This window comes from Saccostrea echinata, unplaced genomic scaffold (genome assembly GCF_033153115.1).
Source record: "Saccostrea echinata isolate AGI-Se365-2 ecotype Australia unplaced genomic scaffold, CSIRO_AGI_Sech_v1 ptg000033l, whole genome shotgun sequence".
In the NCBI taxonomy this organism is placed as follows: domain Eukaryota; kingdom Metazoa; phylum Mollusca; class Bivalvia; order Ostreida; family Ostreidae; genus Saccostrea; species Saccostrea echinata.
The window spans coordinates 37173504-37317682 of NW_026889782.1; the positions used below are offsets into that span (position 1 = coordinate 37173504).

A 144179-nucleotide genomic window follows, 5' to 3' on the forward strand; every position below is an offset into this window, starting at 1 on the left:
AAAAAAAAATTACTGAAGAAATCAAATAAGAGCTTGATATTTCTTGTACACCACAAATTGAAACAGACACATTTCTGGTTTTCCTACTGAGAATTGTGACTCATAATAGGCCCAAAAGAGGGATTTTCTTGTTAAGATATGTTTGTTGATGACTGACATTTTGAAAAGAAATAAATTACATAAAAAAAGCGTTCATGCAGTCAACATTACGCTTTTTTTTTCATTTTCACTGCCATTTTTTCTACAAAAATTCCACAAAATAGGATTTTAATTGACCATAACATTTTTCAGTAGTAGTTAGAATAATTGTGTAATCCCCCTTCAACCGTATACTTCTTTGTAAAACTTGGTTTAAACCTTATTATGTTTGTTTTCGTATCATGCATGCAAGATGTTTATCAAATATGATATCAAAAAGTATTTAATGAGATAAATTATATTTGCAGCAAAATAAGTAAATAAATAAATAAAAAATAAAACAATTAGGGTACAAAGAGAGTCAAAAATTATACAAGTGAAAGACTGTCCCCACCTTTTATTTTTCGTTATCATTTATAAGTCAGATCTAAAGATACTCTGACCCAATGGTTTTTTGCACGTTTTTGGTGTGTGGCTACAGAGGTGGAACCAGGTGCCTAGGAGGAGTAAGTATCCCCTGGCTATCGGTCACACCCACTGTGAGCTCTATGTATTGGTCAGGTAGACAGAACACTCCGTAGTCCAATTAAGTATATAAAAATGTCCTAAAACAAAATACGATCCAACGATAAGGCGCACCTTTTATAATAAAATCATTTTTTTTATTTGTTTTTGAATTGATTCTAACTCTCTTACTATTTTTTATGCGCATGAGAAAGAAAAAAAAGGAAATTTTAATGTTTCTGTCATATATTTTTATTTGATTTGGTAAACTTATTTCAAATAAAAATTACATAAACATTGTTTTGCATCTAAATTTGCTTATTATCCCATATAAAGAACGGAGAGTTGAAAAACAGCACATGCATATATCATATTAAACAAATGTAAATTAGCTGAATATAGTCTGATACGTCGAGAAATATTTGTTACAAAAACATTATTACCTTTTTATGATTATCCAAGCACTTCAGGTAGATAGAAAACGTAGTTACAGCCAACCTTATCTGATTTTCGAAAATGTTTAATGCGCGGAGTTTATGCGTACACTGTTCAACAGTATATGTATTTGTTTAGAATTTAGTATACGACCATGTGCATTATATGTAGTTGAGGGTAATATAGACAATTTTTACCCCCCGAAAACCAATATTGGCTGCTTCTCGGTTGACAATGGTTTCCTCTTGGTGAAACTTCCAATATTGCCCTGAACTACATACACTATTTATACTATGTAAATTCTATCGAGAACATAAAATGGTTTCTTCTTTCAATAGATTTCCCTTTTTCTTTATTGAATAAATCAAACAAAGGATGATCCGCCCAGCAAGGCAGAGATCAATATAATGAAAACAATAACACTGGACTTACATGAAGCAACAAAAAGAGAAAAAAATCAACTGGAAAAATGCAAAACTTTCCAAAACAATCACACAAGAGATGTATTTTTATTTGTGAAAGCTTAATGTTTTAATTCAAATTATGAACAAAGTACTAGTCACTAAAAATTCCTGTCCAGATCCACGAATGAATTCTTTAAATCCCAAATATACATAGACATTTTATGCACTACCTTGCATATGAAGATCATTCTCAGCACTTTTGTACTTAGACACGACCAACTTGGTTATACATAATGTCTCAGTTGCCATAGGAAATGCAATATGTGTTAACATTGTGATGAGATGTTCTATGTCTAAATTTTATTCTATTGTTGTGATGACAATGAACGAATAGGTGCTTAAAGCTGAAAAGGACTCTTAAATAGGCATACACATTATTAGTTTTCCAATCTCATATATCTGCACCGGGGTATATAAACCCTTCGCTTTACACCTGATTGCTTTAACCTGGTCGTTGATGCGTGTAGTACATATTTATCTCACGTTGTCCTTTTTGTTAACATTCTATTTCATTGAAGGTGCATTTGCGTTTATTTCACTTTGTTATGCTTTGACCTTTGCAGCTATATCGGATAACTTTTCATAACTTTTTTTTCTGACGCGGCAGAGGCATACAGAAGTAATTTTTGTCGCACCCAAGTATATCACAATGTTGGAGACGTGTGCTCAGGTAGAATTCGTTAAGCAAAATACATTGAAACATGAACAAAGCTGGGGCTTATAAGCAGTTGTAAAACGACAGGATTTTGATTGGAAAAAGAGGCTGACAACATAGTAATCATTGGTATAACAATCCGGAGAATTATGTGTGTGTTTATAATGTAAATAATAAGCGGGTATCGGATATATTATAATAAATATTATTATAATTATTTTATAAATTAAAAAGAGGAAACAATTAAAAAAGAAATAATAATAAAAAAAAAAACACGACTGAACAGTGTAACGGTATCAAACTTATCAGTGATATAACAATCAAGTTTTCTATAGGACAATTCTGTATGTCTTAATAATGTGCAAGAAAACGTGATATAAAGAGCGTACCGGATCTGCTATAATGAGAAATCAGATTACATCAGACAAAATGTGAATAAATAGATTAAAGTTACATTCTTTTTTTAGTTTTTTTTTTTGACATGATAGTGAACGTATTTTGGTACGTAATATTGTTTTGTGAGTATTTCGTGCAGAGCTGTAAATTACTTTTTACTTTTATTCGCGAGAACTTTATTTTAGCGTAATTACGCTAAACAGTTCGCGAAAATTTCATTCTTAAATATTATATACAGCAGTAACCAAAAATCGTGCAAATATGGCTCGCTCATATAGGGTAAATTCTTATCTCGCATAAATCAGATGTCATGAAAATTTGACCAATTATGACTTTGTTGTTCTTGAGAAGAAAATCTTTATAAATACATCCTTTACATAACTTTAATCCCCTCTTGTATTCGGTCTCTTCTTCTTTTCTTAATGTCTAATTCTAATCTACATACCTGAGTATGCTTCTAAATTGATATGACTAATTATGGCTTTGCTGTTCTTGAGAAGAATTTTCAAGATCTTTTCAATGTATTACTATGTAAAACTGTGATCGCCCAGTGTTGCCTAAACATATCCCAAGAGATTAAGAATTCATCAAACTTGATTCCACCCTTATTGAGAATGCTTCTATATTAATATTTCAAATCATGGCTTTGCTGTTCTTGAGAAAAAGAGATTATTTTTTTTTGCCATGAATTCCAATGATATATTGCGGTCGCCCATTGTGGCCTCACCCCAACCCTGGGGTGGGTGTCATGATTTGAATAAACTAGAATTTAAAGCATGTAATGATGGTTGCACATAATTTCCATTATTTCTCACCAAGTATTTATTTAGAAGAAGATTTTTAGAAGATGCCATTAAATAGTAATTATTTATTATCTCCCCTTGAAAGGGGACATGGTACTTCCTGTGAACAAACTTAAATTGTTTTTAATTTCCTTCAACCAAGACTTCTTCGTGGCAAATTCGGTTGGATTTGTTGCAGTCGTTCTTGAGAAGAATTCAAAGATGTGAAAAATTTACAAACGACTAACAAGAGACGACACACGACAGACGCACTCCGAACACTCTTCGATCAAAAAGTTTACATGAGCCTTCTGCTAAGGTGAGCTAAAAACCTTTTTTTTTAAATTAGAGAAGTATCCCAGTGACCTTTTGCTTCATTGGAATATTTTTTAAACCTAATCTTCGTGCCTTTTTCTTGTTTGATCAACTAAAACCCTGAAAGAAAAACATGCAATATAACTCTTTTTTCAGCTTACTATGGTACCAATCATCAAAGCAGTTGTATTCAAACTTTCCTAATTTTTGACTGGATGGGGTTTAACATTTAACATATTTTCCACACTGAGCTATTTTTTAAAGGAGAGAAACTAAGGTTCTTATTACACGTCTTGTGCTCATTGGAGCACGGCTGTGTATTGTGCTCACCAGTCTAATTGATAGGTGAACAAAACCAACTGCATTCATATAACTCATATCTTACAAATAACAATTTCTGTTTCGCAGACAGAGGTTATCATGCTCCAGATTTGTATTGTTTCAATGGACTATTGAGACTGATAACTATTCTTTATCTTTAGATTTCGTTCTATATGTATTAGGTAAAGGTGAAAAATTACCGAAGCATATTAATGTATAATTCCTGAAACCTTCTTAATACGCTGAGTAATGAATAATTTATGATTGATAATGAAATGAATTGATTAATAAGATACGAATATAAACTTATAAAAAAAAGCAAACGAAAAGGAACTATATCTGCAATTTCAACGTAGCCTCTATTATGTAAATCAACATGTCAAACTTACATTATGCTCCCATTGTGTAAAACTGAAAGAATTCCTATGGTGCTAAAATTGAAGGTTCATTCTTTCTTCTGCAAAAGTCATATACAAAGAGGTGACTGCATTTAGAGATATTTTCCAGAAGACGTAAACTGTTAACAGCATTTGTTGTAAACATATTACTGGTATATTAGGGGAATTTGGCTTTGCAATTTATTCCAGTATCAGTAATTCTTAGCTCACTATTTGTATATTTCAAATCATTTTTCAAGAAATCTTTTTGTGCATTAACACTGTTTTAACAACTATTTTTTTATATAAACTTATCTAATTTTGAAAATAAATTATGTTGCCGTTGTAACATTGTGGAAGCAATATTTTAGGGGTTTAATATGTCACTATATTTTCCATTGTGATAAAACTTTCTTTTTAGAAAAAAAAAGAATCAGCTATTTAACTTGTTCAACATCTCTTGTTCAGTAGAGCATCACTTTATATTGTGTACCCCGGTGTAATTTAAAGATACAGAAAGGTGTCCAAATTCACAAAGATCATTTTTCTGAGACGCAGAAAAATTAAATGAAAATGTTTTTTTTTTCTTTGAAAAAGACGTAAACTTTAGAACAGCCCAGTTTGATAATCAGAGTGTACGGAAAAAAATCGCTGGACAAATCATCTATTAAAAAGACAAGGTAAATGTAAGTAAAGTAATCTTATTCTTGCATATTTTAACAAAATTATTATAATGACGACAGCAAATAAGAGCTTGATATATTCTTGCACACTACGAATTGTAACAGACACATTTTTGCAATGTTCCTAACTGAGGGTTGTGAATCATAATAACCCAAAAGGATACTCTTTTAAGATATGTTTAATTGTTTGTTGATGATTGAGATTTTGAATATAAAATAGAAGAAAATAAAACAGAGACACAAAGTGCTCAATAGGCAGTCAAAAACAGAACTGTAAAAACCGCTGCTTTAGTGTATCTTCTCCTGAGAGGAGGAACAGTAGACTTCGATTTGATTGATAACCCTCACATGGATTTTCAGATGAAACGCACCTCTTTGGAGTTTGTAGGTCTACAAAACTCATACATGTATATTAACGATTTCCAGGACAATATTAATTGTTTTGAGGGGTTTTTAATTATTCGTGACACAATAGATAACACCTACAAATTTTCTCATAGCTCAGTACAGGAATCTCTTTTCAGTGTCTTGTTTAATTTTGATCCTGAAAAAATGATCTAAATGTGTCATCCGTCGTTACTTCTGACTCTGACTACATTTAAAAAACCAAACAGCACACAAGTTTTGATAGGACAAAGACTATTTAAAATTGTTGTCCGTCGCATTGCACATGTCATTACAGAAAGGTCTGTGATTGGGTATTCTTCCATATCATCACTGGAATTATGGAATGATTCAAACTTCCATGAGCACGTACTACAAACAGAACAATGCACTTCCATATTTCAAACATGTCATGATGTCAAGGGAGATCCAATGATTGTGCATTTTTCGAAGGCGGGGAATAAGCGATGGGTTGAATATTTACTACCAAATTCAGAAAAAAGAGCAAAATACAGGTCACTTAACGCCGCTTGCTCAAAAAATCAACCCGATATTGCTTATCTCATTTTGTCATCAAATGTGGAATGTGATCTTCAAACATGTTTTTATGCTGTGCAAAGTGGCAATATAGACTTATTGCTCCGAGTTTGTGAGTTTGTTGATCTTCATCAAATTTCATCTTCCCTACCTCCTGTTTGGAGTTGTATAAGACATAGCTTACTTCAGGAAATCTGTTCTATGCAACAAACACAATTAATTGAACAAGTTCTGGCAAAATATCCATTCCTTATAGATATAGGAGACGACCAAGGGGGCAATGCATTACAGTCCGCAGCAGGTTCTGGGGACAAACGTGCATTTAATCTTCTGTTAAAGTTTGGCTTTGATCCATATAAAAAAGATCGAGACAATGGTCACACTGTTCTTACCTGTGCTTGTCAGAATGGAAGGACAGACATGGTGAAATACCTTATTGAGACATACCCTGCATTACTCCAGGAAAACACAGATATTCGTGGAAAAAGTCTTTTGTATTGGGCAGCTTTCAGTGGGAAAACAGATATGTTTAAATATATGCTAAGCGTCTTTCAGAATGAAAATATATTACGTATATCAAGGTACAATAAACCCAAGGTAGATAAAAAAAATAATTCAGGTCAATCTATCTTGCACATTGCATGTAAAAAAGGTCATTATGATATGAGTGAATATCTGTTGAGTAGATATCCTCAGTTACTGGATGTTCGTGACAATAATGGGGAAAATGTGCTCCATCATGCAGCTCAAGTAGGCAACGTAGATCTTTTCAAGTATCTATCAAGTAAAGGATTAAATGTCAATGATACAACAAATACTGGACAGACTGTGTTACACATATGTTGTGCTATGGGTAAAGAGGAAATGTGTAGATATCTGGTTAATATGTATCCATGTTTAAAATCTGTTAGAGATAATAACGGATTGACAGTGTTACATTCAGCTTGTATAGGAGGAAGTTTGGAAATTGTTTCGTTTCTTATAGAAAAAGGATTGAATGTCAATGCCTTGTCTAATGATGGTAAAAGTATTTTGCATAGAGCCTGCCTCAGTGGGAAATTTGAAATTTGTGAGTACTTAGTTGAGAATCATTCCCATCTATTAGATGTCAGGGACAGATATAGTAACTCAGTGTTGCATGATGCAGCCTGGGGAGGCAATGTTCAAACATTAAATTATTGATTGAAAAAAAGATGGACATCAAAACCCTACAGAAACATGGTGAAACAGTTTTACATAAATGCTGTCGTTCGGGTAAAATAGAGATGTGTGACTTTTTGGTCAATCATTTTCCAGAGTTATTGGAGATAAGGGACATTTATGGATGCACGGCGCTACATTCAGCTTGCAGGGGATGGAGTTTAGGAATTATTTGTTTTCTAATAAAAAAAGGATTGGACTTGAATGTTCTGACAAATGATGGTAGAAGTCTTTTGCATGTAGCTTGTCTTTGTGGGAAGTTTGAAATTTGTGAGTACTTAGTTGAGAATCATCCCCATCTATTAGATGTCAGGGACAAATCTAGTTACTCAGTGTTGCATTATGCAGCCTGGGTAGGTAATGTCCAAATAGTAAAACTATTGATTGAGAAAAAGATTGATATCAAGACCCTATCGGATGATGGTGAAACAGTTTTACATCTATGCTGTCGTTCTGGTAAAATGGAGATGTGTGAGTATTTGGTCAATCAATTTTCAGAGTTATTGGAGATAAAGGACAATAACGGATCTACAGTGTTACATTCAGCTTGTAAAGGGGAAAGTGTAGAAATTGTTTCTTTTCTAATAAAAAAAGATTGGACATCAATGCGTTGTCAAATGATGGCAGAAGTATTCTGCATGTGGCTTGTCTTAGTGGGAAGTTTAAAATTTGTGAGTACTTAGTTGAGAACTATCTCCATCTATTTAATGTCAGGGACACATATAGTAACTCAGTGCTGCATGATGCAGCCTGGGAAGGTAATGTTCAAACAATAAAACTATTGATTGAGAAAAAGATGGACATCAATACACTACATGAAGATGGTAAAACAATTTTACATCAATGCTGCCACTCTGGTAAAATGGAGATGTGTGAGTATTTGGTCAATCATTTTTCAGAGTTATTGGAGATAAGAGACAATAACGGATGTACAGTGTTACATTCAGCTTGCGAAGGAGGAAGTGTGGATATTGTTTCGTTTCTTATAGAAAAAGGATTGGATTTAAATGTCTTGTCTAATGATGGGAAAAGTATTTTGCATAGAGCCTGCCTCAGTGGGAAATTTGAAATTTGTGAGTACTTAGTTGAGAATCATCCCCATCTATTAGATGTCAGGGACAAATCTAGTAACTCAGTGCTGCATGATGCAGCCTGGGGAGGTAATGTTCAAACAATAAAACTATTGATTGAGAAAAAGATGGACATCAATACTCTGCAGAAAAATGGTGAAACGATTTTACATCAATGCTGTTGCTCTGGTAAAATGGAGATGTGTGAGTATTTGTTTAATCGTTTTTCAGATCTATTGGAGATAAGGGACATTAAAGGATGGACAGTGTTACATTCAGCTTCCAAAGGAGGAAGTGTAGAAATTGTTTCTTTTTTAATAGAAATAGAATTGGACTTCAATGCCGTGTCAAATAATAGTAAAAGTATTCTGCATATAGCTTGTCTCAATGGGAAGTTTGAAATTTGTGAGTACTTAGTTGAGAATCATCCCCATTTATTAAATGTAAGGGATAGATCTAGTAACTCGGTGTTGCATGATGCAGCCTGGGGAGGTAATGTTCAAATAGTAAAACTATTGATTGAGAAAAAGATGGACATCAATACCCTACAGAAAAATGGTGAAACAATTTTACATCAATGCTGTCGTTCTGGTAAAATGGAGATGTGTGAGTATTTGGTCAATCATTTTTCAGATTTATTGGAAATAAGGGACAATAACGGATGGACAGTGTTACATTCAGCTTGCATTGGAGGAAGTGTGGATATTGTTTCGTTTCTTATAGAAAAAGGATTGGATTTAAATGCCTTGTCTAATGATGGGAAAAGTATTCTGCATATAGCTTGTTTTAGTGGTAGGTTTGAAATTTGTGCGTACTTAGTTGAGATTTGTCCCCATTTATTAGATGTAGGGGACACATGTAGTAACTCAGTGTTGCATGATGCGGCCTGTGGAGGTAATGTTCAAATAGTAAAACTATTGATTGAAAAAAAGATGGATATCTATACCCTAAAAGACGATTGTGTAACAATTTTACATCAATGCTGTCGTTCTGGAAAAATGGAGATGTGTGAGTATTTGGTCAATCATTTTTTTTTTCGATTGAATGGAGATCAGGTACAATAATGGATGGACAATGTAACATTTATCTTGCAAGAGGGAAGTGTAAAAATTGTTTATTTTCTAATTAACAAGGTGTTGGACTTTAATGCCGTGTCAAATTATAGTAAAAATATTCCGCATATTGCTTGTCTGAATGGTATAATAGTACATGATGAGGTTTTTATTAATTTTTAGATGTCAAAGATAATCATGGTAAATCAGTAATAGATATTCCCTCTAAGCATGGAAACATGATTCATTTGTTGACAGAACGCTTGTAATTATGAACCTTCATCAATTACTAATCTCTATGAAAGAAATATTGAGACATTCTTAAAAAACTCGTTTTTAAAAAAATTAAATAGATTAAATGGTGAACAATGATTTCAATCGCATTGTGTGGTGATCATTTTCTCTCCCTATAAATTATTAAAAAGGGGGAAATAAATCATATTTTGAATGAAATGAGATGAAGATAGCAAACAGTGATAAACCTCATAAATCTAAATATACAAAACAAATCTAGAACAGGGTGAGAACATGGACCCCTTAAGTCACCAGAGGTTGGATCAGATGTCTAGCTAAAGGTAAAGGTAACATTAAAGAGTCTTGACAATTTATTTTATGTAGTTTTATTTTTAGATTGATCATTGTTCATTATCTTCAGCTTTTTCATTCGATTCCGTTCTTTTAAATACAAAGATTGGGCTGGAGTGTTTAAGAGGCAGTCCACAAAAAAAACAGGCAATGGGTGGCACATCGCATGTCATGGATTTTTATTATTTTTTGCATGTAGACTTATTAAAGCAAATGTTTACACATGGCAACATCAAAATTTTTTTTAGTGATCCTCTAGTCCTATTTTTGGTAAGTGCTTAATTTTAAGTGCAAAAAGGTCAACAAGTTGGTTAAAAATTTACTACGTTTTTGTTTTGTTTTATTTGAAACAGATACTCAAAAACTGGATATGTCAATAAATATTATTTATAGTATAAACCCTTATCTTTTATAATATCAATGAATAAGACACCAATTTATATATCTTTAGAAAAAAATATGTGGTCTAAACTTGAGTTGAGCAAATTACTTAATGAATTCACTATCCAATTTTCATTACGTTCTAAAATCCAATACATTTAAATGTCAAAACTTTCTCCTCATGTTATTATAAATACAAAGTACAAATTGTTGAATCAATTTAAAAAATTGGTGGGAACAGGTATATTGAGAGAAATAAGAGGCGTCAAATTATCTACTTTTTATAAATTTATCCAAATTAAACCGATCCCGACCGGAATTATATAAAGAAGAAAGCTACTACTGTAAATTCCTTATTTTACGTGAGTACTTAATATCGCGAAAGGGCTCTTAAACTCTAAATCGCGAGAACAATAATTCGCGAATGGACGGTTTATAATGAAATTTACAATTAATTTCAACGCCATAGAAATAAAAGCGAGTAATTTTATTTCGCGAGTGGTGTTCCTCGCGTAATTACGCGTTAATTAATTCATCGCGTATATTTAGGAATCTACAGTATGATTTCATCATGAAACTTGGTTGTTTTGTTTTAATATGGTTTACAAATTACTTGATTTATTTTTAAACATGTTTTCTAGGTGGCAATTACCATTAATTTGATTACTTAATAATTTTGCATTAATTTCGATCGGGATCGGTTTTATTTCAATCGGGATTGGTTTCTGTATTAAAAATTAGAAATATTTTCTAAAATCGGCTCTTCGTTGTATTTTATCGTAGGAATATGTCTGTATTTTATTTCTTTTCTGTGAGTTACATGTTTTTAGATGATCTTATCCATAGATTACATATATCTTAATTACTAAATGTTTTTCAGGTCCATGAAGATCTTTTTAATTACTTGTAAAACATCTGTTTGATTTCTTGATACACACCTATTTAAAAAGATATTTATTACATGTGACAATTAATAGCAAATTTTAAGCTTAATAAAATATCTCATTTCCAAGAAAAATATTTTTCTGAATTATCTGGACTAAAAAGAAAATCTAAAAAAAAAAATAGTCCTGCAGTGGCGAAATTATACATGCACGTACTTTATTCCAGCAAGTATTTTTTATGTGTACAGTCTCGACTTTAATCCAATTTTTTTCATTCATTCATCATATTAAGGAATATTATCATGCTCTAAGAAATTTAATTTGAAATAAATAAGGAAAAAAAACACTTATATACATATAATCATGATAATAGAGCCCAGAAATGATCGCACCGAAAAAAAAAAAGCGGTTGGGAGGGGGTTCGTCTGGGTGGCATCCGTTTTGTAACTAGTTTGATAATAATGAGATATTTTGGAAATTTACCAACCTACTGACTTATTTTAACTCAATATAAAGTATTAGGATATGTGGAACAATTGTCAAATTTTAAAAACGAAAATATAAAAAAATGTTCCATTGACTCATCTGCCGTTTCAGTGTCAGCTTGAAGTGGGGCGTCCAGCAGTAGAACTGGCAACATTTTCCTCATTAATTAGTAAATTCATAGATTTCTATAACTTTTTTTCTATTTCAGATTTTACATTTTTAAAAAAATAAAGTCTAAACAGAATCTGAACCACCGACACTAATAGTAAACAACCATTGCTAATATTAGTGAAGTGGGATGTGACGAGTACTTCCGTTCTTTCAACTGTTAAAACTTATTCGGTCAGACAGTCGTATAATGCTGATATTTGATATTACTGCATAATAAGTTAACATATTCAAGTATTAACAACACTTCATGAAGTGCACATCTCGACTTTGCTGAATTTAATGTTGCGTAAATTTGGAATATTCATTATTACTGAATAATAAGAAATAATCCTTAATCTTTTCACATCCAAATTTTATCAATTTAATCCTATTATGATTACTGTAAAGACGTTTTGTACGTAAAGACGTCTTTGTTTCCGACCTACATTCAATGGTTTATATAGGGGAATTCAAGAACACAAAACAAAACGAAATTTTAGTAAATAAGCTATTTTCAAACAAATCTTTGCTTACATTATTCCATATGGACTACATTAATATCAATTTTAATAAAATATCAAATTTTCGTCACATTCGATGTGCCGCCTATTAATACAAAACTGCCTGGTTTTCTGGTGGACTGCCTCTTAATTGTTTACAGTTTCTTAAAATGATTCAGTACCAAGTCTCTCATTATTATTTTGTGGGAAGAAAATACTTTGTTTGCAATTTGTATGCTTAATTTATAAGATAATTCAAAATCGTAAGACTTGTAAAATGTTAAGAAAATATAGTGCCCGTTCTTAAAAATAGAAAAAAAACTAAATGTCTTGTAATCAATTATTCGGGTTTGGTTTTTTCCTCCTGAAAATTCAAAATCATTCATAGAGACTTTAATTTCTTATTCCGTAGAATTCTTGAATGTGTTTAACTATGATTTTATTTGTTAATGTAAATAAGATGATTAAAATAGACATACTTGAAATTTATAATTCTGATTTAGCATATATATTGTATAAATCGTTTAGAACTTAAGTACTCGTTCTATAGTCAAAGATATTCTTCAAACATTGAATGTGAAGTGTGTGTATATCCTTTTATATATATTTTTGTTATTGTTTGAAATGAAATAAGCATGAAAACGACCTTATTTTTCATCTCATGCATTTAATTGCATTGATGTACGTTTTAATTGATAGTTTTGTGTCATAATTGCTTTTTATATGAAAATAGGATATTTTCATAAGAATAATGGTATTATAACTCTATATACAAAAGATTGTTATTTAATATAAAAACTGTACTTTTGTATATTAAACAAATTATTACTAAAATTAACTATTATTATGAAAACATATATTTTATGTTTGTTACAAATTTAAACATCTTGTATGTTGATATTTCTTTTCATTCATAGATTTAGGCATTATTTTACTGAAACACAAAAGAAAGGCAATATCAAGTTTTTAAAGTATGAGGTCAGACATTGGAATTAGTTTGTAATTCAAAAATTAGTACACCTTCAACTCTGCACAGTCGATAATTTTACAGTTATTTGATTCTCATCCCGTTACCGGATTGGGGTCCTACACTGATTAAACGGAAACAATTAATTGCATTTTTTATTTAAAAAAAATATGGCGCTTTGATTTTGGACAAGGAATAGCTGAAGTCATCTCGTTTGTCATACAATTTAGTTGACTCTTATCCTGACTGGTGTTGTACGCAATCAGTAACTGTTATAACATTTAAGAAAATCCCCCCGTGCTTTTGCACAGGACCAGTGTAATGCGTAGTAAAAAATTCTGCATAACGATACCTTCTTAAGCACTTGGTTTTTTTCTTTTGGTAATTCTCATTCAAAATTGTTCGTCATAAAACTTTCACTGCATACCTGCACATATGTTAGCCTCTAGTAGAGCAGTGTGGTTATACCCCAGGTGGCCAAAACTGCACAGGGCCATAAATATAGTCACACTTGAAGCAATTGAAGTCATATTGGTACTGATGTAAGTACTGACTGAAATAGCAAAAATCCCTTCTAATACTGCGGAAGAGTCATAAGGTGTTGAATTGTTGTAAAGATGCAGAAACTGCCCCATACGACCCCGTTCTCTGATTAACTGATGCTGGTTATAGGCAGATAATGACGCCTGGCAGCAGATTTCCTCTATGCATATTTCGCTCTGATTATCTGAAAGCACCATCTTTAGAATGATTCTTTTTAGTTAATTAATACAGCTTCACTCAAATATCATCTATTTATTATTTCTATGCAATGCTTCTCTTAAACGTTACATTGGAAGCGTATAACCTTCAGAATAACGTTTGAAAAAATTTCAATGGATAAAGACAAATATTTAAACATAATATAAAAATTGTTTTGACGTTGATATAAGATTAACTATTCTGTGTTTATGTTCTGTCCAAGAAAGATAGAGTTATAAAGAAAGTTTAAATGGAATATTTCATTGAATGTTCAAATTAATTTACACGACTTACATCAGAAAAAAAAACTTAAGGAATCATCTGTTGCCAAACTTAACCAATCGTAAAAGAGCTCGATTGTGTTTTTCTATATAAAGAATGAAGTATGATATTGTAAATCAATTCTGAATAAAAACTTTCTATTCCATAAATAAAAGTAAAGGAGAATTTCAAACCATTTAACACATGCGAAACGTTTAAGGTGCAAGAAATCATACAGGGGTTAGAATCATTAAAAAATGTCTGGAGGACTATACACAAAATCAGACAAAGTTAAATTTTATCACTAAACATCACTCAGTCTATTTGGTTTCTGTTCAGGTGTACGTTATTTTACAATCCCTCCGTATTGTTTTGGATTTTATTACTAACCTTGTGATATCCAGTTTGAAATGCACGGACTCCGGGTTGGCGAAAGGATGTTGTGATAATCCTGCTTTAGCCCGTCAATGTGTGCGTTCTTTGTGTAAAATAATGATGGTAATTGTATATTTGTTAGCATGCCGTCCAAGGTTAAAGAAGTACTATTTATTTAGTAATACATACATTTGTGCTATCTCTCTAGTATATAAACATGCAGAGAGCATATATTGTCATAGGTCATTACGTGACTTAATCACACGTCGCAATAATATCCACATAAAATGACTTGCTCTGCTTAGCAGTTATAGCATGCTTTTCATGAACAAAAATGTACCAAATACGGAAGTATAATAATCGTTTAATTTAAAATGTAAACAAGTATTTAAATAAATCCAGTTCTTTGGCGATTTGCATAGAGAATAAAAAAACCTCGTGTTATATGTTTTATGTCAGCCTTAGCGATCTCATCGTTTATCTTTGTTTTTCCTGTAGACCTTGAGTTTTATCTTCATCATAAACTCTGAATGGTAATCAATAAATATGTTCTTCAATAAACTTTACTCACGATAAATTTGCAGATCTGCTGGAAATATCAATGACTACAAGCTACAAACGTTTCGCTAAGCACACGTCTATCGTCGAGAGCGTTGTCTTAACAATGTCAGCTGTCGCCAGTGTCTCCGTGTCTGTTTATACAATAAATATGCCTTCTTGAAATTGTAGATATAATGTTTTTGGTCCAATTTTATAACGTTAAGCTTGATTTCAAGTTTACTGGCTCGGACTAGTGTTCCCATCCATACCTTTCCGATCGGAATCCCTACAGCTTTTTATAATCATCGGACGTGTTTCTTGTGCCTTTTCAACATCAAATATCGGTTCTCACGAAAAAATAAATCCCAGACAACAATATGCTCACTATTATTGATCACATGTAGCCTTTCACAAAATATTCCCTTCAAAACAAAATCCTTTGCCACATGAATTTAAAGCTTTTCAAGCCTATTTACACCCTGCGTAATTTTGTAAAAATCTACGATGGACAGTTTGTCACATTCAATATTTAATCCTGATTATTGTTTTATTAATGTTTATGTTTTTTACTTATTTTTCCTTAACGGGGCCTCTTTATTTTGTTAACTGTAACGAAGCTCAACTTTAGAAATTGCAGACATTGGTCAGTAACGGTCTTTTGTATTAGGAGTATTTAAATCGCTGCATTGCTGCCCACGTAGCCGGGGTCCATGTTTTCATACTTTTTTACATGCTTGACGTACAGTCAAAGATGTGTAGATAGGTAGTTTTTAAAACTGTAACCAATTCTCAGAGAGGGGTAAGCTAAATTTTCTTATGATTTCGTATTTTGATATTGCATTAAGGTTTGTTAACTTTGTAAGAAAACCGGTTAAGTTATGTTTTTGTTACTTTTTATGTATACAAGTTTTGCTGAGTAGAGTTACTTATGCGTGAAATGTTCTGGTTCTCTGCATGTACTAAGTTATGTACACATAAGTTATGTATTTTGTTTTGCCGCTTACACAGTCGGTGTTGTGTATTACTTGTTAAAACCACTTGTGCTAAAATATTGTGTATTCTTAACGCTGTCTACATATATAACAGTGTTTGGTTAGATTTATTGTTCGTGTGGTGTGTCATTTGTGCAATGATAGTCAATGGTGATTAGTTTTTTTTTAAGGTATACGTAACCTATGACTTAAAAATGTTACTTAATTTAAAGTTTCCTGATATAATCCTGATAATATCTAGTCATTTGTTTGTTGGCAACGACGTTTAACAGACCGGAGACCGACTGGAAGCCAGTTGGCGGGTGTCCGTCGTGAAATGGGGCGTGTCTGGGCGTGGTTGTGAGCGAACACCAGGATGACGTGGATTCATAGAGACTTTTAAGATATACTTATTGTAAATTATTACTGTATAGATATGTTGTAAATATTGTTCATACTGATTTTATTTATAGGTATAAAGAAATGTAAATAGAAAAAAAAATGTTTTTGACTGAACAGAACACGAAGGCTGCCGTGACACAGTCAGTACAATACGTGTTTTTATATTCGTTTGTTCATCTCAAATGTATATATGGGTAATAAAAAACAAATGTAAAAACTTAACTGGGATATGAAGCGGGTCGGTATGCGATCAAATCCTCTAAGAACGCCTTCGGCATTCACAAGATTCGATATCGTGACCGACACACTTCATTTCCACGTGAAGTTTTTAAACTTGTTATTTATTTCTTAAATAAATGTTTATTAAGATTAACAGGTTGAAACAATAAATGTTACTACATGACGGTGAGATATCTATGTGAATTTCTGAGTGCAACATAAGGTGATAAGCAAAATGGAATTTTAGATCAGAAGACGTTCATAATACAATAAATTGATATAACCTTTATGATATATTTCCAAAACAAATTAATCATAGAAAGGCATATCTTGTACAGTGTTGAAATATATGAATGGCATCATCCATCTAACAAAGGTGTTGATAATATAATGTATATGATTGGATTCATACAAGGGATAAATTATGTGTGTTCCCCTTACTCTATCTGAGGTGTGATCAGAATGATTATTAAGACCGCTCTGTCTGTGGATTTATTAATCAGTACTGATTTTTTTCCCTCTCACCTAAAGATGGGGACTGAGTAAGGTATTACTTGCACTGTGTTTCTTTCCTAGGTTCCTATTAATAGTGAAGAGTTTTTTTTTTAAATGATTCTTCCTCTTATTTACGACAGTCAGCATTTAACTTTGATTTTCATTGGTGTTTATAACCTGTATAACTTTATTATGTTCTCACCCTTCTCTTACTCACTTAATCGACTTCTACAGCTAACATCTGAATGCCAGACTTCCATATGGCTAAACTTCATATACCTTATGACTCGCCCATACTAAAGGACTCTCAGGCCTTACCATTATATGAGGTCACCTTTCCCTTTTGCAGGCATGTTCCTTAACCTTTACAATAATGTGCTCTCTTTATAGCTATGTAGACGATGGCAAGTTATCGTCCTTACTTTAGTATTGATAGACATTCTGAACAATTTAGGCAAAGTGTTACTTGATGTGAAAATGGTTTGAAAATACAACCTGTATCAGGCAAAAGGAAGTAAGTTTTCATTTAGTATTATTGTATCTTTATTGAGAATACCTCAATTTGACTGTCTTGTAAGAAGACTTTAAAACTCATGATCAATTATGACTACCAAAGGTACTGTTTACAGCAATAATGACATAGGAAGCATTGCACGTGGGATATAATGACCCGGTCATTATATTTATTGACCGATAAATCATGACCTCTTAATGAAAGTTTCATTGATATTTAACTTAGGATGAATAATGATTATACGTTAAAAACATGCATTATAAAATGTGTCTGTTTACGATGCAGAATACGATAGATGAATATACGTCATGAAATTTATTGTTTATTCATTTGAAAATTTCGTTACAATTCAATTTGATGGAATGCAGACTCGCGATCGGCTTTTCTTTACAGTAAAATTCTGCGCCAGATTTTCATTGTACTCAGTAAAAATACCTTCATTTATAACAATTCATATCACTGTCAATCAAAAATCATTTTAATCTGTAAATCATGATGCAAAAACTTACACGACTTGCGGGGGTCAACGTAAACAGCTTCAATAGTGAATTCCGATCCCGACCAAGGAACATAAGTTAATTATTGAAAGAATTCTACTACCTCGAGTATCATACACTCAGTGTATATATTTTTCTTATATCGTTATAATAAAACAATTAATTGCCCGTTTTAAGTTCAAAATAGTGAAACAAGGACCCTCGACCTACACCACTAGCTTACATGACCTGACCTCGGCCGATACGCGACCTCAGTCAGGTCAGGTCACCTTGTGGGCCAGGTCTCGGGTCCTTATTTCACCACGTTGACCTCAAAATGGGTAATTAATTGTATAATGTTATTATCTTAAGCTATTTATATGCCGTACATAAATGTACTGAACTACATTAAGCTGAACCGAAAGAACATGTATAAATAACTATTGTTGTTAAATTGATCTTAAATGTTAAGGTATGTCAATTGTCAGTTCTTGAGAAAAGTTTGGACAGAACCTCTAACTATTATATTTTACGATTCATTTTTTAAAACATATTCAAATTGATCAATACAAATTATACAATATTCAACTTTATATCTGCTCAAAAAAGGAAAACAAACAAGTGTTACATGTATGGGGGACTTTTTCCTGTAGAAGAACATTTTTAAATTCTAAACATTTGTTTGATATAATATCATAGTCCTATATTTTTACTCGATGCTTTCTTTTCTTTATTGGATGCTAGGAATATTAAATACAGGTTTCAATAAATATTTTTAAAACAAAGTTTACACATTCTGAAAATCGCATACTTTGACAAATATCTCAACATTTACATCACTGGCCCCGACTTTTTCTTTTACTATTTTTGATTACACGATACATTTATTTGATCGGTACTTAAATTATAAAAAACTTGCTACAGTAAAACTTGTTTAGTACGAACACGAATATAGCGAATTTACGGATATATCGAAGTTTTTTGCAATCCCTGGCAAACTTGTTAACAATTCCTTGTAAATATTTACGGATATAACGAACACAGATATAGCGAATTTACAGATTTAGCGAACTGATTTTGTGTCCCCTAGATGAAAACGAAAAAAATTACATTTTTTATAGCGAGTTTTCAAAGAATCTCAATTTTCAAAGATCTCAATTTTTAAACTATTGAACTGACACTATTTTTGTAAGTATTTTAAATTTGAAGTTCAATTCATCCGAAAATTTTTGAACTGCAAGGTAGCTATTGTATTAAATACATCCCAAAATACATTTGGTACTAATCATTTTTGAAGGGAATAATTTATATTGCGAATTCGCTATATATACTTAAACAAATTTCTTTTACGGATATAACGCATTATGGATATCGCGAAGTAATTTGGCGGGTCCCTAGGACTTTGATATAATCGACTTTTACTGTACATAAAAAATATATTATTTCCTCTTCAGGTTTTAAATACCACAAATAAAATATTTATTATCGCAAGAAGGTCATACAATATTTACCCGCATTAATTTATACTTCTCAAAAAATCTTTGATATAACTCATATCTCGGTTTGCATATTTTGATGAATATTAGGAGTAGATACACCTAAGAAGGATATTAATATAATCAATCATTTATAGATATACATTTACACGTGGTTAGAAGTGTATGTTTAAAGTTGCAATACATATACTAAGTGTCGTATGAAAGTATACATAAAGAATAGAGGGCATGATGATTTATTACTTAATATTTAAGAGAGGTGAGAATAATAATTTCAGTGTTTTTCCTTGTTCAAAACACACAAAATATGATTTAATATTGTTTTTTCACTTCCGTCATCATCACAAACAACTTCCTTTAAATCATTAAACATATACTTTAGTGTTATGATCTCATTACTTTGCTCAGTCAAAACAGGAACTAGCCTTCAACTAGGGCTTTGGTTTATAAAACGCAGAATGCATGATTTATTTTAAGCACTTGAGTATCAGCCATGGTTTTATGATTTTTTTTTTTTTGAAAACCAGACGTGAACTGTATATCGTTCAAAATAAAATATAGCTGCTCGCCTTTCCTTGACATTGAATAAACGGATGTCCACGATTATACTTTATAAGGCGATGATATGACACAGAGTTTAAATTTCTCTATGATGGATATCAATTGATAGACACACTGACATAGAGTTTATCCCTATGACGGATATCAATAGATATTCTGTGTTGTTCCACATTATATTCTGACAAATAATCAGGAAACATTTATCCAGTATCCATAATCAGATAGACTTTGTGTAATGTAAACGGTATTCTGATTTGCGCATGGGCAATATAAGCTTTATACAGGGAAGTACTTTAGGATTTATAAATTTCATGCCTACATTTACCACAAATAAGAAATAAGGGAATGGTGAGTAGAGCTTATTCTGCAATATATACACCATAGATCATATCATACAGTATGTACATTACAGTATGTACATAGGACATATCATACAGTATGGACATAGAACATATCATACAGTATATACCTTGCCTTTCACGATCTATTACAGCTGTTTTGTTGCAAAGTATTTTTTTGTATAATTTAAAATTAACACTTTATCAGGACATATCGTGCTATATTTATGGGATCATTACATTTTCACATTGTAGAAATATGTCTTTGTAAGGTTTTAAAATTTGGTAAATTTTTGTAGAGCAATTCTTGTGCTGTTTTCAAATAATCAATTATATCAGTTTTATCTTCAGTAATCCGGCCATAGAAAAGTCACACTGATGTGCTGCTTGAACTTACATGTAACGTATTTGACGATGTAAAGATGTGCTTCATTTTTCCTCAATTCAATGTATGATACATACTCTGTTGGGAGTGCTGACATTGAGGCGAGCACATTATGACTAGATACTTCTTCATTCTTAACTTAGATCCGCGTCTTTTCACATAATATCACATAACGTTAATGACTATATACACATAACATCAAATAATACATGTTAAAGACCGGTATTTTGCTGCGAAAAGATTTGTGATGACAATATAATACTTTTTTAGATATTCCCGTTTCAACAAAATAACGTAATACATATTATCTCTGTTAATAATAAATCAATATGGTCATTTTGTCATGACAGTGAGTCAGAGGGACATAGAGATAGAGGGAGACAAAAATGAAAGAGAGAGAAAGTGAGAGAGGGAGAAATAGAGAGAAAAAACATCAAGTTAAGTCCAAATATTCAGGGATTCCAGCTTTTTGTTTTACTCTATATTTGTCCATTTGTCTACTTCCTCGTATTTGACAGAGAAGTGTATGTATATCAATATATATGTTGTTTTAATTTTAACAATCTGCCAAATTTTATGGTAACCGAATAGTTAATTTCAATGTCATCAATTAGTAATGGTGAAAGGTGATTAAATTGATTTTCTTTTTTCCTCTGGCAAGGACGTTTGCATTGTTAAATGACGTATTTTCCCCTCACATTTTTAATGAAGAGATGTGCTGAATCTGTTTTCGTTTTTTCAAAGGATCCCGATATCCCCTTTCATTAATATTTTTAAAGAGAGAGAGGAGCAAGGGAGGAGGCGGGATGGCTTTGATCTCTTTTTCTTCTAAACAGGAAAGCAGAGCTTGAAATATAGCAGCTCGAAATAGAAAAAAATAATCATCTCTGTCTTATATTTTATGAAAAAAAACTATGCTTATTAAATCAATTATTTATTTATCATAGATTCATAGATTTGGAGACCATCAAATAACAATTGCACACCACCCGAATAGTCAGTATGTCTTTATCCAAGTGCTATACCTCTACAGCAGAAACAACAAATACAGCTCGACTGGCGAGGCTTATACTGGGTCCGTGTACTGATGTATTACGTGACATGCTAAGGAAAGAAATATCACCATCTGATTTGTCAAGAAAAATTAAAGAATATACAGACGATCTGCAAAAACATGGATATCGTATTCCACTCAACAAAACACAATCAGAGATGATTTTCCCCAAACCTACGAAACAATACAGTGGTGATTATTCAGACTTAGACATATCTTTATTGTATTTACTTCTACGTAATGTAAGTAAAATATCACCACATTCCAGAGGATGGGGAGAAATTCCAGATCCCGGGGATAGAAGCGTTGCAGCCAACATTGAAAGAATTCGCCAAAAAAGAAACCAGTATTATGGCCATTCAGCTGATCTATCTCTATCTGATTCAGAATTTAGACAGGAATGGCGAAACATCCGGGACATTGTTGTGGAGCTAGAGCGATACCTAGGAACCACCACTGTTTACCAGGATGCAGTCATCATGTTAAAAACCTGCTCAATGGACCCAGAGCAAGAGAAAAAATACATAGACCTACTATGAGAGAATTCCACGAAACTATCGATAATCTTTCAAGCAAGTATACGGTCGTGCCTTATATAATGACATTTAATCGTACTTTTATTGTTGTTGTAATTAACGATTCTTTGTTTGAATTTGCTTTAGTTTTGACAGATAGAATGCAATTATTTCAAAGCGAATTGATGTTCCATCATGGTTAGTATAAACATTTAAGCTCAGGCCAGGTATGATCGTTTAATAGGGCAATTTGTTTCTTTTTTTTAGATAGATGTAGTTATGCTTAGAAAGTATAAATTCAAAATTGCTTTCAGTAGGGTTGCTTCAATATAACATCATACATTGTCAATATTTGAAACTTATACACAAACAAATCAAAATAATGAGCTTCTTAAGAAACATGAAACGTGAGAGATTTTCTATGTTGACTTGATTCTTAAGGATCATTTTGGATATTAACTGCTAAACCTAATTTTTCTCTATTGTAGACCCAAAAGTTGCAAGAAAGATAGGTAATAAAATTTAGTCATGTAGTGATATTAATACTAACCAAACCTGTAAGTGTCGTCGAAAATGAATAGCTGGATCCTAACAGAAACAAATTAGTCGCTAGTGCAATTTTAGTCGGCAGGCACTTTTTTAAGGCGCCAATTTTAAAAGCTGATATGGTGAATAAAGGGACTTATGGTGGTAGACACTAAAAGACTGTTCCTTCTCAAATATTTTATACTTAATTGATGCCTCTTTATCCTTTTAACTTTCCGCGTGCAATCAATGCATTCGCAAAGGAAAATAATAGTAAAAAAATCGACACAATCTAATAAATCCCAAAAGATTTTAACTTAAGCATGCATTTAAAAGTTTAATGTTCAAAATTTTTAATCGATTATTTCTTTTCAAGATAAAAAGAAATATTCTTCAAATCTATAATAATATTCAGGATCGTATACATCATTAAAATGTTATGCTCGTCCGTACAATAGCAACCTTACACTAATGTTTAATCTGACAAACAATTGACTACATCACCCACCCATCCAATTTACAGAAATTTACAATTGTCAATTTTTCTCTGGAGCCAAAAATTACCTGGGGAAATTTTAGGCGCCAATGAAACAGTTAAGACAACATGATAAGTAAAATAGTCGCCAATTAGAGCTTATCGTTTATTTTCAAATTTTCCTTGCATATAATATGAGACTTTGAGTTTAGTCAACATATTAAGAAATAGTGCGCTTGCGTTGCATAAGAAAATTTGCAGTATGGATAGTCTTTACTTATTGTTATGAAAATTCGATATTGAAATAGGATTTCTGAATTCTATGTCTTTCCGTAATCAGCTTAAAATGTCATACAATGAGACTATTTTTCAAGGCTGTTTGTTGGATGCTGACTTCAATCTTTTACCTAACAAAAATTTACATTTAAATTTTATATTTCCGATACACCCCCATTAGAAAGACTGCTTAATCAGACATTTGTATGGTAAATGTTACTTTTTTGGTGTTTTATCATATCCTTCGTATGAATACATGTGAAAATTTAGAAATATGTGTTTATTTCCTTTTCCTTTCAGAAACAACCAAGAAAATGGTAAGAAAACATTCCAAAGATTTCTCCCTTCTATTTGTAAGAACTCGTGCGTATGACAAAACGAAGGAACTTTTAGACACAAACGGATACGTGGTCATCAAAGTAAACCCTGGAACAGGAAAAACCACAATCGCCAAAATTTTGATGAAAGAGTTTATGAAGGAAAGGAAATCTTCCATTCAGTTTTACAAAATCACAGACTTGTATGAAAACATATCTCCAAGTGATGGCATAGTGGTATTTATTGATAATTTATTTGGAGAACTTTCTTTGTCTAATAACGATGTTCAACAATTTACAGCAGCATCTGAAATGGTCAAGGTTTTCATTGAAAAAGATACGGATAATGAATCAAATCGTTTCATATTTACAATAAGAAATGATATATACCAGGACTTTGTAAGTAATGGGAATGATGATTTCTTTTTAAAGTCATCAATAGTTGACTTATCAAGTGAACCATATGCATTGCAAAAAGAAGAGATACTTCAGCTAGCCTCTAGGTATAACCTATCTAAGTACATAGACGACGAAGAACTTATCAGTAAAGTTTCCTTAATGCCTATATCCATAGGATTTCCACAGTGTTGTAAATTAGCACAGAACGCAGGTCTTAAAGAGGATGTATCGGCTTTACTGATGAATCCTGTAAAGTGTTTGAGAGACTACCTCACAAAGTGTTTAAAGAGTCCGACCGCAAAAACCGCTGTTCTCTTTTACATTCTTCTCAGTGGGGGTCAAGTTGATTTCGAGTTTATAAACAGCCTTCACTTGGATCTAGAAATGAAACGTGCCTCTATTGAATTGATTGGTCTACATAAATCTTGTATTAATGATTTTCAAGACAGCATTGATTCCTTTGATGGGTTTTTGACAGTTCGAAACAGGATTAAAAATTCCATTACCTTTTCCCATAGTTCAGTGCAGGAATCTCTATTCAATGTCCTGTTTTATTTAGACCCCCCAAAAATTATTCAAAACTGTCATCATTCCTTACTACTAACGATAACAACAAGTAAAAACCCAAGCAATACACAAGTTGTCAAAGGAGAAAAAGCTTTTGACGATGTTGCTCAACGCATTGCAAACATCATTGCAAGTCAGTATACTGAAGGATATTCCTCTGTATCATCCCTGGGATTATGGAATGATTTAAACTTCCGTAAACACGTGTTAAACACAAAAGAATGTTATTTAAATTTTGAAATATGTCATGACATGAACGGAGATTCCATAATTGTTCACTTTTCGAATGCGGGAAATAAGGGATGGGTGGAATATCTATTACATAGGGTAGACACAGGGCAAAGATACAGATCTTTAAATGCTGCTTGTTCAAGAAACCATCCAGAAATTGTGAATCTGATTTTGTCTTCTGGTGTGGAATGTGATTTTAAAACATGCTTTCATGCTGTACAAAGTGGTAATTTAGAGTTACTATTTCGAGTGTGTGAGCTTGTACATCTCCATCAAATCACATATTCTTTAAATCCTGTATGGAGTTTTCTTAAACACACTATACTTCAGGAAAAATCTGTTTGATGCAACAAACGCAATTCATTGAACAAATACTGCAAAAATACCCCTTTCTTGTTGAAATAAAAGATGCTCAAGGGTCTAGTGCATTGCACTCCGTAGCAAGTTCTGGTGATAAGCATGCATTCAATCTTCTGCTTAATTTTGGCTTTGATCCATATGAAAAAGGTCGAGACAGTGGTCATACGGTTCTTACATGTGCTTGTCAAGCCGGGAGACTAGATATGGTCAAATATCTCACTGAGAAATATCCTGATTTAATCCATCACCATACTGATCATCGAGGGGATACTCTTTTTCATTGGGCGGCGTTCTGTGGAAAAGTTAATATGTTTGAGTACTTACTTAATCTCTTTGAGGATGAAAATGTGATATCGTTATTAGCGAGCAACATAAAACCTGACATATATGAAAAAAATAAACTGGGCAAATCTATCCTTCACACTGCTTGTTTTGAGGGTCATTATGACATGTGTATGTACCTTTTGAGTAAATACCCTCCCTTACTGAATGTGTGTGATAAACATGGGAGAAATGTCCTCCACTCTGCAGCCTCTGGAGGTAATGTAGACATTTTTCAGTATCTAACAAGCAAAGGTTTAGATATCGTACCTACGGCAAATGGTGGGGAGACGGTGTTACATACCTGTTGTAAAAAGGGTAGAGAGAACATGTGTACGTATCTAAATAACAAATATCAACACTTAATACGCGAAAAAGACAGTAAGGGACTAACAGTGTTACATTCAGCATGCCAGGGCGGAAGTGTGGAAATAGTTTCTTTTTTGCTCAAACAAGGTTTGGAGATTGATACATTGGCAAATGGTGGTCAAAGTATTCTTCACGTCGCTTGTCTTTATGGAAAGTTTGAAGTCTGTGAGTATTTAATTGTGAAACATCCATATTTACTAGATGTCAAGGACAAATTCGATTTAACAGTTTTACATTATGCAGCCTTAGGAGGTAATGTGCAAATTGTGAGACTTTTAACAGAGAAAGGTATGGACATTTACGCTGTAGCTAAAAATGGAGAAACATTTTAAATAAATGTTTTCGCAGTAGTGAAACAGAGATGTGTGAGTATTTGGTCAATAATCACTCAGATTTGTTGGAGATAAGAGACAAGAAGGGCTGGACAGCTTTTCATTTAGCTTCATACGTTGGAGCTTTAGATGTCTTAAAATTTCTGATTAAAAAAGACATTGATATCACTTTAGAAGGTAACTGGGGAGAAAATGTCCTTCACATAGCTTGTCTTCGCGGACATTTAAACGTATGCGAATTTCTTATGATCAACTACCCAGAATTACTTTATAAGAAAGACTTTTATGGTCGTACAATTTTCCAGTATGCAGCAGACGGTGAGAAATGGGAATTGCTTCAGTATCTAGTTGATTTGGGTATTGACTTTAGTAATGGAATGAACAAGTCAGCAAGTACTCACAACGGTGATGACTCTGATTTAACTTGTGAGAAAACATGTAATAAAAACCCATCACGTGGGACTAGATACGGATAAAAGTTAATCTGTGTAATGGTGATGACTCTGAATAACTTCAGGGAAGCAGAGAAGTATGTTGTCACATTTGAGAAAATAATAAATACCCATCATCTGGGACAGATAAATCAGATAAAAGTGACTCTGAAGGAGATAGGTAAAGTTTGGGGAAGAGAAATAGGGTTGATATGGACAGTTTTGAGGAGCTACTGTACCTTTTGGTCTTCATTGCATTAGGAGTTTGTATTGTGGCTTTCAATGCAATTTGCCTAAGCCAAAGTGATCGTGTATTAGTTTGTTTCAGACTTGAAAGCGTGTTTGCGACATATCGACAGGAAATCCTTAGTCCTTTTAGACACCTGATAGCACCTCTAGAGTTTCCAGGGGTTTTTGGTTTTCCCGTCTTCATCATTCCTATTCTTTACTGTATTTATGAGATCGGTCACTGTGGGTTATCTTCACATTGTATTATTCCAATATATTTTTATTCTCTTTGATTTCACAGTTGTTTTTATTTAACTGTTTTATGAGTGATCCTGTCCTCTATTTTGAACGATTAATCAATTTCTACATGTTTCTATAGCATTAATGTGCCGGTGTTTTTGCCAACCAATCTATGATTTGTAAAGACGAAGACATATATAAATCATTAAAACGACATTGAAACATCATACTGATTTACGAATAGGTTACTTTTGATTTAAGAATATTACATTTGCAAATGTTTTCTTTTATATAACACTATTAAAAGCAATGCGTATCTATATCCCTATAAACACGGGTTCCTCACGTCATAAACGTTCGACCTAATTTCTCAATTACGTCATAAAGGGTCTACGGGCAATCAATGGATCAAACACGTGCCGTTGAGTTTGAAAAATAAAACATTGAACGCGTTAAGGATTATACTCAGGCAAATAGAAAATATAGATAAGTCACAAATGTAAATTTAAGTAATAGGGTATCATTTTGAAACATCTATCTGGATAAAATACGGGTTGGTACGAGATCAAATTTACCATAAAACCGAAGGGCTTTATGGAATTTTATCTCGTGACCAACACGTTTTTATATCCCGATAGATGTTTAAAAATTATAAATGATACCTTATTTCTTAAATAAACAATAACAATCTCGATATTCAACCGATGCAGACAGAATCCCATTATATGATTGATTGATTGACTTGTTGGACATTTTTTTTACAAATTATATTTATTACACTTATCTATCATGTGTACCATAGGAATAAATCGTGAAAACCCAAAATAATCGTTCCACACAAAAATACCCTACTATACATTATAAGAGAGAAAGGTATGCCACTCCGGTTTGTTTACGTTGTACCCCCACTGGTCTTTCTTGGTTTAAAAACTTGTATTTATTTTATTTTAACCTAAAATGTCGGTTCACACTGTCTCTACATATATTTCTGTCTTAGTTCATGCTATCGGATTGACTCTGCATCTCGTAAGAATCCCACAATTAATCCTTAAACAGCATTGTATTCAGCCCATTGAAAATTCCTTACGTAAACGCAAAGGAAGTACACCAAGAATGTATCACTTATTACGATAACGTCCGAGAGAGTTTTAGCCTGACGTAATAATCTCTCTCGGATGTTATCATAATAGGTAATATATTCTCTATGCACTTCTGTTGCGTTTGCCTAAGGATTTTTCAACGCAAAATCTCTCTACTGTTGACCTGATCTTGCTCTTTGCTTTTTGATTCAATTTGTACATGTTTCATTATATGTTGTTTTACGCCCCATTCGACACTTTTTCACTCAGACAAAGACGTCACCATATATCGGTAAAGGGCTTCAACATTAGACCTATGATCAACAGGCAGGGCTATTGGGTAGTCAGGGTTATTTATTGTGCCAACGCCTACTGTGAGACGGGTTATTTTAAGGTTGGATAGACCGATGGCCCTAACTTCTGCTCTTGGCAAAGGAACAATCACTTTCTATGTTTACGTTTAAGGTTTGGCGCGGAGCGGTGAACGAGAGTTCGCACCCGGGCTGCCCAATCACAAAGCGAACATCCTACTTCTAGGCTACCTTGACCGGTGGACGGTGAATTTGTACAACCTTATCCTTTGCCATTTTTTTTTCTGGGGTTATATATATTAGGCACTTTAAACAGATTGACTAACATTTCGGTAGTAGTATACTGAGTAAAGCATTTTCGATTTGCGTGTCAAGTCATGACTTAATATGTGACAGAAATCGGTTTAAAACTTAACAATTAAGAGATATTAATACTACCAAGAGTTATCGTTCTTATCAGATAATCACCAAGCCTAAATCCACCAGTGGATTACCAAATGTACTTTATCAGTGTACTTCAGTCAAGTTTTGTATAAAATATATTTAACGCGAACAGTTATGAACTGCGCATGATAAAGAATAAGATGAAATTGAAAAGGTGACGGTTATTTATTTAGGAGGTAAACAGCTTTTGTATCTTTGGAAACTAAATTTGTTGTTCAACGTCTTCTTCTTCGATTTAACTAAAACAAAAATCAAGAAATCATGAAGGAAAAAATGTTGTATTCCTAAATGAATAATTTCTATACAAAGCTGAAAATTATTAGACATTGAGTGTAGGTTGTTTTACATCTCATTCGAGGAATTATTAGAGAGAAAAATCTACTGTGTATGTGTAAACCGTATAAGTGGAATTTTAAGCAAGACGCAAAATTAACAATTTATCCCATATAATTGGTATATATATATTAGCGAGAAGTAATTTTAGCGATTTTATAATGTCAAGAAAGATAGCTATAACAATCGATACGGTATAAATTGTTAGCGATATTCATTTTTAACGATCTCAAAACCCTTACTAATAATGCCAAAATTGAACCCTCGATATAAATTTTGCTTATATGGTATTTCAAAGTGCTTATATTTAAGGAATAACTGTCTAATTTTTTGGATTCATGATGTGATCAATCGAGTGGCTTGCGTGATAATTTACATAAACGCCGAAGGCGTTTATGCATAAAATTATCACGCAAGCCAATCGATTGATCATCGTCATGAATCCAAAAAATCTGACAGTTATTCCTTATATTTACATGTATGCTCCTGATTCTGCAAATTCCCGTGCTAATAGCCCCGCTTCTGTCTCTATTTGTCCCGCCCCGCACGTGATTTTTTTTTAACCGCGCCTATCGATGAACCAGTAGATTTATGTAGAAATAAAATGTTTTTACAATTTGTAATTTTATCTCGGACAAAGACATTGGAAATGTAAATATTTGTGGGTCATTTGCATTTTTATATACGAGGGCTGTTCCAGAAAAAAAGCGAACTTTTTTAAATATTTCATAAACTACCTGACCAAAATTATTCATTTTTGGCATAATGTTGGGAATTGATATTTTTGTCATTTTGGCTAAATAATAAAAGGTTCCAGTGCCATATGCATTTATTAACAACATTTAAAGGTTGTTAATATCGGTGGTCGGCGTACGGCAATTTCTTGACTTTTAAAAATTGTCTTTATTTCCAGGCTATTCGGAAATATAACGTGAAAAATTATATCCTTAGAAACTTTATGATCTAGAGTACTCGTGTGTAAAAAATCAATACTCTGACATCATAAATAACAAACATATGATGTTATATACACAAAATGTATTACTTAGATATTGCCAAAAACGGCGACGTCGACTGATAATGCTGCGCACCAAATTATCACTCATTGTTGTGTGGAGCGGGGTTTGACTCCTGTACATACGGAAAAAGAGCTGGGAACGAGGGAACAACACAAATACATCAAATACATGTATCGATCACAGGTACTAAAAGATTTTCAAAGATGAATGGACTGGTTATTCGATAGAAAAAGCGTTTGGTAGACCAAAAATGACGAAAAACTGAAAAGGCTAGAGCTAGGCGTCATACATGGAGACCCCCGTTAAGAACTCGAACAATAGATTTATGATCGGGGTTGGGATATTCTATATTAAAAGAATTTATTCCTTGATTTATGCTTAACTGTAGTACGTGTGGAAAGGATAACTCGGTAACTAAAAGAAAATAAAATTTATGTTTCGAACGAATTTTTAAAGACGCGCGATTCCTGAACAAATTAAAAAACTTCACGAGCTACGTTTTGACGTCCCCGATGTTGCGCCGGCAGCTTCTTTGAATGATTCGTTTACTAAAGAAGAACATTTTATTTATAGAGACATTTTACTGAAATTTCTGTGAATTATTTAAAAAGTGTTGATTTTAAGGCATGCCAATTTTAAATTTTATAATACAAGTGAAACAAAATATAATGAAAATGTTGGCGTTTTTCTGGGACAACCCTCGTACATGATTACTGAGTTTCATTCAATAAATTATAGTTTGTCTTTAATATACAGAAAACTTAAATAGTGAAGATATCCCCCGTTTCCCGACATTTGGAAAATGAAATTGACTATTTACCAACTAAAGTTAATATTCAAATAAATGAAGACTAATAATAGCCATAAGAATTAGGATAATCAGTAACCAAGATCAAAAGACTCCATGACTTTTGAAGAAACTTGAATCTACACTACCTTTGTTTTGTTTTTTGTTGTTGTTGTTTTTTTTTTTTTTTTTTTTTTTTTTTTTTTTTTTTTTTGCATTTGACTAAATGTTGAATTAGTGTTATTTTTCAGTAAAAAACCAACATTAATTATTTCTATATTACTCAAATCATTGTTTTTTTTTCATATTCCATATTGGATGTAAACTATTCGTTTGTCGCTCCCCTTCCCTGTTGGATCCGTCTACACACGTTATTACCTGAAAACATAAGCACCGTCTATACACTTTATTACCTTTTAATATAAGCACCGCCTACACACACGACTACCTGTAAACATAAGCACCGCCTACACACGTTATCACCTTTTACCATAAGCACCGCCTATACGTATTATTACCTTTTAACATAAGCACCACCTAAACACGTTATTAACTATTAATATAAGCATTGCCTACACACGTTATTACCTTTTACCATAAGCATTGCCTACACACGTGATTAGCTTTTAACATAAGCACCGCCTACACAGGTGATTACCTTTTACTATAAGCATCGCCTACCCACGTTATTTAAGAAATAAATAACAAGTTTAAAAACTTCCCTGGGAAAAGAAGTAAGTCGGTCACGTGATCAAATCCTGTGAAGGCCGAAGGCCTTCTCAGAAGATCTGATCACATACCAACCCGCTTCCTTTCCCAGTGAAGTTTTTAAACTTGTTATTTATTACTTTTGTATACATTTGTGACGGACAATCGAATATAATCGATCACAAATATTGCACTAACTGTTCGTCGATTTTGACAAATTACGCAAGGTGTAAATCGGCTTGAAAAGCGGTTACGCTTCAAATTCATCTGGCAAAGGATTCTTTTTTGAAGGGAATATTCTGTGAAAGGTTATTTGTGATCAATTATAGTGAGCATGTTGGTGTCTGGGAACTCCATGTTAAAAAAAAACAAAAGAAACACGTCCGATGTTTGATTATATAAAAAGTTGGAGGAATTTCGGTCGGAAAGGGAGGGATGGAGACACTTGTCCGGACCAGTTAACTTGAAATCAAGTACAGTGAAACCTCTCTAATCCGACATGCACTGGGAGACGAATTTTGTGTCAGAATAGGCAGAGTGTCGGATTGTATAGTGTAAAAAACATGGAAATACATGTAGTGAAATGGGAACGAAATTTTACGTTGGAATTCACAGTGTGACGGATTGCACAGGTGTCGGATGAGACAGTTTTCACTGTAAAAAATTTGATCAGAAACATCAGATCTACGATTTCAGTAACGCATATTTATTATGATGTTGACACGGAGACACTGGCGACAGCTTTCATTGTTATTAGACAACGATCTCGATGATTGAGGTGTCCCTACCGAACTTCCGAAGTGCAGTGTTTGTCAGTTGTTTGTGGCGTGATTGCATTACATTGACATTTTCCAACAGATTTTCAAATTTATTGTGAGTAAAGTTTAATGAAAAACAATTATAGCATTCAGAAGTCTACAAGAACATTAAGGGTAAACGTTGAGGCTGTGCAGCTCAGACATGAAACTTATAACACGTAGTTTTCTTTTCTCTATGTAAAATCGATCAAGAACTTTATAAAATACTCGTTTACATTGTAAATAAAATGATCATTATTGTACTTGCGTATTTAGTACATTTTTATACATAAAAAGCATGTTATAATGCAGGTAAATTAAGTCTTTTTATGTAGATATCACTGTGCTGTGTGATTAGGTCACGTAATGACCTTTGACCTTTGAAAAACTTCTTACAGGTTTGAAGATATTTGCTCTCTGTACGTTTATATAATAGAGAGATACCACAAATATATATATTACCAATTGACATAAGCACCGCCTACACACATTATTACCTATTAACGTAAGCACCGCCTAAACACGTGATTACCTTTTACCATAAGCACCGCCTACACACGTGATTACTTCTTAACATAAGCATCGCCTACACACTTTATTACCTTTTAACACAAGCACCGCCTACAGTGGGGATCGTCATATTTGATACAAGAAGGATGACAGTCATGTCGCATTGGAGGACAATACGCTACAAAATAGAGCAAAATGAACCAAACAAAGAGGACAATACGCTACAATGTAAAGCAAAATTAACCAATTAAAGAGGACAATACGCTACAATGTAAAACAAAATAAACTAAACAAAGAGCACAATACGCTACAATGTTAGGAATAATGAATATATACAGTAAAATGAATTGTTTATATATTACAGACGATATAGATGTCAGGTTCGTCACATTCGTCAGATCAGGATCAAGTACTTTTTACAAGACTATTATATTCTTATGTGGAAAAAAACTAATAAAATGCCTTTTTAAAATCCTAATCAAAATAAGTGAATTTTTCCTAAAAAAAAAAAAAAATAGAGGATGCAATGCAGTAATGAATATCATATTAAATAGTAGTTTAACAAACATGAGTCTAAGCGTTAGGAAAATCAAAAGAGAAAAGTATTTTTTTTAAATCAATTATGTCATTCATGTCAGCTCAAAAATAACTTCCTGAATCCTACCACTTCCGCTGCCGCTAGGTCCAATCACGCGCCCTTTGCTGTAAACAGAGGATCCGCCACTGATTCCGTAAGGAGTTCCACCACCGCCGCCTCCCCTTGATCCACCACCATCAACAGAACTGAACCCTGATCCGCTACTGATATAACCAGATCCACCCGTCAGAACATTCATAATAACACCACCTGAGCTACCGCTAGAAGAACCTATAAATAGATTTATAACAATACATTATCATCCTCTCCATACATTTATCAATCTATCTATAATTTCAAAACATCACACCATGGATCCCTCAACATAACATTTTCGGTCCCTCATTAAATAGATTCACAAAAAAAAACATTACCAGTCACTCCAGAAATAGACTTACTCTAAAGATATAATTATCAGTCTTACTATAAATAGATTTGAAACATCAAACCATCAGAAAAAAACATGCAAAACATGCATTACTTTATTTACTTTCAAGTTTTCAGACTCTAAAGTTTGAATAACCACTTGATGAAAGATGCTTCACTTTGTCCTTACCTGCTGCATGACCTGACCCGCACGTGTTACTGTTATGACATTTCTGTGTTTGAGTGACAACCACAGTTTGTTTTTGTGGGCGTGGCCTGTCAATGTAGATCGGTATTCCGTTCTCCGTGTCCGGTTTTTGTACATAAACAGTTTGTTTTTGTGGGCGTGGCCTGTCTATGTAGATCGGTATTCCGTTCTCCGTGTCCGGTTTTTGTACATACACTTTCTGAGGTGTAGGTTTCTGGATGTAGTAAGTATGAAGTTTCTCACATCCGTTACAATTTGTCTGCGTTCCTGGAGGAAAACTCAACAGCACAATTTTTATATTTTAATGATTGGATTAGTAACAACATAAAACAAGTACTAGCATTTCATAGTAAATATATGTATGTACCTGTAACATACAAAGTCTGCTGATCAGGGCGTGGTTTTACGTAAGACACCATTTGAGGCTTTACAGGCTCACAGTCATGGCATTCATTCGTACTTGTGACGTAAACAGTTTGTTTTTGTGGCCTAGGTTTTACATAGGACACCATCTGTGGCGTTACGTCACAATCATGACACTCGCTGCTACCACTGACGTAAACCGTCTGCGTCTGCGGCCTAGGCTTTACGTAGGACACCATTTGAGGGGTGACGTCACAATCATTGCATACATTGCCTCCTGTGACGTAAACAGTTTGTGTTTGCTTCGGAACAGTTTGAATATAGGTAACTGTTTCTGGTGTTGGGGTCAGGAAATCAATGTATTCACAATCGATACATTGGTCTGAAATAGGAAAACAACAAATATTTCTATTAAAAGGTCTGGAATAGAATTACACACACTCAAATTAGAAAAGAAAAAAAAACATTTATGTTATTTCACAAAACCTGTAGGAGACTGACCAGTTGTCTGAGTTTGTACGTAGCCCACCAAACATTCACAAGTAGGACAACCGTCAAGTCCACATTTATAACCAACGTCACATGACGTAGGACAACTGAACGAGGTTGTACAATCCACTTTGTGTTGTATGACGACCTCATGCGTGGCGTAGCCTGAAAGTTAGAAGGTTGTTTTCTTACAACTGTATTTCAATGAATATTTAATCCTCTCCTTATGATATAATAAATATTATCTCTCTAAAAAGTATCTATTGTCCTTTCTTTCACTACATAAGACATTCGTTTATCATGCTTTAAAAACATATTTTTGTTTCTGTAATAACTTCTCTCTCTGTATGATTTAGGGTTAGATTTAGTGTCAGGTTAAGTCCTGGATTCTGTTGATTTAGGGTCAGATTTAGATTCAGAATAAGTCCTGGTTTCTGTTGACTGGTGTGCAGCTTTCATCTCTCGATCATTTTGTTTGAGATACGCATCTTATATTAATGGTTTACAACTGAATATACAATATAACAACTGTATATACAATTTATACAAGGAAGCATTTCTTCCATTTTACAATCGTTGTTTCTTAATGATATAATTTATAAGAATATTATTTTATATATTTAATTTTTTCAAGTTAGTTTTTTTTATTGCAACCAATTGTCACATTTCCTATCTTTTCGAATCTTTACATTAAAAAAGATAATAAGTTTAACCATTGCAATTTCAATATTAATTTCATTTTCAAGCTGGAATTGAAGGCAATCTTTTATAGCCTATGTCCTATCATGGTTCTTAATCAGCGTAATTTTCTGTTATTCCGTAATTTCTGTGTAATTTATCTGTAATCTATCTGTAATTTATCTGTAATTTATCCCTTTTTATCTTTATCTATCCCTCGTTCTATATTTACCTGAAGGTAAAGCACAGTCACACGTGGGACACCCATCTGTTCCACATTTATATCCCACACTGCAGCCATAGTTACAGGTCAGGCTAGGGCAGGTCAAGGTCACCACCTGGGGAACTACAGATGGTACAACGAAACAAATGTAAATAACTGCTCAGGTCAGGTGAACTCAAAAATTTTAATTGTAAACGTTATTTATGCACATAAAACATATCCTGGAGGAACTTCATGGTGAGTTTGTATGATAGGGGTACTTATAAGAATACTTTTGTATTAGGCTTAAAAAATGTAGTGTTGAGCACAATCTACGACAAAAACAATGTAAAGGACTATTAAAATTCAATTCAGGTACAGAAAATCTTACCGAAAGCATTACTAATGGTTATAATTTACATTAAAACATAGCTTTTTTGCTTGTATTATATAAAAAATGTACCCTCTGGTTGGACCACCTGAGTGATGGCCTGAGCTAAATTTCCATCAAAGATGCTATATTTCTGTCCATACAGTGACTTTATGCAAAAACCAAAAAAACAAAGACTCTCTATAGATCCCACTTACTGTACGTCACTGATGGCTTTATGCAGACACAAGTCCCACATCCGTCTTTTCCTGCTTCTCCAATCTGGAAGTTTGATCCACAGCTCTCTCGACAAATCTGTTCTGTTCGACACTCCTTTGTCGGCGCTACGATGTACGTAGTTTGAGTGTTTGTTCCTGTTGATACGCCAACAGAGGGGCGGATCCCAGTGATGGTTCCTCCACTACCCCCAACGGCTGTGGATCCACTACTAGCAACACTTGATCCACCAATGATATGAGAACCACCACTAACACCTGTGGATCCGCCACCAGTTACACTAGATCCACCAATAATGCTAGATCCTCCAGCATACCCGCCACTTATAGCACCTCCTCCAAATGATCCACCGCTCAAATACCCTGATCCACCACTCATAGATCCTAATGGTATATTTTGTTAATTTACTAAATGGCTAGACGATAATTTTCAAAATAATAAGACATTTACATTCTGAATGATACAATGTTTCCTTGATTGATGTAAACTTGTTTAATATTGAAAACAAATACTGTAACCCGTGGAAACAGCATTGTTTATACTCATTATCCTTTTCGTCCTTGCTCAAGAATAATAAAGGCAAATGTTCCATTCTCCATTTTTAAAATAAAAGTCAATTTTACCATGTCTACAATACATACATGTCAATTGTCTATATTTCAATTAATGAAAGAGGAAAAATATTCATTAAAACCTGATACGGTGTTGCATTCACAGGAAGGACATCCGTCTGATCCTATAGGACCTATTGTGTATTGTCCTTGACATGTCGATTTGCATAACTCCACCCCTATACAGTCTACCTTTGTCTTCGTTCCTTGATTGACGTGTGCAAATGAGACTCCGCCCATTGAAGGCATTCCTGACATAAAGGATCCGCCTGACATTCCCATCATTCCGCCCCCTAATTATAATATTTATATTTTATTACAGTAAACCTTAACTCAAAAAGATTCAATGAACATAGGATAACTCATGGTTTTTTTGGTAGGATATGATTATTTTTATTCCACAAGTTGTGTTTTCTATTCCAGAGCCTCGGCGATACTAAGTATCACTTTTTACACAAAGATATCAAATATTTTACACTAAATTTATAATCAACTTTATTTGACTCCATCACTTTCACATCAAAAACCCTAATGACGTAACAACTGCGCGGTACATGTATGAAAACAATATCCTATGGCCGATATCCACTGAATTATGGAATAAACGTGTGATAAAAGACATCTCATATTTAAAACAAATTGTCCATTAATTTTAATTTGCATATTCCAGAGCATAATTAAGGAGGAACTCTTATTTATTGTATTTAAAAATTAATGAAAATTTCACAGATTTAAGATGACGATATCACTAAAAGCTGGTAGCAATGAGATTAAATTTAACCGTTTTGTTTTAGGTGCAAGGTCAGGTCAAGGTCATCATCTTTTTCCTTGACTTCAAGAATAAAAAAATAGTTTTTCCAATCATTTGATGCCTTCATTTATTTTAAAACATTTAATGTTTTTCTATTTGCATAAAAAGATTTCATCATATTAGGTCTATCAGATTATATTACCAAATTAAGATAAAAATATAACTAAAATAGATATTAGATAATCCAAATTAACTCCATTTTAATTAAAGTTTTTAGGGAATAGTAGTTATTTTGACATACATTATATATTTATTTTTTTTTTCTTATTTTCACATATGGTAAAGTAGTCATATCAAGTTACAAAGTAATACAAAAACAAAAAGTTTTGACCATTTAGTAAGAGAGAAGAAACGCTTTTTACTGATTTTATGCTCAAATCTTTTCTTAGATCGGAAGCTTTCAAAAGCTAATAAGACTATAGTTTGTTTAGAAAAATGAATTTATTTCATATATTTTAAAACATTAGTACATAATTGATTTTAGTCACTTCAGAAAATTTTATTCAGTATTTAATTGTTTTAAAAAAATAACCTAATTCAATGTTTTGTAGTAATTTTAAGATGCAGAATAGGAGATATTTTCATACGCCGCTATTCCGCTAAAAATATAGTCCCTACCATTTGTACTCAACGTTGTACAATTTAGAGAAGAAAATATAATCTTTTAAATCCTTTACATCTAAATATATACGACATATGGGCAAATACACTTTCAATATTTCATTTAGTCAGAAACCAGACAAGAATCCCTCCTTAAGAACAAAATTTAATCTGAGATTTTTGCTTGATTAAATAGAAGAGAGTTTAAGTTAGGTAGTGAATAAATGTTGAAATTTTCTCATAAATTGATCTCCTTACCGGGCCCACATGGACAAGAGTGACACCCAAATTCGTCTACCATCAGACACCACTGGGGGCACTTGATTTGTGTTAAACACTGGGCGGGATTAAACATAGAGGCGTGGCCTGGAGACCGCGGACCGCCCATCGACATACCCATTCCCCCTCCAGGTGGGTGTGGCCCTCGCATACCTGATGACATGGATGGGGCAGACATTGGTCCGTGTGAGAGAGATCCGCCCATTGGACTCATGTTTGGCCCGCCTCCGTGAAATGGACCACCTCCTCCTCCCATCATGGCATTAGAACCCCCAGGAAAGTTAAACCTTTTCTGTTTAGAATGGTGATGACGTGTGAGTGTAGGTTCATTTTTTCTTCCCTCCGAGGAAAAGATCAGGGCTATAAAGCAATTTACACGGATTATTTTTTAATGTTTGTTTAACTAAAGTTGAGAAGTAAAGTAAAATATAAACTTGAATGCTTCTCTAGAAATATCTCCATTTGGCAAGAACGTTAAATTTACAATTAGAATTTTATTGATTTTCTAAAATAGTTTCTACAAACATTAAAGGTGCTTGGACACAGATTTGAATTTAATATTTTCTTAAATTTTCTGTATAAATTCATGACTTATATGTTGCTATAGCATTTCATACTAAAATATAATAAAAATCTTATTTCATTTCGAAGTTATTAAAACTTCGAATTTCTGGACGCGTTGGATTGACACATCCTTGCGCTTTCATATATTTTGTTGTGTATTAATGAAAAATATTAAAACTATAACCCAGAAAATTCAGAGAAGAAATGTTCGAAAGGAAAACCCATTCACAGTATTGTAAGTCCGTGCTCAGTGGTGTGTGCAGAGTTTAACAATTGAACACACCTGGTGAATCGTAAACATTAACAATTTAAACAATATTTTATTATGATTATACATAACTGGATTGGACAGCAGGCACTGCCTATATAAGTCCTCTCCACAATACAGGTCAAGTCATACATGTTACAAGTAAATATTAATTACATAACATTGAAAAAATATATACATGTGTATATTCTAAAGATACATACATACATATATATATATATATATATATATATATATATATATATATATATATATATATATATATATATATATATATATATATATATATATATATATATATAAAAGACAAAATAAGTAAGGGAAAAAAAAATATAAATGAGCTGATGATACTATATAAGTTTGCATTTAACATATATGACTGATAATTATAATAATACAAGTATAAATGTGAAAGTTAATAAGAACACATAAATAAATGTTGGTTCTGTGGTTTGACAAAATTTAAAAAAAAAAGAAGAATAAATATCATGCAAATCTCTTTGTAGATGCAATAAATTCTTGAACAATTTTAAATACGGCAATATTTTGGTTGTAAGTAAGATTATTGTCTCCATTCAAAATAAGTTGTAAGGATATAGGCATTGGTAATTGCAAAGTATTAAAGTTTTGCATAAGGTTTTGCCTTTGTACACAATATTTTGGACATTTCATAAAAAAGTGAAATGGTGTTTCAGAGCTATATCCGCACATGTCACAATTTTGATCTTCCCTTAAAAAATGATTAAATAAATCAGCATTTAAATTACTAGCATTATTTCGCAATTGACAATGTAATATATTCATTTTACGACTTCCATAGTTGTAATATTTCTTAGGTTTTAAGCAGTATATATTCTTTATGGCAGTCTTGAATGATGAAAGTGTAGAAAGGTTTCGAATATTAAAGGGTAAATCATTCAAAAGTCTTATAGTTGAAGGAAGGAAACTTTTCATAAATGAAGTCGTTTTGGCTTGAGGAATATGAAATGTAAGATTGTCCTGATTCCTTAAAGGATAAGAATTCTGTGGTAAAATGCATTGTTGTAATAAATCTTGCAAATACTGGGGAGCTAATCCATACACTATTTTATAAAATAACACTAGTTTATGTATTTTTCTTCTTATTTCAAGTGTATCCCAGCCAAGATCTTCATAAAGTTTTGATCTTGATGAATTAGTCCTTAAGCCTGTAATTATTCGTGCAGCTGCAACTTGAACATCTTCTAGTAATTTTGCATCTCTATCAGTACAATTATCCCATACAATGTCTGAGTATTCAAGAACAGGACGAATAAAAGCAAAATATATTTTTATCAAAGCATCCCGCTTAAGGGTGTGCTTTAACATTCTTAAGATATTTAATCGATTACAGGCTTTGGAATGAATATCAAGTATGTGGGATCTCCAATTACCATCCTGCTGAAATCTTATCCCTAAATGAGTATGTGTTTCAACATTTTGAATAGTAGGCCCATCTTCACCAAATCTAATTTTTGGATGACAAAAGTTTTTCCTGCTAAAATCTAAATTAACAGTTTTACTAGGATTGAATTCTATTGCCCATGTATTAGACAAAATATTCATTAAGTAAGTTAGCTTTTTCAATAGGGTGAAAGTATGTATGATTTGATGACTTTAAAGGTGGTGGTGGTTTGTCTTTATTATTTTGTTTGGACAAAGATTTAACTATTCTCCACCATTTTCCAGGGGGTATAGATTTATCTATTTGGTCAGAAAGTTTTTGGTTGAGTCTATCTCGAGAAACTCGAATTTCATCAATGACTTTGTTTCTTAAATTACGATAGTGTTCCCAATGATGAGGGTTTTGAGTTTTGACTGCTTTCTTGTGTATACGATTTCTTTTCCTCATTAGCTTTCTAATAGAATTATTCATGAATGCTTTATCTCTGGGACGAATTGTTATAGTTTTAGTTGGGATATGTTTTTTAATGCATGTTTTTATTTTGTTTACAAAGTTTGTATTTATCTCGTTGATGTTGTTAGAATTAAAGATTTCCTTCTCCCAATTAGTTGCATTTAATTCATCATTAAGACCTCTATAATTAGCACTTTTATAGTCCCTTATCTCTCTTTTATAAGCATACTGTTTCAGTATATGAAATTTAACTTCCACTCCAGTTATAGAATGACTACTACAACATGGAGGATAGACAAAACTTTCATTTATTATGCCAGTGTTGTTGGTAATGATTAGGTCTATGCATGTACCTAAACTTAGAGTAAAATTGGTAGGTTCATGTATCAAATTCGAGAGGCCAAACCTTTGTAAGAGAAGTTTAAATTGTGAACTTTGATCAGACAAAAAATTAACATTAAAATCACCTAATAGAATGATAGGTAAATTACATTCCTGAACCTTTTCAATGTTGGAGCAAAAACTGTTCCAATAGTCTGCTAATGAATTGGGTGGCCTATACAATACACCAACAAGAAATTTTTTCTTAACCACAGAATTTCTACATTATTAGTATGCAGATCTTTACGCTCATAAAATTCAAGCTCATTGGATATATACATTGCAACTCCTCCTCCATACCTATTTCTGTCAAGACGTATTAACAATAACAGAGCTTGTGCCTTGTTTAACAAAACAGTTTCCGCTTCACGGGTGTGTTCAATTTGTTAAACTCTGTACACATCACAGAGCCCGGACTGACAATACTGGTGAGTTGGTTTTACTTTCGAACATTTCTACTCTGAATCTTCTGGATTTTAGATGTAATAGTTTTCATTAATACATAACAAAATCACTTCTTCTCTTAAATATTAAGGATAAAGGATAAGATAACTTTATTAAGGATAAAGTTAAAATTTGTGTAAGTGCAAAGATGTGTTAATCAAACACGTCCCGGAATTCGTAATAATTTCCAGATAAAATAAGTTTTTAATTATATTTTCGTGTGAATTGCTATTGCAATATATAAGCCGTGATATTATACAGAAAATTTGAGAAAATATTAAGTTCAAATCTGTGTCTAAGCACCTTTAATAAAAGGAGGTAAACAAACATCCTCTTATTCAAGGAGAAATGAGGCAATTGGTTAAATCTATTGAAAAATACAACTTTGAACATTTTCTTTTCTGATTGACACAAAATGGTGTTTTTCTTTGCTGAACAGGTTTTATTCTAATTTCAATACTAAGTTGTATTTTAAAGAAATAATTTTTTAGATTTTATTAAACTGAAATATTCAAGACTTAATAGAATAGATTAAGCATTGGTTTCTTTCTTGAAATAAAAAAGGGGTTATTTGAAATATTTTCTAAAAAAAAAAAATAGTCAAACCTTTTAATTAGTTCTATGGACAAGAAAACCCTAAATACAGGAACTGAATAACTGAAACTATACACTTATCTACATATTTATTCTAAAATTTATTCCAAAACTGAAATTGCACGTATTTGTAAAAATATGTTTTTTTTAATTAAATTAAATTAAGTTTTCTTACCTGAGGCGAAAAGGAAATAAATCAACTTCCTAGAAATACTGGTACTCATATCAATATACATATTCAAAAAAAAGTGTATGTTCTAAAATCCAAAATCTTCAATTTTATATTACTGTTTTGTGTACAATTTACATATTTTTAAAGAAAGAAAAGTGTAAACATTCTCTCTCAGCTCCAAAGGTTTATCTACATTCTGTAGAGGAATATCGATAAAACACAGAATTGTCTTTATTTTATCATACTGTGTGATAACTTAACGACTAAACGGAAATGAAAGCAGGTGAACAAGTAAAAGGAAGCACGGCGTCATACAGAATATTTATATACTTTATCGTCATTATGAATTATCATCTGTATATAGATAAAAGAAACACGTTGGGGGATATATTATCGTCTGAATTGCGTTACAAAATTGTTCATTTTAATTAATGTCTTCGAAAGATGGTTGTTCTTAATACTCGTACAAGCAGGGCCACTTATTTATTTTCATTACTTGCTCAGCATCGTAATTTTTATTTATTTTTTTTTTTATCAAATATTATTTTTTAATTAACAATTATCAATTACTTTTAGAAAACATTTTTTTTTCCTTTTTATTTATTGCATTATCTGGATAGTAAGCTATCAATGGTATTTCTTAGGACTTCTAGAATTTATAAAAGAAAGATACCCTCTCTATATCAACTAAATGTGGTTTTAACCAATATATTTTAAGTTGTTCTTACCGATAATTATTATGAACATTATAATCAAATACCAGTATCACCCCCTTTTTTTAGCCCAATAACCCATTTTTTTTCAGTTGCAACCTTTTCTCTACTATAACACAGCTTTATTTCAATCAATGTTCCAACATTAAATCAAGGTTGAAATGTTGCAATCAGTCATCACTTTTATAGACCTCAGTCTTTTCAACTGAATTCAATTCTATCAAAACAGAGTGTAATTAGTATTTACATGACAATACGGTTCTTTTAAGATTTATAATCAACTTTTTATGAATCTTTTCCTCCATTTTATTTTAATGAAACATTTTTGCAATTTTCTTCTGAATCACGAAAATATACAGAAAAAATCTAGCTATGTCAATGACTGATTGATAGATATGTTAATGATTGATTGATAGTTATGTTAATGATTGATAGCTATGTTAATGATTGATTGATAGTTATGTTAATGATTGATAGCTATGCTAATGATTGATTGATAGCTATGTTAATGATTGATTGATAGCTATGTTAATGATTGATTGATAGCTATGTTAATGAAAATCAACTCTTAATTAAAAAAAGATGTGTTATTTGCTGCTCTTGTAAATCCGAGATTTTGGCAAAGGGTATAAATTCTGCCAATTTTTCTTGCCAAAATCATGAAAGCAGCGAAGGTAAATGTGACTATTTCTTTCTTATTTTTGGAAATAAACTTGTTTTACTTCTGTATTTACATGACAAGAAGAGCTTTGTATTCTTTGGGATACTGTTCAATTTCGACTTATAAAGCTCGATTTAAATTATCAAAAAACTGCGTGCACCACTGTTCAGAAAATGTTCTATTGAAAATTTATGATTTTCCATTTATTGCATTGGTCAAAAACTAAGATCTTTCCTAATGATCAACCAACATTTCTATAGTTGAAAAAATGGTTCTGGCACTGTCTTATGATTAGTTTCAATGCCAATTCATAATAATAATTACTCAACATTTTTATTTCCAAAATGTTCGTTGGAGATTGACTTAACAATAATTTAATTTTAATTGTAACGCGCCATTTGATTGGATGAAAAATTACTTTATATCGTAAAAACTGTGTTGCCTACGTCACGATGAATTGCTTCAAAAACGTATCGATCCAACTGACATTACATTTAAATTTTATACAATTTGAAGTCATTTTGAAGGACAGTCTCTTATTTTCTTAGACAAAATAAACGAAAATTAGATTGAATGATAATCCAGAGTGTAGATATAAATATATCACAAGTAATAAGACATGAATATCAAATTGTTCAAAAATAGCAGGAAGTGCATATACTAGCTGAGTGTCAAAAGGGAGGTAACTTAATCTTACAATACATTTAGTTAGGACAAAAAGATTGAACAGCTTCATTTATTTTCTTATTATTACAGATCTATGCATAGAAAAACTCCTCTATGGCACCTGATCCCACCTCTGATGTCTTAGAGGTCTGTGTTTGCTCTGCTTCTATTTTGTAATGTTTAACAGACTTTGGAGCTCAAATACTGTTCGTGATCTCCACATATTTCATTAAATAATTATCTCAAAGCAATAAAACATTTTTTTAACTAATATTGTAACTTTATTTGTAGATCTATTGCACAATATGAGTAATAATACATAAATGTAAAACTTAACCTCAAATCATCAGGAGGGGATCCAAGATTTCCGTGTGTGTGTGTTTAAGGAGATGTGATCAAGAAAGAATCAATTTGAAAACAGAAGTGTGTTACAATTGCTTCAAACTTCATCATCTCTCTGTGACAATATTACAAATATGTAAAGACAGAGAATAATGTCTGTCTCTCCTTTATCCTATTACTGGTGATAAACTTTATATACATAATAAACAGGTACAATAATAAAGCATACATCATATGGATAGGACTAGGATCAATAAGTCTTAATGTCAATAACAGAAATAAAAGAAAATCGTCATACAGTTGTTTGTTATATTTTTTTAAATGCATTCTTAAATTTCCCTTCTTCTCTTTATTGTCTGTTGGAATTTGTTATTCTGCTGAAGCCAATATGATTGTAATATAAAAAAACAAGAGGCCCATGGGCCACATCGCTCACCTGAGTAACTTTGGCCATGCTGTTCTTTACCAGATTTCCCCCTTTTAATATACCTATTGTGGCCCCACCCTACCCCCGGGGGTCATGATTTGAACAATTTAGATTCTACACTACCCCAGGATGCTTCCATATATAAGTTTCAGCTTTTCTGGCCCAGTGGTTCTTGAGAAGAAGATTTTTTTAAGATTTTTCTTATATATTTCAATGTAAAACTTGGATTCCTTATTGTGGCCCCGCCCTAGGATGCTTCCCTATAAGTTTCAGCTTTTCTGGCCCAGTGGTTCTTGAGAAGAAGATTTTTTAAGATTTTTCTTATATATTTCAATGTAAAACTTGGATTCCCTATTGTGGCCCCGCCTTACCCCCGGGGGTCATGATTTGAACAATTTAGAATCTACACTACCGCAGGATGCTTCCACATAAGTTTCAGCTTTTCTGGCCCAGTGGTTCTTGAGAAGAAGAATTTTAAAAGATTTTTCTTATTAATTTCAATGTACAACTTGGACTCCCTCTTGTGGCCCCGCCCTACCCCCGGGGGTCATGATTTGAACAATTTAAAATCTACACTATCCCAGGATGCTTCCACATAAGTTTCAGCTTTTCTGGCCCAGTGGTTCTTGAGAAGAAGATTTTTAAAGATTTTTCCTATATACTTCTATGTAAAACATTGATTCCACATTGTGGCCCTGCCCTACCCCCGGGGGTCATGATTTGAACAATTTAGAATCTACACTACCCCAGGATGCTTCCATATAAGTTTCAGCTTTACTGGCCCTGTGGTTCTTGAGAAGAAGATTTTTTAATGACCCCACCCTATTTTTGTCTTCTCTTGATTATCTCCCCTTGTCAGGGGACTTGGCCCTTCATTTTAACAATTTAAATTTCCCTTCACCCAAGGATGCTTTGTACCAAGTTTGGTCAAAATTGGCCCAGTGGTTCTTGAGAAGAAGTCAAAAATGTGAAAAGTTTACAGACGGACGGACAGACAGACAGACAGACGGACAGACAGACGGACAGACGGACGGACGGACGACGGACAAAATGTGATCAGAAAAGCTCACTTGAGCCTTCGGCTCAGGTGAGCTAAAAACTTCTTGTCCAGATGAAATAATGTTATTCATGATGTAAAATGTTGTCTGTGTTTGTTATCATCTGTTTGTTATCTATTGCTGTTGTTATTATCCATTCTGTTGTTTATTTTTGTTGTTCTTGCTACTGTGTTGTTATCTACAGTTGTCTACAGTTGTTGTTATCCCAGTATGGCCTGTATACTGAGTGAACTCTCCAGTTGTTTTTGTTGTAACATCCGGATCTGGACTTTGACATCCAGACATATCATCCTCTCCTCATGAATTTTACTGCACAACTCGGCATTCTTCCTCTAGAAAAAAAAAGTTATCAAAGGATGTAAACTAAATATATTAAATATGAAAATGAATTCAAAGTTACAAAAATCTATTTAAGACTACAAGTAATTGTAAATGAACAGAAACAGAGACATTTATAAAAATACATAAAGGTTTTTATCAAACATATACACTGCATAGAGTAAAAATTAATACAAGAGGCCCATGGGCCACATCACTCACCTGAGCACATAGGCTAAGAAGAAGCAGAAATCAGTTCAGTTTTGAACGGGGGGAGGTGGGGGCAAACTTAAATTTACACTACCTCAGGATGCTTCCATATCAATATTACTAATCATGGCTTTGCTGTTCTTAAACAGAATAATTTGAAAGATTTTAAAGATTTTATTCCCTATGTATTCCTATGTAAAACTCTGATCGCTCATTGTGGTCCCACCCTACCCAAGCTAAATTTGAACAAATTTGAATCTACACTACTTGGGGATGCTTCTATAATATAATGATTAATCATGGCTTTCCTGTTCTTGAGCAGCAGATTTTTTCAAGATGATTCCTATATATTCTTATGCAGAACTTTGGCCCTCTGTTGTGCCCAAACCCCTGGGGGTCATAATTGAACAAACTTCATTGTACAATATCTAAGGTTTCTTCTGTATAAATAAGACCTCGGAACATTAACTGGCAAAATTGGAAATATACAGTCAAAACATTTAATGATAGACAATGAAATGGGCTGGTACAATTCGGCACCGACATCTGAGAAAACATCGGATTGAAATTCTAGTTTGAAATTCATTTTCACTCCACCTGAGCTGTTTTCAAATGCAGGGTGTGAATGTATGATCCAAAAGGCAAATAATTTCAATTCCCAAATACGTTGTTTGAAATTCATATTTATCATTGTTTATATGAGTTTTTAGGTTATAATTTTAAGGACACGTAAACGTCATAGAAGACAGAGATTATTTTTTCAGGGGATGGCAATTTGATTCTAGAAAGGGGGGGGTTAAAAATTGTCGAGTCAGATCCTGCCTTCACATGACAAAATTTATTTATATCTAAGATGACAAGAGGTATTTTCTTTAGTTTTGTCTTCACTGAAAAATGTTTGACAATCAAAAACAGGGAGGGGTTGTCCAAACTATAAAAAAACTTTCTTTTTTATTTCCAAGATCGTTCAGCCCCCTCCACCCCCCACCACATGCATGCACATACCTAACAGAAATCAAATATTTGTCCCTTTATATTTCTTTAAAAACACTGGTCAGAAATTCTGATTTATATATTTAAACTTCAAAATATTCTGAAATTGAAATTATTTGTCTTCTGGGTCAATCAGCAACTCATTGCCTTCTAGTGTAGCTGAGGTGGATTGAAAATGATTTTCAAATTAGAATTTCAATCCAATGTTTTCTCGGACGTCCGTGCCGAATTGTACCCACCCATTCCATTGTCTATCATTAAATGTTTTGATTGTAACAGATGGAAATGACGTAAACTGCATATTTCCAATTTTGCCAGTTAATGTTCCGCGGTCTCATGACTAATAATGGTTTAGTTGTTCTTGAGAAGAAGATTTTAAAGATATTTCCTATGTAAAGTGTATGATCAGATTCTTAAAAGGGATATATAGGTTTTCCTTTTGCTCTGAGTTAATGATTGGAATGATTATTAGGACAGCTCTGTCTGAGGGTATATCACATAGTACTTAAATTTTCTCTTTCATCTAGAGATGGGGACTGGGTAAGGTATTACTTGCACTGTGTTTCTCCCCTAGGTTCCCATTGATAGATAAGAACTTGGTGTCTCAATCTTCTTTAGATTTACTACACCCTAAACTTAAAAATTCCCTAGGACTAGGCCACTGGTGTTGATAACTTTTATACTTTTATTTTGCTCTTACCCATAACTTCTTTACTGCTGATTCAACGTCCGACTTCTTCTGATAGCTTCTGTATGCCTGACTTTCTCAAAGCTTTGCCTTATATAAACCTTTGGTTTGGCTAGTCTAGTTCCAGGGGTTGTCAGGTCATTCCAATATTTGAAATCTTCAATGCGTTTTACTTAAATGCCCCTTAACCATTACAACTATATATTCCTATGTAAAACTTTGACCCACTGTTTTGGCCCCACCCTACCTCCATTGGTCATGATTTGAAAAAAAACTTTGCTGTTCTTGAGAAGAAAATTTTTAAAGACATTTCTTACATAAACTAAGACCTCCCTCTTGTGGCCCCACCCTACCCCCCAAGGGTTATGATATGAACAAATTTGAATCTAAAGTTAAGTTACAAAGCTTTCACATAAGTTTCATCTTTTCTTGCCCAGTGGTTCTTGAGAAGAAGATTTTAATAGATGCCACCAAATTTTCACGAATTCTTTAGTTAATTATCTCCCTTTGAAAGAGGGCATGGCATTTCCTGTGAACAAACTTAAATGCCCTTCACCCAAGAACACTTTGTGGCAAGTTTTTCTTTTAAATTGGCCCAGTGGTTCTTGAGAAGAAGTTGAAAATGCAAAAAGTTTACAGACAGACAGATGCCAGACACTCTTGGATCAGAAAAGCTCACTTAGGCCTTTGACTCAGGTGAGCTAATAAAAGGGTAGCTTACACTTCATGTAACATCTATTATTTTTACCTCCTGATTTTAGGTATCAGCTGTTATTATTATCTCTAGTTCCTCAATACGAGTTATCACTTGTAATTGTTATTATGCTGTCTGGAACAGCTAGCTAAACCTCACACCTCACACCTCATACTTGATCATTGAAGAACACATGGTAACTGGTTCCATATTTATTAACAAGCGAATTCATATTCCAATCAGTGAATGAGCGAATGAGCCTAGGTGAGTGAGACAAAGTGAGCCTATGTGAGTGAGCCTAAGTGAGCGAGTGAGTCTACACGAGCGAGTAAGCGAATGAGCGAGTGAGCGAATGAGGTAAATAACTGAAATAAACAAAATCAAATACTATAATACTGATATACCAAAAAGACAATAACGGTGTTCCATAGAAATAGCTCACTTATAAACCTTATCATAATAACAAATTACTATAAAGCATATTAGATAAATTGAATAACAATAACTAATTCTCGTGACTTCAGTGACTTTAAACTTTACAAAAAATACCGGTCTGAATAAGTTTTCAATACACAAAAACTCTATAAATAATCACCAAAAAACTTTACAAATAATAGGTATGAAGTTACAAAAGTTTCCTATAAAAACTTACATGGTAATAGGCCACAAATCGTAAGAAGGTAGAATGTTACATGTACATCCTCATGGATGGAACTCTAATGGCAGACTGAATGAAAACTTGCACGAGAAAATGAGGGAGATAACTCCTGACACAAAAGATTTCCACTCAAGGAAGATAATTCAAAAATTTACAAAGAAGGATAACTCTTTCTGATATCTGAATAATACACATATTTCACTCCATATAATTACACAAAAAAGCAAACAAAAATAAATAAAAAATAAGAACTGTGACAGCACACTCCCCGTCTGATGTTTCTAACATCACATATACAATTACAAGCTATACATCAATGTCATTGGATAGTAGCAGCACCATCTCTGTAACTGGACGAATGAATGTTGACGACTGGCAACCGCGTTTCGCGACACGAATTTCAGCTTTACGAACTTTCCCGTCATCACTGGGAAACACTTTCACAATGACACCCATAGGCCAAAGGTTACGATGAACATCTTTATCGCGAAGTAACACAATATCACCTTGTGTAATGTTTCTTTCACTACGCGTCCACTTGCGACGAATCTGTAAAGTATAAAGATACTCTTTTCTCCAGCGTGTCCAGAATAAATCTGCCATATGCTGTACACGTTTCCACTGAGCTTGATACATGTTCATCTTGTCAACAGGAAGGTCGACGATCACAGGAGTTTTCTGGGTAAGTATCATGGAAGGGCTCAGAGGGTACGGTTCATCTGCATCTTCCGATAAGGGGACTAATGGTCTGGCATTTACGATTGCTGAAACTTCTGCCATAAATGTCGTCAGTGTTTCATGAGTTAGTGATCTAGCTGGTATCTCCAACATAACTGCATCAATCACACGTCTTACTACTCCAATGAGGCGTTCCCATGCGCCACCCATATGCGAAGAGTGGGGTGGATTAAACTTCCAAGTAGTTCCACACTCATAAAGGAAGTTTTTGATTTTACCGTCTTCCAAGTTGAGTCCAGTTGAATCAATTTTCAGGTCATTTATAGCACCCACGAAATTGGTTCCTTGATCTGAACGAATTTGGGTAACTTTTCCTCGAATGGCTTCAAACCGCTTAAAGGCGTTGATAAATGATGAAGAGCTTAACTCCTCCACAACTTCAATGTGAATTCCTCTCGTTGTAAGGCAGGTAAATAAGATTGCCCATCTTTTCGAGTTTGCAGATCCTCCACGCGTCCGACGAGTAACTATCTCCCATGGTCCAAACGTATCCAGGCCAATGTAAGTAAATGGTGGACTAGGCTCCAAACGATCGGTAGGAAGGTCCGACATTTTTTGACACAATAGCTTTCCACGTAATTTTCTGCATTTGACACAGTTGTGAAGTATGGATGAAACTAATTTTCTGGCTCCTATTATCCAGAATCCAGCACTACGAATCGCTCCTGCTGTTAAGTGGCGACCTTGATGTTTACAGAGTTCATGATAGTCACGAACAATCAACAACGCTATATGATGGTTTCTGGGTATTATCACTGGATTTTTCTCATTGATTGGTAAAGAACTTTTGTTGAGACGTCCTCCGACTCTCAGTATTCCATCTTTATCCAAGAATGGCGAAAGAGGTAAAATGTTACTATCTCTAGGTAGAGGTTTTTCTTTCAATATGCACTGAATTTCTTCTAAATACACTTCATTCTGCACAATTTTGATGATAAGTTTCTCAGCTTTGTTGAAATTTTCCACAGTTCTTGAATCTTCACACACATGCCACCCAGAGCATTTACTGTCTCCTTGTTGAAAGGAATGTGCTATATGCTGAAGTCTGGCAATAGTTTCAACAAGTTTCCTCCATTGCGAAAAACATGAGAATCTTTCTGATTTCAGTCCAAGTCTAGAGATGTCAACCTTTAGACAAGTGATTTCTTGTCTGACTTCCCTGTCTGAATCTGGGTCCACCATCTCATAAGATACGCATGGGTGCTGAATCTGTTGTAAGTGTGCAGGTGATGGTCCTAAGAGCCAAGTACTGTTTTGTAGAGCTTTAACTGGTATCTGTCTTGTTGCTTGATCAGCTGGATTTTTGTCTGTTGATATGTATGACCACTGATCTGGTTTGGTCACTTTACGAATTTGCATCACTCTGTTTGCCACATACTGATAGAATCTCCTTGAATTGTTGAAAATATATCCCAACACTACTTTACTATCACAGTAAAACTTAAAATGTTCAATCGGTAATTCTAGCTGTTCTGATACACACTTAGCAATTTCCACAGCTAGCACAGCGCCACAAAGTTCTAAACGTGGTATCGAATGTCCTTTTAAGGGCGCAAGTTTTGATTTGCCGAGGATAAATCCAAAGTTTCCTTGTGATTCTACATAGGCCACTGCTGATATTGCTGATTCTGAAGCATCACAAAAAATGTGAATTGTTTTGTTCATTGTCTCACTCCACGACTGAGTCAGTTCTATGTAAACTCTTGGGATGTGTAGATTTTGGAGATGTTGTAAGGAATTTTTCCATTTTTCCCACTGAGTAGACTGATTTTCTGGTAAAGGTTCATCCCAGTTGACCGTTTCTTGAAGTAGATTCCTCATAAGTGACTTGCCTTGGATGATAATTGGGGCGAGAAATCCTAGGGGGTCAAATATACTATTTATTGTTGATAACACACCTCTTCTTGTGAATGGTTTGACATCATTTGAAATTTTAAAGAAAAACGAATCTGACTGTAAGTCCCAATTAAGTCCTAGACTGCGCTGTGTTGGTAGATTGTCTTTTGATAAATCCAAGTCTTTCATTTCACTTGACAGATCACTAGGTGGAAAAGCGTTCATAACTTCCTGGTTGTTTGAAGCTATTTTGTGTAGACGTAATTTCCCATAACTCAATGCTTTCTGTGTTCTTTTCATTAGGTCCACAGCTTTTTCTACAGTAGGTTGTGATGTTAATCCATCATCCACATAAAAATCACGTTCTACATACTGAATTACATCTGTCCCAAACATATCTTCTACTTCCTTCACAGTCTTGCGTAATCCGTAGGTTGCGATGGCTGGCGAGGGACTGTTTCCGAAGACGTGAACAGTCATACGGTATTCGATCAGTCTCTTTTCAGGATTGTTGTCTTCATGCCATAGAAATCGCAAGAAATTTCGATGAGGTTCACAGACTTTAAAACAATAAAACATCTGTTCAATATCTCCAATTAATGCGACTTTCTCTCTGCGGAACCGTAGTAAAACACCCAGAAGACTGTTTGTCAAGTCTGGTCCGGTAAGTAGTACGTCGTTAAGCGACTTTCCTTCGAATTTTGCTGAAGAATCAAACACAACTCGAATTTTGTTTGGTTTCTTTGGGTTGTAAACTCCAAACAATGGTAAGTACCAACACTCTTCTCCATTCTGTAGAGGCGGTGCTATTTCTGCATGATGATTCTTGAACAATGCATCCATAAATTCCACAAAATGTTCTTTCTTTGTAGGATCCTTCTGCAAAGTGTAATCTAACTGTTTTGCTCTCTTCCTAGCTTGATCATAGTTGTTTACTAGTCTTTGACGGTCCTTACGAAAAGGAAGTGGAGCTTGCCAATGTCCATCAAGATCTTTTGTAAATTCTAAATTCATGATGTCTAAGAACTCATGATCATCCATAGAAAGTCCTAACTTTTCATCATTCTCTGTCCTCTGAAAAACACTTTCACCAATTTCAGTTTTTGTACACATGATGTTTGTTGAGGTTTCATTGAGGATTTTTTCTTTGACCTGTAAGTTACTGTTGCAAGGTAGCATCAGAGTTGGACGGCTATCAGGTAGAACACAAGTTTTCATGACATTAATGACATCTGGTTTATGGGTTTTTCCCAAACAAGTCTCACCAATGATAGTCCAACCAAGGGACAGTTTTTGGGCATAGGGTTGATTTCCCAATCCAATGCGTTGGTCTAAAACGTGATGTGCTTTGGTTATGTCCCTTCCTATCAGTAACAGGATTTCTGCATTAGGATCAACTGGTGGTATGTGATCAGCAATGTCATGCAAATGTTCATAATGTAGGGCTACATCTGGTGTAGGAATTTCCTCTCTGACTTCAGGAATTTCATCACACTCAATGATGGTAGGTATATCTATACAGTTTTGTCCATCTAATGACTCAACAACTAATCCATGAACTTTACGTCCTGACCTTTGAACTTTTCCTGAACAAGATGTTAACAGGTAATTTGTCATAGTTCCATGAGTGTCCATAAGATCAAAGAGTTCTGGTTTAGCTAGTGTTCTGTTTGACTGGTCATCAATCACTGCATAAATTTTCACAGATTTTTGCGGACAGTGTTTTGGGTACACATGCACCAGAATGGTTTTAGCACAAGATTTTCCACCAAATGTTTGTCCACAGATTTGTGTACACTTAGAATTCACAGCTGGGTTGTTCACATTTTCAGAATCTAAAACTTGTCTCTCAGTGAAATTCTCCCCGCCATAGTTTCTCCAAGGGTATGAAGTCTGAACTTTTGTCCTGTTCACATGTAATGGTGATGTGTGAAATTTGCTTCCACATTCTCCACACTGCACATCAGAATGACACTCTGCTTGTTTATGATCTCTTGAACAACATCTATAACACAAATTGTTATCTTTCAAGATCTTCCTCCGTTCGTCAAATGGCTTTGTTCTGAAAGCTCTGCACTGTTCCAAGGAATGGTTTGTCTTATGAAGGGGACACTGGTTTTCTTTTCCTGAGTTACGAAGAATCTGTGGTTGCCGAGACACAGCTGTTTTCCTGTTTGAAATCTTCAGAGTTTTGTCACTGTGTTTCTGCATATGCAAGTTTCTATCTGTATAAGCAAAACTGGGATTGTTCTTGATACGGCTTTGCTCACGAATAAAGTTTGCAAATACATGAAATGGGGGAAACACAACATGATGTTCACTTATGTATTTCATTGCTGTATTCGTCCATTTTTCTTGAAGTTGGTACGGAAGCTTCATGACGATAGGTGTCACTCCTGTCGACGCATCAAAATATGCAAGTAATGACTGGTAACGGATATCTTCTTTTGCTGCTAGGATTTCATCCAAAATATCAGACAAGTCATATAGACGACGATAATCTTTCGATGTAATAGGAGCAAATGAGTTCAGTTTTGTTTTTAAAGCAGATTCTATCATTTCAGGACAACCAAATCTCTCCTCTAATCTTTGCCAAATTCTCTGAAGTCCATGCACTGGATTGCTGGCACTTGCTGCTTTAATGCTGATAATCTGTTGTTGTGCTGATAGACTAGTGAATTTGATAAGAAAGTCAATTTCCTCTTCTGGTGTCACTTGTAAGTCTCTCATAACAGATTTAAAGGTTGCTTTCCATGACGGGTAGAATTCAGGTTTGTCATTAAATTTGATGAGACGTGAAAGCATCAAGTCTTTTTTCAAGAGATAACGAGTGAAATCTGAAGTCACTGCTTGTCCTCCTACACTCCAGGACGGCTGTGGTGGAAAGTATGGAAGAGCCTGAGGATTCAGTATAGATGTACAAGGTTCTGGAATGCAACTCTGACTATGTTGATTAACATTTTCTTTCACAATAGTTTCAGGTTCTACACAAATGTTTTTATTTTGAGTTCTGATTTGAGCATGTTGCTCTACATATGATTTTGTACGTTCTTTACTGTCAACACTCTCTAAATGTTTAATACATGTATCACTATGACCACACTGACTTCCTTCCTCTTCACTGAGAATTTCCGCTTCAGCAACTGCGACTTCCTTTTTAACAGATAGTAATTGTAGATCTGCTTCTAAATCGTCTGTCATTTTCTGAGACTTAGCTCTTTCTAATGCTAGAAGAGATTGTTCCTTCTTAATTTTCATTTCAAGTTCGGTATATTTTAATTTGGCACGGGCAATTTCTGCTTTCTTTCTCTTTTCAGACAATGAGCTTTGTTTACTGCTGATTGAAGAAGTTTGTGAGGCATTTTCTTGTGATCTCTTAGTTGACCTATTTGAATGAACATCTTCTTCCTGAGGTGGTTTCTGTTCATGAAGCTGTGGTGACTGTTGGTACAATGCATTCAGTTTTCTGAAAGCAGTATCAAATAAGATAGAATATCCTTTCTTTGAAAACTTGAGTTTTTGAAGTTCATGTACACATTTTTCAGTTCGATGTCTTTCCAGAAAACCACAGAATTCACTGAAGAGTACGTCGAATGCATCTATTCTTGTTTCTAATTGTGATTTCAAATGTATGATGAGTTCTGGATTTTTAGAAGATGTGTGGTCTACTTCCTCGATGATAGTGTCTACATTTTTCCATAACTTTTGTAAACGAGCTGAGTAAGTGTTAATCTGTTTGTCTAGGAGTTCTTGACCTTTCTCAGTTAGATCCCTGTGACGTTTCGGCCTGGCAGAGGCCTGGTTTTTGTCATCTTCTTCTTGATCAACCATCTGGTGTTCGTCATCTTCTTCTTCTTGATGATGATCACTCATCCTCAAATTCTGGGTTTGGTTCTGGCCAATTGACATTTATTTACTATGCTGTCTGGAACAGCTAGCTAAACCTCACACCTCACACCTCATACTTGATCATTGAAGAACACATGGTAACTGGTTCCATATTTATTAACAAGCGAATTCATATTCCAATCAGTGAATGAGCGAATGAGCCTAGGTGAGTGAGACAAAGTGAGCCTATGTGAGTGAGCCTAAGTGAGCGAGTGAGTCTACACGAGCGAGTAAGCGAATGAGCGAGTGAGCGAATGAGGTAAATAACTGAAATAAACAAAATCAAATACTATAATACTGATATACCAAAAAGACAATAACGGTGTTCCATAGAAATAGCTCACTTATAAACCTTATCATAATAACAAATTACTATAAAGCATATTAGATAAATTGAATAACAATAACTAATTCTCGTGACTTCAGTGACTTTAAACTTTACAAAAAATACCGGTCTGAATAAGTTTTCAATACACAAAAACTCTATAAATAATCACCAAAAAACTTTACAAATAATAGGTATGAAGTTACAAAAGTTTCCTATAAAAACTTACATGGTAATAGGCCACAAATCGTAAGAAGGTAGAATGTTACATGTACATCCTCATGGATGGAACTCTAATGGCAGACTGAATGAAAACTTGCACGAGAAAATGAGGGAGATAACTCCTGACACAAAAGATTTCCACTCAAGGAAGATAATTCAAAAATTTACAAAGAAGGATAACTCTTTCTGATATCTGAATAATACACATATTTCACTCCATATAATTACACAAAAAAGCAAACAAAAATAAATAAAAAATAAGAACTGTGACAGCACAGTTATCCCTTAGCTAGTTCATCATTACGAGCTATCACCTGTTATTATGACCTCTTGTTCTTCGTTACGAGCTATCAGCTGTTATTACCTCCTGTTCATCATTACGAGCTATCACCTGTTATTATGACCTCTTGTTCCTCGTTATGAGCTATCAGCTGTTATTACCTCCTGTTCATCATTACAAGCTATCACCTGTTATTATGACCTCTTGTTCTTTGTTACAAGCTATCAGCTGTTATTACCTCCTGTTCATCATTACGAGCTATCACCTGTTATTATGACCTCTTGTTCATTATTACGAGCTATCACCTGTTATTATGACCTCTTGTTCATCATTACGAGCTATCACCTGTTATTATGACTTCTTGTTCTTCGTTACAAACTATCAGCTGTGGTCATTATCTCTTGTTCCTCTTTATGACGTATCAGTTGTTATTACTTTCTGTTAATTGTTACCAGCTTTCAGCTATAGTTATTACCTCTTGTTCTTCTTTATGAGTTATCAGTTGTTATTATTACCTCTAGTTATGAGCTATCAGTTGTTATTACCTCCTGTTCCTCATTATCAGCTATCAGCTATAGTTATTACCTCTTGTTCTTCATTACCAGCTATCAGCTGTTATTACCTCTTGTTCCTCATTACGAGCTATCAGCTGTTATTACCTCCTGTTCCTCATTATGAGCTATCAGCTGTTATGACCTCCTGTTCCTCGTTATGAGCTATCAGCTGTTATTACCTCCTGTTCCTCGTTATGAGCTATCAGCTGTTATTATTACCTCCTGTTCCTCGTTACGAGCTATCAGCTATAGATATTACTTCTTGTTCCTCATTATGAGCTATCACCTGTTATTACCTCTTGTTCCTCGTTACGAGCTATCAGCTATAGATATTACTTCTTGTTCCTCATTATAAGCTATCACCTGTTATTACCTCTTGTTCCGCGTTACGAGCTATCAGCTATAGATATTACTTCTTGTTCCTCATTATGAGCTATCACCTGTTATTACCTCCTGTTCCTCGTTACGAGCTATCACCTGTTATTACCTCTTGTTTCTCGTTATGAGCTATCAGCTGTTATTACCTCTTGTTATGAGCTATCAGCTGTTATTACCTCCTGTTCCTCGTTATGAGCTATCAGCTATAGATATTACTTCTTGTTCCTCATTATGAGCTATCACCTGTTATTACCTCCTGTTCCTCGCTATGAGCTATCAGCTGTTATTATTACCTCCTGTTCCTCATTATGAGCTATCAGCTGTTATTACCTCCTGTTCCTCATTACGAGCTATCAGCTGTTATTACCTCTTGTTCCTCATTATGAGCTATCACCTGTTATTACCTCCTGTTCCTCGTTACGAGCTATCAGCTGTTTGAGGATCTCCTGTAGATCTTCCTCGTCCTCGCTCTCGTAGCTGCTGTCAGACTCGGAGCTGTACTCGTCCACATCGGAATCCTGTCTCAGGTACTTCAGCTCATCGATTTCTTGATTCAGTCTCTCCGCCTCGTGTCGCTCCGTCTCAATTTTCTTTCTTAGTTCTCGTTCTGAAAGCAGAGAAAAAATACTAAGAATACAAAGTACAGAGAAAACAAAGTATCAAAAAACATCTGTGACACTGTATCAAAGCAGGAAATCAAAGTACTGAGAAAACAAAGTACCAAAAAAAACATCTGTGACACTGTATCAAAGCAGGAAATCAAAGTACTGAGAAAACAAAGAAATGAGGAAACATCTGTAATACTGAAGCAAAGCAAGAGAAATATATTTACTTGTTTATAACAAATAACTAGAGTAGAGTATTGCATTAGCCACACTAACATCAGAAGTATTAACCTGATTATATGTATCCCAAAATGAACCTCTGTCATTTGTCTGATTTAGGTCGTAGTAATTTTTTTGAAATAAGTTTACATTTTGAATAATTTGTTCTTTATCTCGTGAATATCCATCATGTTCTTTGTCAAAATGATTGTATATCATGAATATTCATTACCTATAGCCAGAAGCTCCTCCTCCTCCAGTATAAGGGCCTGTTCTTCCTCCAGCAACTTCATCATCTCATCATCATAGGCGAACTCTTCATCTAATAAAACAGCATGACAACTTTAACATCATCATAAGTAAACTCCTGATCTATCAAAACAGCATGACAACTTTATCATCATCATAAATAAACTCCTGATCTATCAAACCAGCATGACAACTTTATCATCAACAAACTCCTGATCTGTGAACACAGATAAAGTGACAACTATAACATGACCTAATTCTCATCATAAACAAAGTCATTGTTTGTTTTACATGGTAAGTAAAACATGACAACTATATCATATTACATCGTAAATAAAGTCCTGATCAGCATTTCATAAATTCTATGGTCGTTAAAATGAACTTGTTAACAAATATAACTTATCATTGGGTCGTATTTTGGCCAATGTGTTTACAACCAATTGTTAGGCCTTTGTCTTTATACGAATGTGAATACGGAATATTACATGTACGTCTACCAGATCAATACCTATGGCTCACGGCGGGTGTGACCAGATCAATACCTAGGGCTCACGGCGGGTGTGACCAGATCAATACCTAGGGCTCACAGCGGGTGTGACCAGATCAACAGGGGATGCTTACTCTTCTAGGCACCTGATCCCACCTCTGGTATTTCTGGGGGTCTCATTTTATCCCATATTCACAGATTTGTATTGTTTTAAGATTTTTTGAGCTTGATCACTGTTCATTAACTTTTTTTCACTTTGACCAATTACCCCATCCCTGACCAACAACATGCTACTGATTGCTCTAATACAACAAGTTAATCACTCCATCATCATAAGCAAATTCCTGATCTATCAATACAAAACTGCTTTACAGATTAGAAATATGCGTACAAAGATTACTTTCAGTATTACCTTCTTCAATTTCTTCCTGCAATGATGTATCATTTGGTTTCTCCCCGTCCACTTCATCTAGTGTTTGTCTCTCTTCCTGCACAGTTTCCTCTTCCTGACCTTCAGTTGACCTCTGTTGACCTTTAACCTGTGACCTCCCCTCTTCTTGATCTGTTACACAAGCCTCACTTTCATCTGTCCAGTTGTGTGCCACACCCCTCTCTGCCTCCAGAATTTTCTCTGCAGTGTTTTCAAATTGGTCATCAGAAGATTCGTCCTGCTCATTGACTGACACACCAGCTGTGTCAACCCCAGCAGATTGGTCAAATCCCACATCTTCAGTTTTCTCAATGTCCTCAACTTCTTGTTGCGGGGCCTTTTGAATAAAACAAAATTGTCTGCATCACACTGATAATAAATGATGACTACATTCAGATATGAGATTTTTTTCTCTTGATTGATTTGGTCCAAGGACCATGCAACAGACTTGTTGTTGTAAGATACTTTTTAGCTTAGAACATGTAGGGAAGAGCACTTTGATAATTCAATCCTAGGTAACAATTTTATTTTGATCTTTTTAACATCTACATCATTTCAGTGCAAAAATTAAGTTTTGGCTTAAGCCTAATTTGCTTTTTGATTCATAGCATTAATTTTAAAATAAATATGTTACAAACATTACAACTTAAGGCCTTATAGAGCTTCCATCAATGTTAATACTCAGCTAAAAGTTATACATTCATCATCAAAATAAGTAGGCATCAAAACGTGTCACTTTAATTACAATTGAAATATATATCTTCATTCTTTTTACCAGTTCTCCCTCCTTTGACTTATCAACCTCCACTTCTTGTCCAGTAACTTCCTTTTCCACACTTTCTGTTTGGTCCTCACTTCCTTTTTGTGTTTGTTCTATACTCTCCTCCTTTTGGTTGACTTCCTGTTTCATTTCAGTGACAGTATCTTGGGTCTCCTCAGGTTCCACAGATCTGGAATCAACATCATCTCCTAAAGTTTCCTTTCTCTCTGTGGTAGGTTCCTGCTCCGATTTTGAAGTAGGGCAAGTTTCTTCTATCTGATCAATTGTAGCTTTATCAGAGATTTCCTCTTCTTGCTCTTGATTGGCTGAAGTTTGACCAGCCTCCTCTGTCTCCCTGTAAGCCTCCTTCTGATTGGCTTGTTCCTGGGATGGGACATGCTGCATGTCAGATTCATCTTGATGAGCTGTTTCTGATATAGGTGTGGCTTCTTGATCTGTAGGTTGACCTTGCTGAGGTGGGGGCGGGGCTTGTTGTTTGACTGGCACCTGTAGATCAAGCTTCAACTCCTCCTCCTCTGTTACAGTGGGCGGGATCGACTCATCCTTCAATTTTCTCTCTGTTGCTTGTTTCTGGGCTTGTTTGATCTACAAAAGATGAATCTCCAATGATAATAGATTGACTCTCTTGTAAATTCAAATATAATATGGTTTTACTTATTCTAAGAAAGTTTACAGTTTGAGATTAAATTTGATCCTTCACTATATCTTGCTTTTGAATTGATTCTAAATCTAAGGTTAGTCTCAATATCTTAATTATTTATACCTAGCATGTGAGCTGAGTTCACAGTTTGAGAGAAGCTTTTCTTCTTTCACTATATCTTGTGTTTGTGATGTGATCACATTCTTTCCTTTAATATCATATCTGAGTTTACAATTTGTCAGTGAGCTTTCCCATACCTTCCATCTGAATTGATCTTCTATGATTTAAGCTTATCTCAGTCTATGTTTGTACCTTTTGTTTGAGGTTAGTCTATGGTTTGAGTTCAGAGTTGAGTCTACAGTTCTCCAGTACATTTCATTTGAATTTAGTCATGATTTGCTCTATGACCCACATCTTCCTTACTTTTAATTTTAGATGTCTCAATTTTACTCTACCTTTTGTTTGAGTTGAGTCTTCAGTTTGAGTTGAGTCTACAGTTATACTCTATTTTTCATTAAAGTTGAGTCTACAGTTCAAGCTTACAAAACATGAGTTGGTTCATGATTTCACGATTTTTACCTTTCGTTTGAGTTGGGTCACAATTATGTGATTTTTAAATTTCTTTTGAGTTGTTTCACAATTACGTGATTTTTACCCTTCCTTTGTGTTGGGTCACGATTATGTGATTTTTACCTTTTATTTGAGTTGGGTCATGATTATGTAATTTTTACCTTTCGTTTGAGTTGGGTCATGATTACGTGAACTTTAACTTTTGTTTAAATGGGTCATAATTACACGATTTTTACCTTTCGTTTGAGCTGGGTCATGATTACATGATTTTTACTTTTTGTTTGAGTTGAGTCACGATTATGTAATTTTTACCTTTCGTTTGAGTTGGGTCACCATTATGTAATTTTTATCTTTCATTTGAGTTGGGTCACCATTATATGATTTTTACCTTTCTTTTGAGTTGGTTCACAATTACGTGATTTTTACCCTTTGTTTGAGTTGGGTCACAATTATGTGATTTTTACCTTTCGTTTGAGTTGGGTCACGATTCGCTGGACCTCCCACAGTTGTTCCTCCTTCTCTTGATCTGTGGACCCGGCGTTGATCTCTGCATGGAGAGCGTTTAGCAGAGACTCCTGCTTCTGCAGTTCCTCCTGCATCGGAGCAAGGGATTCTGGGAGTTCTAGTGACCAGCGGGAAGTAGTGGGCTTAATGGGGGGTTTATATCTGTCAGGAATAAATAACTGGTTAATAACTGAAAAATGACTTCAACTGAATAAAAGAAAATGGCATAAATAATGATCAGTAAAAGAACTTAGGGAGGTTAATATCTGTTAAATTTAAGCCACAACCTTCCATATTATTTATGAACTAAAATGAATTTTTTTTCATTCATCATCTGCTTCATTTGCTCTCATGAGTAAAGTAACATATCAAATTAAATAACATCAATATTAAACATAAATTATACTTAAAAGTGTTTGGTTGATTTATTCATTCCGAGTAACCCTAAAATTTTAATGACTGGTAATTCTGCTACTATTTCTTACAATCTATTTTGCATAGGAGACACAAATGTGTACAGTTGAAAACAATGACCTGACATTAGATTTTCTGTGAAAAATGGATTTCCTTTATCTTAAAGAAGGGAAACAAATTAGACTAGCACATTAAATTGACAACTCACTTTTTGAGCTCAGTGTTGGAGAAGAGTTTAAATAAGGACTGCAGCAATACATTAAATACTCATTTTTTTTGTTACTCAATGTCTGAGAAGAGTTAAAATGATGATTGGAACAGCACAGTGAGAACTCACTTTTTGATCTCGATGTCTGAGAAGAGTTTAGATGAGGATTGGAACAGTACATTGAGTACTCTGTGCGAGATCTGCATGGTAGGACTCAGGACAATGGACACGTTCTGTAGGCTCATCTTGTTCTCTTTCTCCTGATAAATAAAACTTTTAATAAAATTTTTATGGACTTTTAGTCTCAAGGAGGAAATTGTCTGAATTTCTGAGTGCTGAGGTTAAGGACTATTTCTGCATGAATACTACATGCTTGTCAACACCATAACAATTACAGTAACTTTGATCTTAATTAACAAAGAATTTGATGAAATCTATTATTATAAATTCATGAAAGATAAGATACTGAATATCTGAAAGACAAAGAGACATGTTTTAAAGGTTAAAAAATCAAGTGCAACAAGGAATTTGAGAATATTTCATTGAGATAACTTTCCAATCATTAATTAAATGAGTCACCTTATGAGAAAGATTCAACTCAGCAATTAATTAACAAGTCTTAGATAAACCCAAGTAGTCATGACAAAGGGAAATAACTCCTACACTTAAAATCATACAGACAGCAAATCATGCACTCATAACTTACATGTATGCATGATGCCTGTCTCAAAATGATGTTGTCTATTAAAATCTAACGATGTCTTACCCTTTGTATAACATGAGTCATATGGACAATCATCCACGACAGTAGAAGTCTATTACACGTAGGCAGGTCATTAATTAATCTCCGGAATGCTTCACATCTTGCTATCTCTCCTCGCACCACTGAAAAAAAAGATCAAGCTTGGTTCAGTAAAAATGCTCAACTTAGATGCAATAAATTAAGAAAACCTTAGTAAATTTATGTCAGTAATAGGCCTTCAATAAAACCATTTTAGCTGTGGATCTGTAGCTCATGTCTGTAAAAATTGGAACGGATGACCAAAATTTCTCATAACACCAAAGGATATGCTGCTAAAACCATGGTAACTAGATGCTACATGTATGCAACGTACAGGAAAAGGTAACAGTAAAACGTTTAATATAGCGAACACGCTTATAATGAATTGACGCTTACAGCGAAGTGAATTTCATTCTCCGTGGAAAAATATATTGTGAAATTAATGGACATCATGAATTACATTTATAATGCTTGTTTAATATAGACGCAATAAGATAGGAAAACCTGGTAAATCCCTGCCAAAAATAGGTCTGCAGTCATATTAGGGTAGCAGCAAATCTGTAGCTCACTCATCAGAGATAATAATTTTCTAATGAGCAAAAGATCTTGACAATATTCAATTAGATTAATCCAATCTTGATTTCTGTGAATATCAATTTCAGGCATTCACAGCATCTGGAATCAATTCAGATCTCCAGAGAAAATTTTACAGCGAGAAATTTATACGAGTACATTTACTTATCCTGTGTGCAAGAGTTAATTTATACTGCAGGTTCTTGTATGTTTTATGTACTGGGAGTAAATATACATGTAATCTACAATTTTATAATTATTAAAATCATGATTTCCATAAAAATGGCCTCATACCACAGCAAGAGAATTCTTGGGATTAGTGTGATGTTTCATTGAGTATAAAATTAAAGGGCAATTACAAATAAGCATCTGGTTCAAGATGATGTTCTTATAAATTAAATGATAAACAATGGTTGGAGAATTTAAAAATCAAGCATTCCATCAGTAGAAAGTTTACTAAAAAGCTTTCTACATCAACAAGTGTAATATTGCTTTTACATAGAAACAGATTTACATCTGTCCCTGACAAGGTGTGAATATGCTTACAAGAGTATTTTTTGCAAATACAATGTAATAATATATATGTGCACGAGTATATTTACAGATATGCAAATCATCTGCATATGAGTGACCTCACCATAACAGGGTATAATCTAGTACATGTATACCTTTATAGATAAAATCAATTTCACCTGAAATCTCTGAGTGATCTTAGGTGTCTCTTTTCTATTCTTTCCTGCTGCTTTGATCTTAGTCAACCTGAGGCAACTCTAATCTAATGTTTTCCTGAGGCGTCTTCAAACTTTGACATGAGTGCTTTAGTCAGCACGGGTAAGATTACCTGAGGCGTCTTCAAACTTTGACATTAGTGCTTTAGTCAGCATGGGTAAGATTGCCTGAGGTATCTTTAAACTTTGCCATGAGTGCTTTAGTCAGCATGGGTAAGATTGCCTGAGGTATCTTTAAACTTTGCCATGAGTGCTTTAGTCAGCACAGGTTAGATTACCTGAGGCGTCTTCAAACTTTGACATTAGTGCTTTAGTCAGCACAGGTAAGATTACCTGAGGCGTCTCCAAACTTTGACGAGTGCTTTAGTCAGCACGGGTTAGATTACCTGAGGCGTCCTCAAACTTTGACATGAGAGCTTTGGTCAGCACGGGCTCAGGGAGCTCGCGGAGGAACTGTTTAAGGAGGCTCGCTATGATGTTTGGTTCATGTTCCTCCAGGTAAACAGGTGCCCCGCGGTTATAACAGTCCTTCAACATCTGGATCTTAGATTTCACCCCTGAGATTCTGTAGATTCCCTCACAGGATAAACCTAGTTAACGATCAAAGTAATGAAGAGACTGTGACAAATCATAGTACTGACAGTACTGACAGACATTAACTATACAGTATGTACAAGGGTCTTAATGACAGTGACTATGACTTCTAAATGCTGCTTGGCAAAAAAGAAACAAGTACTGACAATTTGTATGTACTTTGTTCACAACCTCTCTAATTGTCAAATTTTGAACATAAATTAAAAAGTATGTGTACATGTACATGTATAAATGTTTATATCCCATAGAGGAAATGAAACTTGCAAAATTGTGTATTGACTGAGAGGCCTCAATTTGTTTTTCTTTATGAGGTCATGAAAAATTTAAATGAAGGACAAAACAGAAAATAGTTCTTTTGATTCACTGTGTAAAGGGCAAACTAAGACTCTACAAATTCATTAATGTAATTATCATAGTCAAAAGATGACATTGTGTAGAAATCAACATAATGTTTCCAGCTGATGTATTATATTTCATTTTTTGAAAATTCATAAAATTGGGAATTTATACATGTACAGTCAAACCTCATCATCTCACCACTGGGTGGACCAAGAAAAAAAAATTTTAAATAATATTCAATGATTTGAGATATCTAGAATAAAAAAAAACATGAAGAACAAGATGTGTTTGTGAAACACTGATGCCCCCGTATGGCAGCTTATGTCGAAGGTTAAAGTTTCTCAAATGCAAGTCAAAATCCAGGCCAAAAGATAAAAAATGTTGATACCCAAAGAAAGATCTTGTCTCGAGGAAAACACCTGTGAAATTTGAAAGACCTAGATACAACTGTTCAAAAGTTAAGGTGAAGGTTAAAGTTTTTTAAATAAAAGTCAAACGTCAAGGTCAAGGTCAAAGTGGTTGGTATCCAAAGGAAGATCTTGTCACAAGGATTACATATGTGAAGTATGAAAGCCCTAGCACCAATCATTCAAAAGTTATGGCCAAGTTTAAAGTTTTTCAAAAGTAGGTCAAACTCCTAGGTCAAGGTCAAAGGGTCAAAGTGGTTGGTATCCAAAGGAAGGTCTTGTCTTAAGGATTACATATGTGAAGTATGAAAGCCCTAGCATCAACCATTCAAAAGTTATGGCCAAGGTTAAAGTTTTTCAAAAGTAGGTCAAACTCCTAGGTCAAGGTCAAAAGGTCAAAGTGGTTAATATCCAGAGGAAGGTCTTGTCACAAGGAATACACATGTGAAGTTTGAAACCCTAAGCACCAACTGTTCAAAAGTTATGGCCAAGGTTAAAGTTTTTCAAAAGTAGGTCAAAGTCCAAGGTCAAGGTCAAAAGGTCAAAGTTGTTGGTATCCAAAAGAAGGCCTTGTCACAAAGAATACACATGTGAAGTTTGAAACCCCAAGCTCCAACTGTTCAGAAGTTATGGCCAAGGTTAAGGTCTCATAAAATTTTGCAAAAGTGGGTCAAACTCCAAGGTCAAGGTCAAAAGGTCAAATATGATGGTACCCAAAGAAAGGTCTTGTCACAAGGAATACACATGTGAAATATGAAAGTCATAGCTCCAACCAATCAAAAGTTATGGGCAAGGTTAAAGTTGACAACAGACAGACAGACAAACAGACAAACGGACAAACAGACAAACAAGTAGATAAACAGACAAACAGACAGACAGGACAAAAACAATATACCTCCGGGATCTTTCGATCCGGGGGCATAAAAAGTGCTTGGGACTCATTTTGACATTCCATGGTATTCGAGTTCAACTGTTATTTAGTTTATTCATGACCTTGATGTGTGTTCCTTAATTTAGTCCTTATGACATGATTTTCTATTCTATACTAATACCTTTATAACTATACATGTCTAATTTTTAATTTAAATAAATAACAATCAGGGTACCCATGTATCTTTTTCTAATTTTATTTTGGTAACTGTATAAAAAATTGACATCTTTTTGGATAAAGCCTGAATAGTTATACCAAACAATGTAATGCATATTGTATCCCCACCACTACTCTGTGAAATGATTCATACAGCTGGATACCTCAATGTCCCAGCCTTACTATTAGGGCTGGGACGATATATCGAGATATCGATAATATCGATTCAATGTGAGGATGATACGCATATCGATACATATGAAGAAATATCGACATATCGTCCAAAAAATTCTGACTAATGTTTTTCTTTGTTTACTTGACATTTTGGGTTTAATATGTAAAATAAATATGCTTAATATAAATATAAATATGAAATACATAATAATTAAGACCACTTGTGCAAAATAATTAAGTTTTACAACAGACATACATACAACTTCTTTGAATAAATTATTCTTATTTGTGAAGAAATGTTTTGTTCATTTCAATATAAAAAAAGGATTTATAACCAATTAAACATATCATGATACATATCGTATCGTGGCTCAAATATCGGGATATGTATCGATATAGAAAAAGTTGTATCGTCCCAGCCCTACTTACTATATCATCTATATAACATGCCATCAACATCTCATTCTTACCGTGTTCCTCAATATAATCTACACACTCCCGGAAAAGCCGAGGCAGTTCTATCCCATCATGACTTGGGCTTCTCTCCACGGCCACTGACAATGGTACACCAAAAATAGGTTTGGTAACTTCAACTGTAAGCAAAGTCTGGTTCTTATTTGATGATGATTGTATACATTTAAATGTTAAGGATAACATTTCCTTGACCTTTATTATGATTTTCCTTATAAACTTACTGTACATACAAGTATTATGCAGAGTTGTCCCTAAGACATGGGAGCCGGGGAATTTCCCCTCCTACAATGGTGTAATCCCCCAGTTATTCTGGTAATCCCCCTCAACTCCCTGTTCAGGGGAGGAACCCCAGACCCCCTTCTACTTTTTTAATTTCTCCTGCTATTTCAATTCTTAGGGACAACCCTGATTAAGGATCTTCAATAAATTTCAGTGAAGGAGTTACCTGGCTCACTTGGGGGTGGAGGTTCGTGCTTGGATTTCTTTTTTCCTTTAATTTTGTGCTTCTTTCCTTCTTTTTCTTCTCTCTTTCCTTCTTTTTCCTTCTCTTTCTCATCCTTCTTCCCTTCTTTGTCTTTCTTTTCTTCCTACAAGTTTGATTTTGATTTTGTTAAGAACTTATAAAACAAGTGTGTTTTGTGGAACAAATGTCACCTGCAATAACAATAAAATACACAGGTCACCTGCATGAAAAACATTCTGACGAAACTTTTCTTCTTGAACTGAATAAGCAAAGAAACAATTATAGTATATGTTTGACTTGACTATGTATAGCCGAAAACTTCCAGAATTAGGCCAGGGTTATGTAATGGATATATGCCGAATACTGTTCTATATGTAAAATTATCAGACTGTTTGAGGCCCGTTAGGGCCGAAAACAGTCTGATAATTTTACATATAGAATTGTATGAGGCATATATCTTACTTAAAACATTGCTATTTAAATGTCCAAAAGTTACCTGGAGGAGTCCGATAATAACACAATAGGAGTTCAGGCATCAATAGTTTTCTACCTGAAACCATCTAATAAGTAGACAAAAGAAAAGAGAAAGTTTTTTTTCTTGAGACAGGAAAACCAGTGAGTGAACTCTTTTGTTTCATTCAATGGCAGTCGTTTGGCTTAGCAGGAACTATGGACAATGGTCAGGTGATGAAGAATTTTTTTTTATGATTCGGAATATTTTGTTTATTAAGTGCGTTTGACATTGATACAGTGTTGGATGATATCTTCAAAATTCATTTAAAGTAAAAATGCGGATTTTTATCTAAAAATTTGATTGGATGATATAATGAAAATCTTGGGTTTTAAAACTGCGGTCATTGGCGAACAAACCTCGTTAAAAGAAGAGATTCGCAGACTGGTTCTTTATCAGAAAATGGATTTAAATTGGCTTATTCACAGTGCTGTATCGAAAACGCTTTGCAAAAAACCGAATGGAAAGTGTTACTTTTGAGGAAGGTTAAAACTTCAGTTTCTTTTTCTTGGATTCGCTATTTTTAACAACTTAATTTCCTCGTGTTCGCTTTCCCTGAATTTGTTCTCCCTAACTTTTTTTTTTTGATTTCTGGGCATATTAAACCTTGATTTCACTCTAGTTGTTGTTTTTAGCTACTGTCCGATTTTGTTATCACTGCCGTCCGATAATATATTATTGGACTGGTAATTATTATTATCGGACGGCTACAGGTAAATTTTTAGACTGCAAGAACAAAGGCATGACGTCACAGCAATGTTTTAAATTATAATAAATATGACACATTTCAATCTCAAGATGCTTCAATTGACCAATATGGTATTACTAAGCCTCACACAGTGCAAGATATGAGGCAGACATGACTACTGCATGCAGGGAAATTTTCAGCCCTGTTTTATTATGACCCTTTTTGCCCTTTTCATAGGGGGCAAATTTAAAACAAGGTGAATTCAAAAATGATATCATTATCTCTTAGACACAACTGTGTCTGGGGAAACTTACAATGGGCCAAAATTGTTTGCAAGTGTGAAAGGGCAAAAAATAAAATGGGGCAAAAATATATCCCTGTGTACTGTACGTATATCCATGAAATTCCAATTTGACTTTGAAGTGACCTCATGACCACAGCTTCTCCCAGGATGCATCAACTGAAAAAGTGTGATGACCCTAGGCCTCCTGTACTTCTAACTCAGACATTAAAAAGCTACCAGACAGACAGAGAGACGGACAGGAAAGCCAATATCATAATAACTTCATTTAAAAGACAGGCATATCAAAATCAGTAAAATTTACCTTTGGTTTTTGCTTTTTGAAAAATGACTTTGATTTCTTGGCTTTCGATGGACTCCTGTATAAAATAAAAAGAAAGAAAGGTTAAGGGAGGCAACTCCTGCATTAAAGGATTACAATACCTGATTTTCTATTTTTATATACATATAAACAAACACTACATGTATTTTGTAAAAAATAAATAACTGTTTGATTTTAGATTATGAAGTTCCTGAACTAAAATGTAAAATGAAACCTATTTTCAGCTAGTTGAGTTGCAAGAAATTAAGAGGTAATTATTGGTTGTGTGTAAACTGAAATAAACATACCTGAATTTGTCTGACTTCAAAACTCTTTCAAAGAGAGCTTTTTTTTGTTAAGCTTTCTGTACTAAGTTGAAATTAATCAGAGTTTACATAAACTTTGATATATCTAACTTGAATTCCTCTGAGATAACTTACTTGAATATCTTGAGATAACTCACTTGAATTCCCTTGAGATAACTCACTTGAATTCCCTTGAGATAACTCACTTGAATATCTTGAGATAACTCACTTGAATTTCCTTGAGATAACTCACTTGAATTTCCTTGAGATAACTCACTTGAATTCCTCTGAGACAACTCACTTGAATTCCCTTGAGATATTTCACTTGAATTCCTCTGAGATAACTCACTTGAATTCCCTTGAAATAACTCACTTGAATTCCCTTGAGAAAACTCACTTGAATTCTTCTGTGGTGATTTGAGATGTGTCCGAGTCCTCCTCGTCAAACTTCATGTACCCCTGATCTTTCTGTCCCTTCTTTGAGTCTCGTTTTTTACCAAGCAGATCTCGCTTTTTTCCATCCTCACTTCCTGATGAAAGAAATAAGATATAATTTATAGAGTTAGGAAATCCTTCCGACAACAGAAGTAGATTATTTATAGAATAAGGAAATCCCTACTTCCTGACAACAGAAATGAAAGACAGAAAAAGGGAAATCTGTCTCATTATTACAATACATGTATATTACATTAGTTTTTCTCTAGGGCTGAAACGATACGCCCCCTCCACGATACAGTATGTATCCCGATACTTGTGTCACAATTCAATTTTTTCAATACGATACATTTTAAAAAAGAAATAAATCATAAGGTTAAAGAAAACATGTATTCAGATTTCAAAAGGCAAGTAAAAGGTGGTGATACAATAAAGAGCACTACTTGACATGTGCTTCTGTAGATTAAAAGAACACTTTGTTCGTGTCAATACTAGCAGTGGTAGCCTGCTCTGAAACTTTCTCTGTCGCAACTTTCTCCCTCTTGTGTGTCAAACTATTAAAATGAGGTCAAACCCGATCTATTTCAAGGAGTACCCAAACCCGATTATAAAAAAATGTACCGAACCGAAACCGAGATAGTGAATTGAACATTAAACCAAGCAGTAATATTGAACAATATCGATATTTCGGTGAATCGTTTCAGCCCTATTTTTCTCCAGTAAAATTCCAATTTGGGAAAATTTAAACACTGTAAACATTCCTAAAATTATGCTTTATTCACCACTTTTAAGAAGAAAAGTAATTAGAACACCCTTTGTTACTAAATTTAGATTTCCCTAGCCCTGACATAGGTAAAATTAATACCATCAATATGATCTGTGTTCATGACTGCGATGTTCTCTCCCGTGGACTGTCACTCAAATATGGAGGAAAATCTGCCTCTACATGAACGTTCAATCAGCCAACACGGCCTGTAAATTAAACAAGAAATATATCACTGGTTTGAATTTTCACCTAATATACTGTTTGAATATGATGAAACTGTCAAACCTGTGTATGAGACTTGAGCAGTGATTTTAAAAAAACTAGAAAAAAAACCATGCTCAAAAGCTGGCCAAATCAGTTTTACTGTAAAATTTACTATGTCCATATAATAATTTAAAAGAAATTTCTTTCATTTTTTATGTAAAGTTCCTGAGGATATAGACTTCATTATTTCTCTTTTTCACACAGACACATAAGGTGTGATGTTCTAAGTAACCACTCAGCCAGACACATAAAGCGAGATGTACTAAGTTAGCACTCAGCCAGACACATAAGGCGAGATGTACTAAGTTAGCACTCAGCCAGACACATAAGGCGAGATGTACTAAGTTAGCACTCAGCCAGACACAGAAGGCGAGATGTTCTAAGTAAGCACTCAGCCAGACACATAAGGCGAGATGTACTAAGTTAGCTCTCAGCCAGACACATAAGGCGAGATGTTCTAAGTTAGCACTCAGCCAGACACATAAGGCGAGATGTACTAAGTTAGCACTCAGCCAGACACATAAGGCGAGATGTTCTAAGTTAGCACTCAGCCAGACACATAAGGCGAGATGTACTAAGTTAGCTCTCAGCCAGACACATAAGGTGAGATGTTCTAAGTTAGCACTCAGCCAGACGCATAAGGCGAGATGTACTAAGTCAGCACTCAGCCAGACACATAAGGCGAGATGTACTAAGTTAGCACTCAGCCAGTAGATGTACTAAGTTAGCACTCAGTTGGTAGCAAATATATGTGAATATGCTGAGATCATGGGGTTTTTTTCTCCGAATCAGTGACACAAACTTGTGTACGTTTACTGTTAATAAAAAAAAAATATTTCATTAGTTTCACATAAAATGTATAGTAAACATAGTAAAAAGGTATCTCAACTTTTGTACACTGTAGCACACAGTAAACCTGGCTTGAACAACTAAGTGACTTAATATTTCAGAGAAGGAGGAAGGGGGGATGGAGGGGGGTTACTTACACATGTAGGAGGCTTGATGATCAGGGGCCCAGTAAAATTTAATGTTTGACCAGTGTCACACTAAACCTTACACTTGCCTACTGCATACTGGTTCACTGACATTTATTTTTTTGACAGGGCTAAACATAAAACTTAAGTTTGTCCAATCGCCCCTGTTCAGCTTATTTTGTAATCAGACAAGTCCATCTCAAGGCCCACTTGTCCAGTAAGGCAAGTCCATCTCAAGACCCACTTGTTCAATCAGACAAGTCCATCTCAAGGCCCATCTGTCCAATCAGACAAGTCCATCTCAAGGCCCACTCGTCCAGTAAGGCAAGTCCATCTCAAGACCCACTTGTTCAATCAGACAAGTCCATCTCAAGGCCCATCTGTCCAGCCAGACAAGTCTATCTCAAGACCCACTTGTCCAATCAGAAAAAAAATCCATTTGGATCAATGTTTTAAGTATGAATTTTCTATTCGCCCAAGCGTTGTCGTAAGAGCTTGCAGTGCAAGTGGTGCTAGCCTTGCTATTATTCAATCCATCGTACACAGTACATGTACTTCTGTAGTGTAATGCTTATTTATGATTGCTAATGCATAACTGTATCCCAGTATTTTTAATGTGTATTTTGTAAAATTCAATATACATTTCTGCACCTTATCTGGAACTCATTCCCCATGCTAAAACAGAAGGTATTTTTCCTCATTTTTCCTTTAAAATTCCCAAACAATGAAAAAAACATCAAAGCAGGGTAGCCTTATTGTTCATAAATCTCCTTCACAGATGCACATAATTGTGAAATAAACTTTTTTTTTCAAATTGAAAGTCAGAGGGAGTCTAATTATACATGCTACAAATATGCACTAGTTTGGTTTTTCCTGAAATGTTTTTTCCCAAATTTCAAGCAAATGTCACCATTTTTTCCCAACTGGAAAGGCCAAGGCCCTTGATATCAATAACTAAAAAAAAACCTAAACAAAATAGGGGCAGATAATTCTAATCTATGCAGGTACTATATTTCTGAATGTCTATATGTTGGATAAATTTGAAGCATGAATGTGAGCTCTATGAGAACATCTCGGCAAAGAGAAAATTTGGACTGTAAACATTGATCCAAGTGAATTTTTTTTCCAACAGTAATCTCTAGTGGTGTTCCAGTCATCGATTATAATCGAAAATCAGTCGATTGCTGGCATAATCCAAGTGCTCGATTACAAAATTTTTATTCTGATTAATCGGGTTATGTTTTTTTTTTACAAGCCTAATAGTTTTTAAGCCAAATATTCGAGCCGCAACTTATCTATTAACTTATTTGTGTATCTTAATGGCACAGACAAACGGACATTGGTATTCACACCCAGGTAACAACGCTCATTCCCGGGTATGGATGTACTTTGGATTCTACAAAATAAATGAAGAACCAGCTGGACCATCACAGAAAGTAGTTATTCCACCATTCTTACCATTTAATAAACTAAACTTACAGACTTTGTAAATGTCCGATTATAACTGATAATTAGTTACTTACAGAAGCCCGATCATTGATTATGAAATTTGTACCAATTCCCATCACTAGTAATCTCTGGACCCATAATGCTCCACACAAATTGCATCTCACCGCAAACTACTTTCTCGCGATAAACTCACCTTGATTTACTTATTTAATGGGTTTAATAAATAAATATCATTTACTTATTAATAATGGTTGTTGCAGACACATCATAGATTAAACATTCTCTGTTAAAAATTTGCAATTTTCGGACTTCATCAGCTGTTCATTATAGAAATGAAACTAACATACGACGTCATGTGATGTCACAGTGTAGACCTTCCAAATGTCTTGTGCGGTCTGAAGAGGTGGATCTTAGTAAAAAGTAAATAGGTATTCAGAACTGCGCTCGCCCTATCAGTCCTACCGTTTACATACTGATAGCAAGTGCAGCAGCTCAATAGACTAATGTGTAAGAACAGAGAAAATTCAAATTAAAGTCTGTATATTTTCTGTGAAACCTTCCAAGAATTCCTTTGATACCAGGATTCCATGTTTTAATGGCGAATAAACAGTCCCGCAATTATGATGTTATCATATATTAAGATTTAGTTCTTGCAGAGAGCTTAAACGAAACAAAAAATAATTGCATCTACTCTAGAATGTCTTCCATTACAAAATTGCAAAGGGCCTATTTAGACTCAATTACAGAAATGCAACTTAAATACAACGTCATGTGACATCACAGTCTAGCCTGTCTCATGCAGTTTGAAGTTTGAAGAGGTGGATCAAAGTTTAAAGTGTAAGTTATTTAAAGCTTTTATCACGGTACATGTATATAACTGCGCTGTCCCAATGATGACACCGTAAAACATATCATGGAATTGGATTATTTTTCTGGATGAAAGGTATATATAGAAGCTCAAAAAGGTTTTATTAGAAATTATTTGACGGTTATTTTCATTGCAAAATAATTAACATTCTACAAATTCGCATCTGAGTGGATTGCTCCGCTTTGCTTCACTGCAACTATTCTAACACATCATGAAATGTATGGGACTGTCCCGAGTAATTCTGACAACATGACTGGGCGAAACCCTGAAAAAAGACACTGCGTTCGGTACTCATTCAAGCTATTCAGTTGACTGGATAATAAACTTGATAACAAACCCGAACCTAAATTCCACCAACAATTTCTAACCTATTTTACCTTTATCATCTACATTTTTCGATTTCCGTGTTGACCGTGTTGATTTTTCGCTTAAATCTCAAACGGGATATGAAGGCTGCAAGAAAAAAGGTAGAGTGAAAACGTAAAAATTTCCGGATTCGCACACAGCTCACAGTGGAGTAAAATATACACATGCGACAACAATGCTGCTGCACATACTTACAACTAAACCAACACAAGTTTTTGTTACTTTCATTGTTGGTAGGTGATATTAAAGAAATATCCCAGCATTCAAAGAACAAGGACATGCACTTGGGGTATGAACCATCCCCCCTTTTCCCTTCACCACTTGTTCACAGTTTTCCTCACTTTTTAAATCTGGGATCGACACCCTTTTTCCGATGTGAGAATTCTACTTTGCATTATACATGTTATTCCAGTTTGTATTAAATGTTATTGATAATCTAACTTTTTAGTATCTTTGAGATTTTTTTAAATATCTTGTTTACAACTGATACAACGAGACAAATTAAAAACATCTCAGAATAGTTGTAAACCTTTTCGATGACATGTAGTGCATAGTAGAATAAACGAAGGGGGAAAAGTGTGTCAATCCCAGATTTTAAAAGAAAAAATGAAGGAGGGGGAGGGGGTTAGATACCCCAAAGAGCCTGTGAAACCAAACCCCCTTTCATAGTGCCGACTTATACTGTCTATAAAATCATAAAAACAAACAAACAAACAAAGACTCAAATATTTAATTCATTTACAACTTTACATCGATTTTTAAAAGTTTTTAATGAGAAGCTTAGAGAATTCATTCTCTCTTTTGTTTGTTTTGTTTCTTTATTTCTGTTTATTAATCAATTTATTTATTTATCTATTTATTGGGGTTGGGGCAAATTCCTTTTACTGACATGTTAAAATCTATGTTTGTTGAATGTAGAAAAATGACAGACTTTCGAAATAAATATGTTTTCATTTTTTTCTTTCTTGTGAAAACATAAATATTCATTCATACAAAATGATAAAAATGAACTTATTTGTTACATGTAAATATTTTCCCGTAACTAATCTACATACATGTAAATGTATGCAATTATTTCTTATCACTGTCATTTCTGGGAGATTTTTTTAAATAATCTGTAATAAAATTAGAAGTATTGTCATATTATAAAGTTTTTTCGATAAAATCAAATTTGTACGAAAGGATATTAATATCTATTCAGTGTTTTAGAGTACAATGCACTCTGCAATAATCAATTGCAATAAACTGCTTTATTTCTATCTAAATCTTAATTATCTTTAATATTTTCGATATTTATTTAATTCTTATTGGTATTTTATCTGCATTATTAATTCCACGGAATATTTTTTTAAGCAAACTCTAATATACGTATGTCCTTTATTTATTTTGAAAGTGAAATTGAAAATAAATTCCTTACGGTGAATTTCGACTTCAGCTTTAAAAGAATGATAAACGACACACACACATGGTCTAATGTTCAGACTGGACCTCAGGAACAAGAAGCAGCCGTATACACTAAGTCAAATTTCAGTCATAAATGAAATCATGAAAAATGTAATCCGACACCTGAAAATTGAAATTAAAAACAAGGCAGAGTAACAAGTTTGAATTATAATTCCAATTTTATATATTTTTATGATAAAACTTTAATATAGTGTACAAGTTCTGGCTTAAATTTAAGACTGTTTCATGATCCTGGAGCAAGTAGTGGGGGGGGGGGGGGGGGCTTTTTGTGAGGACTTTCGCCGAGAAACTTATCATGGAAATTCTCAAACATTGGCTAGCTTTATGTTTTACAGTGCCAACTAGCTCTCAGCTAGTTATTGTACCGAAAATATTTCTTGCCGAAAATGTTGTTACATATACCACCATCACTATCCCGCAGTTCAGGAATTGGAGTTTGTGAAACTTCCATTTTTATTCTTCTCTTTATAACAGATTTTCTTCTCAGACCTGTTTTTTTTTTTAAATTTTACATGTAAATTATTTTTATGCCCCCCCCCTTCCCACTTTGAAAAAAAACTTTAAGTTCGTTACAGTTAGTTTTAAATTCTAGGATTTCTAAAATTTCAATGTAAACACGTATAAAACTACAATGTCCTAATTAACCCTGACCTTCTCTCAACTACCAATGAAACGGAAAAAAACGAAATTTGGATTCAACCCCTGCTAGCATTAAACACATCTACTACATCACAAAGGTACAATTTACCCCGCACACCCCCAAATCAGAAAGGCAAAAAAAAAAAAAAAAAAACAAGCAAGTAAGCAAACAAACAAACAAACAAAAAACACAGTTGAATTGGCGATGTATCAATAAAAAAAAAACACGGCTCCTTTATATATTTTTGTAGAAAAACTCGGTCAAGCACTCGACTCTCTAACTCCGGTGGTGCTTGTCTTTTTCCGGTAATTAACACAGAGTCTGGGATCATTAAACAAACCTCCTTAACTATAGAACACCGACCTTAAATGACCCCACGACGCCCTCCACAAACAAAGAAGATCCTTTTTATTCAAAATCTCAGACAAAAGCATGTTTCTTAAACTCTTTGTCGTTGTCGTCTTGGTAATCAACAGTTGTCATGGAGAAGGTGAATGTGAGGAAGTGATGGTTCCGATGTGTCGGGGTTTAGTTGGGTACACTCACACCAGACTCCCGAACAGCTTCGGCCATACTACACAGGAACAAGTTTACAGGTAAGTGTATAGTGCAGTGATTGACATGTATAGTGTGAACTCTACTATAAATTGAATACTTTTTATTTTAATTACTTCAAGGATTTCTCATTCTGAGCAAGATGTAGGAACGGAAGAGGGTGCCCCCACCCCACCCCCAATGAATAAATTAGAAAGCAGCGCAAATTTACGGTTGTGTTCCCTCAATCCTCAACAATAACTTCTGACTTTTTGGCTTGTCAACACTGTTTTATACACTACTAATTAATGAGGATATGTTTCTGCGAGTTCGGAATTGACAACACTGGTTTATACACTACTGATTAACGAGGAAGTTTGACTGCGGGTTCGGAATTGACAACACTGATTTATACACTGCTAATTAACGGGGATAGGTAGTTTATAGGTGTAGTGTTTATAGGTGTAGTGTTTATATAAACTCTACACCTATAAACACTACACCTATAAACACTACACATATACACACTATACATATAAACACTACATATATGAATACTAAACCTATAAACACTACACCTATGAACACTACATCTATAAACTTTATACCTATAAACACTACATATATAAACACTGCACTTATAAAAACATACACCTATAAACACTTCTCCAATAAACACTTCACCTACAAACACTTCACCTATAAACACTTCACCTATAAACACTTCACCTATAAACACTTCACCTATAAACACTGCACCTATAAACACTACACCTATAAACAATACACCTATAAACACTTCACCTATAAACACTTCACCTACAAACACTTTATATAAACACTTCACCTTTAAACACTACACCTATAAACACTTCACCTATGAACACTACACCTATAAACACTACACCTATAAACACTTCACCTATAAACACTTCACCTATAAATACTTCACCTATAAATACTTCACCTATAAACACTACACCTATAAACACTTCTCCTATAAACACTTCACCTATAAACACTACACCTATAAACACTTCTCCTATAAACACTTTATCTATAAATACTTCCTCTATAAACACTTCACCTATAAACAATACACCTATAAACACTACACCTATAAACACTTCTCTTATAAACACTTCACCTATAAACACTTCACCTATAAATACCACACCTATAAATACCACACCTATAAACACATCACCTATAAACACTTCACCTATAAACACTACACCTATAAACACTTCTCCTATAAACACTTCACCTATAAATACTTCACCTATAAACAATACACCTATAAACACTACACCTATAAACACTTCTCCTATAAACACTTTACCTATAAATACTTCACCTATAAATAATTCACCTATAAACACTTTACCTATAAATACTTCACCTGTAAATACTTCACCTATAAACACTACACCTATAAACACTTTACCTATAAACACTTCACCTATAAATACTTCTCCTATAAACACTTCACCTATGAACACTACACCTATAAACACTACACCTATAAACATTTCTCCTATAAACACTTCACCTATAAATACTTCACCTATAAATACTTCACCTATAAACACTACACCTATAAACACTTTACCTATAAACACTTTTCCTATAAACACTTCACCTATAAATACTTCACCTATAAATATTTCACCTATAAATACTTCACCTATAAACACTACACCTATAAACACTTTACCTATAAATACCACACCTATAAATACTTCACCTATAAACACTTCACCTATAAATACTTCACCTATAAACACTTCACCTATAAACACTTTACCTATAAATACTTCACCTATAAACACTTCACCTATAAACACTTCACCTATAAACACATCACCTATAAATACTTCACCTATAAGCACTTCACCTATAAACACTTCACCTATAAACACATCACCTATAAATACTTCACCTATAAACACTTCACCTATAAACACTTCACCTATAAACACTTCACCTATAAACACATCACCTATAAATACTTCACCTATAAACACTTCATCTATAAACACTTCACCTATAAACACTTCACCTATAAACACTACACCTATAAACACATCACCTATAAACACTTCACCTATAAACACTACACCTATAAACACTTTACCTATAAACACTTCTCCTATAAACACTTCACCTATAAACACTTCACCTATAAACACTACACCTATAAACACTTCACCTATAAACACTTCACCTATAAACACTTCACCTATAAACACATCACCTATAAATACTTCACCTATAAACACTTCACCTATAAACAATTCACCTATAAACATCCACCTATAAACACTACACCTATAAACACTACACCTATAAACACTTCACCTATAAACACTTCACCTATAAACACCTAACCTATAAACACTTCACCTATAAACACTTCACCTATAAACACTACACCTATAAAAACTACACCTATAAGTACTACATCTGGACTTTTTTCAATCTATATACAAATGAAATAAACAATACAAAAAACTGTTCTAATATCTCCAATAAAAAATACTGTAGACGCCACGAAATATCTATGTAAAATCTATGAATATATACAAGTTACCCTGATAAGGCACTTACAGTTTACAATAGAGATCATTATTATAACTCTAGTATTATATCTCTATATAAAATGAATGCCACAAAACTTTCTATTTCCCTGAAAATGCACTACTCTCGCAACTAAGAACTTCTCCCTGTAACATAAGAGCGACTCACAGTAACACAATTAGCAATATTCTTTCCAATAAGGATGTTAAAAAAGTTGAAGACAATTGTCTGTGAAGTCACTGTAAAAATTGTGTTTTGGAAATAAACACTTCTATTACATGTTTAGATTTAAACGTTTATAGTACTGTGTTTAACAACTAAACACTCATATGTCTTTTATAAAAGGAGGGATTTTTGTCTGGTTTCTGACTAGATGAAATATTCAAAGTATATTTGCTTATATGTTTTATATATTTAGATGTAAGAGATTTAAAAGATCATATTTTTCTTTCCTCATCACAATTGTACAACTTTAAATAGAAATGGTAAGCTGTGTTTGAAATCTAGTAGGGACTATATTTTAGGCGGAATGGCGGCGTATGAAAATATCTTCTTTTCTGCCTCTCAAAATAATGATAGAACAATGATTTTGGTTATAATTTTTACACAATCAAAGACTTGGGGAAAATTTTTAAATGTAAGTTAAATTAATAATAAGGGACTAAAGTTTTAAAATATATCAGATAAATATGATTTTCCAAACAAACTGCAATTATGTTAGCTTTTAAAAGCTTCCAATCCAAGTTCAGATTTGAGCCAAAATCCGTAAAAAGTGTTTTTTTCTCTCTTAGTAAACGGTCAAAACTTTTTGTTTTTATATCATTTTGTATCTTTATGTGATAACTTTAACATATGTGAAAATAAAAAAAAAATATAGGAGGCATATAAAAATAACTAAAATAACTTAAAATTTTAAGAAAAATAGAGAAAATTCGGATAAGCCAAAATCCATTTTAGTTAAATTATTTATGTCAATTTGGTAATATCATCTTATAGACTGTATATGGTAATATCTCTTTATGCAAAAAGAAAAACATTTAATTTATTGAAATAGAAGTAGGCATCGCATGATTGGCAACAGTAATTTTTTATTCTTAATGTCCAGGGAAAAGGTACTGACCTTGCCTCTAATATAAAACGGTCAAATTTAATCTAACCGATACCATCACTTAGGATATTGTCTTCTTGATTCTGTGAAAATTTCATTGATTTTTAAATATAAGAAATGTGTTCTTATAAGAAGAATCCCTCCTTAACATGTAAACGCGTTTAGAAATTAAACACGTTTTATTGTAAAGTGCAGAGTTATCTTCCCGGAAATGACACATATATTTGAACAAGCTAAGGTGATGTATCAAAGAAAGTTATGACAACCCAATTCAAGGGATAACCATGAAGAAATAGTGAAAGGGCATCTTATTACTGCAATACATTAAAGGTTTGTTTTCTTTTTCCTTGCATTAATTAACCACGATGAGCAACGTAAATAAAGTTGACTTGGGATATCTTGAACTCCTTCAAAGACTTGCAGGAGAGGAAATAATATTAAATGTCATTAAAAACATCTATACTTACACATGTATATCAGTATAGTTTCACTAAATCTTGAACAATTTTGTTTTTCTAAGTAATGTAAAATAGTGAAAGTGTACTTTTACTACAGATCTGGCTTTCTTTCCTACAAGTACTGTAGTCCAGATTGAACTCAGAATACACGTATCAGAGTATCTGGTGTCATCTTCAAGTGCAATTTGTTGTACCATATTCAACACTTTGAATTTTCATTTTGTGAAGACTACTGAGATAATTCGACGGTGTTTACAATTATCCTCGTGCATTCGAAATGGATTACTTTCTGGCAGTTATTGATGGGATATATAGACTATAATATGTGGTGCTTTGGGACTTGCTATAAGCTAATAAGATTTGATAATTTTGTGACTGACATGAAGAAGACTCAGCAGCCGATTCAAATTATAAATAATTATAATAAATTTAGATATAAATGTACATTTTGTATTTTAATTTTAAAAATTCTTTAATAAAGCCTTTTAGAAATATTCAAAAAAGTTTTGATATTAAATTGTCAGCTTAGTATTTTTTTCTTAATAATTTTGAAGATTAAAAGTTTGTTATCTATGTGTATAAATGTGTCATTCTGATTGATTTGTTGAATTGTTGAGACTAATCAAATCTATTCAGTTCTATCTCCTTTATTATTTGTGTAAATTAAGTTCATCGCACGGTGTCCATTTTATTGCATAATTAATTACATATCCAAACGTTCAGTGGCTTTATGGAAAATAATTAGTATCGGTTACATATTTTGAAAATTTTGACAATTATGCGCATTGAAAATCATATACGTTTTGAGCTAAATTTACGAGAGTGGTTTGTTTTTCTGCAGGTACAAATTATACTTATGATGTGTTTAGATATTAAACACTTCTGCTGTTATGTGTTTAGAATTTAAACACTTGTGTTTTTGTGTTTAGATATGTTAAATTTCTAAGCACACAAGTGGTTGAATTCTAAACACTTTCTAATACATGTCTAGAAATATTACATATTTAGGAATTAAACATATAAAAAAAGGAGGTAACAACAAAGTGTTTCGAAAAGTGTTTGAATCGTAAACACATGTTTTACAGCGGTATCCAGGGGACTTCATAAAAATGTTTCAGTGATTTTTTTTTTTTTTACTGAAACTGAAAGTAAACTTGAGAGCGATGGCGAATTTGAAAGTTTGCGTTTGCTTTTAAAGGTTTGGCTGGATTTGGTAAAAAGAAAATTTATTGCATGATAAAGGGAGATATGAAGATTTATTCACCCAAGAAAAATAATAATTCCCCAGGGCGTTCCCCTCGAGAAATATTCATATTTTTCTTTGGGAAATAGATCTTAATATCTCACTCACAATCATGCAATAAATGTGCAGTGTAAACACAAGGTACAGGGCAGTGAAGTACAATTCTTTACTTACTTCAATCACTAATATTTACATTCAACAAGTATTTTTACTTAGAAAGTGTAAGGAAAGCTAAGGCATTCAAAACACCATAACACGGACAAGGGGTCAAAGGGTTAAAGTATGCGTTTTATTTTGACGTCACAAACGTTGAACGCCGTGTAAGTGCAACGTCATAGACGAAAATCAAAATTCACGCTAACATTGAACAGAAGCTGTTGCAACGGCTCTTCCGTTAATTACAACTTACCCGAAGGATAATACGGGGATTTTGAAATATAAATCACATTTGCAGTCAAGGCAAGGAGTTAAAAAATGTAAATATAAGCATTAAATCATTATTTTTTGAAAGATATAGTCTCATAACTGCAACGGTGGGTGCAAACAAATTTTCATAACGCGCTAACTGCAACGGTGTGTTCAAAGAAATTGAATAACGCTCGTTAGCGCGTTATGAAAATTTGTTTGCACCAACCGTTGCAGTTAATAATGATTCAATGCTTAATAGGCACAGTAAGGTACAAAGATACAGCAACAAGTATAGTTGCACTAATACTGACACAAATTAGCGCCAAAACTGGTAAGCTTACCACTAATATTTTTTTTCAGATTTGCAAAAAAAAAATTCAAACGAAATCAAAGTACATTTAAGATTGTAAACAATCAAAACGAAAAATAAACGACCCTATCACATGATTATAAGATCTTCCTCTCTTTTTGTCCTGGAATATTACTACTTTGCCTTTTGTTTTTATCTCATTAGCATGTCTTTATCAAAAGAACATATTGAATTTGTCGATGATAATTATAAAGTTTTAAGACAATAAGGAATTTTAATTATTCGCTTGTATGTAATTTTATTGCGCAATTCAAAGCTCTGTCTTGTCATTATTATTAAAGGAATGTTTCAGTACTTATTGTTCTACAGTAATTATAATAACTGTAATTCCTATCATTATCATTTTAGAGCAATTGAGAGATATTGGCCATTTATGGACAACAACTGTCATAAGAACTTCCGGTTGACAGTTTGTGGTACATTTCTGCCGAAATGCATGCCGGGAAGTGACACAACAGAACTTCCGTGCCGAGAGACCTGCTTCAGCGCGAAGAGAGGCTGCAGGAAAAAGCTCAAGCAAGGTAGATCTAAATGGCCGAACAAACAGCTGAAATGTAGCCGGTTCCGCCGGAAGAGGCTTGGATCATGTCTTAGGCCTGTTCGTAACCGGCTGGCACCGAGACCACTCCGATATGCCTACTGCGAGCAAAACACTTTCAGTGCATGCGCAAACATATCTCTTAAATACGGACATTACCTAATATGTTTCTTCAAAGTGACGAAAGACTTATTGAAATAGAAATGAACCAGTACAGACCACTTTTACAAACTCAATGCCATGACAACCTTCCGTTCTTGTTGTGTGGGACTTTCGCGCCATTTTGTCAAAATGATCAACAGCCTTTCGTGCAGCCTTGTCGTGAAACATGCGAAGAAGTGAAGACGGCTTGTGAAGAGGTGTTCCGTCGGTTGTACGGCGGTCTGCCTTGGCCAGCCAAACTACAATGTCATCGATACCCCTCGGGAGCGTCCCAGAGTCTGTGCGCTGCACCAAATGATGCGGAATCCCTCCTACAGAATTAGTTATAGCGAAAACATGGAATGGAACGTAAATATGCATCTTGACACAAATATAATGAAATAGTACCAGGTTCCATGTAAACTTTACATGATATGCGATCGCACAGTCGTAGAGAAACATAGACACATTCAAAGCCTAATAAAGGTATATTACTCGTTCAAGAGTAAACAATTACCTTGTGTAAATATTAATTTTGTAGATGCATTGAATTTTATTCCGAAATGTTGAATTCATTTCATTGCATACAGTTTACTGCACATCAATATATGGAAATCATTGCATCTGTTAAGTTTTTGAAATAAAAATGTAAAAATGTATTTCTATTATGATTTGTAGTTGTATGATTTTTATGCCCCCTTTTTCAGAGATGCAGGTAAATAGTTTAGGTCTGTGCATCTGTCTGTATATCTGTTTGTCCTTTAACTTAAATCATGACCATAATATTTAAACGTCTGGTGCTAAAGCTTTCATATTTCACATGGTTATTCCTTGCGAAAAGACTTTTCTTTTCGTACCACTTTTTTTGATATCATGACCACGACTTTTGAGTCTAACTATTATAGAAAAGAAGCCCAACTTTAACCCTGCCCATAATATCTGAACGGTTGGAGCTAAGAGCTTTCATATTTCAAATGTGTATTACATCTGATGTCAAATGTGTATTACATCTGATGTCAAATGTGTATTACTTTGTATTACTAAATGTGTATTACTTCTGATGTCAAATGTGTATTACATCTGATGTCAAATGTGTATTACATCTGATGTCAAATGTGTATTACATCTGATGTCAAATGTGTATTACTTCTGATATTAAATGTGTATTACATCTGATGTCAAATGTGTATTACTTCTGATGTCAAATGTGTATTACATCTGATGTCAAATGTGTATTACATCTGATGTCAAATGTGTATTACATCTGATGTCAAATGTGTATTACTTCTGATGTCAAATGTGTATTACTTCTGATGTCAAATGTGTATTACATCTGATGTCAAATGTGTATTACATCGGATGTCAAATGTGTATTACATCTGATGTCAAATGTGTATTACATCTGATGTCAAATGTGTATTACATCTGATGTCAAATGTGTATTACATCTGATGTCAAATGTGTATTACATCTGATGTCAAATGTGTATCACATCTGATGTCAAATGTGTATTACATCTGATGTCAAATGTGTATCACATCTGATGTCAAATGTGTATTACATCTGATGTCAAATGTGTATTACATCTGATGTCAAATGTGTATTACATCTGATGTCAAATGTGTATTACATCTGATGTCAAATGTGTATTACATCTGATGTCAAATGTGTATCACATCTGATGTCAAATGTGTATTACATCTAATGTCAAATGTGTATTACATCTGATGTCAAATGTGTATTACATCTGATGTCAAATGTGTATTACATCTGATGTCAAATGTGTATTACATCTGATGTCAAATGTGTATTACATCTGATGTCAAATGTGTATTACATCTGATGTCAAATGTGTATTACTTCTGATGTCAAATGTGAAGACAACGAACAGGGATCATTCTTAAAAGTCCTTTTAAACAATACAAATTATAAGGTGGAACCAGGTGCCATGGAGGAGTAAGCATCCCCTGCTGACCAATCACACCCGCCGTGCGCTCTTTTCATTCTCGTGTAAGCAGAAGAATCCGCAGTTAATTCCGTATAAATATTTTGGCCTAACAATTTGTATGAAAGACATCAGTTAATATTCGACCGACGATAGATTGTATTTACAAAAAAGGTCATTGAATCGACAATAAAATTTGTGAATTGTTGACTTTTAACGAGATTGTTGATATTCTTGTATCAGCAACTTAATTTGTCAAAAGCCTGCCTCGTTTTAGAAAATGTTCCTGCGTAGAACATGCTCTTGCGTATCGAATAAACTGGATGATCTTGTCAGCAAATACAATCTTTAATTAAGTTGAATGCTGACTAACGTTCTTATACTAATTGTTAGGTCATTATTTAAACAATGAATTGTCTACGGATTTTTCCAATTTCCCGATTATTACTATGAGTACACGCCGGGTATGACCGTTCGAAAAGGGATGCTCACTCCTCCATGACACCTGATCCCACTTCTTTTTTTGGAGGTCCGTGTTTGCTGCTTCTGATTTGTATTGTTTGTATGGACTTTTGAGCTTGAATACTGTTCGTTATCTCTGTAATTAATTTATGAAAATATGACGCCAGTTAAAAGATCGGGGTTTCCTAAATATCGGCCCTTTTAAAATAAGCGATTTAAGGTCCTCATTATTAACTATATTTACGTGTCCAGCAAGACTATAGTTGGAGGATGGAGAACAACATGAGTATTTTGTTTCACATGTTCGATATTTAGACCCTATAGAGTTTTCTTGTAATTAAAAAATTTGGAAGCAATAGTCGATGTATATTTGTAAGAAATGCAAGCTGTTGACTTCAACTTGAAATATGGTGGAATACAAGAGTGGACCTTTTGTGATTCAGAATATTACTTGCATCGATTCCTTTGTTGGCATATAGAAGTTTAAGGAAAAAACGGGTTGTTTAAACAGCATTTTCTTCCACAAAACGTGGCGCTTTAAAAAGTGTATGATTTGCAGCTTCCATAATCACAGATCCGAGCTTGTTTTCTGGTGTAGAGGATCCAAATATGGACTTCCCTTGACTTTTTCAAATAGAATATTTAAAGGTTTCAAAAGGACAAAGTAAAGTTTGGTGCGAATGTGATGAAGACATGATTGTTTACATAAGATAGTATTGAATCAAAGGAGACATCGTTTATTATAGGTTTATTGTTAAACTGATGTACACGAATACGCTTAAGTCTCTTTGTACTGTTAAAAAGTCCCATCACATTTTCATTGCTAAATTATGGATATTTCAATTTAGTGTGAATTTTTTTTTCAATTTTTCATGCTGACGAATGCAGCTGAAGATCGTACATTTATACAATGTACAATGCGTGATTGTGTTTACTGAAATTAAGGAAGTAAGCACCAAAGCTTTACAAATTAAAATCAGAAAATACCGAAATGCAAAAAAGTAAAGGATTTTTTCAGTATAATAATATGCAAAATCTGACATAAAATGTATTTAATTAAGTTTGACATAAAGTGTACTTTACAAAGAGAAATATTGATACCAAGAAGTACACGTGTACCACTAGAATATCACGTGTAACTTTGTGTAGTTGAAGCATGTTCTTTCAATATAACATTAGAAACTGCTGATCAAACAACTAGAACTAAAATCCGCAGATCACGCCGAGATCCTTGATGTTTTGTTTTTCGTCTTTCACCTTTTAATTTTTAGTAATTATATATACTCCATGTCTTTAATTTTTATATTAATCAAAATAGTACATGAAAAAAGTTTATAATTCGTGAGAATATCTTTTCACTTTCCTGTCAATTTATTTCATTTTATTATTGATACAAATATCATATAATGTCATGATTATAGAAAAAAGGATTAGCACTGACACATCTGGGCACTTGTATAAATTGACAAAGATCTATAAAAGCCTCTGTACATGTATTTATATAAATAACACGATATACAGATGGTATGAACTACCCAATAAAAGTCCTTAAAAGCTTACGCCAGGTTCAATTAGGTCCCTATATTATATTTGTCACAAAAACGCAATATACATGAAAAATAACTGGGATTCAGATAGAGTTTGAAAATGACACGAATTTCAAAGATCTACTTAATGTACATTTTTATACAAAAATATTTAATACCATTATTTTTTTCCAGGGGTTGCATGCTTTAGATTAAGGTCTCCATAGAAGATTAAGATGACTGAGGAAACTGACGGGGCTCCAATTTCAGTTGTCGATCTCATATTAAACTTGCTGACACAGAAATGTACTATATCTATAAGAATTTCAGTTAACCGTATGCACTTTTCTTTTGTTTGATTTCAACAGTTTATGAAGTTTAGAACTTTATGGTAACAGACATACTTGTGACATGAAATTATCATTACACCAAATAATTTTAGGGGAAAAAATTTTAAAAAAAAGCGGGGAGAGATAATCTTATAATATACTCATCACTTACACATGAACAGAATTCTTAAAATACAAAAAGAAACTTACTGTGAAGCCGAATTCTAATGAGGCAAAAAACTTACAGGGGAAGCGAATTTTCATCATAGAGTCTTTATGTCTCTTTTTAGCAATAACTTAAAGTATTAGAAATTTTTATTATAAGACAACAGCATTTAGAAGAAATCAAGATTCTCAATATGCTTGATACGAGTAAATAAAACAAACATTCTGAGAGTATTCTTCAGCAAAACTAGTCCCCTACCGACAAGTGTAATCTGGTTCCCAATAAAAATTGAAAATACCATAACTTTGTCAAAAACTCATTGAAGCGGAACAAAATGCAAAAAACATGACCTATAACTCATCAAGGTAAACTCACATACCAAAAATAGGCTCAATAGCTGCAAGCGTTTAATGTAATGCTTTATGTGTAAATAATACATTATTTGATTACAAAATATGTTTACTTCTTCTAAACACTTTAAGATGCATCTGTGCTGTGAACTATATTTTCATATTTAGATTTGTCAAATTCCCGTCAAGTTTTGCCCTGCAAGGTATTTGTATGCTGAAATCGTGTGCATTAAAATTATAAATAAGATTTCTTTTGGAAAACAGTGGAAAAGGAAAATTCGATATAAATGAAGATTGATGATGAATCTTATTTGGACTTTCATTTTAGGACTGGAAATTAAATTTCACTTTAATTAAATTTTTTTTTCATTTTACGATAATAAAATTTACTAGTTTACTAAGATTCTGTCTACAGTAGATCAGCCAGGGCAGTTGCTGAGTCTATACAGATAACGTAATTTGCAACAGGAAAAAATTACATAATATTGACAGTTTTTAAATTGAAAAAAATACTTTAAATACCATAATAATGATTATTACTCTCCAAATTATTAGTATAATTTTTTTAACTAACAAGTGTTTGGTGGCAGGGTCTCCATGGAAGCTCCCGCCCTCCTTCTTAGCCACTTACATGTAGGTAGTCCCGAATTGTACTCTGGCCCCAAGACCATAATCTGAGAACAGACTTAAGTCAAAATTTCAAATCCAAATAACTTTGGAAATAATTTTGATAACAGAACAAAATTTTTATCATATGTTTATACTGGAATATTATACTAACCTGCAAAATTTTAAGTATGTATGTTAAATAAAACTCAAAATATTCAAAATCAAAATTTTGACTTAAGTCTGTTCTCAGTTTATGGTCTCAAGGCCTGGACGTACACTCAGCACTCAGCTCTTTTTATTAAGTCTTTCCCTTAAGGTTCACTGACCCTCTGATAAGAGAGATAACTCCTCCCACTGGTATAAATGACTTTTATTTCTTTATGAAATCGTCAAGATTAAATCAGATTTCTGTCACATTTTGCTCCGCATGGTACGCTGTACTTCTTTTTGCGTTTCACTTATATAAATAAGTATAAATAAATAAGAGTTCTTTGGTAAAATAGTTATTGTTCAGCAAAGTTTTTATATAAGTGAACGGGGGAATGTTGAACTTCAAAATTCTTTTTTAATTGTATGAAAGAAAAACACATGATTAAAATAGGATTATCCCGAGGTATTTATTTTCTATTTATCGTATATGGTAACACTGTAGAGGGAATCTCCTATTCATTATAATAGATTAAGAGGGCTGGGTGGTTGTGGCCATTTTCAGACTTTATTGATCTCCTTTAGAAGAAGAGCTCCATATAAAGATATACAAAAATGAGCAAATTTTAAAACTAAAATGTATGAAAATTTTGTTTGCCAAATGATAGTTAACAGCTTAAGATATCATATCTAAAATATTACGTTATATCTGATGGTTAATTTGTTGACCCCAGCCTCCTTAACGAATCCTCAACAAAATGCTGCTACATCATCACTGAACAAACACGGCGGTGTTTTACAAATATCTTCATTATTTGTAAATTTTGAACTACGTATTATCTTCTGATGTAAAAAAAAAAATCATTATTAATATTACAGACTACTCTTTTCATAACATGCTTTGTTAATATGACAACCATCCTTATTCTTTTTTGTGTAAGAAAAAACACATCACGAAAATTTACAGGGCCGTCATAATGCTGGTGTCATGCCGTGAAGACATACCTTATATACTCGCCTATAAGTCGATTTTTTGGGAGATAAATTTTGGTCCAAAACTTTATGTCCGACTTATAGGGGAGTCATAAGAAGATTAGTATTTTTTTTGGACAGCGAAATATAGCATTCTATGAACATTTCCAAGGATTTTCGTTGAACAAAGTCTGGATATATTATATCATTTATGTATTCTAAGATTATACATAAAGTACAAGTATTTACATATTTTGATAACTTTTTTATCTTAAGTGTGCATTTAGTATTTTTCCTAATAGTTTAAAATTAAATATCGGCGTCATTTCTAAAAATATTAATCGAAACCATTAAAACATTAGAGCATTCATTCGAAATTGTCAACTGATTCTGGCAAATAGAAATTTTTTTCCAAAATAACCTCAAAAAATACAACCGACTTATAGGCGAGTTATACAATGGTTCATGCTTTACTTGGCTACAGAGTATTTCAGAGACTTTAATTAGAGGAAATATTGTTAAAGGAAATTAGAGGAAAACTTGCCGCTGTAATATTGAAGTTATTTAAGAAAATGTTTGTTATGTAAAATTCTATAGCTTAACGATTATACAGTATATAAAATACATTTATAAAACTGTCAATTTATTTTATTCATCGATTTACAATATTCACTGACAAAGACACAATTTTTTAATAACCCTCTTATATTAACAATTTAGAAGCAAAGAATATATTTTTGTTATCTATGTCTATCAGATGTGACAAAGTATTAATGGTATGAGAGAGAACTCTGAATAATTACTTATGCACAAATATCTACACATTTAAGCTTTTAAAATAATCTTTCGTCCTTAGGAACAAACTTAAATTGCAGTTAAATAACGGTAGGTAAATTATCTATGCTTGAAGTATTTCTATTTTTTTTTTTCAATGGAACCAATTATTTTAACATTTAAAAATGGTCAATCCCACGATTAAGTTTAAGCAGTATCTTGAAACATTTTCAGTCTCTTACCGGTGAAACCGGAGGGGACTTTAAGTTTCCTCCCTGTCTGTCCTTTTAGCTGTCCCTTTGTCTGTCTGCCTGTCCGTCTGTCTGTCCCTCTGTCTGTCTGTCAGTCTGTCCCACTTGCTTTCCGCTCCTTTTTTTTCTAAACGCCTGCAGTTATTGAGCCGATCTTTGGTATGTGAGTTTACTTTGATGAGTTAAAGATCATGTTTTTTTTGCATTTTGTTCCGCTTCAATGAATTTTTGACAAAGTTATGGTATTTTCAATTTTTAATGGGAACCAGATTACACTTGCCGGTAAGGAACTAGTATTGCTAATACAACACTCTCAGAATGTTTGTTTTATTAAATTAGTATCAAGTATATTAAGAAATCTTTTTTCTTTTTTTTGGAAGGTTGTTGTCTTATAATAAACATTTCTAATAAATTAAGTTATTGAAATCTGTTTTTTAAATAACAAAACGAGACAATGTCATTCTAAAATATATATAAATATTGTCAAAATATTATCAAAGATGTTTGTAATTCTGTAACATGCCTAAAATTGAATTACAATTGCATTTATGCTGATTACAGCTTTGCATGTAAACTGATTACTACTTGTATGTAAGTTAAAAATGGAAAATTCAATTTGGTAGAGAGACTATATTGTTTTATGTAATTTAGCTCTGAACATGTATTTCTGCAATAGCTATTATCAGAAATTAGCCTTACCATTCGAAAGATAAAGCAAAAAAGAAACCCAACAAAGTAGTCATAAAAAAGCAGCTAAATAGAAATATAGCAGCACTCTTTCTTAATTGCCATTATAATCTGAGGGATCCAAATCATAAAATGTATTTTTGGTTCTCTCTTTCATGATTGAAAATTTTGGGAAAAAAAAAACTGCTAATTCTTACGAGAATTAGATCAATTGCAAATTTTCCCAAGTGTGTTTAGCAGCATTTCAATCAATTGAAAGTATCTTTTTTCTTGAAAAATCTGCACAATCTTTCCATCTGTAACAAAAGAAAAGGAATGCATAGTCTGAAGGTTTTAAGACACTTCGTAAACAATCCTCAAAGAAAGACGGTAAAAATTTATAAATTTAAAGAATGCCGAACCCGATGTCTATTGAATATCCAATCGATGTGGAGACAGATAAAATTTTATTGTTAATTGATTTGATAAATCAGATACGTAACACAGGTAGGATATTCTACGTTCTTAAAATCAAGTATTCCATCCGTTAATTATAAAGAATTATAAATCTAACGACGACGAAAATGTATTTCACATATAATTAATTAATTATACTCAGTTGGTAATTAACTGTCTGGGTTAGGATATAGATCAATTACATGACAAAATTATCAATTACCTTTAATACAGAAACATCGGTCGATGTGGTATACTCTTGGAATGATAGATTACTTATCATAATCACTACTCCGCTGAAGATTAAAAGAATGCCAAACCCGATGTAAATTAGTAAGATAAGTTAGACACGCAAAAATTTGAACTACGCATTATAAAACGTAGAACATCTTTTTTTTATAGTTAAAATGTTTCAAGACGGAAGCATATAGGCGTATTAACTTAAAGTTAAGATCTTTGTATTTTTTCCATTTAATGACTGTTAAATTAAGAGATTCCTGAAAAAGGCGGCATTATTTTTAGGATATTGACTTTCAAAAATGACTTGAATGGGTTTAGTAGATTTACAAAGGAAAATTCACTGCAGTTTGATATTATATTATTTGTATGATTATTGGACTTATATAGATAAAGTTTTGGACTGTAAAAAATGACGTGACAGGTATGTTTTAATGTACGATTTCTTGATCATGTAGAAAGTATGAATTTACTAAACAAATTATTTTCTCTGCGTACTTTGACAATACATGTATTTCAAATAAAAATTACATAAATTTCCTAAATATGCAAAATAGCGAAGACTCAATTAATTAAATTATTCATAACTTGTTTGAAAGGTTGACGTCATAGTTGCTTGTGTTTAATTGTGACGTAATTGCAGAATAATAGGTACAATCAGGAATCTAAAGTAATCTTTAAGTACGCTGTCTAAAATTAAATTTTGGGGGATTTTAATTTTTTATCACTGTTTGAGTAATAGTTACCAAAGTCTGATAAATTTTACTGATTCGTAATTTGAAGGCGACTATCTAGAGTAACTTTGCTTGAGTGCACTCTTTTTCATGGGAGTTAGATATAATCTGCATCTCCTAAGAACTATCTGCGTTATAATCGAACGAGTCTCTCGATAATACAGAGTATTTACAATCCTGATAGCCGTCTACCTTCGCTTAACTGATTTATTATCTGATATAAAACATTATTAGATTCATCCCTTAATTGAATAACATAAATGTACTATTTTTCCATAAAAATTATCAAGTTGTACCATTAATTAATAAAAACAACCTATACCTCATGCGGCTCGTAGTTTGAGGACGATACTGTCGTAATTTATACACGGTAGTAACTTGCTGATGTTAACGTAGAGTCGAGATACAGTTTACTGTTTTATTTTAAGATTTAATCGTCTATACACGCACTTATTTCATTTTTAGCAAATTCTCTCACAGATAACCCATAACGTAAAGAAACGGTAGGAAAGTTGACGAGATTACGTAGAAAAGGTGTGGATGTATTACTACGCCGCCAGTAACTAATCGTTCACACCTACCGCCATCGATAAATAGTTCCCACCTTTTTCATATGGATAAATAAGTGCATACTCATCGAGCTGTTTAATAAGGCATCAGATTTCTGAGACTTTGTCATTGGTTATAAATCTCAGATCAGGCGCGGTAGGCTTATTTCGGAACTTAAACAAGGAACCAGTGAAGATTTACAATTTTCCGGATCAAAGTTGCTTTATCGAAAAGGGTAGAGACTGCTATAAATTCTTCAACAATTTAATCAGTTTAAATTCTCAAGATCTCTTGAAGGGATTGCTCGGTAAACATTGTCTTAGCTCGTTTGTTAGAATACTGAAATAGATGTCACTCAATGTAAGACTGGACCAATCGCGTACGGTAGTGTAAGAGACAGGAAGTTACTCTTCTTTTGGTGGAGGTAAAAAGGTGAACATTTAACGTTACATAGACATAGACCAATATGTACCCTGTTTCTTTACGTACAACAGCTCAACTAGTTTTACTTGTTTATGGTACGATACAGTTTGCAGAATCATCAGGATTAAATAATGATTATGGAGGTAAGGTTTTCATGTTTTGGGAAATATATTATATATTTTAAAAGGTAAATTTTTTATTCTTTTTATTTAAAGTTTATTTAAGTTCTTAAACTTAATTAAACAACAGATTATCTGTCTCCAGGATTGAAAGATTCAAATCTCCATAATCTCTCTCTCTCTCTCTCTCTCTCTCTCTCTCTCTCTCTCTCTCTCTCTCTCTCTGCGTGTGTGTCTCTCCCAGGCGTCTAAAAATTGATAGCAAGCACTGAATAATTTTTTGTGTATTTACTTATTTTAGAGGGATTTTGACAAAAGATCAGTATTATGTTTTACGAGCATCGCGAAAGCGCAATAGTATATATATATAATACTTTGATATACTTTATATACGCTTATTCAACATATGGCATATGTGTGCACTACTTTAAAAACCCTAAATTAAATAAAAATGCAGGTTTCATAATATTTCATGAAGAGATTGGATTGGAGACTAGAATTTCGGCGGACATTTACATGTCTTTTATCACTTTCTGTAAACCGCTCTACAGGTGAAGAAACAATCGCTCACCACCGGAATTTGGAAAATGTATTATAGGTGTCGTAAAGTTTTATGGGTTTATTGAAAACTTAAATAAACTGTTAGTTAACAGGTAGTAAAAGTCAGAACATTTAAAATGTCTTTCTGGATGATCACTGTAAAACACTCAACACCGGTCTTACTTCTTCTATGGTGCAAGGACCCGATCCAAAGGCAAATGTGCCATCGTGCTTATAGATCAAAATAACGCAAACTAAAATCTAAATCGCCAACAGGAGAACAATTGGTGTGGATAAAATCTTAATTTACGGTAATAATTTACAGACCTTCATCGATTCTGAGAAGCTGGAGTAGGCCTATATTGTATAGGCGTAAGAGACAATTTAAACAACAGTTGTTGATTTCAAAGCTGCTTGACCCTTAACCTTAATCTCGAGAATTTCTATGCGTTTTATATTTTTATGTTAGGACTTAACTGAGCGTTTTTTCTTTGAAAATTTCGCTTGCATTTTATCACATGTGGACATTCTGCAACACGCCGGGACAAAAACTAAATATAGAACTTTTTTTCTCAATCATTGTGTGAAAGGGGATTTAATATCAAAACAGTAAAAAAAATTTCTCTGATAGACCCTTAAACATCAATATTTTCTTATATTTTGAACATACATGATTTTAAAATCTTATCAACCTTGTGTCAAAACAACAAAGAAAATGAATCACACGTACTCCGAAGTTGATAAGTAAAAAATGATTGAGTTTCTGATTGACTATATGTAGTTTTTGGAGGTCGAATCTTCGAACAATCTGTCAGAATTTCCATGGGAACCAATCGCGCCCCTTTATTATCAGACCTTTATTTGTACATGTATTTATATGAAGCAGAATTTATTCAAAAACTTCTACATGAAAACAAGAAGTATGTGTGTGGCCATGAATTCAAAATTTAAATATATCGAGGTTGATTCGATATATATCCCTCTGAACTCGAAATAAAAGAAACCAAAGAGTCTGATACATCTGTTTAAAATTTAGAAATTTTCCAAGAAAAAGGCTTGAATGATAACTTTACAACAACACATTATGTTTAACGTGATGACTTCTGCTTTTCTATCGTCTATTTCCCTTATTTCTGTACCAATATACAACTGTATCCTTATGACCTGCATATGGCGTTTATTTCTCCCAGTTGATTAGCTACATAAGAGCATACTCTACGTAAGACCCATTTCTAAACGAGGCAAGCTTTTGACAAACAGGTTAATGGAACAAGGATATCAAACGTCTCGTATAAAGTCAACAAATTCGATACAATGACCTAGTCAGCAAATACAATCTATTATTAAGTCAAATGCTGACTGACGTTTTTCATACAATTTGTTAGGCCATTATTTACACACTGAATTGTCTACTGATTCTCTCGTTTGCCCGATCATGACAATGAGCACACGGCGCGCGGGAATGTTTACTCCTTCATTACACCTGATCCCACCTCTGATGTTTATATAGAAGCCCTGTTTGCTCTGCTCCCGATTTGTATTATTTCAATGAACTTTAGAGCTTGAATACTGTTAGTTATCTCCATATTTCATCGTAAAATTATTCCAAAGATACAAAATTCAACATAGCTTACTCACAAAATATTTCATTTAAAACTTCAGACAGAATTGGAATTAAATGTGTTCATCAGTTTTAAAGATATTCAAAGTTCAAGTTTCATTAAGACAGCCTGACATCTGATTAACTTTTGTAAAGGCCATTCTGATCTTCTGGAATGGATTTGAATGAAATTATAATTTGTCTCTTTGCCCTTTATAGCATAAACTTTAGATTTGAATCACATAGAAAAGGCATCAGTGCATTGAACTACCCCCCCCCCTCCCAAAAAAAAGAAGAAATGAAGAAAGCGTGTGAACAGCCTACAAGGGGATGTTTTTTTATCTAAAAAAATAATGACTTTTTCATTTTGTAAGTTTTTCAATCAATTTTCATTTTTTTGAAAACGTCCCATGTATTCAAACTACTAAATAAAGTGTTTAACATTAATGAGATGAATGGAACAAAATCTTCGCAATGTCATTCATATTTGAGCTTATTTTAGCTAAAAATTTTCCGTTCGTGGCATATGTATATAATGTACCTAATTATATTAATTTAATAGCATTGAGTTTATTCCTTTTTTGTTATTTCTTTAAGTTTTGAACGGGCTTGATTTACTATAGTAGTTTATTTATCATTGTATATGGTCCTACAAATCATGACATTAGGAAAGCCATGTTTCTACAATTTCCATCTTATTAATATCCAACAATAACGTATGTTAGGAAACAGTTCTTTAACAATGAATTGATACACGTAGATGCCTTTAAAGAATTCAAATTTGTATTTTCAATATTTTTTTTTTTTTTTTTTTTTTTTTTTTTTTTGCAGGCAGATTAATTAAATAATTGATTGAGAAAGAACCGCACAGAGCTATTAATTACTTTCTTAGCCTAATTAATTAATTATTGATCGTTCATCAAAAGGAGGTAGGTCTTTTTAAAGCACAAAGCCTTTGGAGATCTTTTTAATGAGTGTTAAGCCTGCATATTTTGATTTTATTATGGATTGTTTCGTCACTCAGATTAAATTGTATTTATAAGATGTTACCAAATTAGAAAACCTGACAAAATCACAGCATGACAAATACAATAACAAGACGTAAGAGAACTACGTGAATAATAACAAAAGACATGAAAGGGTTAAAATAAATCGTTAATAAAGCGTAAAATAGAGTTTTGTTTTTGCTATGTAGATATTCTTTGGAGCATTTGTTTAAAGTGAGTAAAACATTTAATTAATAAAGTTGAAAAATTAAAACAAACAATAAAATAGTCAAACTTCTATTATTTCTATGTAAGAAAAGATGCTGGAAAATTAAATTGTTTAAAAAAGTGCCTTGAAAGTATTTTCTTTTATTAACATTTTACATAAATAGTTCAAAAAAAAAAAAACGGCACTTGGAGAGAGAATCGAACCATAAAACGTGCGCCCTACCACGAGGCTAACACAAGCGGTAATAAAGAAATTAATTAATTAATTAATTAATTAATTAATAATAGTAAATAAAAATGAAAAAATAAATAATTTAATTAATAATAAATAGATAAATAAATAACGCCTTGCATAAGCATTTGATGACTCATTACCTTCATGTACCTGTATAAAAATCAATTTAAGAAAGATTTACTTTTCCATAAGTACATGTATATCAACGGTTTTCATTACAATGTAATACGAGTCTCCAAGCGTGAGAATGTCTTCCACAAACGTGACAATTTCTTCCACACGTTGTATATATAACCTCTTATCCCGTGATGGATTCTGCTACACCTAAGTACTCATAGAAATGATAATTTAGTTCTTTCTTGTTGACACCCAGTTATAAATTAACTTAATCTATCAGTTCTTTCATTATCTTATTTTCCTTAAGTACTAGCAGACCTTAAGAACTATACGACTACATTTATTGGGGATAATAAATAGTTTCGTTGACCTTGTAATTTCTCCTACGAAGTATCAAGTTTCTTTCTCTTTATTTAATGTGCGGCTTGCTTCGTTCAAGGTTGATCTATTTTTGCTTCGGGTTTCTTCTGCAGGATTTTCTACCAAATACGATCACAGGGTCAGTTTCTTTAATTGTCCTACGTACGATCTCTAACTGCGCCTTATTATTATGTCAATAGTTCTGTACTCCCCCGTGCGATTGTGACGGGGTTTGATTTTCAGAGAAATCTGACGTCACGATAGGAAAATGTGACCGATTTTTATTATGTAAAGTCAGTTTACATAATTGGACTGGACATCAGGCATAGCCTATATAAGTCCTCTCCAAGAAGGTCAAGGTTACAAATGTTAAGAATTGACAATGATTTACAATCATGATGAAATAATTCATAATAAGTTACATTAAATTCTTTTGTTAACTAGAAATGGGAAAAAAAGGAGAGATAGATTAATAGACCGATGCATACGCAGCAAATTCCTAAAGTGCATTGAAATATGACCGAGAATTATCAAGATATCTTTAAAATGTTTCGAAGAATATTTAAATTTTATATAAGAAAGTAATGGAAAAGCTAAAAGTTCTGATGAGGTTTCAGATTGTTGACTTAAAGAGTTACCAATCGTTTGATAAGACATTTTGAATTTTTCACTTAGAATTTTTCATCTTTCAGGGGAAAAAATTCAATAGACTTTTAAAATAATATAAAAAAAAACAATATTTGCAAAGTTAAAATAAGATTAATAAAAACTAAGAGAAAAATTCTCCTGATAGAGCTCTGTAGTGGATGTAGTCTATTGTGCGGGCCCCGGCTGCGACAAACCTAAGTTGTAAAATAAGTACTGTAGCAACTATTATATCGTCACAACTGATTTAGAAGTTGCGGGTCTTTGGGATGAACTTTCAAAATAACCCAAGGCACCTTATCACGACAGGTGTTACCATGCTAAAATTTCTCACTGTTAAACGGCTCTGAGTGTCCAGTAAAGGCTCTGTGGGTCGAGTAAATGCTCTGAGTGTCGGGTAAATGCTCTGAGTAATGAGTAAAGTTCTAGATCTGAAGCCTTTCATAAACACTTGTATTAAGTGACGGGTCACATGAGTGAAAAAAAATGTTGCAAGTGAAGTAAAGCTACAACAATCAGCCAATCAATGAAAATGAATACAGGAATTGTTGGTTTTTCTAAGAAAAATTCTCATAAAATGGAACATTTGTTTGTTGGAATTTGTGATTTTAAAAAGTGTCAATTACATTACAGGCCCTAAAGAACTCATGGGGAGGGGGGGGGGGGGCATTGATAGGTCGCGTTCCCAATATTTTACTATTTTTGTAATAGAAACAGGGCTAGTTTAGGGTTGTGCCTCCACAATAACCTCTGATAAGCACCATCACTAATTTGCTCCATTGTCAAGGAATTTTCGTCCTCATAGAGGTTTGAGTCACCTTTTTAATGACAGGATCAGCAATGAAATGTAGAAGTAACCTTTCAAATTTATAGTTCTCAAAATTAAAAGAAACTGAAAATTGCTACTTTTATTTACACATGTAATGGAGATAGTGATTTAATAACCCACCTAAGTCTGATTTTGTTTAAGTGCTTTCTTTTCTGGGTCTGTACCATAAAATTTTGGTACCAGATGCAAATCGGATGATTTATTATCTTATTTCTGTATTTTGTTTATCCTTGGTAAACAACGAAATCTTAAAAAAAGAAGCCTATTCCTTTCTTCGGTCAATTGGATCTCTATCGAATGATACAATTATTGCAACTTAAAGTAGAAATTTACGGTTTTATGCAAACCGTTCTGTTTGTGTAAACATTTAATATTGAATTTAACGTAGAGGTAACGCTATAAATCACCAAGGGAATTAGGGAAAAATACCAATACAGTTGTGTGCATTTAGTCTTAAGCTTGGTCGTATCATATGAAGAAATAAGTCGGATATTCTAATTATCACCTTTATACCTACACCTAGTCTGTGTTGCCATGGTCAGATTATTCCCTACCCATCGTTACAGAAAATCAAATATGAAAATATTTAATATCGATGCAAAAATCGGCCTTTCATTTCATTCAAAAATTTTAAAGAGTGTTATTTCTTATATTAAAATGGCGACAGAAGATGAAATTCCATGCTTTTTACTTCAAAACTAACTAATTTTCATCGTTGTTAGCCATATTGCCATGGTCAGACCTAAAGTTTCCAGAAACACAGAGAATAAGCAATTACCATAACAAAGTTTACTATGCATATGCCTTTTAACACAGAAAATGAGAACATTCTTAAAATTGCCTGAATGTGACCAAGACTTTGATGCTGGAAGGTCTATAAATGTGTAAAAGGGTTATTTTCCGAAGTGATTTAAGAAAACAGTGATGATGATGTAATAACAAAAGTAATGGGGATCCTAACGGGGTATCTGTTTAAACGTTATCATTATCCAACGTTAAATTAAATGATATGGCGTCCTGTAACTTAGTAGTGTAACGTTATTTACTCCATGAACAATAATGGGAAAAAAAAACAAACAAACAAATCAGACTCATTTCTCCATGTGTAAAAGATATCATGTAATAGAACATATGATAGCATATATATGCTTGTTATAAGAGAAATCCAGGAAAGGTCTTTTACCTTGTTCTTACGCTTTCTTTAACTTGACTTTCTTTTTAACAGTTTTAATACAAAACAAGCATGATGCAATGCCAAGGTCACGAAGGGCTTTCTTAGAGACATTCATTAGAAGTTTACGAAGTGGAGGCTTTGAGCGTGGTGATGACGTCAGGTTTCTAGTACCACGTGACTATAGCATTGGTAAGGAACTACTCTTTGTTGTTGCAACTTTTTGAATGATGTTATGAATTTCTTCTTTTTTGTACATTTTTTTGTGCGTTCCTAATTATGGGTAAGGTTACATAGTGTAACCAAATTAAGAATATTTTTTAAAATTGTTTTTACATTTTACTGATTCAAAAATAAATTGTCCAAAAAAATCATCAATTGGTCATTGTTAATATCTAAATAAGTGATCAATATTTAATTTCAGGCCGGTATGAAGATATTTCCAGTAAAAGGGATTACGGAATAAACCCTCCATTTCACGAGCTATGCCGGATGCTGAACATGGCGTACTGCTCCTATCGAAGTTAACGTCACGAATGACGTCATAAAGGAACTTGGCTCTGTGATAAAAGATAAAAAAAACGAAACTGTGTGTCGCTGAAGTTAGTCAATGAAGTTATGCTTTCTAGAGAACAATGACTGATGATTTTTATTGTCCATTTCATTAACTAATTTTAATTTGAACTATCATAACACTCTATTGTCCATTTCATTAAGTATTTTCAATTACGAACTATCTTCAAACTGGATTCTTCGTTTTGTACATTTCAGTTCGCACTTTTTCTCCTGCCTTACTAGGGCCTATTTTATTTTCATATTGCTGGTGGTTTAGTTTAGCTATATGAAGGTAGTTTTGGAAATATATATATTTTTACATAAAATGTGACTTAAATTGCATTATTTCTTTATTTACAGTTTTATAGCGCAGTTATGGTTATTGCTATTTATCAGTACTTACAGTACTTTGATTATTATCATAAGTGAATCTCACATGTTTTACGTTTTGTTCTTATTTATTTTAATCAAATGAAATAAAACTATTTTTTGTCAAATATATACACTACCTTCTTTAATTTGAGTTATTTTCCTAAACTTTGTCCATAGGTAAAATGTAACAAAAAATGTTACATTCATATACGTGTATAATAAAATTACATTAAAAGCTTACCGAATAAATAGGATTTGAAGGAAAAAAACCAGCTTCGTGGTTTGTTTCAATGGATGAAGAAAAAAACTTTTACTAATATTTGATTCAGCAATTAATTGAGTGATGAACTTTTAATGATTTAAGTGTATTACCCAATGAATAATATTTTATGAAATATGAGTAGGTCTAGAAATTAAAAATTAAAGTGCTCAAATTAAAAGAAAGATGAGGATAATGAACAATGGTCGATCTCAGAATTCTTTAAAACAGTACAAACTAGTGAAAAGGCTATAACACACGGACCCCTGGAAGCTCTAGAGGTTGAATCAGCTGACTTGTAGAAGTAAGCATAATATAAAAAACAAAGAAAATGCCAAGGAACAGATACAAGGAAGCGAAAAAATGGGCTGCTTTACTCTGAAGTTTGAAAGTGTTCTTTTTGTGGCTGAAAATTAAAGGACGGGAACAGAGAGACACTTGGTACATGAAAAATGGGGGGGGGGGGATCAATAATCAGAGAGGGAGAACGGACTAAATAATTAATTATAGTAAAATATTTGTACAGATTTCTTTTTAAAAGACATCGATATCTTTTGAGCACAAAATAAAACTTCTTAATATTTTGCTTACAAACAAATTTCTGGTACAGGAATTCTTTCCTTTGAAGCAGAATTTATTCAAAAACTTCTACATGAGAAAAAAATTCTTGCTGTGGCCTTCAATTCGACATTTAGATATATCGACGACGTTTAATCCAATAATTACTTTCATTCGTATGTCGACATATCCCGATGAAATCGAAATAAAAGACATAATCTGCAACATTTGCTTCACATTTAGATGTTTTACTGATTATAGACGATAATAAGAAACTAATAACTAAACTGTATGACAAACGGGATGACTTTAGTTTTTCCATCTTCAACTTTTCTTAATTACGTTGTAATATTACAACAACCTGCCTATGGTGTTTACGTCTCCCATCTGAGTTTATACGCAAGAGCATTCTTTAAGTCCTGTGAATTCTTAAATCTGGACAGGTTACTGACAAATAAGTTACAGGAATTTCAACAACTTCGTTAAACGTCAGCATTTGGAAAATTCTATGGTCGTTACAATGACTTTCTTTGCAGATACAATCCGCCGTTGGGTAGTATTTTGCCTACATGTTTCATACCGGGTTACTCCGACTACCTGATCAATAGATGTTTCACAGCGGGTGTGACCAGTAGACAGGGCATGCTAACTCTTCCTAGGCACCTGGGGGTCGTAACATAAAGCTTGCTAAGTTTTTGACTTAAGTAGGGTCATAAGTATGTTTTAGGTGCAATCTTAAGACCTGCCTAAGTACTACTTAAGTATGTCTTAAACCGTAACATAAAAAACGGACTTAGCTAGGTCTTAGCTAAGTCAAACTTATGTTCAAAATATTTGTTATGAATCATCCTAGTTTTTCAATTTATTTATATATATATTTGTAAAAATGATTTAGTTACATTTTAATCACATATATACTAAAGCTGACGTCCTTACCTATCGGTTTTAGCTAGGTTAGACTAAATTTCGTATTTAATTAAAGTTAATTCTGTTTAAATTATTCGAAATACAATGTATTTGAAAACAAATATTGCACGGTCACAAAGTGGCACTAGTGGTTCATTGTAAATGCGTGAATATTGTTTATCACTCGAGACTGCAATGTTTTCAGTTTACCGTTTGTTGTTATTCTTTCGTTTGACAAATGTTCACTTGCTTTCAAATAGGCATTCTCGCAGACATAACCGAACGTCTATGTACTTGAAATTGAAACTCTAATAAAAAAAAGTGCAAAACAATAGGGACATTTTGAATTTTTTTCTCCCATATCAGCAAGCAGAGACTGCAGACGTTTTATGATATACTTATTTACAATTTAATGAAGGATGGAAAAGAATTGTTTTCAGAAAATAATTTTTCGTATATCTCCAACTCATCAAAAATATCTATCTCTCTCTCTCTCTCTCTCTCTCTCTCTCTCTCTCTCTCTCTCTCTCTAACATTAGTGAATGGTAGTGAACCCTGTCTGAATCCTCGCTTGTTGCGTTCTACATTCAATATAATTTACAGAAAATCTTTATTTGTTTTCTAGTCATCATCCTTTAATTCACCGATAATTTTTAAAATCATTTCATCTCATTTTTTTTTACGGTGAACAAACAAATCCATGATTACTGTATACAATTTACTTATAATGATAAGTGCTTATAACCTAGGTCCCACTAATATTTCAAACGTATCCCAAAAATAATATTTTGCATTTACATGTATATGTCATTTACAGAGTGATATTAGAATCAGTGATGAATAACACCCCACCCCCACCCCCCGACGAAAAACCAAAATTCTTATACCGGTATATTAAATATAGAAAATTATTTTTTAATGCATAATATAAATAGAGGAATGTTTTAACATAGAAAGTCAACCTTAAATAGTTCTTAATATATGTTTAAGAAAGTTAAGACATACTTAAGTCACCTCTACCGAACGCCTAAGTTTTGCTAAGATTGCCAAATCTTAGCACGTTTCTAGTTACGGTCTTAAGTTTAAGACTGTACTTAAGTCCTACTTAAGCATGGTCTTAGACTTATTAAGTACCCTTTATGTTACGACCCCCTGATCCCACATCTTGTGTTTCCGTGGGTCCACGTTTTATGCCCTGTTGACGATTCTTTATTGGGTATATGAGATTGATCACTATTAGATATCTTCACTTCATCTTTTAGATTCTTACCAATTCTATATATACATTGAATCACAGTGAAAAAGTGATGTGTTTTGTAAATTTACATCATGTTGACTATAGAATTTAAGTTAAAGATATCGTTGAAGAATTTTAAAATGACCGTCCTTTAAAATTCTCTAACTTGTTGGGTCGCATGGATATATCATGAATTGCTCGAGAATATTGGTAAAGAATTATTTCATGACTTTTCATTGATGACCACACCTAGAAGTTATTCTGCGCACATTAGGATTCCTGGGAATAATTGTGTATACAAGTACCTTAATATATTTTTGAAAAATTGTTTTCACCGTAATACACTTGGAAATAATTTTTGTGTAGGAACAATTACGTAAACTTTAATCGGCTTTGGTAACCTAAAAATATTTTGGTACATCTTCATATACATATATGCATTTTGTTATGATAGGCTACTAATACATTTTACCCAGAAACTTACGTGTACATGTTAATACTCTCAGGTAACATATGCAAATAATGGTACATATAGAAATTTAATGTTATAACATAGCAAACCTGGAAACATAATGCTACACCATAATACACCTAGGAATATACTGTATGTGTACTTAAAAAGTGGGCTTCATATTTTAGCAGCTTTGGCGCAGACAACGATGCGCTAATTCATGAATACCGTTAAGAAATCATTTACAAATACAATATACAACAAGGGCATGTATAGCGCTAATTATGATTTCGCCAACAACTCCATACCCAGTGATTGCGATAAATTTTGAATACGCCAACACATACAGTATTGCTTCACTTGTATGTAAAGGTACAGTATTGTTTCATGTAAAAAAAAAATCGTTATGCCCCTTGATTTAGCAGAGGTTATTACATGGCAACATTTATTGAACGCATACTTTTCGATACAAAAGCACTATTGCTTGTTGAAGTTAAGATTCAACATCGCGTGCACTTCGAAAGAAGACACACAAAGATCATATCTACTATTTAGACACAAGAAGTGCTTTCCTGTAATGAATACTGATACTGTCCAAGACAATCGGTGAAATTACAGTATCTGGTCACGATTATAACGTCACTGTGAATTCACTTCATATTTGAATGCTTGTGACGCTGTATCGAGATCACATATCGAGATCTTTTTGACTTTATTAAGGACATACGCAACGTAGTTCAAACTTTATTGTCTTTTTCCCTGGAGTATAAGAGTTCCAATACTTAAAGGAACTGTGTGCAACATTTTAATGTTTATATATTCTGTTGTACACTTCTTCTTAAACAAGTTTCGATAAACAAAACATCTAGAATATATGTTTAGTAATTTTCGTATATTTTTCTTTAAATTATACAAGAATTTTCATCAATTGATATCTTTTAAAAACCCCTGGTAATGCATGCTGATTTTTTGTATATGGACATCTGATGGCACTAAAATGTTATATTAAAAATATCTTGAAAAATTATCAGTAGGTAAGGTACGTTGCGTATGTCCTTAAATGTAAATGAATTTAAAAAGCTCACATTATGGTAGCTGATATATAAGAAGGGAAACAACTCGTAAACAGAAATATATCTGTAAAAAGAGGATTAAACTACCATTTTCTATTTTCTAATGGCGACTGTGATCATCAGGTAGGTGGGCAGATTTATTTTTGGCCCACGTAATCGAAGATTCGAGGGCATACAGTTTTTTCTCTATCCATCCGTCTGTCTGTCTGTTTGTCTGCAAAAAAAATGGCCCATAACTTTGATTGGTTGGAGCTATGGCTTTCATATTTCACGTGTATTCCTTGTGACAAGTCCTTTCTTTGGGTACCATCATTTTTTACCATGACCTTGACCTTAGAGTTTGACCAACTTTTGCAAAAATTATACCAAACTTTAACATTGGACATGACTTTTGAACGGTGTGTGCTAGGACTGTCATACTTCACATGTGTATTCCATATGGTAAGACCTTCCCTTTGATACCAACAATTTGGACCCTTTAGACCTTGGATTCAGTATCTCATACGTCACGCGTATTTGGATGAATATAAGTATTTCATGTCTTTTTTTCAGTAATATTTTTTTTTGCTTAAAATTTAATATCTTTGTTGCTTTAAATGTAAATTGAATATACAACCGTCTGTCTTTTACGGGATTAGATTATCATTAGAGCACGGGATATATAATGCATGACAAGCTTACCAAAAAAAGTTCTGTATATATAATTCTTTTTTCAAGGGATCCTTTTTATTTCCTGGGATATGGGTGGGTGGGGGTGAAGTCCGAGGTAATTTCTTTTCACTTAACTATATATAGAACTGAGAATCCCCCTTCAGATCCACGGATGCTCATCAATAAAAATGTTTTATTGTTACTAAATTAAGACATGCATCGAATCGCGGAAACATGCACTCAAACAATTAAGACCATTATATCTATTACCTGCGTGGGTAAGTCTGTATCTACATTTCATATTATCCGAAATCTAAATATGCAGAATTTTTCTTTTCATGTCGCTAGCCCGCAGGTTTTCTATAAATAGATTTAAATGACTTGCTCGGTAGTGAGGGTCTGCACGGTTGTGTGAGGCTGTCCTTGTGTAATGGCGGGTTCAGGTAAGTGTAAATATAACCACCAGTGTATCTATCATTTCCTTAATTAGCTCTTGGACGTTATTTTTTCATTCAATGTCAAAATCCCATTCCATCATTTCTACCTTGTCTGAGTATTTCAATTTTTTTTCTCGTGAATATACCTGAACTTGTGGTATTTTAGGGATTTTCTGGTCACGAATTCTCTCGATTGGATTTTATTACCCTCATAAATAACTGACCATTATTTACCAAGCTGTTTACAAACTTTTATTTGGAGTTCATAAACTTGGTAGAATCTTCAATACGAGTTTATGTTCACATTGTGTTTGAACGCTTCCTTGTTTTTTTCTTTGTTGTTTTATGTTAATGTATTTTTAAAAGATTTAAATGGGCATAGAAAATTCATTTAACCATGCAGATGGGAGAATAAATAAACACAGAAATTTATGATCCCTCCCTCAAGTTTTCCCTCTTTATATTTCCTCCAGAATACTTGATTGTATTTAGATAAGAATATTGATTATGCGGATTAACATATATGATTAATTTGTTTGCTCCCTTAATGATTTTAACAAACAGCGTACATAAGTCACATATCAAAATTTTACTTGTTCAAATAACTGAATTGTCAAGACCCTTTATATTTTACTCTACTGTCTAAATAATTTTTACAAACAGCGTACGTAGGAATGTCACTTATACATACAAAATATGACTGCCGTATTCTGTAATTTCTCACACAATTAAAACATAAACATTGTTAAAATTTCCCTTTTCTCGCTGACATTTGTTTATCTTGTATACTGATAATGTAAATACCACAAGTTATCATTGTAGCCTGGATTTTCTTAAGTTTTAAAGAAATGTCATATAGGTGTAACTATATGCGTATTATACCTGTACAGGTGTAACTATATGTATATGTGTCTTGTACATGTATAACTATATGTATCATACCTACATATATAACTTAGCATGAATACTGTTAATAAAATCTGAGTTTAATTTGTCGTATTTAAACAGATGATGTTATTTGTTGTCCTTTGTCGGTATAGTTTTATTACCGAGGGATGGGGTGGTGGTTAATCTGTTTGTCTTTTTTTATGAATTTCCATTATAGGGGTTTAATTGATGTTTCCTCCAGCTATAGACAGTAATAACTGAACTTTGTTATTTGTTAAAATATATTCAAGAGAGAGAGAGGGGGGGATCACCAGTCCATTAATTACTGTTTGTTCAATTCATATGCTCATGATTGTAAGTTATTTTGTATCCACTAATTAATGTTCTCATACAATAATAAAATGATATTGAGGATGTAGAAAGTGTAGTTAGATATATTTTTATTTAAGAAAATTTTTTGATTAGTAAGGAACGTGCCAAAAGGCAAATTGTTTTCATAATAAGGTGTAAAAGTCTGTGAGATTTTTAAATCAGGCACGATTTTTATTCAAAGTAATTTAATACGTCAAAAATGCCTAGCTTCATATTTCCTTGATTTTTAAAAGATAATACAAGCGATCGGACCTAGAGGCTTTAAATATCTACATTCTGTAAAATCTAAAATTATAAAGGGGGGAGGGGGAGGGGTTACGCATATGTAAACGAATATGCTTTTTATGAACTGTTAAGTGTCTTCAATTCTTATGCTAAGGTAAAACAGTGTGATTATGGAAAAAAATATTTCTTAAATCAGAAATGCCTTGGGTTTATCTGGGGGCAGGGACGGGTTATCTGGTTCTCAAGGAGATGGGCGGAAACGTGTAAGATATTTATTGATATCTGTTTCTTTCTATAGATCTAGTATCATTTTATATCTTTAGTTACGTATTTTTTATCTATAGTTACGTATTTTATATCTTTAGTTACGTATTTTTTATCTATAGTTACGTATTTTATATCTTTAGTTACGTATTTTATATCTATAGCTACGTATTTTATATCTTTAGTTACGTATTTTTTATCTATAGTTACGTATTTTATATCTGTAGTTACATACACACTTTAGACGATGTCCATTGGGAAATGAAAACATCATCGTTTTATTTGTTCTTTTCTTGTTAGCTCGGATGTTTTATCTTTTGTAAATTTTCATAATCACCCAAAACAAATATTTCTCCCGTACACATAGCTGCAAATGTGCATATGCTTCTCTAAAAAAAATTGTGATGGACGACCAGAGAGATACAGTGCCACCTATTGAGTACTTCCACAACAAAACAACCCCCATAACTGTTGTAGATAGCATTCCTTTGCCTGAAATTAACATCATCGGAAATTTCGACCAATTATACAGCCATTTTGAGTAGCAAGACAAATCATGGAAAAGTGCTTCGTGCATGGCTTGTGAATACAGTTTTGTTGTGGAAATAGTAAAAATAATAAAAGAATATGTTATGAACACGCGGTGAGTAACATTTTGAGATGGCACTTAAATATACAGAGAAATAAATCGATAAACTTTTATATACACTTTAGTGGACACTGTAGTCTAGTTCTCTGGTTCCATCCCAATCTTTTCAGACCAGTGAGCTACAGATCTTCAATTACCCTATACACAGAATTAAGGACACTATATAAGTGAAAAATGTATAGGTATTAAACATTTCATACGTGTATCTTATTCAATAAATAATGAACTTATTTTTGCATCGGATTCTTTTCGAATACAATATCATAAAATGGCAAAATTATTCTGTTTTAAGTCATCCTTAAAAAGATTATTTGTTAATTTTTTTTTAATAAAGACCTCCATTAAACAGGGAACACATTTTCTGCCTTTTTGGAAAAAGAGTATTTATCGTCAACCAAGAACCCTGATTTGCTTAAATCTGAACTAATTAAGTGTTTTGTGTTAACAGGCCAAGAATTGAGTGTATAAAAAAAATTACATAAATCTTATTTTTGGTCATTTTTTGAAATTTTTTTTTTCAGGAAGGGTCATTTCAATGAGGCGGGAGGCAATTCGAAACACACAATACTTTTATTTTGGCCTAATTGTGAACACACGATTTACACCTCCGTAATTTAAATCCTGCTTTATTTTTAGATAAAGAGCCCAAATTTTCTGATGTCTGCGGTGAAAACATTGCGCTTTCTGACAACCGGAAGATAGCTAGATGGCGCCACAGCTATTCTGCTGGACGGCTGTTTGCTTCGCGCCAAATGTTAAAAGACGAAAACCTTGAAGTCTTGGTTGACGGGAGTGGACACGTGGGGATAGGCATCATCAAAACTGACCCGGGGTCATTGAAGGATCTCCGAGAGGGCACATCATCTGCTTGTAAACCGAAACTGGTGACCGACATCCGGGTACATAAAAGAGAGGGCTTAGTGAAAGTCAAACAGCGGGAAGAAGAAAAGGCCACTAAACTGGACATTACGTATTCAGGTCAAAAGGTCGTGGTCAAGGTCAACAAAGACGAAAAATTCTGGCTAACGTTTGAGCTCAAATTTGGCTCTGCTGTTATTAAGTTTAGTAAGTTTCTTAAATGTTTTCTTTTGTCCTCTGATGCACAAAGCATGACGCTTTAAATTTTTCCATTTTGTGAAGGCAATATGAAAGTTAATTTTAATGGCAATAACTATATCTTCGTTTTTAAATCAGGGACACAAACAAATATAAATGTTCATTTTTTCCTTGGTATACAATGCATGATCAACTTTGTAAAATTAGATCAGTGTGGCAGTGAAAAAAAAGATTCATCAATAAGTCATTATATACATAGGAGACATAAAGCAGTTCACCAATTTTTCTCTCGCTGTGTTTAAAGATTGCTACAGCTCTATTCAATAAATGAGGAATTTAACTCCTTATATTCAAAACCATCGGTAGATTTCCTGTGTTAAGGTTTTCCATCCCTAATAGGACCTAATTCTCTATCCTTAAATATCAATCACGTATATAATACTCTGATATTATATCAAAGCATTTTACAGTAGAAAAGGATTTAGAAAGAGAAAGTTTGAAAAATGTAATTAACTAAGCAGTAATTAATTAACAGAAATTGCATTGAAGGAGACAAGCGATTTTTTGAAAATAAAAATTCAAATTAAAAGAATATCAATAAATAGTGTGGTGGAAAGATTCATTAAATCATTAGAAATAGAATGACAATTGAAACCAATACTGTGGTGGAAAGATTCATTAAATCATTAGAAATAGAATGACAATTGAAAACAATACTGTGGTGGAAAGATTCATTAAATCATTAGAAATAGAATGACAATTGAAAACAATACTGTGGTGGAAAGATTCATTAAATCATTAGAAATAGGATGACAATTGAAAACAATACTGTGGTGGAAAGATTCATTAAATCGTTAGAAATTGAATGACAATTGAAAACAATACTGTGGTGGAAAGATTCACTAAATCATTAGAAATAGAATGACAATTGAAAACAATACTGTGGTGGAAAGAATCACTAAATCATTAGAAATAGGATGACAATTGAAAACAATACTGTGGTGGAAAGATTCATTAAATCATTAGAAATAGAATGACAATTGAAAACAATACTGTGGTGGAAAGATTCACTAAATCGTTAGAAATAGAATGACAATTGAAAACAATACTGTGGTGGAAAGATTCATTAAATCGTTAGAAATAGAATGACAATTGAAAACAATACTGTGGTGGAAAGATTCATTAAATCGTTAGAAATAGAATGACAATTGAAAACAATACTGTGGTGGAAAGATTCATTAAATCATTAGAAATAGGATGACAATTGAAAACAATACTGTGGTGGAAAGATTCATTAAATCGTTAGAAATAGAATGACAATTGAAAACAATACTGTGGTGGAAAGATTCATTAAATCATTAGAAATAGAATGACAATTGAAAACAATACTGTGGTGGAAAGATTCACTAAATCATTAGAAATAGAATGACAATTGAAAACAATACTGTGGTGGAAAGATTCACTAAATCATTAGAAATAGGATGACAATTGAAAACAATACTGTGGTGGAAAGATTCATTAAATCGTTAGAAATAGAATGACAATTGAAAACAATACTGTGGTGGAAAGATTCATTAAATCATTAGAAATAGAATGACAATTGAAAACAATACTGTGGTGGAAAGATTCATTAAATCATTAGAAATTGAATGACAATTGAAAACAATCTTTTACCGTATAGGTTTTTTAAAATTGATTTTCATTACTTGAAAAAAAGAGGGAGATAACTCTTCAACAAAGGCCAAGGTAATAAATTAGGACATGTTCCATTCTTACATGCTAATAGTAATAAATGGGAATTATGTCTAAATATACTGAGTATTCCATCCGTACACATCTGTTATGTATTCAAATTCACTGAATCTGAGGTTATTAGGGATGGAATACCTTAATTTTTTTTTTTTTTTTTTTTTTTTTTTTTTTTTTTTTTGCGGTTAAATGAAATTTAACGAATGCGGATCTATTTTTTATGCCATATCGATATGTAAGATTGATTTCGAATAAGAATGAAATACGTAATTTGTTGTGTAACTTATTTTGTTTTGCTAATGACGTAAAGAAGGAGAAGGGAATGCATTTATTGCCAGCGGAATAAATATTACTCATAAATCTATTAACTGTAACCACGATTTTATTGAGCACACACGCCATTTGACAATTGTGGGAGTGTAGGAATTTAATTTTCAATGAATTTAGTGCAACCTGATACATCTAACATCTGATAGATCTAACATACGGACGTCGACCTTTTTTTTAGGGAGCAATTTTTAATCATACACGAAATAAAATATATCACGGACTTTTTACAGGTGGGACATTTTTAAGTCTCTTTGCAGGGAAGTTCTCGTGCACCCAGGGAGGGCTTTGATATCTTGAGGACAGATCACTTGCCTTCTGATTTATTGATATTTTGTAAATATCATAATCTTGTCACCACATGTAGGCACACATTCGGGTCTCTGTGACACAGATATCGTTACTGGTACATACGGGATCGATACCGGCGTCTAAATAAACAGATTTTGGGTTATCTTATTGACAAGTTCATTGTAGATGTTGACGACTGTCCTCTCACTCTAAGTAATGACAAGATTTTCAGACGTACATGTATGAATTCGTATTTCTTTAAATATTATCAAGGATAAATGTATACCTCAAACATCAGGTGTCACTATTTTAATACTTTCTATATGAAAGTTTATCACAGTGAAAGAATATTATTGAAAGTTGTTTTTTTTTTAACTTTGATTTGAAAAAATAAAAAAAAGTTTTCTTGTTAAAACCCAATCAAAACAAAATATTTAGATAATAACAAATTAATTCATTAATTACTAATTAATCACTAATTAAAACAGGAAATTGCAGATACTGAACAGCAGCAGTAAAACAAATGTATAAAAACATTCTACTGATAATATCAGATACAGTGTATAAAGCACGTTATATATCGCTTGTATCAAGCACCTTTATGATTAACCTTATACAATGCAGTTTCACCAAAAAAGAAGTAATTATATGTGAAATTTAGAAATTTATTTTAAAATTAAGAATGATCTCCCTCTTGCATAGCTCTGATCCTTCGACGCATTGGCTCCAGTCTTTGCCCCCCTCCTTTTAAGCTCTTTAAAGTTTTTTATAAATTAAATATTTTGGATTTCCAACGTTTCGGCATGACCATCTCTGAAGAGACATGATTTGTAGAAATGCGCCTCTGGTGCATCAAAATTGTACCATGTAAGATTTACATCTGTAAAATATCGATGTCCATTAATAAATTGATGTTTTGTTTCTTGTTGATGAATCAAAAATGTTTAAAAAACTGAAAAAATCTTTTTGCTGAGGAATCAACTTAAACTTTAATGCTACCGATTACTGCTACATTTTCTTGAGTGTGTTATCTCTCAGCTTAAACATACAACTTATTATTGTTTATTTTCTAATCCTAAAACTTTAATTGTTTCTTTCAGAAAGTCCTGACATATCATTCCACCAGAATGCAGGCAGAAATATAAGCTTTCTCGACAAAGAAAGAAGATCGGCGAAACTTGATGTGGAATATCCCGCAGTCACGTGCTGTCTGTGGAGGAAGTTACGTATGAACGAATACGTCACCTTCAGTGTACTTCCGCTTAAGGACGGCGAGAAGGACCCGTCTACATATTTTATGGTGCTTGGTGCGAGTCAATTAGAACCGGTCCAGCTTCGTTCACGGGATCCAGAAAGTTTCAAAGCGGACTCTCGCGCGCCGTTACCTTCCCGATGGAAAGTTATTAATAGATTCGATAAGGATGTCTGTTATGGCGAGGTCCGGGTGGGGATTGGGTCAAACGGCCGGATTCGTGCTTTTCACTCAAGTGGATTCGAAACGGAAATGGACTTTGATCCAGAAGAGAAGTCATCGCAATATCTTTTTGTTCTTAACTTGTTCAGAACCGAAGTCAGAATAAAAGAGTTCGTGGAGGAAGAGACACATTATGATTATGCCCTGAAATCCTTTCGGAAAGCTTCTAGAAAATATCAGTCTGATTCTGTATACATAGATATCATTGACGACAATACCCCCGTACATTATGATACGCAAGATGAACAGGACTTAAGGCGCGTAAAAAGCCGAAGCTTTCCGATGGCTAACCCAACACAAGGAGATGTAAAGGAGAGACAGTCTCTGGCATTCCGTCCTCGAGAACCCTCGGATAACTACTATGACGATGTGGCATTGGGGAATCCAGAGAGCACCGATCACTCCGAGGAAACATCACAGACTGAGGCAGTGTACTGTGACGTCATAGGAGAAGGAAGTACAGAAGATTGCGAGTCCAAACTAAGGCAGTTACCTGTGTATAAACATTCGGTAAAACCTGAACGTCACTATGATGAGATCATAATCGATAACGAATCAAGTCCAAAACTGGCTAAAAAGTCAAACAAATCACCTCAGATAATCCGTAAACCTGTCTCATTGCTTCTGGATAAAGTTCAGGGAATTAAAAATGTGTTTACCAAGAGAGCAGAACACCCGTATGATGAGGTGAGAGATGAGGAAATCAAGACTGATAGGGTTTCTAATAGCTTGGGGACCACACTTGTATCGGTTCCCTCCGATGACGTCACAATAGAAGAAAACACATACTGGGAGGTACAGGAAGTCCCCCGAAAAGAAAAAGAAAAGGTAGCACCACAGGTTACAAAGACTGGGAACAATGGAACACTTGTCTCTCAGTCAAAAGATGGATCAAAAGAAACACAAGTCATAAAGAGTACGGAAATTAAAGAAAATAAAGCAGGCGTCAATGAATTACGAGAGAGACTAGAGTTTCAGCAGAAAAAAATGGTAAAAAGTGAGAGTGAAAGTTGCATTTCAAAAGCAACCTTGCATGAGACAAGTGACAGTGACAATGAGACACAGAATAATGTTAACGTCAAATTACTGATTCAAAAGTTTGGTGGAAACGAAAACGAGACTGGAAAAGTAAAAAGTTGTGCTCTGCGTGAGAAAAATCCTAGGACACCAATTTTTCATACAAGTCCCTCAGCACCGGCACTCTCTAAACGATCGAATTCTGACGATAATCTCGCATTGTCTCGCTCCGTCTCACATAATCCCGAACAACCGAGGAATGAAAGTGAGGCTGTGATGAAGAGTACACAAATAAGTTCCTCAGACTTAGCTGATAAGATGGAGAAAACGTGTGTGCTTAACGAGACATTTGACTCTATAAATCTTTTGCTGAACTTGGGGAAGGGAAAACATAAAGGAAAGGACAAGAAAAAATAAACAAAGGGAAGGGAAAATAGTGAGAGAAGAGGGGAAATAAAGAAATAAACTTAGGGTGGGGAAAAAGGGGAAATAAAGGAAAGAACAACAGAAGATAAACTTAGGGGAAGTGGGGGGGGGGGGGGGAGGGAATAAAGGAAAGAACAAGAAAAAAATAAACTAAAGGAAGGAAAAGGAAAAGACAAGAAAATTACTGGTTTGACGTCTTTTTAAAAGGATACTTACTGTTCAAGATTAATTGTCTCAGATACCTCAGTATATGTGCCATTGTGATTAGCTGTCGCGGGTCTCTCTTGATGGAAACACATTATATTTTCATTTTCTTTATTGATACATATATTTTGTACATGCATCCTGAGCTTTGTGATATCAGAGAGAGAGAGAGAGAGAGATTCAAATTTATTATTTATATGTGATTTGTTTTTGATATACATGTATTATTAAATATTTACATATTACCAGTATCTATTATAAACGTGTTAGTGTTATTAAAAGATGCTCGAGTTTCTGATTGACCATATCTATGTAGCGTTTGGAGTTAGGTCTTCCAACAATCTGTCGGAATTGCCATGGGTACCATTTGCACCTCGTTATAAGCAGACCTACTTTCATATTCATATGAAGCAGAATTTATTCATAAACTTTCACATGAGAAGAAGAAGACACTAGCTGTGGCATTAAATTCGACATTTAGATATATCGATGACGTATTATCAATTAACAACAGTTATTTCCATTCATATGTCGACTCGATATATCCCAGTGAACTTTAAATAAAAGATATCACAGAGTCTGACACATCTGTTTCATATTTGGATATTTTACTAGAAAAAAAAACACTTTAATGGTAGCCTAACAACAAAACTTCATGATAAACGTGAAGACTTCAACTTTTCTATCGTAGACTTTCCTTACTTAAGTAACAATATACCCTTATTATCTGCATATGGGATTTATATCTCCCAGTTCATTCGATACGCAAGAGCATGCTCCACGTACAAAGAATTTCTAAAACGAGGCAAGCTACTGACAAACAAATTGATGAAACAAGGATATCAGGATATCAACACTCTTGTTTGATGTAATCATTACGCAAGTTCTGGAGTCGATACATTGACCTTGTCAGCAAATACAATCTATCATCAATCTAATGATGACTGACGTTTTTCATACTAATTGTTAGGCCATTATTTACACATGGAATTATCTGCAGATTTTTCCCTTTTTGTTTCCGGCGGGTGTGACTGGTCGTCAGGGGATGTTTACTCCTCAATATCACCTGGCCCCACCTCCGATGTTTTTATTTGTATTTTTCCTATGGAATTTGAGCTTGATAACTGTTCGTTATCTCCATATTTGATAGTCATTCTCCACGTAAGTACAAAAGAATTGGTTTGGTGACCTGTTAGGCGTAGCCTGTTAACCCATAGTTTTTTTTTAAAACTTTCTAACGAAACACTTTAAAACCTGTCTCTACATAAATTACCTTATCACGGCTATATAAGCTTATACAAAACAACCTTATAAAATCTATATAAGCTTTTACATACATCCCGATTATCCAATGATTTCAGCTATTATATACTCACTGAGTAACATGGCTTCGACCTGTTGAACTACAATGTATTTACACAATGAATTACTGTAAACATGGATATGTACATGACATTGTGTTGTTAATTACGTGAATAAGTAGGAATTATTTACACGATACCAATATGATACAAAGGTATCAACGCAAACCATCTTAAATATCTCGCATTTAGTGTAAATTACCCCTATGCGTGAATTTAAATGTTTACAGTTCATAAATTCGTATTTCCTGTGAAACTCTCCCTAAACTCAGGAAAAAAATTTGCTTTCGCTAAAATTAAGTTCATTACAGTTCCTCTTAGTTTTCCAAATTCAACAGTAATCATTACCAGTTCTAATGACAGTCCTTATGTGTAAAACTTTACAGTCATTATCTGTAAAAGCAACACTTCACGATATTGCCAAGATTCTGTCATATAAATTCTCCATCACAGATAAGAATTACCTGTTACGACAAATCTCTATTATTTTTTTTAATTCAAATTCATTTTCTAATTACTACATTTAACTGTCCTCATGTTTATATGTAGCGATGTAGTTCATTGTCAGAATCCGTATTCATAAAACCTAAATATCGGCTCCTCTAAGAACGCCCTTTTTAGTACTGTATCTCCGTCGCTATGGTAACCAATGATGCCCAGACTTCCTCAGCGTTTGGTATAATTTCTGACTCGGCCAGGATAAATCCGGATTGTCCAAAACTAGCCTCCGCCGGTCTCATTTCGTAAGTGTACGCGTATTTGATTCCCGCCACCGACTTCGCCCAATCATAGGATCCACCAGAGGCGGCATCTTTGAAACAAAAAAGAAATTTCCATAAATAAGGATTACTGACAAGATATTTTTGTGTCTCTCAAATTGATTGCAAAAAGCTCAATACCCATACTGAAGTCATGCTCTTCAATGTTTTACAAACGACATAATATGTTTGAAACTACTTTGTTTATTAACATAGGAAGTAAAACTGTATTCCTACACAGGAGATCAGGTGGAGTTCCGGCGGTGTACACCTCTCCGTGGATTGTCTTCAATGACGCCATGCCAGCTTCCGCTACCCGCATCTACAAGAATAAAGTTTGTTGGTAACGTTTCGAATAGTATATATTATAATTGAAACAACCGAATTACATCTGTATAATGTGTGAGATACATATGTTCTTTAGATTATCTGGATATCATTTCTAAATTATGAAAGCCACGTTTCAAGGTTTAAGAGTGATGATGTAATGATGGATTCCGTAGTGTGAGAATTGTTTCTGTAATATGCTGAGTTTTTATGATATTTATTGCTGTAATATGTGCTAGGTTGATAATCTTACCATCTCTGAATTATCAAAGAGTTTGAAGTAGATGTGACTATGACTCATATTACATGTATATGCTAGCTTTTATGTATCTCACAATTTCTGTAATATCTTTGATGTATCTTACCATCTTATCATCTCTGAATTGTCCGAGGGTATGATACTGATGTATCTACGTGTCTACGATTTCTGTTATGTATATGATAACTGTTTATGTTACTAACAATTTCTGTAATACTTATTAGTAAAATAATGTTTCTAACCATCTCTTAATTATCCATGGATTTGATGTTGGTGTGTCTAGGATTCCTGTTACATGTATATGCTAGCTGTTCATGTTACTTACAGTTTCTGTAACGTGTGTTTTCTACCATCTCTGAATTATCTGAGGGCTTGGTGTTGGTGTGTCTCTGATTCCTAATACATGTATATGCTAGCTGTTCATAATGTCTCTTACCATCTCTGAATTATCTGACGGCTTGCTGTAGGTGTAGCCGTACGGTGTCAGTAAGAGCTGGGAGTAAGCATGGAACGATAGAAACAGCTTGATCCGGGCTCTCTCTGACAATATAGCGTCACGGATGTTGCTAGTTTCTGACTCGGAGAAGGCTCTGCTTCCGGGATAAATGTCGCTACAGGGATTGGTGCTTGTACCTGCACCTGTAAGGTAATTTTAAAAAAAGAGAAAAATATTCTGCTAAGCCGTAAATAATTTAAATTTTACACTACAAACCGTTAACTTGTGTTACAAGGTACTCTGTGTAATTTCTTTGCATAATGTATCTGTTAAAAAAGTTTTTATTGATTTCAGCGTCAGTTTATGCTAGTTTAGGGATTATAAAAAAAACACCTCCAAAGGAGATGTCAAAGTTTCTGTTTGGGTCCACTCCAACACATCGACCTGACTGGCGACTCCGAGTTTTCCTCCAAAGTCGATCCTAGAAAATACATTTAGTAAGAAAATGTCATGAAATCCAGTGCACATAATCAGTGTTTTCAAAAAACGAGTCCCATTTCCATTGCCATTGTAACTAATATAACATTTACTTTTATGCTCAAGTAATCGAAAATACGGGGGCATGTTGTTTTTGTTGGTCCGTCTGTTTCTTTGCAAAAATTTCAACCTTGCCTATATCTTTTGATTGGTTGTAGCTAGGGCATTCGTATTTCACATATGATTCCCTTCTTAGAATACTAATATATTTTACCTTTTGACCTTGACCTTGGAGTTTGATAATCTTTTTCAAAATTTTAACAAACTTTAACCTTGACCATAACTTTTGAGTAAATACACACCGTATTGTGGCTGTACTCATATCCATCTGGGTTGGCCGAGGGAATGATGTGCCAATCAAACTCATCCATCAACCGTGTCACCTCAGAATCCGACCCATATTCTGTCAAAAACTGTATATAAGAGAAAGGATAAATCAATTAACCGTGTCACCCCAGAATCTAGCCCGAATTCTTTCAAAAAGTGTGTAATAGAGGGCGGAATATCATTAACCGTGTCACATCAGAATCAGGTCTAAATTCTGTCAAAAACTGTGTAAAAGAGGGCAGAATATCATGAACCGCGTTACATCAGAATCCGACCTATCTATCAAAAAATGTGTAATAGGGGACGGAAAATCATTAACTGTGTCACATCAGAATACGACCTGCAGTTTGTCAAAAATGTGTATAAGAGGAAGGAGAAAATCCTTAACCGTGTCGATAGATAGATAGATATTTATTTTTCAATACATACCCGCTTTTTTTAATATATGTTAAATATAGATTGTGTCTCATAGTTTTTTTTAATCTCAGTTGATATTGCATATTTGGTGAGGTTCTTTTAATATAAATTTTCGTTGTCTAATATAGTATGCCTTGTTTATTGTGTAGATGGCAGTTGCAGGTGCGATCCATTCCCTGCCATGAATTCCGGCCTCGATCCAAATCACCGGCTTAGTCCGCGCTTCATTGTTTTTACCAAGCTAAAAAAAAAATGAATTTTCTTTGAACAGGATAAAAATCAGTGTATTGACAATCCATTATTTAATAACATAAAAATATAAAGTGAAATTTTGAAATTAGAATTAAATTTTTTTTTGGAAATGTACTGTAAAAATGGTATTTTTGGCAAGGATTCAATTTTAGTATTATTAGCATGGGTTTTGAGATCGATAAAATTGAACATTGCTAACAATTTATTCTGCACCGATAGTTATTACTTTTATTTCTGGACTTAACTAACTGCTAAAATTACTTTGCGCAAAAACAATATTTTGAGATAAGTCGCTCAATTTATGTCTCACTTAAATTTCCACTTATAAAAATACGGCACCCAAAGAAGCAATTTATTCAAATGTTTAGAAAAAAAAAATATAAGGTTTTTACAAGATGTAATAAATACCTTTATAATTTTCATGTCTCGACCTTCGTACGACGTTCCCAAGGACTCCACTTTAGCGAGTGTGGGGTATTGTAACGCCACGCTCGTAAGCCAACTGTCGATCTGAGCAAATAATTAAATTCAATAAATATCAACCTCTAAACAATAGAAAAAATACTAGTATTCCTTTCTGTAAATTCAGGTAATTCTTAATCATTATTTCGATACTTCTGGAATATAATATAATTTAACATGCATTTCAAGAAATACTTTTGGAATGCAGCACATTTAATAAACATTGCAAGGAAGTTTTAATTGCCAGTGTAGTTCAATGTATTTATTTCCCGATCATGACAAGGAGCACATGGCGGGTGTGACCGGTCGACATGAATGCCGTACTCAGTGACAAATAAATAAAATCAGCAGAAGATGTTTACAACGTTATGGATTCAGACATATTGACGTAAATGAAGCACTGAGTCTATCATAAGATTTAAATGTTTCACCTCGGAATGTCTTGCGAATTTTCCCACGATATCTTGGTTTTTGGGATTATTCAAGGGAGTGATAATGGCGCCTGTTGAGTCGATGACGTAATCAGGACTCTGCATGGAGGATTGTTCCTGGTCAATTACACTTAAAAAACAATTAAAATTCGTCATTGGTTTAAGAACATACGAAAATCAACGTTTAAAGCAATGACACATTGAATGCACCATTGGACAAGCCAAAATGTATTCAACCAAACTCAACCAAGTACAGAAAATAAAATTTGTGAGACAAAATCTTTACTTTAATTTCTTTCTGAAGTGAAATTAATCAAAATGATTGCGGTAACGAGGCATCTAAAATTCTGTGAACTATACCTTTGTAAATCATGGACTAAAATGATTGGTTGTAGGCCAACACGTGACAGTCGCTTTATGAGGTAATTGTACATTTTTATTGGCACGTGAATTTCTACATCAGTGTTTAAATGCGGTCTCTTCCAGAAGTCGATCTAAAATAATGAAATCTGGTGATTTGTAAACTTTGAATTAAAAACATTAAGAATACATGTCATGAATACCATTTTTAAATGTCATTAAAAATTATCTAAAGTTGGGGTGGTTGTTCTAAAAGAAAAATAAATGAAAAATGAAAGGGTAATGGTCAATTTTGGTAAGGTGGGTATGAAATTAGACATAGAAGTGGACATAAGAATATAAAAGAAGTATTCCTATTGTCAGAGTGTATAAGAAATTGTAACCGCAGAGATCAAAATTGGCATAAATTGAAAAGGCTTTTTTCCAGTTGTAAGAATAAGGAGGAATAGTAGGAATACCTTTAGAGGAAAAGTAGGAATACCTTAAGAGGAATAGCAGGAATACCTTCAGAGGAATAGTAGTAATACCTTAAGAGGAATAGTAGGGATACCTAAAGAGGAATAGAAGTAATACCTTAAGAGGAATAGTAGGAATACCTTAAGAGGAATAGTAAGAATACCTTAGGAAGAAAAGAAGGAATACCTTGAGAGTCGGGTTGTCTTGTAGTCTTTCCAGAGCTCGGACATGGTCATTCGTAGTGGGGTGGATACGAATCAACTTATCCCTGAAATCCAGAAATTAAAATTTAACAAGTCAGTTATAATCTAACAACTCAATCATCTAACCCTTACCTATCTCTTACGAGTAGAGAATAATAAAAGGTAAAAAGAGTATAGAATACATGTATGGAGAGTGGATAATGGTTCTGTTACTTTTGGAATGCAGAATAATTTAACAACAATGACAGGAAATACTAGTACTGGATTCATTTCCAAAGATGACATACTGTTAAATATTTCATATACAAATATTTGATATTTATGCGTAATTGTGTATCAAATTAAAAATAAATTTGCTTATTTTCTTTTCTGTTTAATTCTAGAAAATAATTTGTGTTTTGTGTATTTTTCGTGCTTTCAACATTTAAAACATGTACACCAAGTTACTTGTAATAGTTCATTACATTGGGAAAAAAATGTCAATTAATTTAAGATTTGACAGTTTGTCAACTTTACGTTGGGTTACAAGTGACTTAATGTACAGTTTTTAAATATCCAAATTTATTATTTTGTGTATCGTAAAAAACAAAAGATAACATAACAAAAATGTTTTACCTACAGACAGTAACACTTTTGGATACTGCCTATTTACTTACAGATGGTAACTCTTTCTGGGATTCTGGACTGGGACAGATCCTACGGATGCTACTAACAAGATAACAAACGTCCAGAATTTTACTTCCATTTTGTGCAGTGATGGATAAAAGCTTCGTACGTCTGGTTTTATTCTTGTCTTAATGTTGCGAGATTATCAGAAGTTCTCATATAATGATAGAATGGCATTTTTTATTAAATATAGCTAGGAAACGTACATAATTATGTAGTATTGGGTATTTGGCACTTGTAAAATTTCATTTAGTGTTCAGAGTAAATATTGCATCTGATAAGTACAAAGGATCAAATATTTAATGAGATACCGGAACAAGTATATTGCATTGTATTTATTATAAACTAGTTATTTACATCAACTGTAATTTACATTTGATATAAAAATTTCTAAAAAACAAGATTTCAGAAAATCATGGATGTACAAATATCATTTGAAAAGTTTTTTAACACGTACAAAAATAAAACAAAGCATTGAATTGTTGTACATTGTGTGCTGATTGTAAACCTCCGCCAAATGGTGGCCAAAAAGTTATAAAAATAATCAAATTACTTTAATAGTAATGACATATTATAACATGGAAATCAAGAGGATGTAAATAAAAAAGAACAAATGTAAAATCTGGTAAACTCAATCAAATAAAGGAAGCGAACATCTTTGTCTTATTTTTTCAATTAATCTTACTGAGAAGAGAGTTGCCTGTCTTGTCAAAAACTCCTGTAACTTTTCTTTCCTTTTCAATGAAGGTAACGAACTGTAATTATGCTCAAAACTCCATTTACACAATTACAATTTGTAAGCAAAGCAAACGGGGACCTCTGAAAACAGAGGTGGGATCAGGTTTCATGGAGGAGTAAGCATCCCCTGTAGACCGGTCACACCTGACGTTGCACCTTGTCAGGATGCAACTAATTCTCTATAAAATAGCGAAGAAAAAAACCTTATCACTGTCTATGAGTGATGAAACATAGAGAGTAAATGGGACTTTAAGGTATGTCAATCGTCATCTTATGTCAAAAGTATTGATCATTTCGTTTTCGTAGCAAATTTGAAATAAACAATGAAAATGATAGTGATACAATATTAATAATACAATATAAAATTTGCTTACAATGTCGATAAGAAATAAAATTTATGGGGAACTATTTCTTATGGTGGAATGAATCAAAATCAATACAATAGTCCAATTCGACATTTAGATATATCGACGACGTATTATTAACAATAGTTATTTCCATTCATATGTCGACTCGATAAATCCCAGTTGATTTACATCACTGGACCCAACTTTTTATTTCATATTTTGAAATTCCAATATAATTTCTAATGGTCAGCAACCAGCTCATAAAAGGCTTGATATACGAAAATATTTTATTGCCGTTTTGATTCCTGAAATATGATATTTTATCAATGAAAAAAGTTCTCATGTTTTATAAGCATTAATTTGCAGTATTTTTTTAATAATAAATATTATACTATTTAAACTATTTTGCACAGAATACTATTATACTTATCTTGCCATGATAACATCTGGTAAAAATGATGAAGGTTTAAATGATTAACCTTAAAGTTACAATTCAAGTGCAGAAAGGTCAAATTAATTGTACCGCTGCTCAGTAAGATGCACACTGACCTCAACTTTCTTTGCGATTTTGATTGATGCTGTATGAGTAGATTGCTATACTTCTCAAAAATATCATTAATATACCCATGTCAAGATTGACATACCTAAACTTAAGGGTTAAAATAATATCATCATTTTTCAGAATTCAATATATCCGGAGGTATATTTTGCAGATTTAAACAACACTGAGCGATCTTTGCCTGGAGATAAACATTGTTCTATATGAATACTATAAATAGTTTTGCCGTTAGTTTGGTATCATCAATGTCTAATTTTGAAATGAAATTTTGTATCTTTTGGGGGGATCAGGACATTATTTATTTAATCGTCTTTTAATTATCCTTCACGTGTCCATACATACTGTCAGTTAGTTGTGTAACATTATGGAGTGTTGTCGGAATGCCATACGTGTCATGTCCTGTCCTTTTTGGATCGTCATATAAATCTATATCACAATTATCAAGTTTTATTGCCGTTTTTATCCTACTGTCATACAAATTGTCTGTCATCGTCTTATCATGTAATAATGACTGGTCCCTGATTGTGACGTCATAGATTCCACTCCTCTGTTCCTTTGCATGGTCATAGAGATCATGGTCATTATCAGTTGTCTGTCTCTGTTGTCTCAAAACATCATATTCTTCCGGTTCTTCTTTCTCATTTGTTAAAACAGCTTTCATTGCAACATCGTCTTTTGGTTCTTCTGAGGTTATCGTTTCTTTATTCTTTGTTTTCTTCAATCTTCAGTACAAATGAAAAACATTTTTAATATAAATTTGAGAAAACTGCTAAACTTGCCTGTAAAGCCATCAAGCAGCCTCGGGACTTATAATTTGTTGACAATTAGATGTACATGTCCAGTTATGAAAATAAGTATCTTCAAATGAAACCTTTAAATCATTTTTCAATTTTTTTTATTTCATAACATTTCAGTAGATTTTTTTTAAATAATGTTATTTTACCTTATAGTGACGCAGATAATCACTGTTAAAAGAATGACCAGACCCAAAAACGAAGAAGGTATGATAATAATCAACACATCAAAGGAATATGAAACTAGAAAAAAACACAACGTTATGTTCAATACAAGCTATGTTAAGCTATTATTTACACACTGAGTAGTCTACGGATTTTTCCGTTTGTCGTTTGACAAGGTGACCACGACGGGTGTGACCGGTCGAAACATGATGCTTAATCCTCCATGGCACCTGATCCCATCTCTGATGTTTTAAGAGGTCCGTGTTTCCTCTGATCCCGATTTATATTGTTTCAATGGACTTTTAGTGCTTAATTACTGTTCGTTATCTCCATATTACATTAGACGCAAATGAGTAAACTGGTTAGATTGAATGTAGAACCAAAATAGCAAGTTTTGAAAGTATACACTATTTCTCTATAAATGCATAATCATATTTATCATCTAATCATTTGTCTTTAAGATTTCAAAATTTCATCATAGACAAAATAGGTTACACTATCAAAAGACAAACCCTGCATAAGATCAGCTTAAAAATTATTTGTTGTTTTTGATTCGTCTGAGTCGTTTCTTTGAACTGTGAATAAAATGAAGAAATCTAAGTCTTTATATCTCTATGCATTTCAATTGCAGCAACAATATAGAATATTTTCATATGAAGGTAGTTTACCAGCTGGTTCAATTAATAATTCGCAAATAAACGGAAACTTTTCCTTTCTTTCAGTCGTATATTCAAGAACAATGCTGTCATTTCCCTTCTTGCTGAGAACACCAAGTGCCTTTTCTGTTAAAATAAATAAATGAAGTCTATCATTACAGCAACTAAATATCCATTGCAGGAAAATACACAAGTAAACGAAAATAAGGTAAGTTATTTAATCAATAAAAATTTAGTTTTCAAACAATCAATGATGAATATTTCATCTAAAATGTTTCATTAGAGACTTTGAAACTGCTATTGAAACGGCTTTTGTGCTATCAAAAAAACACACACATACACAGAGTATTAGGGATGTCAACGAATAGTCGACTATTCGACTATCAGTCGAATGGACCGACGATCGAATAATGAAACGACATTCGAATATTATTTCAACTAAATAAATGAGTGATAGATGAGATGGAATTCTCATCAAAAAAATAAGAAACAGTTTTTTCTCAAAGACAGTCGATAATTTTCCTCAACAAAAACGGTAGATTTTCCATGTACGTATAGAAAGTACAGCAATTATAAGTGCTTCACTACTGAGAGAATTAATTGTCAGTAACTGTCTTTGTTGTGTTTGTAATAAATTACCAACCAATATAATGGGCTTTGTTTGTAAAATTATTAATTGGACTTGATCTTATACCATGTACCAATTATCTTTTGTTATTTAAAGTTTGCTCAAATGCAAGGAATAAACCTGTTTTGATACATCGATAATTATTAAAACAATGCGTTTACATTTCAAACTGTTTGAAGACATTTTGTTAGCTCCCCCCCCCCCCTTCCATTTTATTTAATAATAAGCTTTAAAAAATATCGGCTGGCAATTTTTTAATGCTCACTAAATAAAAAATGACTGCATGTACAGGCCGATTTATGAATTCTATTTACGGGAAAATAATAAATTTTGGAGAATTAGGTTTCTAAATTTATTTCAAAGAATCATGCTATCCACGCGTTACGTTGCATTAATTTCGATGTTACTTTTTAAATAGATTTAAGTAAAAAGGTTTCTGAGTATTAACCAATGAAGTATGAAATAAAATTTTATTTTCAGAAAATGTTCCGAATATTCGACTATCGTTCGAATAATGCAATCGAATGATCGACTAAGGAAAATAAGTATTTTGACATCCCTACAGAGTATGTAATTTTTAATTCAGGAATGATGAACATCAAGAAGCGTGTCAGGACTTCTCAAACCAAAACTTCAAAGGGATTCTTAAAGCTTTCTCCAGCTATTTTTGGAAGCTATTTTGTGAAGGAGGGGACGGATAAAATAGACATAGATTTTTGGATGTAAAAGTGGAAAATGACGAACAGTGACCAATCTCATGAGAAGAATACAAATCACGAACAGGAAAAAGGTCAGATCTACGAAAAATTATGGTCAACGTAATTGTAATAATATACACGTAATTTTATCCAAGTGGGACATTTTTCCGCTTAATCTGTGAGCACGCATATATATGTCCGCAAAATATCATCATAACGGACTAAAATGCTCAACTACACATGTACAATCAAAAGCATGGCATTTTTATTTCTAGTGAAATATTAAGGAAGCTAATACTAAACACTAACAAAAAGTACTTTTTGGACTTGAAGAAACATATATCATATACAGGTGTGTATATTGGGACTATTTAGTTCATTTTCAACATAGGGTACCTGCCTTATTTCCGCAGGAAAAATGTTCAAAGACAATGGACTATTCGTGAGCAGAAATCACTGTTGTTTACTTACATTGGGAATATTAATGGAAATGATGAGTTCAATTATTAATTTTTGGTTTAATATAATGCTAAGAATATTTTATTACAAATTGTGTAATTAACTGTAAACAACCATTTTTTCTTATCTTTCTTCTAAGGGCAGTTCACTCTAACTTCATAAAACTACCCTTCAAGAAGAACTCTTTTGTGTGCAGTGTTTAGAGCTTCCTTAAGATAACAAATACTAATCAAGCTCATGAGGTTATTGGAGCAACACAAAGTGGGAACAGAGCAATAAGGGAACTTTAAAAACATCATAGGTACCATGGAGGAGTAAACATCCCTGTCGAGTCGAGGTTACAATCGCCATGTGCTCTTTGTAATAATCACGCAAACGGAAAAACCGGAGACAATCCATTGTGTGAATAATTGCTAAACAGTTTGCTTTTAAAACCTCAGTCAACATTTGACTTAGAGACAGAATGTATTTTCTAAATAAGACGACGATCAGTTTGCATTTATATGTAGCTTAAGTTGTAAAAAATCTATTTGATTGACGAATTAATGTACAAATTTTATGCAACTTAAATATTAATAAACATATCAAGCGAGTTTTTATCTTAAATGAATGGTACTTGCCAAAAAAAAGCAGGCCTCACCAGAATCATGACAATTAGGGATATTTTTTTGTAAAAGAATACAAAGAAAATGTACATTAATTAGGTAATGACTCTTTTACAAAGATTGATCGAAAGTTTTGTTTGTTTGTATGTTGTTTAACGTCCCTCTCGAGAATTTTTCACTCATATGGAGACGCCACCACTTGCCGGTGGAGAGCTGCAAATTTTGTCCTATACTCGGCACTTACGGCCATTGAGCAGTGAGGGATCTTTTTCGTGCCAGCACCTACTGCGACACGGGACCTCGGTTTATACAGTCTCATCCGAAGGACCGGTCTCCACGTCCCGCAGTGGGATTCGAACCCGCGACGTAAGGATCAACTCCTTACTTCGCGACTCTAGAGCAGACGCTCTTACCACTGCGCCACGCGGGCGACTTGATCGAAAGTAAATGTGTATGGCATAAATCGTTAGGGTTTCCTGTGCTATTTTGAGTATGTACTGGGTTTTCTTAAAGAGATAAATGTAATATAAATTAAAGAACCAGTAGCTTGAAGGGGGTGTCAAATAAGGAATATAATTTTTGCCTTTCTTTCCGGAAAACAGAACGTTTGCATCAGTGTATAGGATGATTTTATTTTAAATCATTGTTGTAAAATGTATTGCAAATCGAATTGCACTGAATGATTAAAGTGATATGTTTTCTTTTCATCGTTTTGATCTGAGAAGTGGAAGTAGGAAGGTAAGAATATCTTCTTCAAAATCCTGACTTGAATCTAACAGAAAATATATGGTTTGAACCTAACAGAAAGTATATGATTTTGGAAAATTTGAAATCACAAGATTTTACCAAAATCAACAGCTTAAAAACTTACGACTTTTCAACTTTTTACACAACCATGATAACACGATAAATTAAAGTCCAGGCTTTTTGATATCATTGACAGCTGCTTTTTCAATAAAAATTGAACTCGTAAATTTACTTACCTTGTCATTCGTCCTTTGCAAAATTATTTTCTTCAAAATCATTCTGATTGTACATTGTACACACAAGTACTCTGAAGTTGACATTAAAAAGATGCTTGAGTTTCTGATTGACAGTATCTATGTGGTTTTTGGAGACCAGGTCTTTCAACAATCTATTGGAATTCCCATGGGTACCAATTGCGCCCCGTTATTAGCAGACCTTTTTTGTATTTATATGAAGCACAATTTGTCTAAAATCTTATACGTGAAAAGAAGAAAACACTTGCTGTGGCCTTCAACTCGACATTTAGGTATATTGACGACGTATTGTCAATTGACAACGGTTATTTCCATTCTTATGTCAATACGATATATCCTGGTGAACTTGAGATAAATGATACCACAGAGTCTGACACATCTGTTTCATATTTGGATATTTTACTTGAAAAGGACGTTAATGGTAATCTAACAACCAAGCTTTATGATAAACGTGATGACTTTAACTTTTCAATCGTCAACTTCCCTAACTTATGCAGCAATATACATGTACCTTCATCACCTGCATACGGGGTTTATATCTCTCAGTTGGTTCGATACGCAAGAGCATGCTCTATGTATGTACAATTTCTAAAATGAGGTAAATTATTGACAAACATGTTGATGAAACAGGAATATCAGCAGTCTAGTTTAAAGTCATCATTTCGTAAGTTCTCTGGTCGATACAATGACCTTGTTACAAAAAATGTAGCAAATACAATTTATTGTATATACGAGGTATTTGGCTCCAGTTTTCGGCATCTTTTTAAGCTCTTCCAAGTCTTTTTTATTTAAATAATTTGGATTTCCCACGCTGCAGCTTGAGCATCACTAAAGAGACATTTTTTGTCGAAATGCGCATCTGATGCATCAAAATTGGTACCGTATATGATTTACATCACTGAGTCAAATGCCGACTGACGTTTTTCATACTAATTGTTAGACCATTATTTACACACTGAATTGTCGGCGGATTTTTCCGTTATTTCCCAATCATGACAAGGAGCACACGGCGGGTGTGACCGGTCTGCAGGGGATGCTCACTCCTCCATGGTACCTGATCCCACTTTGATGTTTTGGAGGTCCGTGTTTGCTCTGCTCCTATTTTGTATTGTTTTTTTTGTTGTTTTTTTTTTGTGGGGGGGGTTGGGGGTTGATTACTGTTCGGTATCTCTATATATTTCATTGGTAAAATTGCTTAGCACATTATTTTGTCAAAGATTTTCTTAAGTTATATTGGAGCTTCCACTTCAACACGCCATGAACAGTCTATAATAATGTCTTTAGTGACCATTAATAATCTCAACAGTATTCCAAAACGATTTTAATTTAAGGGAAAATAATAAAGCGGTCAAAAACGATATCCAAAAGTTTTTTTTTTAATTCAAGAGAAAATACATGCATAAAATACTGAAAAATAAATATATATTGTTGTACTTCTTGATTAGATATACGGAAAAGATATACTTGCCCTTGAATATCAGTTGACTACTCTTGATTATTCCAAGACATAGAAATTCAGTAAAGTTATACGAAAAATTTCCCCTTTCGTCAGGGAGACTGGCACTATGTTCAGCACACGATTCCCAAGCCTTCATCCATTCAGTCGAACTAGTATCACGATACTTCTCGACAACGTTTATTTTATTATCTGTCTTGTTTCTAATACCTGTTCATGATGATAATTAGATTAATTATTTTTCATTTTATACCATAAAACATAGACTTTATATCTTTAAGAAATGAACAACATTTAAGGACCATGCAAAATATTTATCTCTGAGGGAAGCACATGATAGGTTAAAGGAAGCATTTTGTTTCGAGATTTCAGAAGAAACTGATATTTTAAGAAAAATACTAGAATAAGTTGACTCAAATATTATAAACCTAATTTATGCGCATGATGATTGAACTGAAACTAATGTTCTTCATTGACCTAGACCATAGCAAATTCTCCAAGAAACACACCACATCATTAAAATTACATGAGAAATACTATGAGACGTCAGTATTCCTACATAATCTTCTTTTAACAGATTTAACTTACTTTGTAGACACAAAGTTGAGCACGTTGACGTGTTTTGGCAAGCTATCCTTTGATAAGGCAGTTCAACATCAGGTAGATACAAAGCATTGCATTGTTCTTCATGGGATGGTTTAAACCCCGAAAAATTTTTGTAAGTCACTAAAATTTATAAAATGTAAATGATATGCACTCTCTCTTATTTGTCACTTCTTTTTCACGGTTTATACGTTATTAAAAATCATACAGGCATTAATTTAATGATAATAAATATATAACCATCTATGACTTTGTAGAGTGATATTGCCTCTGTTCCACCACACGAAGTCTCAATCACATCAGTACATCGCCAATTACACAGCGATTCTGGAAGCTGTTTTTTCTCAAATTCCTTTATATTCTCTGGTATTACGTAACAGGAAGTGTTCTGCAGTATAAAGAGAACCATAGTAATAATTTAACCATTTTTACATAAATGAATAAGTAATCCTGGCAAAATGACATGATTTTCTAGAGATGCTTTCAATAAAGAAAGAGCATTCAATTAAAGGAAATCAGCGATTTGAATTAAACTAAAATTAATACATTTTTTGGAGAAGTGAAAAATAAATCACTGTTAGAAAGAAGTTAACTAAATATTGTCTAGAAATTGTAGCATAATAGATTTTTTTCGGATAAATTTAAATCAGAACAAATTAGATTGAAATCTTTTGCATTAAAAAAGTCTTAGATGAAACCTTTAGTAAATTAGAAATGGTTTTTTTGTTGCCTACGATTCATTTCGGTACAACGTGGTAGAAATATTGCTAAAAATAATCTTTTGCATAAATTTCAAACGGCCTCTGATAATTCGTTAATTTTTAATTTTTAGTGATGAGTATTCTTTTAAAATCAGTATTGTAACACCATTATTCAGAGAAATAAACCACTAATTGAAACAAAGCATGACACGCAGCATTGTTTACAGGGTTCTCCATCGAACATTTAACGTGGCGGCCCCGCCACAGTTAAATTCCTTAGCGCCACAGTTAAAAAATCGTCGTCATAGTTCCGCCACAGTTAAAATATTAGCGCCACAGTAAGATCGTCGTCGTCAGTAAGATAAATATATAAATTAATAAACCAAAGGAACGTCTAAATTATGTACCGTTTTTCCAGTTTCTAATGCTAAACCGTTAATTTACCCTAATTAGGGTCTATTGTTTGGCTTGCACAAGCAATTATCTTCTAGACCTCGCTAGAGATTTAAATAAAAAGAGACAAGCCATTTTTTCTACACTTCATGATAATTGCTACTGAAAATTTTATATTAATTTTATTACTTCACTTTAAAAGTACTTAAGATAACAACGTCTCTAAAATTGCATTGGCACTGGAGTCAAACATTGCATGTGTATCGTAATCATGTATTTTGTAACATTTGTTGAAAAATTCACGATAGATCCACCAAAATATTATTGTATGATAGTATGCCTCTAAACTGCTTTTAAAATATTTTTTTTAATTCACAAGTTTTACCATATTTCAGTTTTCAGACCGATAATTGCAAATATATATAGATGTAAGCGTGATTGTGTGACTTACCAGAATTTCACCTGTCCTTTAATGAAAATTTTATTTATCTTTTGCAAACAACATTATTATTTATAAATAAGGGTTTAATGCTTAAAACTTGTTGTTACTAGTACTTTAATTTTCAGATTCTATAAGCTAATGTTTGTTTATTTACAAGTACGTATGTGTTGGGGGTTGTCTTTTTCACAGTATGCATATATTTTGGAAACATCCTTTCTTTCTTTTTTTTTTTTACACTACATGCATGTTTAATCGATATCGATTAATTACTTTTATTATTAAGTTTAATAATCAAGTTGCCAAATAATAAATTTTGTATTAAACCATTGATTCATTGGGTTGTATGTTTTTCAATTTATTTCGTGGTTCCTCTGCGAATTCGGTCGCGAAATGACCGCGAATATTAGCACTTTGCGTAAATCTTGAGTCACAGTTAAAATTGAAATGACGGAGAACCCTGGTTAAGGCGTACTTCGAAGAAATCAACGGAATATGAACGTGCATAAATGCATACCTTTTTAAACTGAATTTATTTTTGTAAAGGTACTATATTATCACATGTCTTTATCATTATTTGAAATAACATTGTATACCCCGCTTTGTACTGAATTTGGAATAGTTACGTTATTTGACAGTCACGTGATAAATGCATGTAATGTGTACTGTATGTAGGTCACAAACAAATTTCAATATCGCAAGGGCATACCCTAGATAAAATTAAAAATTTAAGTAATAAATTGTTTCTACGTAACTTGTAGTTTATGAAAAGTGCTGCTGCTTTAAATACAATTGACATTTTATTAGTTTAAATTCCAAGTTATCTGGCTTTAGTCGAAATATGTGTGACCTTTACCAAGTATTTTATGTATTTATTAATTTTCGTTTTCGATTTCAGGAAAGAGCAGCACTTTTCAAGTTTAGGAATTTGTCCGTTATGTATATTCAAAAAATGGTCAAGAACTATTTATTGTATGCCCTTGCGAAAAGGCGATTTAATGAGGCTATTCGGCGTGAAACATGCAAACCCTGTAGACAAAACTACGGTAGAATTAATTCAATACATTCTCTCGATAGTTTTTAAATAATGGCACTAAACAAAGGTTTCAGATCTGTATTAGTGGTGCACCTAAGATTGGCAAATAATATTCTGTTTAATAATAAAATGCATTTTTCACTGTGAAATAATTACTTGATCCGCCTCTCACTGCACATAAAATGGGTCAGATTTTACCATGATGACGTCATGTCGAAAAGTGCATTGCCATCAGTTACTTGTTAGCTCACCTGAGCTGAAGGCTCAAGTGAGCTTTTCTGATCAAAATTTGTCCGTTGTCTGTCGTCGGCGTTGGCGTCGTCGGCGTCGTTGTTGTCGTAAACTTTTCACATTTTCATCTTCTTCTCCAGAACTACTGAGCCAATTTCAATCAAACTTGGCACAAAGTATCCTTGGGTGAAGGGGTTTCAAGTTTGTTCAAATGAAGGGCCACGCCCTCCTCCAAGGGGAGATAATTACGAAATAGCAAAAAATTAATGGCATTATTGAAAAATCTTCTTCTCAAGAACCAGTGGGCCAGGAAAGATGAAACTCATGTGGAATTATTGTCAGGTAGTGTAGATTCAAGTTTGTTCAAATCATGACCCCAGGGGATAGGGTGGGGCCACAATGGACGATCAAAGTTTTACATAGGAACATATAGGAAAAATCTTTAAAAATCTTCTTCTCAAGAACAGCAAAGCTATGATTGGTCATATTTATTTGAAAGCATCCTCAGGTGGTGTAGATTCAAGTTTGTACAAATCATGACCCCCGGGGGTAGGGTGGGGCCACATTGGACGATCAAAGTTTTACATAGGAATATATAGGAAAAATCTTCAAAAATCTTCTTCTCAAGAACAGAAAAGCTATGATTGGTCATATTTATTTGGAAGCATCCTCAGGTGGTGTAGATTCAAGTTTATACAAATCATGACCCACGGGGGTAGGGTGGGGCCACATTGGACGATCAAAGTTTTACATAGGAATATATAGGAAAAATCTTCAAAAATCTTCTTCTCAAGAACAGAAAAGCTATGATTAGTCATATTTATGTGGAAGCATCCTTAGGTGGTGTAGATTCAAGTTTGTTCAAATCATGACCCCCAGGGGTAGGGTGGGGCCACATTGGACGATCAATGTTTAACATAGGTGTACATAGGAAAAATCTTCAAAAATCTTCTTCTCAAGAACAGCAAAGCTATGATTGGTCATATTTATGTGGAAGCATCCTCAGGTGGTGTAGATTCAAGTTTGTTCAAATTATGACCCCTGGGGGTAGGGTGGGGCCACAATGGACGATCAAAGTTTTACATAGGAATATATAGGAAAAATCTTTAAAAATTTCAAGAACAGCAAAGCCACGGTTTGTCATATTTATACGGAAGCATCCTCAGATAGTGTAGATTCAAGTTTGTTCAAATCATGACGACCACCCCCCCCCCCCCCCCCCACTCCATTTTTAGGGTAGGTTGGGACCACTTATGCATTTAAGCTTTTCAATACTAAACTGATTTTTCCTTTTTTCCTAGCCACAGTGCTCAGGTGAGCGATGTGGCCCTTGGGCCTCTTGTTTATATCTTACTGTGTGGGATTTAACTATCGACAAAAATGAATGCAGTGGTAAGTTTTGATGTAGTTCATCTCTCTTATGCAGTTTGGAATCGCAAATTATTTCATTTTCTGTTATTGTGAGGAATTGCTATATTTGTGTGATGTCACGGTAAACTTTTCCCGTATAAATTAGGCCCCGCCTCCTTTATGCAGCCTTAACTGAGCTGCGCATCTCTATGTTCTATCAATAACAGGAATTGCCCTAGATGTTTAATACTGCCTTTATCGTAGTTTTCCTTAGCAATATTCATATTTCTGCCCTATTTCGAATATCTTATAAGAAATGAAAATATGAAATTAAAACATTAACGAGATCAAACATTATGCACGTACATGTATTCCAATATATGAACTCATCATGTTGTCCGGTGAATCAAATACAAGATTACAGTCGTGGTGCAGTTCACCATTGTGTGTCAGATTTATATGATGACAGCCTGTAAATAAGTTAAACAGGACTTCAATATATACTGCATTAAGAAAATTATAAAGGTCAGGCTGATAATAACCTTGGAAATTATCAGTATCTTCTAAAGTTGGATTATTTTTTTTTTCAATTTTTGGAATCTGAACATCCGTTTCCTTTTATTACGATAACCTAATTTTTGTTTTAAGGGAGCCGACTGGGGTTTTATTGTGTGAAAACTACTATAGAGAAATCCTTTAATTTTATACCATATGTACCTTACATTGACTTCAGTATACATGCAATCTTTAGTGACAATCTACCAGCTGATTATTTTAGGGACCATCTCAAAATACAGCTACATTTACTATAGGATTATAAAGGAAAATACCAATTTTTCGCACTTCGTAGCAAATTATACCAATGCTACTATAGACGTTTTGCTCAAAATATATTATTTGATGGTTAATATAATATTGTACATTTCGTGCAAAAAACACAAAATTCTATCGTCTGGTTTTCAGAGGGGGCATCTCAAAATGTCAAAATTCATATTTCCCTATTTTTATGGAGTACAACAAAACATGACAGATACCACATATTTACATTAAAAATAATAAAAATGATTGCAAGATTCTCAATTTCCTATGTAAAAATTTCAAGAGCATCTATTTTATATTTTTTAGTTTGTGACATAATTAATGACCCGATTAAACAATCAATTACATATGCATAAAATTTCCTTTTTTCCAAATGTTTCTTCATTTTCTGAGTTTTATGTATCTCTTACTGTGTATTGTGCATATATACATATATGGTTTATACAGATGTTGGTGACATTATTAACAATTTATTCCTTATTGAATATGGTAGTATAAACAGTTGAATTGTGATGGAAGAGTAATACGCCCTGTGTACTAAACAATGTTAATTAACGTATCATTTTAGATTGATATTATTTATCAGTTGATTAAGTGTATTGTCATATTATCTTGGAACTGTCTGTGTATATTATATAATATTATACAAATGAATATATATTTAATTAAAAAAAAATGACCCGCTAAAAGAACTTCGATTATTCCTAGCGTCAAAAACACACTATTAAGACGTTTATCTACCCATCATTTGAATAATCGTTTAAAAAAATAGTTATTTAAAAACGTAATTAGATTTTTTTAGGTTTCCTAAATTTGTTAATATTTCTAAATTATGTAAAAATAGTTGCTTTAAAAGAGTAAATATGCTTTATTTTACTATGCTGCGCGAAGTATTGCGCAATGAAAACCCCAGTCGACCCCTTAAGAAAGAGTGACGATTTTTTTTTCAGAGTATCCATCAGATATAAAAAAAAAAAAAAAAAGAATCCTAAAATATATATTAAACTTCATCAAAGAAGTAAATCTTCAGCGGATCACTCAAAATACAAGAGTATTTGTCCAAAGAAAAAAATAAAGGAAAATGGAATAAATTCCAACGTTATATTAAATGTGAGCAGAAGAGAAAACTATTTTTTCTTCATAAAATGATATAATTACAACTGAGCCTGCAAATAATCTTTGAGGTAGAGTTACAACTATACTGCCCTTGCTTCCTGTCTCCATTATTTCTTTCTTATGGAAAAGATGGAGATAACAACAGTGATCGATCTAAAAGAAATCTAGAAAAAATACATGTCCGTGAACAGGGCATAAAACACTGTCCCTGAAAATTCCAGAGGTCAGGCGTCTAGAAGGAGTAAGCATTCCTTGTTGACCGGTCACTCCCGCCATGACCCGTGTGTAATATCAGGTAGGCGGAATATTCCGTAGTCAAATTTAATATAAAAACAAAGGCCTAACAATTGGTATGAAACAAGTCAGCTTAAATACGTCCAAATGATGGGTTATTTTTGTTAACAAGGTCATTATAACGACCATAGAATACACAGAATGCTGAATTTAAACAAGGTTTATGGTCATTTTAATCACATGGTTTTTATTTTTGTAGGGGTGAAGAAGTAAGTGTTAAAGAGCGAAAAAAAAATGCCTACCTCTGATTGAAAGCCATTGCCGATGTTTTATAACGACATATTTGTCTTCAACAGTTAACGTCCATACCGTTTCATTAGACTGCATGATAGAACTAAGTTCATGTTCCGTTGCCTTATTATCTAGGGTCTTGAAACCATAGAAAGAACACCTCTTATCTGCCTCTTCTCTCGGTACTGCGTAGTCAATGAACACAAGAGAAGAGCTGGCAGTTTCATCTGTAAAAATATCAATCAACAAAACTAGATTTATCAATGAACTTATGAGGAAAAATAGAATTTTTTTTTCCGTCACTTAACTTTGACCTGTAAAAATTCAATTAATACAAGGGAAGTCCTTGATATTTGGTTGTTTCATATGCAAAAAAAAAATTAATAAAGGCAAAACTATATCAAAGTTTTTTTTTTTTCTTTTTTAAGATAAAAAATGCATTTTACTTGTAATAAATCAAATACCAGGGAAAAAAACTCGCAGGTTGATTGTTAATCTTTTGTACAAAGGAAATGAAGACATTTTTACGTTGAATATTTTTTTTCAATTAATTTCCCGGCAGAGTTCAAAAGAGAGGTCGAAGATTTGACAGTTAGATATCTTAAATGTAAATTGACACAAAAAATCAACATGTTGAATTCTTTTCTCTAAGACTGCGATAAAAACAGAAGATGTCTCTAGAAATTCAATCCTTCGATTGTTGTGTCATTTGTTTGTTTTTTTTTACTTCTGCCGTGAATTATGAAGATTACGATCAGTTATCAATTTTGATACACACTGGAACAGAGCAAACGTGGAAATCAGAAAAAATAAGAAGTGGAATAAGGTGCTATGGAGGAGTAAACATTCTCTGTCCCAAATACGAAATATAAGGCTTACACTTATCTGAATTATTCAATGATTAAGCTTAACTCTCACCTGTTAGGTTAAGGGTTCTTCTAACCACCTCAGACCCCATGGAAACCACGCATGTGTAAATTCCTTTGTCTCTTTCAGTTACCTCTACAATTAAAGTGTATTTTTGGATGTGATTACTAGACACTGTCATTGTAATTAAGGAAGTCTGCTCCTTAGCCAGTAACAATAACTCTTAAAATGATTAATTAATTGCATAAGTCTCAAAATTAAGCCTGAATTTTTTTTTTTTTTTTTTTTTTTTTTTTTTTTTTTTTTTTTTTTTTTTTTGCAACAATCTTTATTTCATGCAATTTTTTTATATGATTTAATGCTCTTTGAAGTATTAGAAAGGATCTTGTAATAAATAGTCTTTTGCACTCCATAAAAGTACCAAAAATGTATACGCAGGTGAGTTAAGGCTAAATATAGGTTTCTATGCAAATAATCTAATTAAAATGCCTGAGGACTACATCTATTATACAGAGAAAGTTAAAACTTATTGTCTAATAAATACTTGATACCCACGACATGAGATAGCCAGTACACATTATGACGTCATTGTCCTTTACTACACAAGATTATAAAGGAGATCAACAAAAATGCTTCGGCGCAAGGGCATGCTCTATTCTATTTAACTGAAACAAGGTATATTTAGAAGCAAAATATTCTAAATTTTGCTGGTATTGCAGCTCAGTCGTATAATTTCCATTAGTAAAGTTTTAAATTGAATAAGGGTAAAAATGTACAGTCCAGTATAAGTTTCCTCAAATTCCGATCAAATGAGAAAATGCCTGGGATTTGTGCAGCAGTTTTATTAATCTATAGACTATTCTTCTTAGAATTATAGAATTTTTCTGTAAAAAAAAAAAGTAGGATAATCCCTTGCGCCGAAGCTGTTTTGTTGGTGTGTTTTATTACCTCTAGTAGACAAGATCAGT

General features: G+C 33.3%; 10 protein-coding genes, 1 long non-coding RNA gene and 1 pseudogene across 11 annotated transcripts in view; 6 read left to right on the plus strand and 6 right to left on the minus strand.

Annotated features, from left to right (window-relative positions):
* The first annotated feature begins 6192 nt into the window (after window positions 1-6192).
* LOC133198516 (putative ankyrin repeat protein RF_0381) lies at window positions 6193-7173 on the plus strand. Its single transcript, XM_061334598.1, has one exon. It carries the CDS (start codon window positions 6193-6195, stop codon window positions 7171-7173), a length of 981 nt encoding a protein of 326 aa, XP_061190582.1.
* A 217-nt stretch (window positions 7174-7390) lies between these two features.
* On the plus strand, window positions 7391-9325 carry LOC133198517 (putative ankyrin repeat protein RF_0381). The gene has a single exon (XM_061334599.1). It carries the CDS (start codon window positions 7988-7990, stop codon window positions 9323-9325), a length of 1338 nt encoding a protein of 445 aa, XP_061190583.1. The 5' UTR covers window positions 7391-7987.
* Window positions 9326-24199: 14874 nt separating this feature from the next.
* Window positions 24200-27257, plus strand: LOC133198518 (ankyrin repeat, PH and SEC7 domain containing protein secG-like). Its single transcript, XM_061334601.1, has 3 exons — window positions 24200-25301; window positions 25808-26737; window positions 26842-27257. Exons 1-3 carry the CDS (start codon window positions 24200-24202, stop codon window positions 27255-27257), a joined length of 2448 nt encoding a protein of 815 aa, XP_061190585.1.
* A 7040-nt stretch (window positions 27258-34297) lies between these two features.
* LOC133198519 (uncharacterized) lies at window positions 34298-40485 on the minus strand. Its single transcript, XM_061334602.1, has 9 exons — window positions 40419-40485; window positions 39499-39879; window positions 37913-38122; window positions 37200-37580; window positions 36642-36755; window positions 35744-35896; window positions 35247-35624; window positions 34874-35146; window positions 34298-34536 (listed from the first exon to the last, which is right to left on the minus strand). The coding sequence occupies exons 1-9, from the start codon at window positions 40483-40485 to the stop codon at window positions 34298-34300; spliced, it is 2196 nt and encodes a 731-aa protein (XP_061190586.1).
* A 7393-nt stretch (window positions 40486-47878) lies between these two features.
* Window positions 47879-73707, minus strand: LOC133199280 (ralA-binding protein 1-like). The gene is made up of 14 exons (XM_061335111.1): window positions 73601-73707; window positions 72698-72830; window positions 71999-72053; window positions 70177-70318; window positions 69728-69850; window positions 67043-67246; window positions 65341-65459; window positions 64704-64834; window positions 63913-64114; window positions 62233-62823; window positions 61440-61794; window positions 60524-60613; window positions 59872-60074; window positions 47879-48017 (listed from the first exon to the last, which is right to left on the minus strand). Exons 1-14 carry the CDS (start codon window positions 73620-73622, stop codon window positions 47886-47888), a joined length of 2502 nt encoding a protein of 833 aa, XP_061191095.1. The 5' UTR covers window positions 73623-73707; the 3' UTR covers window positions 47879-47885.
* On the minus strand, window positions 50788-57693 carry LOC133199212 (uncharacterized). The gene is made up of 2 exons (XM_061335054.1): window positions 51241-57693; window positions 50788-50953 (listed from the first exon to the last, which is right to left on the minus strand). Exon 1 carries the CDS (start codon window positions 57691-57693, stop codon window positions 51553-51555), a length of 6141 nt encoding a protein of 2046 aa, XP_061191038.1. The 3' UTR covers window positions 50788-50953; window positions 51241-51552.
* LOC133199277 (uncharacterized) lies at window positions 57810-58463 on the minus strand. Its single transcript, XR_009722783.1, has 2 exons — window positions 58263-58463; window positions 57810-57975 (listed from the first exon to the last, which is right to left on the minus strand). It is a non-coding gene; the product is annotated as an uncharacterized LOC133199277 (long non-coding RNA).
* A 6234-nt stretch (window positions 73708-79941) lies between the features above and the next one.
* Window positions 79942-87527, plus strand: LOC133198903 (uncharacterized; annotated as a pseudogene).
* A 9745-nt stretch (window positions 87528-97272) lies between these two features.
* On the plus strand, window positions 97273-105400 carry LOC133198904 (uncharacterized). The gene is made up of 3 exons (XM_061334829.1): window positions 97273-97645; window positions 104387-104524; window positions 104757-105400. The coding sequence occupies exons 1-3, from the start codon at window positions 97546-97548 to the stop codon at window positions 104858-104860; spliced, it is 342 nt and encodes a 113-aa protein (XP_061190813.1). The 5' UTR covers window positions 97273-97545; the 3' UTR covers window positions 104861-105400.
* An 8461-nt stretch (window positions 105401-113861) lies between these two features.
* On the plus strand, window positions 113862-119567 carry LOC133198905 (uncharacterized; the record flags this gene model as incomplete). Its single annotated transcript, XM_061334830.1, has 2 exons — window positions 113862-114294; window positions 117753-119567. Coding segments are annotated over 2 exons (2241 nt in total), but the record flags the coding sequence as incomplete, so codon positions are not given.
* A 2105-nt stretch (window positions 119568-121672) lies between these two features.
* LOC133198906 (carboxypeptidase B-like) lies at window positions 121673-127061 on the minus strand. The gene is made up of 11 exons (XM_061334831.1): window positions 127016-127061; window positions 126343-126424; window positions 125701-125834; window positions 125341-125470; window positions 124856-124957; window positions 124329-124436; window positions 123754-123864; window positions 123308-123395; window positions 122915-123117; window positions 122130-122214; window positions 121673-121945 (listed from the first exon to the last, which is right to left on the minus strand). Exons 3-11 carry the CDS (start codon window positions 125772-125774, stop codon window positions 121752-121754), a joined length of 1095 nt encoding a protein of 364 aa, XP_061190815.1. The 5' UTR covers window positions 125775-125834; window positions 126343-126424; window positions 127016-127061; the 3' UTR covers window positions 121673-121751.
* A 6317-nt stretch (window positions 127062-133378) lies between these two features.
* Window positions 133379-144179, minus strand: part of LOC133198520 (uncharacterized) — a 12378-nt gene continuing 1577 nt past the window's right edge. The window contains exons 2-8 of the mRNA XM_061334603.1: window positions 143263-143346; window positions 142356-142571; window positions 140251-140354; window positions 135975-136122; window positions 135720-135857; window positions 135144-135341; window positions 133379-133446 (exon numbers count right to left, since the gene is read on the minus strand). Coding sequence (XP_061190587.1) covers window positions 133379-133446; window positions 135144-135341; window positions 135720-135857; window positions 135975-136122; window positions 140251-140354; window positions 142356-142571; window positions 143263-143302 — 912 coding nt within the window. The 5' untranslated portion in view covers window positions 143303-143346. The remainder of the gene's footprint in view (window positions 133447-135143; window positions 135342-135719; window positions 135858-135974; window positions 136123-140250; window positions 140355-142355; window positions 142572-143262; window positions 143347-144179) is intronic.

Bases quoted from the DNA above. Each gene is read 5' to 3' on its own strand.
- LOC133198906 (XM_061334831.1), bottom strand. From the start codon at position 125,774: ATGTACAATTACCTCATAAAGCGACTGTCACGTGTTGGCCTACAACCA. The intron at 124,437-124,855 runs GTATTTATTACA...TTTTTTTTTTAG, and splicing joins GAGACATGAAAATTATAAAG to CTTGGTAAAAACAATGAAGC. The intron at 121,946-122,129 runs GTAGGAATACAG...TTTGTTTCAAAG, and splicing joins AACTCCACCTGATCTCCTGT to ATGCCGCCTCTGGTGGATCC.
- LOC133199212 (XM_061335054.1), bottom strand. From the start codon at position 57,693: ATGAGTGATCATCATCAAGAAGAAGAAGATGACGAACACCAGATGGTT.
- LOC133198518 (XM_061334601.1), top strand. From the start codon at position 24,200: ATGGTAAGAAAACATTCCAAAGATTTCTCCCTTCTATTTGTAAGAACT. The intron at 25,302-25,807 runs GTCAGTATACTG...TTGAAATAAAAG, and splicing joins CATTGCAAACATCATTGCAA to ATGCTCAAGGGTCTAGTGCA. The intron at 26,738-26,841 runs GTATGGACATTT...ATAATCACTCAG, and splicing joins GAGACTTTTAACAGAGAAAG to ATTTGTTGGAGATAAGAGAC.
- LOC133199280 (XM_061335111.1), bottom strand. From the start codon at position 73,622: ATGAACACAGATCATATTGATG. The intron at 67,247-69,727 runs GTAAGAATGAGA...ATCGTTAACTAG, and splicing joins AGATTATATTGAGGAACACG to GTTTATCCTGTGAGGGAATC. The intron at 48,018-59,871 runs GTAATAACAGGT...TTTTTTTTCTAG, and splicing joins CTCGTAACGAGGAACAGGAG to AGGAAGAATGCCGAGTTGTG.
- LOC133198904 (XM_061334829.1), top strand. From the start codon at position 97,546: ATGTACCCTGTTTCTTTACGTACAACAGCTCAACTAGTTTTACTTGTT. The intron at 97,646-104,386 runs GTAAGGTTTTCA...TCTTTTTAACAG, and splicing joins ATTAAATAATGATTATGGAG to TTTTAATACAAAACAAGCAT. The intron at 104,525-104,756 runs GTAAGGAACTAC...ATTTAATTTCAG, and splicing joins ACCACGTGACTATAGCATTG to GCCGGTATGAAGATATTTCC.
- LOC133198517 (XM_061334599.1), top strand. From the start codon at position 7,988: ATGGACATCAATACACTACATGAAGATGGTAAAACAATTTTACATCAA.
- LOC133198519 (XM_061334602.1), bottom strand. From the start codon at position 40,485: ATGTATGACTTGACCTGTATTGTGGAGAGGACTTATATAGGCAGTGCC. The intron at 36,756-37,199 runs GTAAGTGGGATC...TACCATCTGTAG, and splicing joins AAAGCCATCAGTGACGTACA to TTCCCCAGGTGGTGACCTTG. The intron at 35,897-36,641 runs GTAAATATAGAA...TCTAACTTTCAG, and splicing joins TGACTGTGCTTTACCTTCAG to GCTACGCCACGCATGAGGTC.
- LOC133198516 (XM_061334598.1), top strand. From the start codon at position 6,193: ATGCAACAAACACAATTAATTGAACAAGTTCTGGCAAAATATCCATTC.